The sequence below is a fragment of the Vanellus vanellus genome, assembly GCF_965231255.1.
Source record: "Vanellus vanellus genome assembly, chromosome: 8".
In the NCBI taxonomy this organism is placed as follows: Eukaryota; Metazoa; Chordata; class Aves; order Charadriiformes; family Charadriidae; genus Vanellus; species Vanellus vanellus.
Genome location: NC_138913.1, coordinates 2916057 through 3047032, shown reverse-complemented (window position 1 = coordinate 3047032; position 130976 = coordinate 2916057). Strand labels below are relative to the sequence as shown.

Here is a 130976-nt window from a genome sequence, read left to right as displayed (position 1 = left end):
ACCTCGAAACGGGGTGACAACCCCCCCCACCCCCCCCGCAGGCGATGGCCCATCTGGGGAGCGTGAGGAGTTTCCCGACTCACCCGAGGTGAGGACGGAGGCGGCAGAGGCTCCGGTGAGACGCTCTGAGCGTGAGGGCCAGATGTGGTGATTCGCCACATCTGGGGGAAGAGATGCTGTGGGCCGGGCAGTGCTGGTGGCACGGGGGCATCTCTCTGCCCGTTGACTGGAGGTGCACGTTTTGGAGGCAAAGCTCAAGCTTGACACATCAAAGCAACCAGGAAAGGGATCAAACCTCATAATTGCCCTCGTAATTCTCATAAACAAGCCTACAACCAGTTAATTCCATTTATATTAAAGCTCAAATTCAATGGTTTAACCTTCGCACTGAACCACGGCGCTGAAAGGTTCCAGCAGATCAACACAAAGAGGTACCGAAATGTGACCCGTGTCCCTGTGTGCCGGAGCACTCCCCACCTGCTCTGAGAGGTTTCTTTGGCTTAGATCAAAACGTAGTTGTCTTTTTTTTGTTTGTTTATTTGTTTTCCCCAGGCGACTGACTCTTTGAATGCCGGGCTTGCGCGTCATCCTGCGAGTGTTTTTGGCAGGGACGGGAGCGCAATAGCAAAGCCAAGCGTTGCTTCCAGTCGCGGCGGCAGCATCGCTCGTAGGCAGTTCACGCTACTTTCCCTATCGCCCGGGACCTTTCGCAGTGACGAAAGAGAAACGAAATGACGGGTGAGACGGCCCAGATGTTTGTCAGAATGAGTCTTGAAAATCGTCAGGATGTTGTATTATACATTCTTTTAACTGCACATCCACAAATGCCTCTATTGCTTAACCGTTTGTAACCGTGACCTCTTTAGACCTCAAAAACCGCCCCAAGTAAGGCCCCGGTTACGGCGCTTGGGAGTGAGACCGACAAACCAGGCCCAGACGCCGTGGCACAGCACCTCCGTGCTCCTCACCAGCCCCCGACCCACATCATGGTCCCATCACCGTCCCCCTGCCACGGCCGCGACACGGCCGTGAGCGCTCATCCGCAGCTGGAAGGGTCACGGCCAGCGGGAAAACCCCACGGGTTATGAGGGAAGAAGAGAAAGAGGTTTCTGGGAAACTACCCAAAGGTGGGGAGCCAAAAAGCCAGGGCACGTTGTCACAGGTATTAGTTGCCCAGCGAAAAGGATGGCGTAAGTTTGGTTGTGAGAGCTCTTGCATGAATTTTCTTTTCTTAACGTGTATATATATATAAAACCTTTATTTATTTGTATTTTTAAATGCTAAAGCAGAATATGAGCAAAGGAGAAGCCTTTCTCCCCACGCAGCCAGCCCAAACAGGGGTGGAGATGGGAAGATCTTGCCCATCCGAACGGCTCTCTTGTTTCCCGCTTCCTTCTCCTCCTCCTCTGGATGCTGGTCAGGACCTTCGTGGCAGCCTGGGGGGGGTCCAGGCCGGTGGCCAGCGCTGTCCCCAGGCCTGCGAGGAGCTTTCTTCTGCCTCCCCCCCCCCCCCCTCCCCAGTAGAGCACTGGGGCAGTGCTGGGAATCGCTGAGCGTGAACAAATCATCGTTAGCGTGAACAGATCATTGTCAGCAGCCGCATCACACCTCTCCCATCCCAAAATCCGCTTTTTTTACAAGGTGTGAAGAACCCACTTTGCGGCTGCCCGGAGTCTCGGGCAAACTCTGGGGCTGTCGAGCGGTTTCTGGGAAGGAGCGTTGGAAGTTGATTTTCTCCAGTTTTTTGCAGGGGCCGCACAATTATCGATCCCGCAGATGACCCCCGCAGAAATCCATCGATCCCTTTGGAGCAGCAGGTCGTTAAATGCTTGACTTCCAGATCTTTCAAATGCTGCCAAAGGGCTGACCTGGCAAAATAATTATTTTATAGGGTGTGTAATTGTCCCTGCGACCATCAGCATCCGTGTAACTCTGAACTCGCCTTCACGGGAGCCTGCCACCTAAAATGCTCTTTGTACAACGATGCTTCACGTCTACATTTCCTTTTCTCGCGTATGTTTTCCCCCAAAGATGGGAAAACTAATGGGGAAAAAAAAAAAAACATAATGAAGCTGAGGTCTCTCTTTTTGGCCAAGACCCCCAAAGCCTCGCACGTGGTGAGCAGTATTTGGTAGAAGGAACAATTCCGTGGATTGATGGAGAGAAGTGATCAACACAGCTTTGGATAACGATCTGGATCGTAGACAGAAACAAGCGCAGCCCTCACAGCTTCAATGACACCATAATATCTAGTAGGGCCAAATCCTTGCGATAGTTTTATAGGAATTACGGAGCGAATCGCTGCTGCTTTGGAGGATGTGCGGGTGCTTCACGTCGCATTTCGGCCACTCTTACAGCCCTCCTGCCAGTATTCCTCTCCCGGGGCCCTAAATCAGTTAACGCGGTGCCGTGAGGGTGGTGTTTTGGGGTGCTGGGTGGGTGAGGTTTTGGGGTGCTGGGTGGGTGAGGCTGTAGCTGGGGGGGGATGGGGGGGGGGTGGAGGGAGTCACTTTGGGTGCGAGTGGGGTGAACGCTCCCCTTGGCTCAGCCGCTGGCGGGGGCAGAGAGAGAGGGCGTCCCCGGAGAGCCGGGCGCCGGGCGGCCGTCTTCAATAACGACCCGCCAAAATAAAGAGTATAAAGTTGTTAGCATTTCGGTAAAAACTGCTAAAGAAGGTCTTCAGAAAGCCCACGGGCAGCGGGCTTGGAGCACGGCTGGGGGAAAGCTCGACGTTGCTTGAGTTAACCACCCAAAGCTGCGATCTGTTGCTTCACATTTTGGGAGCACATCTGTAACTGCAATAAGGCTTAAGAAACAAGAAGATGACTCTGCATATGTGAAAACAACGACAAACCAAAAAAAAAAAAAAAAGAAAAAGCCAAAAAGCCATTACCTCACAGCTCAGAAATCTCTACTGCCAGCAAATATTTGCTGTTAGGCTGTTAAAAAACAGAGAAAGTGAGAGAGAGAGGCCGAAACGCTCCTGCGTGACTCCGATTCCTTCCCGGCTAGGTCACTTCTTCTGTTAACAGCTTTGGAGGCTCTCCAGAAACGAAATGTATTTGCTCCGAATAAATAAAAGGTGGAAATATCGCAGGGCAACGCTATGGCTATCAAGTGTGTTGTCGGCTTTCCCAGACTCCCTGTCGCAGTTAACGGCTTCTGCTTTATTCCTTCCACTAAAAATAAGCTCTAGAAAGATTGGATCGTACTAGTCCTCCCCTTGCAATAACTCCTTGCAATTAGGACTTGAAACCTTTGGCTCTGGGGAGAGGCTCCCGTTCACGCGTGAGCTTTGGCCGAGGCTTTTTCTGTTATCTCTTACAAATCATTGACATCTCTTCGTATAACGCTCATATAATGAGGATGGTTCGCTCCAGTGGCTGTTTTTCTTCCGAATCAAATTGTGTTAATTTATAAAACTGGTTCCGGGATTATCACCTTGATCCGACACCGCCCTTACGCACACGTTTAATTCCAAGCCCCCGGATGGCAGCGAGCCCCCCCCGGGGTACCGGCCGGCGGCTGCCGGCGGGGAGGGGGCTGCATCCGTCCGTGCTGCGGGTGGATGGACGAACACAGAAATGCCAAAACATATTAAAACGCAGTAACAACCGAAAAGGCAATACTGGACAATTTGTCGCAGTGGGAAGGATCGCTGCAGTGGTCCGGAATAACCAAAAAACCTATTTTTAATGTTTTTATTTTATTTTATTTTTTAACAGGGGGCAACATTTTTCCAAGCCGCGGTCCTCGTTAGTCATTGCCGTTTCTCAAGAGGCTGCCACGATCCGGTCATGAATCGCTGGGATGATTTCATCTCACTGTTATTTACAATTTAGCCCAAAAAGCTCAGCCTCTTCCTATTATTTGTGGTTAAATATAGCAACGGATTCTTTCCCATTCCTTTTTCTCTCGGAGCGCTTTTTCTGCCACCCACACGAATCGCATGAGTCAGAAGGCACACGGAGGAGCGGTTCCCAGCTGGCCGGGCCATCGCCGGCTGCCTTCGCGCAGCCCGGGCTCACCCCGAGCATCAGGAGGTGAAATAATGTCTGTCTGTCCGTCCGCTCCCAGCCGGGGACGCGCGGGGATGTTCGTCCCCTCCGTCCGCTCCCGCATCCCGAGTGGGGTCACCCCTCCCGCATCCCGCCTGCTTTTCTGCCATCCCACGTGGGGATTTCCCGTGGGGATGTTCGTCCCCTCCGTCCGCTCCCGCATCCCGAGTGGGGTCACCCCTCCCGCATCCCGCCTGCTTTTCTGCCATCCCACGTGGGGATTTCAGGCGGCCGCGACTTTTCCTGCAGCCCAGCGCCCCGGAGGATGTGGGGGGGTCACTGAGAGCGGGGAGTGAGCCCCGTCCTGCTGAAAACCCTCTCCTGTTCCCCTCCTGCTCTCCCCTCCGCGCCTGAAGATGCTTTGCTTTTACTAAACGAAGCTTTTCCCACCCCAGTTTTGTCAGCACCAGCGCGAATTCCCCGGGGAGTTCCGGTGCACGAGCGACACGGCCGCAGCCAGAGGGGTTTTGCTGGGGGGTAAATCCCAGAGCCCACCCTAAACGAAGCCGGTCAGGGCACCGCCTGAGCAGCAGGTCGGTAACTTGTTAAAAAAAAAAAAAAAAGGAGAAAAAAACCTGCCAGCTGCTTTTTTTTTTTTTTAACTTTTCTGGGAGGGGGATGATAGCCGTGCCAGGGAAGCATCCCGCCTGGAAGTGATGCAGCCCCATGTGCATCTCTTAGGAAAAGTATAAGGGGGAGGGATGAGGATGCTGAGGTTGGGGGGGGGGGAGGGCAGCGCGGGGGCGGCAGCCGCAGGGGGAGGAGGAAGGGGCAGGGGAGGTTTGACCCTGCTATTTTAAACCGCGGCGTTTGCGTGCCGTAAATAACCGTGTCGGCCTCGGAGGCGGCGCAACAAACAGGAAAGGTCCCGGCATGGCCCCCCCCCAGCCCCTGCCACCCCCGGGTCCAGTCCTCGGGCCTGGGGGGGTCCTGCCGGCCACGGCGCAGCTGGGCTTCGGCGGGACCCTTTTCAGCAGCCCACGTACTGGTGGGTCTGGATGGAAAAGGGCAAATATTCCCTGTTGGGAAATGAGGTGCACGGGGCCCATCGAGCCAAAATAGCAGATTTGCCGCATCCTCCCCAGCGCCGGCTTTTGGCACAGGATGCATCTGGGGGGAGCTGACATTTAAATTCTGCGAGTCGGGATAAGAACATGGAAAGTGTATCACGGTTTTGCCGTTGAGAGAAGAAAAAAAACCCACCGCGCTGGGTACCGAGGCGGCCGCTGTGAAGCTCAGCCCCACCAAGGCTGGGGGATGCGGGGAAGGGGCCAGCGTGCGGGATGCTGAGCTCAGGCACGGATGCGCAGCAGGGCTGGGGGTGGGTGACGGTCTCGCCCTCCCCCCGGGTTCCACAGAGATCAACCAAAACCAAAAAAATGCAAAAAAACCCCCCGAATCTGAAGTTCCTCCTGGTACCGGTGCCTCTGGGAAGAGACACCGGAGAAAGTGATACTGGAGAGATTACGTCACTGGCGAATTCTCCAAGTTAAATTGTTTTTTCTTCTTTCATTGCTTCCAGAATAATAAATCAGCTCAAATGTATAAGTCCCACCAACGGTTGTGCTGCTACAGATGAAGGTCTTGGGTGATTTTGACCGTCCCCAGTGACAACCTACCCTCTACCTGCCTGGACCCGCGGGTCCGGGGACACTTTGTCAGCCCCTACGTGGTGGGATTTACTGGTTGCACCCTCTGCTGTTGGTGGTGCTGTCACTACCCTCCAGGTAGACAGGTCGGAGGGATGTCCCCGCGTATGCAGGGCCACCAAGAAGAGATGTCCCATCATCAGCCTGGCACCACTGCTCTGGTTCTTGCCGCATCTTCTCCTCCACCTGAAGGTGCTGCATCGTCTCCTTTCCCGATCCCCCGCCGCGCTATGCAGAACGATCTCTGTCAGTTTACAGTATTCCCATCCACAGGCAGTTATCCCCCGGTCCTGTCGAGCCCAGCGACTGAATTTGGTGGCTGTTCCCTTGGGCATAGGAAAAGGATCGCCACTGCAGTACGTGCTGCAACTCAAACCTTTGCAAACCCTGGCACTTACCACCAAAGCCGATATTTTAAATGGAAACCCGTATTTTAGTGTATTACAGGTATTGTCCCCCTCTATTTGCCATGTAATTAACTCCTGGCCTTTTTAGAGCCATTATTTAACATCTCTCCTATTGATTTGCTCTCTAACTGGTAACACTGCTAAATTCCTGATTCTTTTTGGCGCTGTCTTGCCTGGTGATGCTGATGGGTGCCTCACCAGTTTGGAGGTGCTGAACGGCACTGGTGACCCCAGCTCCCGTCTGCGCAAACATTCCCAAGGCAGCTCAAACCGGTGGTGTGCCCGGCAGGCGGCAAGCTGGAACCCAGTCAGTGCGGGACCTGCTCGGGGCATCTCCAAGGGCTTCCTGGGCTGTTTCTGGTTGGGGTTGTGGTTTAAGAAAATACAGGCGGGTAAAGCCTTTGTGTTACTGGTTTCCCTGCCGAGCGTTTGGGGTGGAAAACTGGCGCAGGGGAGAAGGCAGCGAGCGTGCCCCCACCCCACCTCACCCACCATGGCAGATTTAATTTTTCCTAAACGGACGCAAATAGATATAAGGAACAAGATTTTCCATGAGTTTTGCGTTAAGGTGTGTTGGACGGCCTCACCGCAGGCCGGAATGGCTGCGATCGTTTTGGTGTGGGGGAGGGGGTTTTCTGGCCCTGCTGCGTAGGTTTGGCCCTCGCTTGGCAAAGCCGCTCGGTTTGGAGTCCTCCTGCCCCAACAGCTTTGTGGCGTTGAGACCTGAGTTGTCATCTGCTCAGGTGGTGGCGCGTGGAAAGCTCTTAATTCTGACCACACTGGGTGGCTGTCGGGGATAGCAGTGGTTTAAAGGGGTTTTGACAATTCAACAGCTTTGATTTCATTTTAACAAAATAAGCCGCAGGGTGCTTTGACGGCAGAGGAGAAGAGAGTCCTCAGGAGTGCTGGGGTGTCGTTTGGGATACGGAGGTTATCGTGTACCACCCCCAACTAGTTTTTCCTGAGCAGATGGAAAGCTCAAAGCACACAGCTGATGTGCAGCATGCATCTGCCAGTGCGGGACTCCTTGTAAGTTAATATGATAAAAAAAACCCAAGAGGTTCAAAACGTGAGACTCCGAGCCCAGAGCATCCTCCTCCCTCCCCGCTCCGTGCGCTGCGTCTCAGCAAGTGCTTCAGCGCGGATGCTACGAGGCCTCCTGCAATTTCTGCCATCCCTTGGGGATCCGGGATGAGGACACAACGTGAAATGGCATAAATACAGTGCCTATCCAGTAAATACGGGTGGCATAATTACCAGACACAGGTGTTCACCGGTTCCTGTGTAGCAGGAACTCCAGCACCGGATTTCTGGCCTTTTCACCTCGAAGAAGAAGGTGGCTGTTTGTAATTACTTCTCCAAGTGACGACACAACATCACAAGTGGTGATATATGTGTGATGCTTTCATTTACAGCTTCCAGACAAAAGCCTGTCTGCGGAGAAGTTAGTGGAAATTAAAACCAGCTAATGCCTGTATATTATACAAAGGTCTGTACGCAATTATGAAATCCGAAATAAAGCAGGATGCAGATGGCGGCGTTGGGGTTCAGCCCTCGGTGATTACAGTTGTATTTTTGGAGCTAAAATCCAGGAAGCTTTGTCGTGGCTGTGACGTGTCAAGCTCTCCTGGGGGTCTCTGGATGTCATTTCGAGGGGAAACACTGATTTTTCTGGCCACCGCCTCCTCAAACCGCGTGGTGCCCCTTTATATTTATTTTACTGAACAGGCTAACGCATGTCTGAGGCTAAAACTCCATTTCTCCTCTTTTCATTTTCATTTTTCAGCTGACCTGCCTTTCCGCCGTGCTTCCTGTCTGCCGCCGGCCGCGCCAGAGGTTTTGTCTGTCCTTTCCGCCGCATCCAGCAATTCCCTCTGGTTTCCTTCCTCTCCCGGCTCAGAGTCTTCCTCTCTCCTCACTTGCTCTCTTACTGCCAGCAGCAGCCCGTGCCTGCCTTTTATTTAAGAAAAAAACCAAACCCCACACACTGAAAGTAGCAAAACAGCCTCTGGATTCATCCGGGTGTTTATTTCCAAGCGGGAATTACCAGTCAGCATCCGCTTCACTGGGAGATGGTGTGGAGACCCAAGCCCGCAGCGGCAGCGCTGGAGTGACACGGCACCGCGGCACTTTCAGAGCCAGGTCACCAGGAATTGTGCTTTTTAACTTAAATATTTTTAATTTAAATAAATAAATTAATCATAAACCTTCCCCAAGGCCCAGCTGTGAAACAACAACAACAAAAAGGTTTCATTTATCAAATGATAGGGCATATATGGGGCTGTGCCTGGATGTTTTATGGCCACGGTGTAAGTGCTGGGAATTGAATAAAACACCTGCAACCCCCCCACCTTTCTGCAACACAGTATAACACGTTGGGAACCACCTGAGCGCTGCAGTGGCAGTTCCGAGGGTTTCCCGAGGAGCCCATTCCTGTCTTTCGGAGAGTGGTGAGCCCCTGGGGCAGGGTGCCCCGAGAAGCTGTGGCTGCCCCATCCCTGGAGGTGTTCAAGGCCGGGTTGGACGGGGCTGGGAGCAGCCTGGGCTGGGGGGAGGTGGCCCTGCCCAGGGCAGGGGGGGGCACTGGATGGGCTTCAAGGTCCCTTCCAACCTAAACCATTCTATGATTATATGATTAAACAGCCACCCCCAAATTTAGAGGCATCCAGGCACTGACTTCTTCGTAACGCTGTCGCCCCTGCAATGAAACACGCATTTAATTTAATTTTTTTCTTTTTTTTTTTTTTTTTTTGAGGAAACGAGCCCTTCTTTCCCCCCACCTCCCGGCGAGCTGTTATTGCTGCTGGCGAGCGGGCCGGACCCTGCGCGGAGCTGCGCGGGCGCGGAGCGGGCGCGGAACCCCCGCGGGCGGCGGGTCCGGGCTGCGGCGGCCGAGGAGCTGTCGCCACCTGCAGGCGGCGCGGCGGCGGTGCGGCGGGGACCGTCCGAACGGCGACCGGGGAGGGATGCTGGTGCGGGCCCGGGGAGGGATGCGAGTCTCCCCGCGAACGGGGCGTGTGGGGACCGGGGGCACCCAGTCCTGGGGGGAGTACCCAGCCCGGTGGGGGGACCCATCTCAGAGCAGCTCCCCGCCAGCCCAAAGCGCTGCCGCTGATTAATCCTATTACCCTAATGACCAGGCAGGGAGGTAACCCCCTCCTCTTAGAATCATAGAATTCTCCAGGTTGGAAGGGACCTTCAAGATCATCAAGCTCAACCGATGACCCAGCACTGCCAAGGCCACCACCAAACCACGTCCCTCAGCACCACGTCTACACGTCTTTTAAATCCCTTCAGGGATGGCGACTCCACCACTGCCCTGGGCAGCCTGTGCCAATGCTTGACAACCCCTTCGGTGAAGAATTTTTTCCTAATATCCATCCTAAACCTCCCCTGGTGCAACTTGAGGCTGTTTCCTCTTGTCCCATCGCCTGTCCCTGGGGAGCAGAGACCAACCCCCCCTCGCTACCCCCTCCTTTCAGGGAGCTGTAGAGAGCGAGAAGGTCTCCCCTCAGCCTCCTCTTCTCCAAGCTGAACCCCCCCAGGTCCCTCAGCCGCTCCTCATCAGACGTGTGCTCCAGACCCCTCACCAGCAACGTTGCCCTTCTCTGGACACGCTCCAGCGCCTCAATGTCCTTCTTGTCGTGAGGGGCCCAAAACAGAACACTTGAGGTGGGGCCTCACCAGTGCCGAGTACAGGGGGATGGTCACTGCCCCAGTCCTGCTGGCCACACTGTTCCTGATACAGGCCAGGGTGTTGTTGGCCTTCTTGGCCACCTGGGCACACTGCTGGCTCATGTTCAGCCGGCCGTCCACCAACACCCCCAGGGCCTTCTCCACTGGGCAGCTTTCCAGCCACTCTTCCTCCCCTTCAACATCTCCGCCATTGCGGGTGCTGCTTCTCACATCGCTGTCCCTCTGCAGCAGATGCTGGGGCCGGCCAGCCGCTTCGGGGATGGGAAGAGGTTGGTGGGAGGGTCACTGGTGGGAGGGTCACTGGTGGGAGGGTCTGGGGGGTGAGAGTCTGGGGATGCTGCCAGCACCATTCATGTTATTTACTCTCTACCATGGGCCCGGGACGGGGGGCACAAGGGGTGCAGGCACAGCACCCTGTTTGGGGCACGGGCCACTGGGGCTGCAGGGAACGGCAACACCACAGCATCTCTTCAAAGGTGGGCCCTGGCCATCGCCTGGGACTGCTGGGCCTGACCCTGGCTTTGGTGGGCTCCGTTCCCCTTCCTCACCCCCTACCAGCCTCTCGCTGCTGGAGCCGAATAACCCATGACACTGTCACCCATGGAAAGGTGACTGTAGGTGTCAGGCAAGGCAAGGCAATAGCAGCCAGCTATAGGAACACATTTAGGGGATGGTTTCACCTTGAATCAAGACGTGTTGCCGCGATATACAATGGTACCCAGGATGAAGCCGCGGCAATTAGAAACTTACAGCACTAGAACTGCTCCCTTCCTTTTGGTGTGGAGGACTTCGTTCTGCTGCTATCAATAAGTAGCGGCCCCGCAGCTGCAGGAAGAGCTTGTTTAACTCGAGGACAGAGCAAGAGCCGGAGAGGAAAAAATCGGATTTCATACTAATGAATGACGCCCCGGCCTGCGCCCCGGCGGAGCTGGCGGTGGGCTTCCAAGGAGAGCTGCTCAGCAGGGGCACGAGGTGCGGGTCTGGATAAGGGAAAGCGCCAGGCTTTGGGAGACTGAGCACAGTGCTGCCCCCGCAATCAGGACGCGGCTAATTCCACCCTTAAGCACATGGGAAGTATGGACTCGTTTGTCATCTGAATGAAAAAAGTCTCGATTTTCTGACAAAGGGGATTTAGCTGTACAGTGCAACGTACTGTCCTCAGCTCACAATTCCAGCCCACATTTGAGTTTGGCACAGGGTACTCTCACAAATTCCTGTGTGAATACGTGAATAGCTGTTCTTTGAATACATTCAAGCAAATTCTCTCGCTTTGCATTCGTTTTAACGGTCCCGTACACGGCACGAACACACGCGCACACACTGTTGTACTGGGATGGCGCGGGGCCAATCGAAACCAGCAAGTGCAACTGGTCCCTGCTCGTGAACTTTTCTTAAAAAATATGAGCCCAGGGAGCACTGAAAATCCTGCAGCCTTAGTGTTTGCATGGCTGGCTTCGGCAGAAAGGTAACTGGGACCAGAAAGCGGACTATTCAGGGGCATTGACACCAGTTTTCTTTATGTCTCTCTCTTGCTTTCTGGAAGTATTTTGGGAAATGCGTTAGTTGTTGCTCAAATACCACCCAAAAAGCAAATGCATAGACTGTTCTAAGTAGTAGTAGCAATAGTAATAATAGCAATAGCAGTAACAGTAGCAATAGCAATAGCAATAGTAATAATAATAATAATAATAATAATAATAATAATAATAATAATAATAATAATAATAATAATAATAATAATAAAGTGTTATTATCACCTTCTGTGCTGAAAACCCTGCTTCTGAATACCCTGGCCAAATCTGTTAGAGGGAGAAAGAAGAGGCGGCTCTTCTCCTCGTCTCACTCCTCAGACAGAGTGCCGTCCCCCCTCCGCTGGCGCAGGTGCTGTGATCGCGTGATTTGTCCCCATTCGCAGAATTGGGCAGTTTCTCGCGGAAGCGGTGTCGGTCATTCCCCGCCTGACAGCTGGGGCAGACCCGGGAATTGGGGAATGTATCTGCAACCGGGGGGGGGGGGGAGTTGCAGGAGGGTCAAAATGCTCTGGGTGCTTTTGGGTGGTTGCGTTCACGGTGCCTCACCCGAATCGCTCAAGCAGAGCTTGATTTTTAGGTGCTGAGCGCCTGGCACCCCCGGAAAAATCTGAAGGTGTCTCAGACTCCACGTCCTGAAGCCTCCGCGGAGGTTTGGGCGGCCGCCCGGGGCCGTTTCCCCCGGCAGACCTCAGCCATGGGGAACCCACGTGTCTCCTCCCGGGGAGGAGAGGCAGGAAAACCCCGTGGTGCCGCCCGCGAGAACTCGTCCCGGAGAGCAATTAACAGTTCGACTTTCTCTTTCCGCCGGCAGGACGAGCTTATCAAGTGCCATTAAAACTACCGGTAAATCGCTATCAGTTCTGTCCCCGTCCTTGAAAGAAAGATAATTTATGCTTCAGGAAACTGAATTCAAGCCTTGCTTCACCCCTGCACGGCTCCAGTTTAAACTGGTAAAGGGTTGCTGATGCAAAACCGGACCAGTATGTGCTAGTGGTGGATCAGGCCCTTGAAGGAAAAGGCTTAATTTGAGTATTTTGGACCAAGCGACCCAGCTGCTGTGCGACTCTGCAAACAATGTGTGCCGGGCTGGGCCTGCCCCCGGGATAATTTATGAATCCTTTGTGTTGGCATCGTTATCAGGCCGTTTATTGCATCAGTATGTTTCTTCACCTCGGTGTGAGGATGTCTGGAAAAAGTCAGGAGAATAATGGCTCAGGACAGCCACCCTCAGCCAGCTCCGAGCGGCCGTCAGGGCACGGGGCCGGGAAAGACAAAACCCACCAGCCCCAGCCCTCGGCGGCACAGAGCCGGCTTCCGTTTCTCATTTCTCTTCTTTTTTTTTTTTTTTTTTTCTTCTCTCCTTATTTACTCTCCATTGTCTCCTATTATGGGCACTTATTTTCACTTTCAGGCTCTCGTTGTCGTCGTTCCACGAACTTTTTCCACCTCCTTTGGTTTGTTGCCGGCTGGACTTGCGCGGCGGCAGGGTGGCGCTTGCAAAGGGATTTCCTTCGGCGGCTTTGTTGGCGTTTTCATCTCTGCCTAAAATCACCCTTTAGGTCGTTTTTTCCAGCGTCTCCCATTCTTTTTTTTAACTTGGTCGGGTGTCAATCACAGTTTTACGAAACACCCTCTGCGGCCTGAGACTTAGAGCTTGTTCCCGCGAGCTCCGCACATATATTTTCCGGGGGATAGGGATTTTCTGGCGTTATTTGGCAGCACGGGGCTGGCGGGATGCGGCGGCAGCCGGGGGCTGTGCCCGGATGCGGGGGGAAGAGGGGCAGCGCTGGGGGACACCCGGTGCCACATCCAGCGCGTTCATACCCAGCACGGGAGGACGCAGGAGCTGAGCACTTCAAAGGCACCTGGAACGGCATTTTGAGACTGTGTTTACTTATATACTTAACGCTTGTTTATAGAGCTTATCTGGTTTTCCTGGTGTGTGCCCCGGGCGGATGCAGAAAGGGTGACCCCGTACCCCGGGAGCCGTTTTGGGGTTGGTGCGAGGGGAGGAGGGCGATGCTGAGATCTGGGCTGGGGTGGGATGAGCTTTCACCATAAGAGGAACAGCTTTAAAGCGAAGACGGCGGAAAAACCCTCTTCCCAAAGGGCTTAGTTCATCCCGGCACAAACCGAGATGAATTTGGACGTTTCCAGCCTGCTGTGCTTGGCTGGCAGGCAGCGGGGCAAGGGTGGGGAGGGAGGGGGTGCGAGGGTTTTGTTGTCCGCAGCCTGCTGGGAGGCCTGGAAATCCCCACGCAGCCCTGGCCCGGGTCGGGCAGGCTCTCACGGGGACGTTTCGCTGCCCCGCGGAGGTGAGTGCCGGCCGCTGGCACCGCCAGGGCAGAGGGGCTGCCGTCTCTGCCGGGGCTGCTGCGCTGCTCGGGGCACCGTAGGTGCTCCGGGAGCACTTTACTACCAAAATGCTTCTGGTGGAGAAGCTCATATTCTCTTTTTTAAAAAAAAAAAAAAAAAATTAAAAAATTACTTATGTGCTGCTGCAGGTTTGGGCTGGTATTTTTTTTTTTTTAATTTTTGTATTTTTTTTTTTAACAAGCAGCTCTGCCAGCATCCAGAGGCAGATCCTGACATGCCAGCTGCGAGGGCGGCAGCTGGCATTTTCCCTTCCCGAACTCACCGGCAGCGTGTGGAGCTGCCCGTGGAGTTTCTCTCCGGCAGAGGAAAGTGGTTGATGCCCACAGGGTTAGCAAAGGGGAAACAGGAGCGACACAGGCAGTGCCTTCCTGCCCTGTGTTCGGCGTCTGGGTCCCCATATGGCACCAGCTGGGAAACCGGCGGTGGTACCAGCCTGTGTGCCCGTGAGCGCAACTTGCTGTCCCCCGGCAGCGTGGACACCATCCCTGCTGCCTCCGGTGTGTGAGCCGGCAGCTCTCGTGCCCGGGTGGGCAGCTTGGGGTGTCCAGACACTGCGAGCGTGCGGAGGTGAGGTAACCGCCTCGAGGGGGGGATTGTGCCCCTCTGCTGCACTCTGCTCTGGGGAGACCCCCCCGCAGTGCTGCCTCCGGCTCGGGGGGTCCCCACAGCAGAAGGACCCGGAGCTGTTGGAGCGGGGCCAGAGGAGGCCCCGGAGATGCTGGGAGGGCTGGAGCCCCTCTGCTGGGAGGACAGGCTGGGAGAGGTGGGGGGGGTCAGCCTGGGGAAGAGAAGGCTCCGGGGAGACCTCCGAGCCCCTTCCAGTGCCTAAAGGGGCTCCAGGAGAGCTGGGGAGGGACTCTGGATCAGGGATTGGAGCCATAGGACCAGGGGGAACGGTTTGACACTGAAAGAGGGGAGATTTAGAGTAGATATTGGGAAGAAATTCTCTCTTGTGCGGGCGGTGAGCCCCTGGCGCAGGTTGCCCGGAGAAGCTGTGGCTGCCCCATCCCTGGAGGTGTTCAAGGCCGGGTTGGACGGGGCTGGGAGCAACCTGGGCTGGGGGGAGGTGTCCCTGCCCAGGGCAGGGGGTGGGAAACAGATGGACTTTAAGGTCCCTTCCAACTCAAACCATTCTAAGATTCTATTCTATTTTATTATGTAATACCTAATATGTCCAGTATATGAATAGTGTATATATCTCTCTGCAGGCACACCACGTATATCTGTATCTATGCTGAGAGAGCGCGTGTGTGTCAGTGTGATATACTTATACGTGCATATATAGGTATGGATCTATACAGCATATATCTAGTACACGCGTATACTGGTGTAGCTAGTACACATACAGAGCAGGGGCGTGGCCGCGGGGCGTGGGCGTGGCCGAGGCCGGCCCCGCCCCTTCCCACCGCCCGGGGGAGGCGGTGCTTCCCCGCCGGGCCCCGCCGCGCCGCTCCCGCCTCCCGCCTCCCGCCGCGATGTCCCGCCGCGGGCAGGAGCCCGACAGGTGAGCGGGAACGGAGGGGGGGACACACACCGGGGGTGCGGGATACGGGCTGTTCCCCCCCCCCCTCGCCGGGCGCCGCCCCGCCCCGGCTCCCAGCGCCCTCCTCAGCGTCCCCGGGACCCCCCGGGCCTGCCCGGCATCCCCCGGCCGCCCCCCGCCAACTTCCCTTCTCCCTCCCCGCATCCTCCCTTTGCACCCCCAGCCCCTCCCAATGGCCCCCTGCCCCCCCCAGACCCTCCCGATCCCCCCCCCCCAGCATCCTCCCCAGCATCCCTCCAGCGCCATCCCCACCCCTCCCCCGCACCATCTGCATCCCCCAGCATCCTCCCGCCCCCTCCATCCCCCAGCTCCCCTTCCACCCCCTCCCAGCATCACGCTCCCCTTCCTTCGGAGGGGAAGGAAGGCGGGGGGGCCTCCCCATCGCCTCCCGTCCCCCCATCACCTCCCCCACCTTGCTGGACCCCAGCGAAGGTGCAGAGCATAAAGGGTCCTGCCTTCCCCCCCAAAAAAAGGAAAGAAAAAAAGCCACAGCGGTTTTTGGGGCGCAGGGTCCGGCCTTGCACCTGCAGCGGCACCTCCCCGAGCATCCCCCGCCCCCCATCGGCCCCCCCCCCACGACCCCTTTCGTGCAGCCGCCCTCCCCCCCCCCCCTCCGGCCCCGCTCGGCATCTTCTCCTCCGGCAAACAAAAGCGCTGGGCGAGCCAGCGCCGTTCCCGCTCCACCGGCTCCGCTCCGCCCCGGGCCCCCGCTCCGCCTGTCCCCCCCCGTCTCCCCCCCCTTCCCCGGCATCGGTCCGAACCGCTCCCCGCCCCCCCCCCGGCCCGGCCCCGCTCCCCCCGGCTGCAGCCCGGGGATCGCCCCAATTAGCCTTCAGCTGAGAAAGCAACCGGGTTATCTTTTCTCCCTCGAAGCTGTTGTCCTCCTGCTTTGGTTTTGCTTCGGGGGGGGGTGGGGGGGGGGTACACCCACCCACTGGGAGGCACCATCCTCACCGTGCAGCTCTCGCAGGGCAGGGGGTGAAGCTGGCCATGCTTTTTCTCCCTCCTGTAATTAATTATAGGCAATAATTTCTTATGTGAATAGGGCTGGCGTTGGTTTTGTTTTGTTTTTTTTTTTTTTCCCCTGCTTCTCTCCTCCGGAGAGCGGTTGGGTTTTTTTTTTTTTGGGTTTTTTTTTTTTTTTTTTAACTCAGGGAGGGGGGAAATGCAGCTGTGAGGGTGGGAGCCTGCTGCAGGCAAACCTGAGCGAAGGCGCCAGCGCTTGGTGGAAGGGTTGCACAAACAGCGCTTGGCTCGGGGCCGTCTCCGGGGTAGATCCCGGCTGCGGCCAAATCTTGCTGATACTGCATCGTTATTTATTTATTTGTCAGCTACAGTTTGGAAGCACAAACCCCGTTGTGCAATTCCCCAGTCGCCCCTGCGCTGAAACCCTCGCCCGTTTTCTCCCGCGCGTCTTAACTGGCCGCGGCGGCGTTTTTCCTTGCCCTTGGCAGATAAACTCTTATAGCTCCAGGCTGCGTGGGAGCATCCCCGCTTCGCCGTGCTTCGCCTGGGCCCCCCCCCCCTCGCTTGCGTCGCTTCGCCTAGTGCCTCAGCCATACGTTGGGGGGGTGTGTGGGTGTTATTTTCCTGCCTCTGCCGTTACCACCCATTTATTTTTGATTTTTTTAATTTTGGGTTTGAGCCACCCCAGCGCGGCAGCGGCTGAGGCTCTGACCCCCGCGGTGATGCCCACTCACCCCGGTGGTACCCCATCTCTGCCGGGTGCGCCCGGGGAGCTGGGACCTGGAGCGGACAGGCTGTGGATGCACAGTGGCAGCCCGGGAAGGTCAAAATCGGCCTCCTGAGCTGAGCTGCCGAAGAACAACTGCTGCCGCTTGGCTTCACCGTCTCCAGCATCCCTTGGCATCGCCGGGGTGGCACCGAAATCCCCCACCTGCCTCCAAAGAGTGAGGGAATATTTGATCTTTCGCTTCCTGCATGGCATAGGGCTGCTACTGGCAGGACGGAGCTCGTGCCACCGAAGCGAAGGGGAGCTGGGTGTCACCTGCTGGTTTATGGTAACGGCGTCCAGGGCAAATTCCCTTCCACGGCAGCAGCTTTTATGGTGGTTATTTAGTGGGGCTGCAGGGAGGACGTTGTGGAGCTCCACAGAAAGTTTTCCAGACCCGATCTTTATCCCTAAATGATAAAGCCAGCACATTTCCTCGTTTCAAGAGCAAATGGAGGCTGAAGGTTGGTCTGGATTTGCCACAGATGGGCGATGGGGTCTGCTGGAGTCATCTGCCACTGCATTTGTCTGAGCCTCATGCCTCGTTGAAGAAGATGGGGTGGATTGCTACCAAAACCGATGGCGCCGGGCGCTTGGCGAACGGGGTCGGGGCTGAGCGCTTGTGCCGGTGGGACACCTGCGCAGCAGAGCCGGGCGTCCCCGCCATGGCAAGGGCAAGGGCCACGGGTGACGTTAGAGAAAATGAATTTTTAATCACCAGCCTCCCATCCTAAGTAACCTTATAGCCTCCGGTGGCCTGGCCAAAGGCAGGGAGCGATGCCAGCGGGCAGGGAGGCGGGTAAACGCCCGCTCGCGTGGAAGCGCGGCAAAGGTCTGACGGATCTGCTCATGTGTTTCCTGTTTTGTCTTCCAGCGGAGCCGAGTCCCTCTCTTCAGATGAAAAAGGTACGGTAGTTTTGGGAAATGCGGCACGCCAAATGGGTTTGTTATGAGAAATGCCCATCCTCTGGAATGGAAGTGTCAATTTGGTAGCGGCTGGCTTTAAAAAACGCGGTGTAATGTTTGATGGATAAGAGCTTTGATATTTTTTTTTATACCGCTTTTTAAAATTCTTCTTCCTTTGCTATTCGTTCCCTTTCTCTGACCTGCATAGTCCAAGAAGGCCAAGAGAAGAGTTCAATTTTTTCCAAGCTTATATCCCCCGCCTGCTTTTCTCTTGCAGAGGTGGCGGCCGGCGGTGCGGAGGGAGAGGGCTCGGCCGAGGAGCACCCAGTGGGTGAGCACACCCGTGGCTGATGGCTTTCCCTGCACGTGGGGTGGCGTGGCCAGCCTTGCACCCCCCCTTTCCCCGCACCGTGATAAAACCACGGAGTAAACACTGCTGCAACTCCTCAAGTCGCTTGCTTTGCAATACTGGTTTCTCTTCAATTCACATTTGACAGAATAATTTATTAAACCCGTGTTTGGCACATCCCCACGAGTCACGTTACTGGTGGGACGCACCGGCTCCCACCGATGCTGCTCCCACCTCACGTGCGTGTCACGGAAAAGCATAATTTAACTGGGTGAACTGGGATGTGCCGAGGGCGAAGCTCCAAAATAGCCCCAGGTCGTATGGAACATTAAAACTGAGCATCTTGAACACCACAGGTGCCCCTCAGAAGGGCCTGGGTGACCCCTAGGTCTCCCCTGACGCTGGGATTTGATGCTCTGATGCTCCGCTCTGCCTCAGTATTTTTTCTACTCGGTTACCTTATCTAACTTACCGACCAACCTGATGCATTTAAACTTCTAGTTGTATCCTTTTACTTACCTGTGGCGTTGCTTTATTTCATTCTGCCTGTGACTAACGGGGTGTCATTTTGTTAAGAGGAGGACGGTTCCGAAAACAGCTCCGGCAGTAGCTCGGAAGAGGAGTCAGGTGAGCATCGCTTATTTTCTCCCTTTGGAAAATGTACGTTCGGTTTCAACCATCTGCTTTCCATGGGGATAGTCTCAGGGTTATTGTATAAGGGTGATAATTCAGTGATTGCACGCTGAAAAGCAGAACGCTGGTTTTTCGGGGCGCACGATTTCCTACCCGCTCAGTTTTGAGCGGAGCAATAACAGAGGAGGAGCAGCAGCTAACGTCGCTTTAGCCTCGTAGACACAATACATGCAGATGTTTTTACGCCACAGTAGTTGTCCAAACACCGAGAGGCTATAAATCTGCTTAAAAGTTGGCAGCAAAAGTGGCAAAACAGGATGGACAGGAAAAGAATTGGAGGAAGGGTTTGCTGTTGATGAAAAGCCTGCGGGTTTGCGCTTCCACGGCTTACACCGCCAGCAGTTTATTCTGGTTTCATGCATGATAGTCGCTAGTTAAATAATTACAAAGCTTTTTCTCGTCAGATGCGGAGGAGTCGGATGGAAGAAGGTCGGGTGAGTGCGCTTTGATTTTGCTCCCTATGTCCGCCTGGCGAGGCACGAGGGAGCCGGCGCAGAGGGGCGATGCACCGGGGCAGCGACGGGCGGTGGCCGGCGGGTGATGTAGTGCCGGCCCGGCCGTCACCTCCGTGCTTTTGGGTTAAACCCCTCGCTAGAGAGCACACCCGGGGAAAGGGGGGTGCGTGCACCGTGCTCCCGTTTGCAAACGGAGCCCCGGCGCAGGGAGATGCCGCTCGGAGCCGACGGTGGCCCCGGGTCACCGCAGCTGCCCCGGGACCGAAATAGCATCACTGCGGGCAGGGAGCCAACGCGCTGGCGGGGGTTTGCTTGACGTTTTCCAGGCCGTTCGCTGCAGCCATACGTTTTTTCTGCCCGTTCCCGCATCTGCCTGCCCAGGGGAGGGTGTTGATGTCCCAGGGTGACTTCGGGACGGACGGGGAGCGGGAACCAGCGGCGCAGCGCCCCGTGTCCCCGCGCGCCGGCCGCCAGCCCCTCCTCGCGCCTTGTCACAACAGCTCTGCCGCGCGGCTTCTGCGAAATCCGCCCCTCGGGCTAAAAGCTTTTGCCCCGTGCATCAGCTCTTGCTTGCTTTCAGTTGGCTAAGGAGGATTCAGGCACTTTTAAATCATTTTCGGGACAAATACGCCACTTTAGCGCGGTGACCTGCTCGCTGGGAAGCGCCGTTGCCAGCTTCCGCGCCGGGTGGGCGAACTTTGTACTGGGCACGAGAAAACACATCCCGGGGGATGAATCTTTGGTTTTTGTTTTTTTTTTTTTTTTTCCTAACACCTGTGCAAATTTCCAGTAGTTTGGGCAAGTTATGAGATCGGACAGATGTGGCATCCTGACGTTCAGCTTCACCCCCACGCCGGGCAAAGCCTGCCCGCGCGGGCGTGCAAGTGCGCGTGCAAGGACTTAGTCTTAGCGGCATTCTCCTTAGGTGTTTTTTAACGTAAGCAAATTAAGCGAGTGGGTTGTCCTTGCGGAATACGGGAGCAGAAACCCGCTGGAGGCTGAGGTATTTGCTGCAAACTTCTTTTTTGTAGATGAAGAACAGGAGGAGAAGGAATTGCCACCGCACTGCAATGAATCAGGTAGGAACAGATCTCTTGAGGGCTGTTTTTTGTTTATTTGTTATTTTTTTTTTTTTCCGAGCATTTAATTACTTCGCTTTTAACGAGCTGATCTCCCCGTGTTCTCACTAGGAGCGAACTGTCTGCCCCTCTGCGAGCATTGCAGAAATGAAAACGTACGTTTGTATAAAAGACCCCAAACCCGCATATTTCGCATGAGGTCATCATGCAAATTGTAATTCTGCGCTCTCGTCGCCTTTTTAAATACGTAATTTTCTTTTATCTGTATAGAACCAGAAGGAGCAAGTGACCCCCAGGAGACTTTCTGGAGGACAACATGTGTATGTTTTATTTAATATAACGGGTATACATTTATATTGTTCTCATCAAGTTACTTCTCCGTTCGATTTAAGTGGGAAAAAGACTAATTTGCTGCACAAATACATTTGGAGTTGTAACGGATGCCCCCAAATCCTTAAAAATAAACAATTTGGAGCAGCTTCCCATGCTGCCTCTAGATCCCGGTCCAAGAAAGCTCTTAGGACGGCTTCCTGCCTGCCTCGTCTCGCTGCAGTAATTAACATCAGGCTCGTTTTGCCGTGCTTTTGGAGTCTGGACGCACACGAGGGGTCTTGCCCTGCTTGGCAGGAACGCTCCTCCCCCCCATTGGCACTGACCTTGCATTTTTCGTTGGACGCCGGCCTTGGGCTCCCTCTCTCTGCCTTGGAAGTTGTCGTGACTGTGCGATGTCGGTGCTGTCGGCGTACGGTGTTGGCCCCGACGTCGATGGGTACCGGGGCTGAGCCCTTCGTGTGAAAGCAGCTGCTTCGTTTGCAGGAAACCTTATGCAAAACGGTCGTTACAGCAATTTTGCATGCACCGGCTGGGCCCTCCCGGCCAGTTTTTAACACTCCGGCGACGGTTTAAACATAAAGACTGGAGAGAAAAAAATTGTGGCTTCTGTGTTATTCAGATAAAATGCTCTGCGCTTCATGGGAAGGGAGTTTCTCTGTTATCCTTTGCAAACCACATTTTTATGGTGTTTACTAGGCGGGGGAAACTAAACTAACCAGGTCACTCTTGCCCACGGCAGGGTGCAGCTGGACGCAGAGGGGACTTACCAGTGCAGCCTCACGGGCTTGATTTTCGAGGTCACGGAGGCCGTCAAAATCACGTATTCCCTCTTATCCTGGAGCAAATACGCCAACCTCGTGGAGAAGCCGTGGATCGTGGGCGGCCCCCTCTTCGACGTGCGCTGCGACTCGGCCCGCGCTCTCGCCTCCATCCAGTTTCCCCACTCCCTCTGCCTGGGCGGTGAGTGGGGGCCACCGGCCCGGCGGGCGCGGGAGGTTGCCGCCTCCCCGGGCGCGGGAAGCGCTGAGACGGCTCCGTGTCCCCCGCAGATCATGGCGCTGGCGTGGCCTTCAAGGTTTTGCACATCAAAGGCAACGGCGCGGCCATCGAGCCCTCCGCCGACTACTCGACCTCGCACGTGAAGTGGCTGGTGAGCTCCCTGTCACCGGTGGGACCCCTCATCCAGAGCCAGGAGCCCGTGCAGTACCACGGCGCCGTCATCCTCTACAAAGTCGTCGACCAGCATCCCTCCTTGTCCTTTCGGGTCTACGTGGCTACAAACAACGACTCCTTTATAAAGGTATGGCTCGCGCCGGGGGTGCAGGGTGGCGCGGCGTGTCAACACCGGCAGGGCTGGTTGTGGGATTGCTGCGTGGAGGATGGGGTGCGGTGAAGAGATGCTCTTCTCTCGCCCCAGTGTTTGCATGCAGTAGTAATATATATATGTATATGTAATGAGAGTTCCATACGGAAAAGGTCTGCCAAGTTAGGATATGATACTTAAGCAGCTATAGCGGCCCGCGTGCTCGCTCACAAGCTGCTGGAGAAAAAAACTACGTCAGAAACCTGTTTGCCACCAAAATCCATGGAACCCAGGATTTATACCTGAAAGGGCTTCTTGTCTTCTCACCCGTTCCCCGCTACAATACGTAGGCGAACACTAGGAGAGGACTGCGAGAAATAACCTTCCTTTTATTCAGGTTGCAGACAGAATCCCAGACCGGAGGGGGTTGGAAGGGCCCTCTGGAGCTCCCCCAGTGCCACCCCCCGCCAGAGCAGGGGCACCTCCAGCAGTGGTACAGGACACCTCCAGGCGGGTTTGGAATGGCTCCAGAGGGGGAGACTCCCCCCCTCTCTGGGCAGCTGTGCCAGTGCTCTGCCGCCCCCACAGGAGAGAAGTCCCTCCTCGGGTTGAGATGGAACTTCCCATGGTCAAGTTTGTGCCCATTCCCTCTTGTCCTGTCACTGGGCACCACTGAACAGAGACTGTTCCCATCCCCCCGGCACCCGCCCTTGAAGGAGTGATAAGCATTGATAAGATCCCCCCTCAGTCTTGTCTTCTCCAGACCAAAAAAGCCCCAAGTCCCTCAGCCTTTCCTCATCAGAGAGATGCTCCAGTCCCCTCATCACCTCCGTAGCCCTTTGCTGGACCCTCTCCAGCAGTTCCCTGTCCTTCTTGACCCGGGGAGCCCCGAACTGGACACAGTGCTCCAGATGTGGCCTCCCCAGGGCAGAGCAGAGGGGGAGGATGACCTCCCTCGACCTGCTGGCCACACTCTTCTTGATGCCTCCCAGGATGCCATTGGCCTTCTTGGCCACCAGGGCACATTGCTGGCTCGTGGGCATCCTGTTGTCCCCCAGGACTCCCAGGTCCCTCCCTGCAGAGCTGCTCTCCAGCAGGTCAGCCCCAACCTGTACCGGTGGAGGGGGTTATTCCTCCCCAGGTGCAGTACCCTACACTTGCCCCTGTTGAACTTCATAAGGTTCCTCTCCGCCCAACTCTCCAGCCTGGCCAGGTCAGACCTCTCCTATCTAATGTCACCCACGCAGCACAACAGCGGAAGAAGTTTATTTGAGCTATTTTGAGGATGGTGTTTAGTGCCCAGCTTTCTGTGAAGTTTGCCCTGGGGAACAGGTCACGGCCATTTCATAGAGGTGGGGACGCAGAAAAGCCCAAGGAGCCCCGTTAGCACAGGTCCTAAATGTTAATTCCTTTACTGAAGCGAGTAACCTTTAAGTCGTGTTTTTACATTTTAGGATATCACAAGAGCCGTAAAACATTCCAATAAGAAATTCATTAAAATTGACAAGCCCCCTGTATGCCAAAAATTACTACAGAAAGGCAAGAGGTATAGATTGGTTTGTGAGCCAGAAGCTGAAATAACTCCAGAGGTAAGTCCTGTACACCACCCTCGTTTTGTGCGTTGCAGCTTCATGAGAAACGTGGTACAAAATGGCTTTTCCTGCACTAGAATTAAGGGCATTTTTCACCTTCAGTTGCCATTGCCTCTTAGAGCCTGAAAATTTTGGGATGAAATCCTGACGCTAAAGTCAGCGGCAAAGCTCTGGGGAGACTGGAGTTGGGCTCAGATTTGCGCCAACAGCCAAATACCTCTTCTTATAGTTTACGTTTTGGGTAAATATTTATTTTTAACGTTTTTACGTTGTACAGGAAATTGAATTTGTTGATGGATCTCTCTTGAAACTAAAAAGTTACATTGAAGTCTATTTGGAGAAACCCGACGACTTCACCTTGTCTTTGGTTGAGCTGGAGTCCGATGCGACCGTATGGAAAGCGAAACTACGCGAGAGTGAGTCTTTGCTTCCCCCACCACTAGTTTGTTTTGGGCTGAAAAGCTGCAGGAGTTGGGGTATAATTCAACCCTTCGATACACTGAAATTCCTGCTGTGAAAATGGCGAGGTTTGGAGCTGGAAGCGAAGCGAAGAGCTCCAGGGGCTGTCGCGTAGGGGATGTTGCAGTAACCGGCTGTGCGGGAGGATGCGCCGCTTTAGTTTTTTCTTACTGGGAATAATATGCAATCTTTATTGCATATTATAGACGGCGTGCTGCGGCATGTTGGATAAAAGGGGGAAAATCATCTCATGGGATAAAAGCTTAGCTCGGCGGCCGGAATCCACCCAGCAGCTTGGTTTTGCGCCCGCGAATCGTGGGATGTAGGGCGTAGCAATGGCAATTCCGACCTCACCTCTTGTTTCCTCTGAAAAACCCTTTGCCAGGTGACTGGATACATTACGATCAGAACAAAAACGAGCAGAAAAGAAGCGCGGCCGGTAAGTCGACGTGAAGCGAGGTCGGGGACCGGTTGTTGTCTGTGTACCTCGCGGGCTGTGGTAGCTCAAGCCATGTGCCAGAAGTCCCATCACCTCTCCCTTGCTTCTTAGGCGTCAAAAAACGGAAACCAGCCCTCAGCATTTCGGAAGAAGACGAGCTCTGCAGCAAAAAGCAAAAGACCGGCAACACTACAGGTAGAGCGTTTCCGTGTCGTTTAAAATAACAGGTTTGGGTTTGTTTGTTTGGTTGTGTTTTTTTGTTTTTGTTTTTTTTTTGTTTTTATCCCGTGATTTGAACTTTCTTAAAGACCATGGGAGGGGATATAAGAGGGGAAAGCGCTGCTTTTGTAGATACAGGATTTGTTACCTACGTTTGTATGTTTTGGTCCATTTTCGTTCATTTGGTAAATAAATGGGGAGAAGCAGTGAGGAAATTTGATTTGTAAGGGTCAGCCAAAACGGTATTGTCTTCTAAGACTGGGCAATAGTGGCTGTTTTTGAAAGAATTTTCCGCTACATGTCCCAGATTTTGCATTTCGGGTATCTCCTGAGCCGTAACAGGCTGAGTTTTTCTGATTAAAAAAAAAAATAAATCAGTTCCCTTTTATTGTTGACATGTGATATCCTGATGGTCAGAAGTGCTTGGTGTCTGGGAGCTCCAACCCAGACACGACTCGTTTACTAATAGTTCCTTGGAAAAAATACAGAAGAAATAATTGCAGTTCAATAAATAATGAGAGGGGGGAAAAAAAAAAAATAAAAATCAGCAAAAGTAACCACGTAGCCACCAGAGGGAGAGCTTCCATCCCTCAAAACCTCAGTTCTGTGTGTAATTGGTGATGGGGAAGGAAAGCGGCTCAGTCTGCGTAAGAGCACGGGCTGAGGCTTCGGAGCCGTTGTAATTAAAGGAAAAATCAAAGGTCACCTTTGTGGAGCAGCTGTAGGTTTCGGGAACGGCAGACGTCTGAACTTGCGGGGACCTAACGAGTGCTTCGTGTGGCCTTAGCGTTGCACGCCTCAAAGTCTCTGGGTGTTTGGTCGCCCTAATGTACCACGGGAGGTTCTGCTGGGTGAGTAACTGCTTAGAAATGGGGAAGAGCCCACCCTTTGCAGCAGCCAGCGTGTAATCAGGTGTAGTCTTCTTCACGAGCCAGGCTTCCTAGTCCTTCAGGTGCTCTTCTCCAGCGCTTGGCTCTGCCCTCGCTGGGTAATCTGAATGATAAGATCGCCTTCATCGTATGTCCCCGGCCACGCACAGAACTCGCAGCGGCATTTAGTTACCGGTTTAATGACAAGAGCAACGTTCAGTCAGATTTTTTTGTTCCGTGTCTTTTCAGATGGAATCGAAGCAAAAACCTTAACTGACCAACAGCTGATGGTGGTCGCGAAGTTGTTTGGGAGGCAGTGGAGAGAAATTGCCATTGAGTGTCTTCAGATGGAAATGAAAGACATTGAGCAGATCCAGGCGACGGAAGATGAAGTTAATATGCAAAAATTTCTGGTGTTAAGCAAGTGGAGGGACAGAGAACAAAGCAACGGCACTGCAGAGGCTTTGTACAGAAGTCTCCACGAAAAAGCGCCCTACGAGATCCTGCAAGCCCTACAAGGTAGCGCCTTCCCTCCGGATTTATTTAATCTCCTCAGTGTGTTTCAGATGTATTTTAAGAATTCGCGTCGGAGTTTACCATATACCGACTACATGTTTTACTGCCTAGGTCAAAATTGTCTCCATTCTGATATTAATAATGACTTTCTTTCTTGTGGCATTTTCATACTTCCTTTCGGAAACTGGTATAAAATGAATGATTTTATTTTTTTTTTTTGTTGCGCTGACCGTGTGGAGTGCTGGGTGCGCCGCCTGGCTGCCGCGGCCAAACCAGTCAGCGCTATGTACCCAAACCAATTCTTGGTTCTCTCAGGGAGTCCAAAGAAGAGATGTTTGGGTCTTTACTCTTATGTATTTTAGGAACGGGTAATTAACAGCTTCCCCTGACGGATGACTTAGCGGTTCGGTCCCGCGGACCCGCATGTGTATGTATTTCCTTACAGCCCATGGGCGCTCCCACTGATTTCTGGGGGGCGCCTTATGTTCGGTTCACCTTGTGCGAACCAAAGCTGTTCGGTGGGCTGAGAACTCAGCCAGCCAAGGGGAACCTTTCTCAAAAACTAAAAATATATATATATATATATATTTTTTTTTTTTTCTGAAACAGGCAAAACTCTGTTCTTTCTTAATTCTCCCTAAACGTGGCTGCTCGCGCTCCCACGCTCACCCCACCCTCGCAGACCTGTCTGTGCCATAGCCACGTGCTGTGTGATAGGTTTTTAATACATTTATCCTTAAATTTGAATATTGCGGTAACTTGTAGACATCAGATAACGTGCGTGTGTTCGTGCCCGTTCCTTTCCTCAGGTTTCTCAGGGCGGTGCTGAGCTGGTGAAGCCGCGGCCAGAAGGAGCGCGGTGGGAGCGGAGCATCTCCGGCCGCTTCCCCGGGATCTCGCTGGGGTTGGGGAAGGCAGATGAGAGGCATCACCCTTCAGCGGACTGTTTCGGCAGCATCTTCCACAAGAAACGTGGATGAAATTTGAGGCGGCGGTAAGCACACGTAAGGCTTTCGGGAGCGATTCCTCCCGCGCTGGATGCCGGCGTCGCGGCCGGGAGCGCTGGGTGGGCTTCAACGGCCGGAGAAACCCACCGCCGCCACCCGGCTTTGTCTCCTCTGAGCCGGTCCTAAAAGACAGCAACACTGGAAGAAACCAGTTTACCTTGTTCAGGTATAGGATTGTTATCCGGAAACGTTTTTATTTACATCAGGGAAAGAAAGGGAGAAAAGTTCTGCGGAAACTTTCATCCCCTTAAAGAAAAAAAAAAAAAAAAAAAAAATGGAACTGCCAAAATCATGAGGTACGTTGTATTTCTCACGGGCGCCCAAGATCAGGGAGGAATAATCCTAAACTTGCAGATAAATTCCTTTGCATAATCACTGTAAATATGCATAATTACTGTATATATTTGTGTACACTTGTGTACATTGTTAAGCTGTGCCTCTGTTTTCTAAAAACCCGAAGACTGGTTTCACGGGAGCACCACTATTAACTCCAGGCAGCTTTGAATTTTCCCTGGGAATTTCTTCTTTGCTCTTTTCTGTATAGTCTGTCTCAATTTTTATGAGATATTTTTTTATGTTGTGTAAATTTTTTTTGTATTGTAAATTTTTTTGTACTTTTTTTTTTTTTTTACTTGATTAATTTTAACTTGAATAGAATTAGGTGCTTAAATGAAAATGGGAGAAGCCAAAAATCTCGGTCACTCTGTCGGCAATGCACGTACTACAGAATTGGAAAAGATTTGGAAATAATGTTCTTTGCGGAAGAGACCGGCGACGCGATACAGGAGATTGTCCTGTTTCTAAAGATGCGTGATTCTTTTGATCGTCTTCCTCTGCGTATGTTTATGAAAGAAAAAGCATACTTTTAAAAAATAAGGATTAAAAAGGAAACATTTACACTATTTACGTATGATTTTTGATTTGATTTTATTTATTTTTTTTTTTTTTAATTTTAGCTATTGGATGGAATGTTGCAAAGTTGCGGTATGTCGTGGGTCATCTTTCCAGCCCTCATTGCTCCTCTGCTACGTGTGTCCCAGGGGGTGGCCGAGGAAAAGGGCTGTGTTGGTGCCCGGGACCTCGTGGGCTCTTCTGCCGATGGGGCTTTTAAGGGGGGAAAAAAAGCTGTGGGAGGCAGGAAGGCTCCCGTGGGACTTTCCATCCATCCCCAGGCAGAGCCGCCCCTGGCTCTTCTCTGTGGGACAAGTGAGGAGGAATTGCCATCAGGGGGATCTTTAAGATACTCGTTAAAACCCAAAGTTCTAATAGGACCCTCTGATCAGAAGCAGAAATCAGTAAATCTAAGCTGGAAATAAGATGCTTATTTGTGCTAATGAGGGTAACCGGATAGCGCAGCACAGGATCAAAAGAGACGATAACGTCTTCAACCTTCAGGGTCTATAAATCAAAATAAGGAAGCTTTTTTTTTTTTTTTAAAAAAAAAAGTATATTCTGTTTCTGTGGTCTTCCGTTTGGCTTTGCTCGGTTCTTGTAGGCAGAAGGAATTAAAACATTATAGTTGCATCACGGCGCCGCAGCGTGAGGCTGCTGTTGCCTTACAACGTGGCCTACGGTGCGGTTGGTCTGCGGGAGGAGGGACCCACCGCTCTGCTTCAAGCGGTGGGAGTTTACGAGATTGTCACGCTTACAAGACCGTAATGTTTACAAGATTATAACGTTTATAAGGTTACATCATCATTTTTCTAAGATGACGCGTTAAGGGCTGGTGTGGTGCGGAGGTAACGCCGACGCCTGGGGAATCGGGGAGAGGGTGGGGATGGCAGCTGTCCCTCGGACAGAGCAGGGGGTCCCACCAGCCCCTTGGCCTCGAAGGGGGATGCTCGGGGGGTCCCCAAAGAGATGGGGGGGGGCAGAGCTTAGAGAAACCAAGCGAGGGGAAGAGAGCTGAAGAGCAAAGGGCCGGCGATGAGGGGCAGCGGAGGCAGCGTGGGACACGGCCAGAGCCACCGCTCGGGCGAGGGCAGAGCCGCGGGTTGCTCTGAGTGCTCAGCCTGAGAGAAAAGCCACGAGAAACACGCCTGAGGTAAGTAAGTAGCGGGAAAGAGGAGTTTAAAATACGACGCCAGTGCTGAGTGTTACTATGGTACACCTTTACAGGCCAGCCATATTCAAAGTATTTTAAAAGTATTCGTGTTATGTCTTAAGGAAGAAGAAAAGTCACCACAATTTTTATGCAAACTCTAATTTTATTAGGCAATAAATAGAATAAATAAGGAATATCATCATAAGTGAGTTGATTATTATAAATACGTTTCAATTTCTGAATAAATAAAACCGTTTAAGACAAATCACAGTTGAGTGTTCAGTGGTTTGAGAACATGTTGGTACTACGACGTAGCTTATTTTCTAGAAATCTAGTTGTTTAACGTGATAGCTTAAAAGGCACTGACAACAGCTCGCTAAAACGTCATGTAAAAGAAACTCTGTGAAATATTACGTGCTAGGTTCCTTAAAAGCCCCTAACCACCTCGCAGGCTATTGACCCCATTATTTTTTTCTCCGGAACATCCTTAGGTCAAATTTACAGCCGCAGCGCCGGAGGGCTGGGCGCTTACATCGAGCTCTCCGGAGAGGTCAGGTAGTTCATCACCCTGTTGATAGTGACCGTGCGGATTCGGAAGGCGTGAAGGATGCTGCAGAGCCTCATCCGCGCCTTGAAGGAGGTGAGCCCCGCGCCTGCCGGGGGCTGCGGCACGCTGCTGCCGCCGCCGGTTTTCAGCGCCTGGGAAGAGGTAGGGACGTTAAAAACCATCAGCAGGAAGTGGCTAAAACAAAAACCTCTCTAGATTTTTTTTTTTTTTTTTTTTCACCCCCTGAGCGATAAAGGAGAAGACTTGGAAACGAGACTGTATTCTCATAAATGACAAATTGGAAATATTTAGTTATATAGTTAATAGATTATTATTATAATTGATATGTAATAGTAAACCAGCTGTACTTTCCTCGAGATAAAAATGTCCATTCCCGCACAAAGGTTCTTTCTGCCTAGGAATAAAGATGCTTTTTTAATAATAAGCCTACAGCCAGCTGTGTCCGGCCACCCCTTCGACTGAGCTCACCCACCAGTGGCTGAAACCTCCAGGCTATCGCGAGATGAGATGCTGTGTCAATCCAAAGGCGATTAACTTTTTTTTTTTTTTTTTAATGAGCTTTTGTTAAACAAGTTTTTATTCCCTCTACTCACTAATAATATTTCTCAAAGTTCAGTACACCCTATGTCATATTCGGTATACCAGGTGGATTATATTATATTTATATATTGGAAGAGAAATGGAGCTACGTCCCTTTTACTCCATCTTTTATTCTATTTCTGAGTTCTCTGAGGAACAGGCAGCGAATCCTGTACCCCATCTCCTTGCGAGAGCGGAGCAGCGTGAAAGAAGGAGGGCTGTTACGGAGCCATACAGCCCAGTCCTGACGCGTTGGCCCTATCAGCAAGGCAAAAATATCAAGTGTGCCACACACAATTCATAAGAAACAAGTCCCTTCTAGGCAACACAGTAACAGGCAATTTTTGAATGACCAGATTAAAGAGAGGTCACTATTTGACTGACTGCGGGATGGAACACACTGGGTTAAAAACTCTGGTTTAAGACAGAAATAATAGAAAGGAAGGAGGCGGAAATACTTACTTTCATCATTTCATCAATAGTTGCCAGCACCTTTTGATCATTGAAGTTCCTCAGCTCTGCCCTGTAGGCGTTCAGATCCTCGTAGATGCCCTGCAGGCATTTGCTCTGCAAAAGGCAGAATTATTAGGACGTGCGGGGATCTGTCGTTACACGCTTTAAACGTACAACGGGCAAAAGAAGGGGTTCTTTGGGGAAACTTGCAATTTACCGTATCAAAAGTAGATCTTTCCAGTGCTGGACAGTTTCCAGTCTGCAAATTAAAGAAGAAATGAGACAGGGTGATTTTGTGGAAGTGTGAATTACACAGCTGCTGCGTGAGAATATGATGCTGAAACTGGAGATATATATATATATGTATGTATTTTTACCCCTGGATCCTCAGATGTACAAGCTTTTATCGTGTTGATTTGATTCTTCGTGATATCTTCAAGATCAACCTCTTCAAGGGTGCATTCAAATCCCAGGGTGCCGAGCTCCTGCGTTAAAAAGGGAATAAAAAAGGGTCATTGACTCAGCTTCACGGTACCGTGTATATATATGTAAATACGCACAATTATAAGCGGTGTGTCACAGCTGTCTGCGCTTAGCTGAATCCTAGGAATGAGGCTGTGTGAAGACTGTGGTTAAGTACAAAAGCTGGAAAATAGACTAAGTCTGAAATTCATGTGGCGGTTGTGTGTAATGGGAATAAGCTCAGGCTTTGCACAGATTTGGTTTATATGTTGTTGCTAATTGCACTGCCTCCGTTACTTTAAATTATTCTCTCAGACATCAAATCTATTGAGAGCTTTATGTCGCTATAGTTTTAAATGTAAAGTATCTCTTAGAAAGTGAAAAATAACTAATACCATCCGCACAGGCATTTAACAGTGCTCACTGACCCACTGCAAGTGTGGGAACAATGCACCTATTTAGTGGTGGGGGGTTCTGCGGTTCTCTGAGATGAAGCTTGCAACAATAACAGGGAATTTTACCCAAAAAAAAAAAAAAAAAAAAAAGTCCCCTTGGCATTACTGACAGGGAGCTTTAGTGTGGAAAGATGCTACAGCAGCAAACCAACGACACCAGGAACAACATGTGAACACAAGGGCAAAGTCAGGAGCAGGTATTTCCTGAGCCAGCTCTGCAGTGAACTTGGAGAAAACGTGTTCAAAAATGAGAGCGCTCAAATCAGCTGCTGCTGCTGTGCTGCCAGTGCCACTAGCGGTGAGTGTGCTCCTGTGGGGGTGGGTGAACAAGGGTTGAGAAAGGCACCTGAGCAAATCCCCATCCAAAAGGGCTGGTGAGGGGAGGCACGAGAGCAGAGATCAGGTATAGAGTCTTAAAGAGAGTCGGTAGAGAGCATCCACCCTCCTGTGTACCCTGAGCGACTCATCGCTGCCTGGCTCTGCACCCTCACCAACCCATCACCTCCTGCCTGGGTACCACCGCTGCCCTCCCGGCTTCCATCACCGTCCCATCACTGCCCACCTGGCTACCCTCACTACCCATCTAGGTACCGTCACTGCCCATCACTGCCCTCCTGGGTACCCTCACCATCCCATCACCTCCTGCCTGGGTACCACCACTGCCCCATCACTGCCTGGCTAGGTACCCTCACCGTCCCATCAACTGCTCTCCTGGGTACCCTCACCAACCCACCACCTCTTGCCTAGTACCATCACCGCCCATCTGGGTACCGCCACTGCCTCCCGGCTTCCATCACTGTCCCATCACCGCCCATCTGGGTACCGCCACTGCCCTCCCGGCTTCCATCACTGTCCCATCACCGCCTGCCCATGTCCCCTCCCCAACCCGCCTCCCCCCCAGCCCCGTGCCCCCCCGTGCCCCCCCGCAGACCTTCAGCCGGTGGAGGGAGGCGTTGGCGGCCGCCAGCAGCTCCCGGGAGCGGCTCAGCCCCTCGTCGAGGCGGTGGCGGGGAGGGGGCGGCGGCGGCAGCCCCCGGGCGGGGGTCGGCAGGACCAGAGCCAGGCAGAGGGGCAGCAGCAGCGCCCGGGGGCCGCCCCGCTGCCTGCGGCCCCCCACCGCCGCGCTGCCGCCGCTGCCCGCGCTGCCGCCGCGGCCGCGCTGCCGCTGCATCCTGCTGCCCGGGGTGGGGTGGAGGGGGATAGAGCGGTGCTGGGACCGGCGGGACGGGGCCGGCTTTTATGGGGGACAGTAAGAGCGGGAGTTCCCCTTCTTCTCCTTTCTTTTCCAGCAGCCCCGGCAGCCGGGGGGCTGCCAGCACTCATCCCGAGAGCGGCCCCCGGGAATCCCGGCACCGCCGGGTGGGCGGAGGGGAAGGGGAGGGGGGGACGGGGACCGGGGACCGATCCGGAGCTTCTGCTCCGGGGGGTCTCTGCCGGCGGCTGAGCCTGGCCGAGGGTGCTGCGGGGCAGATCTGGGAGCTGGCGGGGGCTGGAAGTCCTTTTCTCGGGAATATTCGCTTCGCGCGCAGCGGGCAGCGAGCTGGGAGAAAAACATGAATTTCTAAAAGTATGCGTGCGACACGTAGATAAGCTTTTCCATTTCCTTTCTTTCTTGTTAAAAACTAAAATGGTGAGATGTTGTCCCCGTTTCAGCTGGGATAGAGTTCATTTTCTTCCTAGTGGCTGCGGTGTCTTGGATTTAGTATGGGAAGAATGTTGACAACACGTATTGTTTTACCTGTAGCTAAGTAATGCTTATATTAAGCGAAGGACTTTTGAAGCTTACCGTAGAAGCTGAGAGGGAACTCAGACAGGGCAGGCTGGCCAAAGGAATACTCCGTAGCACAGATGTCACGCTCACTACATAAATGGAGGTTGGCTGGGGGGCAGGAATCCGTGAGCGCTGCTTGGAATGGGCTGGGCAGCCGCTCCTCGGGTGGTGGGAGCAATGTGTGTTACATCACTTTATTTCGTATATTCTCTTACCATTATTACTATTTTTTTCCCTTCTGGTTACTTTTCTATTAAACTGTCTTTATCTCAGCCCATGAGGTTTTTTTTCCCTCCTTTTCTTCCTCTTCTCCCTATTCTACTACGGGGGGTTGAGGCGGGGGGGAGCGAGCGAGCGAGCGAGCGAGCGGCTGCGTGGTGCTAGTTGCTGGCGGGGGTTAAACCATGACAGATGTTATTAACGAAAATTCATAAAAACCTGCCTGGAAACTTGCTTTTTGCTGATCTGCTTGGTATAATCACCGGATATTTCAATATTAATTCATATGGCACGTGGCCGTTCTTATCCCGGCCAAAAGGCTGTAGAATACTTTTCTGTCCGTCAGGTCTGCTGTGAAGTCAATGGGAGTTTTGCTGTCGACTCGGAAGGGAGCAGGATGAATCAAGAGTTTTATATTGCATTTTCAGATTCTTTTTATTTTAATTGACATCTTGTTTCCCATAAGAAGGTTGTGGTGTGTCTAGAGACTTACTTTGCTAGAACACCAGCACTGCATAATTTTCCAATTTCACGGTGTGTTTTCCGTTTCTGCGCTAGTCATTAGGCTGTGGGCTGTGGTTTTACTCTTGTGTAGGAGACTTTTTTTTTTTCTGACACAGAAGTGAAAGAGACCTTCGGCATAAGCCTACATGTGTGTTCTTGAAAAGGCATTGGTTCGGCTTTCCAGGTTTCTTTGCCCAATGCTCCGTCATAGCGGTGCCCCCAGCAGCAGGGCGTGAGGTTTCTCTTCAAGAGGGGCACTGGTGCACAACTTGGACAACAGCTTCTGGTTTATGGCACTCCTGTGCTGCCCTTAGGCATGTACTGGGATATTAGTTAGGGTTCTTTGTCTGAAAGGAGGGATATTTAGCTCAAATACCTTCAGAGGTCTTTGAACGCAGCTGCTATTCAATGGGCATTGTGCAGAGAACAATTATCTCAAGGGAAGCTGTGCTTGGAGGTGCCACTTCTCAATGGTCTCATGGGACAGGAGAGAGGACTTTCCTTCCTGCTGCTGAGTCCCAGCTCCTGGAGGGATTTCTTTGTGACCCGAGGCAGTGAGATGGGGGAAAAATTGAGGCTAGAGGATGTCCAACACGGGCTGTGGAAAGCTGGTTGGGGTGGCAAGAGCATCTTCCTGGAGAACTTCACCTCCAAAGGTCCCCCCAGCAGCCCCCAGCCATGGGGGACTGACATATACAGGCTACGCAAGTAGGACAGCCATACATGTAGGACACTCCTGATTCCCTTTTATGCAAAACCTTGAGCTATATTTTGCTTTCTTCATATGGTTTCTTTCATGATATATGTCTCACAGGTAATTTGCGAGGAACATCCTGGTGTGGCACAGGTGCTCCCCAAAGCAGAAATTCTTGGTCAATGCTCCCTCGGCCCAACGGTTAGAGAATATATTACTGAAACATGGGGTGGGTTTAATTTGCCGATAAAATGGAATATATCCTAATAGCGGCGCGTATATTTTTTCCTGGTAGAAGAAGAAATAATTGAAAGTTGTTACATTTGCTGTTTTAGAAATGGGAAGGTTTTTCTCAATTATCTGTAAAGAACCATGCCCGAATGATACCGTTGTCACCACTCATTTATTTTCCTGATTTCGTGTGAAACTGAAGTCCTCGCCATGCCGCGCTGCTGAAGATCCTCGTACACCTGCTGCAGGGTCAGAGGTGATAAATCCAGAGACCTGTTGAAGCTCCATCACTTGTAATCCCACTCTGCAGACTCAAATCTCCCCCCTGGAGCAGCAATCCCGTGTGTGTTGTGGTGAGGGTCACTGGGGCAGATGCTGAACACAGGGGTTGTACTGATTTGGATGGGTGGTGAGTTGAGCTTGGCCATTTTCTGCTCCTTTTGCCCGATTTGTACCACATCTGTATTCTCTGCCTGGCTGCACTTATGTTTCGGCCAGGGACAGTGCAAGCGTACCCTTGCGTAAAGCACTTTTTATTTTGATTCGGGAATAATTACAGACCTCTGGGCTGGGCTTTGATGTTCCTTTGTGATTATATACAGCCTAACATCTAACATTAATATTATTTTGGCGAGTCAGATTTAATAATATTTTCTATGTCAGCAGCATCCGAAAGCGACCGGCAAGTTCTTTTGAAACTGAAGAATCCGTGTCCTTTTTATTGCATAGCGTGTCCTGAGCTCAGGTACCCATCTCATCAGGCAAAAGAAGGATTAGACCGGTGGAGTGATGCTTTTGTTATTAAAGCAACAAAGATCGGGGTATATCATGTACGCATTTAGAGATAGAGTGTGGTAATTGCATACTATAGTCTATTAAAACTGTTAGAAGATGTATGAGTTTACACGAGAAAATGTAATTCCACTGGCTTTATTTCAACCATAAATTGCTCTTGCTGAAATTAACCTCCAGAGAAAAATAAGAACCATTCTGGGTCTGGCTATAAACCGGTAACATTATTGTAGTCAAAACTGGATGAAACTCCGCTCTTGGCTATGCTGCGCTCAACCAAAGCAATACTTAAAAATCCTATTTGAAAAAGAAAGGAAAAACAATAATAATAAAGAAACCCAATTAAAAAAAAAACCAAAACCCCCAACCCCCTCAGCTCAGTTTGGTTTTGAGGACTGTATATGCGAGCGATGACAAATAGGATCTTCTCCAGCCACGCTGTTCTAAAAAACCGGGAGGTTCCTGGAACTGCGCGCTGACACGGGGCGCTGGGGCGCTAACCTTTTGTTTCGGTCTTGGCTTGCCTCCTCTCCCCTCTTACGAAAAGCAGTCTCATTTTTGTCCTCATGGTTGCTCGCAAAGTCCGAGCTAAACGAAGACCACCTTGATCTCGGAGTCAGCGACCTATGAAGAGCCACGAAGCTACGTACGAAGAGCCATCACGCCCTGTCCTCTCCCTCATCAGCTGTGCGCTGCGGTGAAATGGGGGGTGAGGGTTATTTCCTAAGTGGGTCTTCCGTTGCGTGGTGTTACTTCTCCTCTAACCCGTCCAATTATGTGAATTTTCTTCGTTAGCAGGTCACCTCCCGAACCCTTTGTGAAGGTCATGTAGCAGCTTGTAGCACATCTTCAATGGGAAGAGATGTGTTATTTGTAGGAGAGTCCTATTGCCCGTAATTATAATTATATATAATTACGCAAGAATTATATATATATAAAATCATGCAAGAATTATATATATATATAAATTAAAGCTGCAGTATGATTATATCACAGCTAGGCTGACAGTTAATTGTGGATAGTTGCTACATAAAAAGAACTGCAAAATGTTGCGTGGAATAAGATTTCTGGATGCTTCAGTAAATAAACCTATTTTTTATACTATATACCGCTCTCAGAATATATGGAGGGTTGATCATGGATCATTTTTTTTGCTCCTGGATAATTTTTTCGGGAGATCCAGGGTCAGATATCTCACCAAAATAGCCTCACTGCCAGAAGCGTTGCTTCTGATTTGTGTCGGGAGCCGATGGCTCCGTCAAACGGGAAAGCAAAGACGTGAAACTTGCCTGGTGTTTTTTTGGCTGTCGGTGCTTATTCATTGAGGAATCCCCTGAAATACGTAACCCTGAGCGTCTGCTGGAGTTTCATTGATTTGAAAGCTAAAGTCACAGAATTAAATGTTATTTCTGAGTCAGAGTGGCTTTCCTGAACCCGCAGTCAGAGTGCCCAAACCCATAAGCTCCTGGGCGTTAATCACCTGCGTCTCCTGGCTCTTCTCTCTTCCAGAGTTTGTGCGGTTTTCCCCGGGACCCTGCCGCGTACCGCAGCATCTCTGCTCTTCACTGACGGTCTCTGGCCGACGGCTTTCAGGTGGCAGCCTAGCAGCTCTGTGTCCTTAGGTGGCCAGCCGGACTGGGGACCCCCAAATCCAGCGGGTGTTATTTGCAGGCTCCGCTCCAAAGCTCGAATCCGCATGCCAATGAACAAGCCCAGGAAGGAAAGGCATGGAGCGGGTGGTGACCCCACCGTAGCTCCCTAAAAAGCTCACAGGTATTTGGAATGGTTATGTTTTGAGCAGGTAACTTCTCACACTGAAAGGGGAGGATTGTTGGAAGAGCATCGCGGAACATGGGGGAAAGGAAGGGTTTTTTCTGAGTCAATGTATGCCTGAGATAAGACAAGAGTTATGCTTTCTTATTCCCAATTTTTCTCAGCATCTCTTTCAATTGAATCTAGGACCTGATTTTTTTTTCCCCCATCGTCAGCCAGCTGTTTTGGCTGCAAGGTTAACTGCAAAGCTTTCTGTTAAAGGAACATTAACCCCAATCTCAGCATTGTCACTCTTAAGGGATCGCTGTACTTCGGTCGTGATGCTTTACAGAAAATAAGAGATGTGGGGATGCTCCAGGAGCCCTTACCCGCAGAAACAGGGTCGGTGATGCGGGTAGACCTCTCCGTCAACCCTGTGGGGTTTGTTTTAAAGATTTATGACATTAATAGAAATAAAAAGCTCCTGTGAGGATGTTCACGGGGCTGGATGGTGCTGCAGTGCGGAGGGGCAGGGAGGGGTGGCCACCATGGGCTGGGGCACGGCGTTCACCCCCTGATCCCTCCATCAGAGCAGTGGTCACCGTGGGACACCAGGAACCCCACGAGATCTTCCTTCGTCTCCTTTTCTTCGGTGCCGCCCCAGCCCTGAAAACACCCGGGTGAGTAATGGGACTGGTGCTAGTGGTGCCAGTGGTTTCGTGTGCGGGGCGGGAGCGCTGGGCTCTGCTGAGCACAGCGCTGCCAGCACTTTCAGCGGTCCCTCTTTCACTCTCGCTTTCTGTTTTTGTCACTGCAGGATTTCTCATCTCCGGGTGCTTTTTTTTTTTTTTTTTTTTTTCCCCCTGTTCTTTCATCCATCCCTTTTATCTCCTGTCTGCGGGTGCAAAAGCTCTCGCGGGCTCAAATGCTGCGGCTCTGAGCTGAGGGGCAGGCGGGGGGGACGGCTGCGGTGGGGAAAGGGGTGACTGTAGTTTTGCTCTCTTCTTGCTGGTTTTGTGTTTGCCGTCTCGCCTGGCAGTGGTCTTGCACCTGGGGAAAAAAAAAAGAGCGTTGATATTAGTTGATCGGGAGATGCATCCGCGCAATGGTTTTTTTTGCATTTCTTTGGCGCAACGTGATGGTCTGAATCACATTAATGATGGATTCAACCCTTCGCCCCGTCCTGAAGGAGCGGGATGGGGAAAGTGTCCATGCTTTTGGTGCTGAGCCAGCTGATGATTCAATACCCGAGAACACTTACTGAGATGCACAGGTCAGAGTCTCGAGTGCGTGGGGATACCCGCAGAGCTGCTGCCGTGATTCATGTGCAGAGCATTCCCCGATGAGAGAGGGAACCGAGCTCCAGTCCCAAGAACACTTATTTGGTGGGAGATATTCAAGCGACTGACCCCCCCCGGGGAATGCTCTGCCCAGGATTTTGCACCGGGGCGAAGCACGCTGCGATGTGCCGTACGGGAGGGAGGGAGCGCATCGCTGGATCCCCACTCCGCTCCTCTGGGTCGAGCGCTCCCCTGGCAGAGAGTTTCTATATAGGGACATATTTAATTTATTTTTTTTATATACCTTGGTGAGCATAAAAAAGGAAAAATGCAGCCCCAGTGAAACGAAGGCCTGACTGAAAGGAGATTATAGCCCTTAGGGCTCTGTGGGAAAGGTGGGAAAGGGACCAGTTGTTTCCACTAAAACGATTAGTAGAAGAAAATGCAGTCTCTCCGTGGGCAAAACCCAGCACTTGGGGCATCGCAGGGTGGTATTTTGTCTGCCAGGCGCAGGCAGCATGTGCTGCAGGGACAGGCAGGGACATCCTGGACCCTGCAAAGGTCACTAGGAGGGACCGGAGCCGCCGGTGTTCTTGCGGGAGCAAAGACTCCACATGTGAATAGAGCGTAAGGTACGGATGGCACGTGTGAGCAAGTGCCGTTTGACTTCCAGTTTTCCCTACCACAAATAGGTTGAATACTTATACTCCTCATTAGGCCAATGATTATTCATATTTTAGCTGATCCCAGAGATTAAGTCCCAGGAGGTCGGATAAGGGCAGGCTCTGCTGGTAACACATACTGGAAACTAGAGGCTTTTTGTCCAAGTTACTTGAGGAAAAAAGAGCACCCAGCTCATGCGTGCTTGTAGGTTCTCAGGACAAATGATGCTCTGTGTGAGCAGTGATTCCTGAAGAAACACTATGGAAGTACACAGACTAATTTTCTTGCTCCATTTGATAAATCTGTGGGGAAGGCGACCACCTCGCAAGCAAAGCAGCCTTCGGCTCTTAAAATCATCATGAATGAGTACCTTAAAGATATTTGCAGCAGTTGCTCTGATATCAAATTATAGCTTGCCTCCTCCTCGGAAAGGAAAGGGGAAGGACTGCAAAAGCACATGGATCAGGGGTTCAAGGGCACGGGGCGGCAGCTCTCCCGCCGCACAGGGAAGCGGGGCTTTGCCGTGCCCGTACAGAGAGGCTGGGATGCATTAAACAGGTTTGAATCCTTACAAACGCCATGGAAAAGCCATCACAGAAAAAGCTTTTTCATTTCATAAAGAACTGGCTGGCTGGTCACACTCAAAATGTTGCGGTCAACGGCTCGATGTCCAAGTGGAGAGCAGTGACGAGTGGTGTTCTTCAGGGGTCAGTACTGGGGCCTGTACTGCTCAACATCCTTGTTGGTGACATGGACAGTGGGGTCGAGTGCACCCTCAGCAAGTTTGCCAACGACACCAAGCTGTTTGGCGAGGTAGACACGCTGAAGGGGAGGGATGCCATCCAGAGGGACCTGGACAGGCTGCAGAGGTGGGCCCAAGCCAACCTCATGCAGTTCAACAAGGCCAAGTGCAAGGTCCTACATCTGGGTTGGGGCAATGCCAAGCACAAATCCAGGCTGGGCAGGGAATGGCTGGAGAGCAGCCCTGAGGAGAAGGACCTGGGGCTGCTGATTGACGAGAAGCTCACCATGAGCCAGCAGTGTGCGATCGCAGCCCAAAAGGTCAACCATATCCTGGGCTCCATCAGCAGAAGTGTGGCCAGCGGGTCAAAGGAGGGGATTCTGCCCCTCTGCTCCACTCTCGTGAGACCCCACCTGCAGTACTGCATCCAGCTCTGGAGGCCCCAACAGAAGAAGGACATGGACCTGCTGGAGCGTGTCCAGAGGAGAGCCACGAGGGTGATCCAAGGGCTGGAGCACCTCTCCTACGAGGACAGGCTGAAAGAGTTGGGGCTGTTGAGCCTGGAGAAGAGAAGGCTCCGGGGAGATCTTCTTGCGGCCTTCCAGTCCCTAAAGGGGGCCTACAGGAGAGCTGGGGAAGGGCTTTTTACTGGGGCATGTAGTGATAGGACGAGGGGGAATGGCTTTAAACTGGAAGAGGGCAGGGTCAGATTGAACATTAGGAAGAAGTTTTTCACTGTGAGGGTGGTGAGGCACTGGCCCAGGTTGCCCAGAGAGGTTGTTGAGGCCCCATCCCTGGAGGTGTTCAAGGCCAGGATGGCCGTGGCCGTGGGCAACCTGGTGTAGTGGGAGGTGTCCCTGCTTATAGCAGGGGGGTTGGTACTCGATGATCTTCAAGGTCCCTTCCAACCTAAACCATTCTATGATTCTATGATTCTATGATTTAACTGCCACCAGTTGGGATGTGCGCCTCTCCGAGCACAGCTTTAATCCACTGCGGGTTTGGGGAGCCGGCTGGACACAGCCTGGGTGACTGAAGCCCCGCAGGGCTTGAGGGCTGTTTTTCTTCAGCTGGTTTCCACTAAATACGAATGAGGGACTCTTCGGTGGGCTAACACATCTGGCTGCATGCTTCAACATCGGCAAAGGAAAGCTGAGGGTAGCGAGTTCGGCGTTAGCCTTTGCACGCTCGGTGCCTCCCGCGGCGGATGTGCTGTGTGTGAGGATGGGCCGTGGCTGTAGCTCTGCCAACCGCCAGTGAGCAACAGCCAAATATCTGGGTCCCACAATTGACACTTAAGAGATTTAATTTGGGATTTTTTTTTTTTTTTTTTTTTAATGTCAGCATCGCAAATTCGGATTTCACCTTAAAATAATCAAAATAGAAATTTCTGGATTGGGTTTGATTTGAGCATGAAAGAAATGCCATGTTCCAACGGTTTGAAGCTGTATAATTATATATAAGCTATTTCCAGCTCTTTTCCCGAAGCTCGTGTGATTGCTGAGAGGAGCAGACTCCCCGTCGGGTCCCGGGAACCTGTGCACGTTGGCCCACGGCTGCCAGTGAGCGTGGAGAGCTGTGTTTTGGCCATGTGAAGAGAAAGCCAAAAATAAAGCCCCAGGGACAGCCGTGGGGTAGGTTGGGCTGTACTGTCCTGTTAGGCCGAATAATCCCTCATTTCCATGGGCTGGGGTGAGCACAGTGGTTCTGGCTCCACCGTGGAGCTCCGTGATGAGCACCTGGGGGTCATACGGGGACATGGGTGCTGCAGTGGTTGTGCTGTGGTTGGTGCCTGTTGTCACGGGCGGGTGTGCAGGAACCAGCTGTGGATGGGATGTTGATGGGGATGGGGATGGGGACGGGGATGTCTGGCACCCTGACACGTGTCACTGAGAGCCCTTCGTGAGGATCTGCTGCTTCACCGCAAGTTGAGGAGCAAGTGCTGCCCCGGGGAGGTTTCCCTGGTTGTGTTTGGCTTCATCTCAGCAGCGATGAGGCTTCATTTATCGCAGCCCCGTTAACGAGGGCGCTGAGGCAGAGTGGCACACAGAGCCCTCTCCCCTGAGAACCAGGAGGAGCAGCAGCTGTGGCACCCCACACCAGGGAGGAACTTAGAAAGAGGGATTTGGAGAGCCGTGAGCTATGCTCACACATACTGGATAATACTTCCCTTGAGGTCGTCTCATATTTGAACATCAGTTATCTCTCACCGGTGCTCGTGTGTCCCCTCATATGCACAGCTGGCTGGGCAATGTGTGCTACGAAGCCCTTACTGGCAGGGAGCAACGATTTGCAGCTAACCTGAAGAAGCTGCTGTTTACGCCTTTGTGGAGCCGTTGGGATCTCCAGGGCAAGGTCAGCCACCCAACCGCAGCTGGGCTCATCGCTTGAGATGTGCCGGCTGACATCTGGGTCCTCCTGTGCTGGAAGAGGAAGCTGCTGCTCGTAAAGAAACTTGCTGAGTACGTAGGTGTGGGACAGCCCTGTGTCCCATGGCGGGGAGGCTCTGGGGCTGGGCTCGGACGTCACCCTAAAGATATGCTGCGGAGGGAAATTGGTGTGCTGGGGACAGGGTCACAGCTGAGGTATAAGGTACAGCAGCTGCCGGGAAGAAGGGGGCTTGGACAGGGAGGAGCGGTGGCAACCGGGTGCTGCAAGGCTGGGCAAGGACCGGCAGAAGAGCTGGTACTTTCAAGTTGGGTATTTTCACAGAATCCCAGACTGGTGAGGGTTGGAAGGGCCCTCTGGAGCTCCCCCAGTGCCACCCCCCGCCACAGCAGGGGCACCTCCAGCAGTGGCACAGGACACCTCCAGGCGGGTTTGGAATGGCTCCAGAGGGGGAGACTCCCCCCCCTCTCTGGGCAGCTGTGCCAGTGCTCTGCCGCCCGCACAGGAGAGAAGTCCCTCCGTAGGTTCAGATGGAACTTCCTGTGCTCAAGTTTGTGCCCGTTCCCTCTTGTCCTGTCGTTGGGCACCACTGAAAAAATATCGTTCCCATCCCCCTGGCACCCTCCCTTTAAGGATTGATAAGCATTGATAAGATCCCCCCTCAGTCTTCTTTTTTTCTAGACTAAAAAGCCCCAGGTCCCTCAGCCTTTCCTCATCAGAAAGATGCCCCAATCCCCTCATCATTTCCTCCCAGACCAAGGCAGCACTGACTGCTCTGCGCGTCCCAGCACCAGCGCAGCCCCAGCTCACCAACCAGCCCGTTACTGCTAGCGTGTGGGACACGTAGTATGGAGAGAAGAAAATACATAGTAGTGTTATAAAGGAGTATTCAGCTGTCCCCAGGGATTTTTGATTAGAAAAAAAATTGACAATTTCATATTTTGCATCGAGTACGGAGAATTAAACGGGATGTCTTGAGAGCATGTGTGTTGGGCACTGTGAACTGTGATGGTCAGTCTTGTTTCCCCAAGATGGAGCTGAGTGTTGACAAATTCAAGCCTGAGGAAGAAGAAACCCCGTGTTTGCTGGGTGGATGGGGCCCGTGGCGCCTCCAGGTGCTGTCCTTCCCTTGGCGAAGGCACCCAGAGCCCCGAGGCTTCGTTTTAGCTCATGGCTACCTCCAGCTGCCGGCCATGCAAGGGCTTTACAGGAGACCCAAACCGTTTCCAAGTGGGCTGTGCTAAGCTGCGGGCTGCCGGTGCAACGTTGAACTCAAAGGCACCCCAAATATGATTGCACAACCTCTAGGCACGTCTTCCAACCCAAAACATCTGCTGCAGGCTCTTGACCTGTGCGCGGACATGGGGGCTGGTGTCCCTTTTCAGCTCAGACCTCATGTTCCAAGGCAGCAGGAAGGTGTAGGTCTGGCACAGTGGTGCGGATCCCTTCCCCACTCCTACAAATAAATCTCCAGGTGGTTCTGGAGCTTTGCAAAGTCCCTCACCAACTCTCATCCTTGCCCTGCGGGGGTCAGTCTCCTGCAGCCTTGACTGCAGCCATGGGTGCTGGTTACTCTGGCAAAACTCCCTGAATGTCCGATGGGAATTTTCCACACCAGTGCTTGTCCGGGGATGTCAGCCCTACCTCCACGGTGGGCTGAGGCCAACACCTGGGAAAATTCCTCCTCCCACAGCTCTGCCGGCAGTTTCACTGCAGGGCAGCGGAGGAGTGCTGAGCCAGCTGCCTGGAAACGGCTGCTGCCCGCAGGCTGTCAGCTCAGGAGATCCACGCGAAACCCTGCAATTCCCTTTTTTCATACAGCCGTAGCTATTTCACTTCTCTTTTGAAGGCATGTTTCTTCCCCAAGCGTGCTGTCGTTAGGAAGCCGTGGGGTAGGTGGCTACGCTGGTGACCGGCGCGGTGGCCAGGCTCTGCTGCCAGTCTTTCATGGCAGTCGCTCCATCGGCAGTCGAGCCAGTATCCTGATATGGCATCAAATACTCGAAGTCTAGGATTTGTGGGGTCTAGTTGGGGGGGCAGAGTCCAGTTGGAGGGCTGTAACGAGTGGTGTTCCCCAGGGGTCAGTACTGGGTGCAGTCTTGTTCAACACATACATCAACGACCTGGATGAGGGGACAGAGCTGGTGACACAAAGCTGGGAGGAGTGGCTGACACACCAGAAGGCTGTGCCGCCATCCAGCGAGACCTGGCCAGGCTGGAGAGTTGGGCAGAGAGGAACCCAATGAAGTTCAACGAGGGCAAGTGTAGGGTCCTGCACCGAGGGAGGAATAACCTCCCCCACCGGTGCAGGTTAAGGGTTGACCTGCTGGAGGCAGGATGCCCACGAGCCAGCAATGTGCCCTGCTGGCCAACAAGGCCAATAGCTTCCTGGGGGGCATCGAGAGAAGTGTGGCCAGTAGGTCGAGGTTATCCTCTTCCTTTACCCTGCCCTGGTGGGGCCGCATCTGGAGCACTGTGTCCAGTTCGGGGCTCCCCGGGTCAAGAAAGACAGGGAACTGCTGGAGAGGGTCCAGCAAAGGGCTACGGAGGTGATGAGGGGACTGGAGCATCTTTCTGATGAGGAAAGGCTGAGGGACTTGGGGCCTTTTAGTCTGGAGAAAAGAAGACTGAGGGGGGATCTTATCGATGCTTATCAATCCTTAAAGGGAGGGTGCCGGGGGGATGGGAACAATATTTTTTCAGTGGTGCCCAGTGACAGGACAAGAGGGAACAGGCACAAACTGGAGCACAGGAAGATCCATCTGAACCTGAGGAGGGACTTCTCTCCTGTGGGGGTGGCAGAGCACTGGCACAGCTGCCCAGAGGGGGGGTGTCTCCCACTCTGGAGCCATTCCAAACCCGCCTGGATGTGTCCTGTGCCACTGCTGGAGGTGCCCCTGCTGTGGCGGGGGGTGGCACTGGGGGAGCTCCAGAGGGCCCTTCCAACCCTGATCATCCTGTGATTCTGTGATTCTGTGCAGCGATGGACTAGAAGAAGCTGTGATGGGTCAGGGCCTTTTGCACCACTGAGAACGAGGATCACTTATTTTGCAACCATCCTTTTGTTCCCCTCCACAGTCAGGAGACTTTTAGAAATAATATTTCACCGCTAAGAAGGAGCTGATGGTTGATATAAGTGAAGAGGAAAGGGCTAATCCTACCGAGTGACCGAGGAAAGCCGCTTTAGCCCAAGACTTGGTACTTGCTGCCAAAGCACTCGGTGGCTTCGCTGCCGGTGGCCCTGCACGGCGTGCAGGATGTCCCCGGTCACCTCTGGGGCAGCAGCTGGAAGACGAAGGGTCCTGCACACATGGGTTTCGCTTTGCTTTACAATAAGAAGGAAGAGAAACTCCCCGGGAGCAGGCGTAAGCTTCTGCAGGGAAGCGATTGCGGACCGTAAGCCCCCCCCGATGGCTTTTCCTTGGGGATGCCCTCTGCGAGGCTGAGCCTCCCTCGGGGCTGCGCAAGGAAGCTTTTTGCTTTGAAGAGGTAAAAACTAGCTCCTTCGTGCTAATCGCCTTCCCTGGCAGCATTGCAAACAACCGGGAACGTGCTGGGAGCAGGGAGCTTGCAGGCAGCAAGCACGGGGTTGTGTCCCACCACCCCGACCCTTCTTGTCTGAAGCCACACATGACAATTCTCCTAAGTTGGTTAGTGCCTGGCCTTTAAAGGATCAAATAAGAAAACGCCGTGTGTATGCTCCGCCGTGGTTTTACATGCCCACAGTCTCCGCGTGCCTGGCGAGACGATGCGCAGCACACCCTGAGCTCTGCAAGATGATGCGCAGCATGTACCCCGAGCACGGAGAGATGATGCGCAGCACACCCCGAGCACGGAGAGACGATGCGCAGCACATCCCGAGCACAGCGAGATGATGCACAGCATGCACCCTGAGCACTGTGAGCACTGCTTCTCTGCGGCGAGCAGGGCATGGGGGGAGGGGGGGGTGTCACAAAAAAAAAAAAACGGGAGAAGAAAATAAAAGGGGAACCCAAGCCGCAAGGTTTGTTTGAGAGGAAGTGTGTGGCTCATAAAGCACATCTCTATTCCCAAGCGCTGATTTAACGTCAGCGGGACATTATCTCAGACATGAGAATGATTTTTTTTCTTTTTTTTTTTAGTGTAACATTTCACGCTTTTCAAGCACAGGTGAGTTTAGGACCAAGAGATGACTTAAAAAAATTAAGAAACATTATGGTGTGAGACCAGCTGGAGGCAGGCAAGGGAAAGCAAGCCGAATCTTCCCTGGGTGGGCAGGTATGGCTGGGGAAAGGGGTGTCGGAGGGGAGCGCGATGGGGACAGGACATGGCCCAAGGTCCTTTCCTGCCCAGCTACCCAGGCAGCATGCAAAAAACAAAAAACAAACAAAATGTTTCAACAGCTGAAAAAAACAACCTCCAAAATTGTTTCCAAGCTGCACGTCCCTTGCCCCGCTGGCCGGTAAGGCACGGCAGTGCCTGGGTCCCCCCGGGGTGAGGACCGGCCATGGGTGATGTGTGTGGGCAGTGAGTGCGGCTGCCCTCCCGTGATACCGGCACCGGAGCCCGGTGCTGTGCCGTGCCCGCCAGCCAGAGGAGACAACCACATCTGCAGGTGTTTATCAGCTCTGCAGCCGCCTTTTACATTTTTGCCCCCGTTCTGTGTTATATACATGTGTGCTGCTGGGGGCTCACCGATCTCTGGAAGCAGCATCTCCCCAGGCAGCAGGTAACGCTGGTGGATGTTTGCCCGTCCCACCGCCCGGCCAACGTACCCCTGCGCTTTCCTTCGGCTTTTCAGTCATTTTAATGTTTTTCATGTTTTTTTTTTTTTTTTTTTTTTTCATTTTTGATGTAGTGATAGGATGAGGGGGAATGGCTTCAAACTGGAAGAGGGGACATTTAGATGAGATATAAGGAAGAAATTCTTGACTGCGAGGGTGGTGAGGCATGGAGCTGTTGGAGCGGGGCCAGAGGAGGAGCTGCTGGGAGGGCTGGAGCCCCTCTGCTGGGAGGACAAGCTGGGAGAGGTGGGGGGGGTCAGCCTGGAGAAGAGAAGGCTCCGGGGAGACCTCAGCCCCTTCCAGTGCCTAAAGGGGCTCCAGGGGAGCTGGGGAGGGCCTCTGGATCAGGGAGGGGAGCCGTGGGACCAGGGGGAACGGTTTGACACTGAAAGAGGGGAGATTGAGATGAGATATCAGGAAGAAATTCTCTCCTGTGGGGGCGGTGAGCCCCTGGGGCAGGGTGCCCCGAGAAGCTGTGGCTGCCCCATCCCTGGGGGTGTTCAAGGCCGGGTTGGACGGGGCTGGGAGCAACCTGGGCTGGGGGGAGGTGTCCCTGCCCAGGGCAGGGGTGGCACTGGATGGCCTTTAAGGTCCCTTCCAACCCTGCGATTAAATGATTCTCCAAACAAACACAGTTTTTTTCCACCCACTATTATGGGCGAGGGGGTACCGGGCATGGGCACTGCTTCAGGCACCCGATGGTTGGGTGCTGAATCCCGGTCCTCAGGGTGGAACAGCGGCTGCTGTCATAACAGAAGCTGCTTATTACTGTCCCTGCTGAGCTCACCGCCCCCCCACTGCCTCAAAAGCAGCCTTCTGACTGAGAGCCCTCTTAGCATCCTTTGGGGAATTCGGCTCCGGGGTTACAGTACTGATACCGGGAGTCTCAAGTGGAACCGTGTAAATCATAGCATCACAGAATGGTTTAGGTTGGAAAGGACCTTGAAGATCATCATGTTCCAACCCCCTTGCCCTGGGCAGGGACACCTCCCACCAGCCCAGGTTGCCCAAGGCCACGTCCAGCCTGGCCTTGAACACCTCCAGGGATGGGGCCTCAACAACCTCTCTGGGCAACCTGTGCCAGTGCCTCACCACCCTCACAGTGAGAAACTTCTTCCTAATGTTCAATCTGACCCTGCCCTCTTCCAGTTTAAAGCCATTCCCCCTCGTCCTATCGCTACATGCCCCAGTAAAAAGCCCTTCCCCAGCTCTCCTGTAGGTCCCTTTAGGGACTGGAAGGCCGCAATAAGATCTCCCCGGAGCCTTCTCTTCTCCAGGCTCAACAGCCCCAACTCTCTCAGCCTCTCCTCATAGGAGAGGTGCTCCAGCCCTCGGATCATCCTCGTGGCTCTCCTCTAGACACTCTCCAGCAGGTCCGTGTCCTTCTTCTGTTGGGGCCTCCAGAGCTGGATGCAGTACTCCAGGTGGGGTCTCACGAGAGTGGAGCAGAGGGGCAGAACCCCCTGCTTTGACCCGCTGGCCACACTTCGGATGCAGCCCAGGATGCGGTTGGCCCATTCGTGGAAGAAAAATGTCCAAAAAAAAGAAAAAAAAAAAAAAAAAGAAAAAAAGGCAAGGCGGAACAAACCCCCCAAATTCTCCTCAAGGGGCTCCCCCAAATCCCCCACGCAGCGAGGAGCAGCTATTCCCCGTGCGTATACAGAATTAGCTGCAGCCAAGTGTGGCTGGTGCAGGGAGGGTGGCAGGCTGGGTGACGCGGGGAGCTCGTGGGACCCCCGTTCCCATCGCCCCCGGTGCGGCTGCAGGGCGGGTAGGGGTTTTCGCTGACTGCATCAGGTATTTTTGGTGGCTTCTAGTCTCGGGAGGTACTTTTCCCCTCGCACACAGTGAGCTGCGGGCAGCCTGCAGAAGGAAAGCACTGCCAAGTTCGGCATCCCACGTGAGATGGTTTATTTTCGGTGGGCAAAAGGGGAGGAAGAACTAAAAAGCCACCCTGAAGGATCCAGGAGTACTCAAAAAGTACCGCTACCCAGAAAGAAATAGGTGACAAAATACATATTGCCGGCGACAGGGCGGTAGCAGCAGCTCAGAAACCACGCAACACCTTTCTCTTTTAAAAATGTCATTTAATCCATTAATTCCACAGCATTGCCATCATACACACCAGCACGACACCTCGGTACATGGGACACGGAGCCAAGGAGATGCAGTTACCCAGAAACACGCTTTTTCTTAAAAAAAAAAAACCACAACACCCCAAAACAACAACAAAACCCAAACAAATAAAACCAACAACCCCCTAAGGATGAAAGGGGGGAAAAAAACCATCGGTAGGTGTCCGGAATAACTAGTTCTCTTCAGCAAGTTAAAGGCACTTAGCAAGGGAACGAAACACCAGCCTGCCCGGGCTGCCTCACCCCCGTGCCCCACAAGCTGGACCCTGGCGGGGCTGATGCCAGGGGCGATGCTGTGGGCGATACTGGGGGCGGTTGGGGAGGCCACGGGGTTCCCTGGGAGCTCCCGGGGGCTTTCTTGTTTGTTTTTGTTTTTTTTTTTTTAAATTATTTTTTTTATTATTTTTTATTTTTTTTTTTTAAAGCCGTGAGCAAACTTTTTGTATTTGGAGCTTTTTGCTGCCCATCCTTTAAATCCAGCAGCAAGCACCTCCTCCCCCATACCCCAACAGCCGCTCCTGATGGAGGCACCAGCACCTCAGAGCACTGCAAAAACCGGCATTTTAGAGCAGAAATATAAAACCCCGCAGGTCTCCCCACACACGGGCAACAGCATCACGCTAACCGAGAGCTACAGGGAAACCAACACCCCCAAGATATATATTTTCTTTCTGCATAGATTCCAAAAAAAAGCAAAATAAGAGGAGTTTTTACATGGTCCCTGGTCTGCAGGCGAGGGCTCTCCAGCCTAACCCATCCCAGCATCTTCCTGCAAAAGGGGGGGGGACAGGCACAGCTCCCTGCTTGGGGACGCTGCCCGGCAGGGACATGGGATGTGGCCCCCCACGGGGGCTGCGGGACAAGGGACCGTCCATTGGAAAGCCCCCAGGAAAGAAAAAACCAACCTTAAATTAAATCATCACCACCAACCCCCCCCTCCTCTCAGCCCCCCCAAAGCCCGCCGAGGGCTGGCGCTTCCAGAACCTCCACTTTCTGCAAAAAAGAGGTGTGTGTTGGGGGGGGGGGGGGGGGGAATAAAAAAAAAGAAGTCATTTTATAAAATACATTCTTGGCGGGGGGGATGAAATTTGAATGCAGCTCACGCTTTTCTGCAAACACCCTGAATAAGACATTAGCCAGACCCTTCGCTAAAGATGGATTTGCCCCCCGAGGAAAAAAAAAGAATTAAAATGTAAAAAGCCGGTGGGGGGTGAAATGCCCGTCTGCTCCCGGCTCCGGCCGGGCAGCCTTAGGAAGGGGATGGCCGAGCTGTTTCGGCATTCAATCAAATAAATGAGGGATGGAGACAAACCTATTAGTCTGCCCATGTCCCTCCTCCGCTACGCGCAGAGGAGGACACATCCAGCACTCAGCCCAAAGGCAGAGAGGTGAGGAATTACCATATATAATACATTTAATATGCTGCTTAGATTTTTAACATAGATTTTTTGTTTTTTTTATTTCTGACATTGGTGAGTCATTTAAATATTTTAGCCCAGACAATAAAATATTAAAAAAACCCAAACATGTACGGTATGTGCCTGCTGATTCTAACAATAGTCACAATATTAGGGCCCAGTGAATGTTATTATAGGAGAATCTCTGAAGTCCATGTCATACATACATTACGAACTTACAAATAAATAACTCTACAAAAATCCTGTCTTCTCTCCATAATTTCATGTGATCGGCAAAAAAAAAAAAAAAAAAGGCTCTTTCTGGTGATGACGAATCGGGAATTGCACATTTAAGTTGGAGGAATACATTACTGGTGCATCACCAAAGTCAACCACTAGGCAACAAAAAGACGTATCATATGAAACAATTTTTTAAATTTTTATTTTACATATTTATACATAAAACTTTCAAGGTAACTCTCTGAATCCAACCGAATGTTAATAGCACATCTAAAAATGAATGTCAGGTAGTCAACATTCACAAAATGTTGAAAACTGATTAAAATATACATATTACTGAAAGCTACAACTTCACTACGAGGCAGGCATGTATTTTTTTTGTTTTTGACTTGTATAGCACCGTCAAGTACAGTCTCTTTATTTTAAAACTACAGTGAAGAATAAAAAAGTAGTCAATGGTAAAATATCGTTCAACTGAAAATCTCTAAACAAACAAAAATAAAGTTAAACTACCCTCTCTTCTCACCCATGATTTATAATGTTATAAGTACTGTACATTTTTTGTAATAATATTATTATTAAAATGCCTGATATTTAGTGGCACGAGTAAAAAAATTAAAATAAATTAAGAAGCAGAGGCCAATCACCGGACATAAAGCTTCAGACATGGTCAATGACTAACACTGCTTTTTCTCGCGCGCCACCGCGGACATCAGCGCTTGGACACACACAGAAGCAAAATGAAGTCTCGCTCGAGCTCTGCTCCCGGGGCTCCGGGGTTCATTTTGCCGGCATCTTCTCTGCCATGTGCTTCTGCTGACTTTCGGCGTGTCTGGGGAGGGAGAGAGGGGGGGGAAGAGGAAAGAAGCCGCGTCAGTCGCTGCGCCGAGGGGAGGAGGACGCGCAGCCCGCAGCAGGGCTGTGCCGAGGCGGCACCCGCCCCCGCTGGCCCCCGACCAAAAATAACATTTTCCCCCCCGGAAAAAAACCCAACCGAGCACCGGGCAAGGGATGTGCGCTCTCTGCCCGGGCTCCTTCCCGGCGGGAGGGCATCAGGAGGTGGGCGAAGGGGAGAGGAACCCCTCCTCCCGAGCGGGTTAGGGCCAGCAGGGAGCGTGTCCTCCCTTCCTGCAGGGATGACCCCAAACAACGCCGGGATGGGGACAGCCGGTGTCCCCCGTCACGCACCAAAGCCCCCCTCATCCCGACCATTTCGTTTACTAAAATGCCATTAACTGCACCGAGGAAGCAAAGCGCTTCCCGAAGCACAGAAGGATAAACAGCTGCGTGGTGGCGTTGGCATTCAGCTACTGACCCAGCTCCACCCCCATCCCAAATCCCCACCTTTCATCACTTGCTCTTCGTTAAGGGAAGCAACGCCGGTGTCCCACAAGACCCAGAAGTGACAACCCGCCTGCTTGTCCCTGGGGCCACCATCTCCTGGGCAGCACAAGGACTTCTTCCCAAATCCCTCAAGGCCACCCCAGCCGGCGGAAACTTTTTCCCAGGCAGAGCGCCATCAAATCTCAACCGGCCGCTCCGCGGCACCACGACGTTTTAAAATAGGAGCAAATTTCGGCTGTATATTTTGCAAGCTTCAGGCTTCAGTTCTGAAACGGCAGCCTTCGCGCGCTGACAACGACCAGCGTCATCTTTTTTGGCTTTCAACGCTTCTTGGTGTCTCTGCAGCGCGTCGCTGGGTATCTCGAAGGAAAATGCCTCTTCAGCCTCGCTGCCCAGGAGATGGAGCCCTTCGGGAAACTGCCTACGTTCTGCGAGGCTTCCTGTTTTATCGGCTACCGAACGTTAATATTTAAGAGACTCAGAAATTCCCCCGTGGGTCAAGTCCTCCTGACGGCGGAGGCAGACCGGCTGCAGCTCAGCCCAGTGGGTGAGCTGGGATTTTCCTTGGATGCACTGGGAGTTTGCGGCATCGCTCCCTCCCAGGCTCTTTTCAGGCTGCGGAAAGGGAAACGCCAGTTCCAGAGCATGCACCAACACCTGTGTTTGGGGAGCTCCTGAACACCGCTGACGGTCTCCAGAACCCAAGTGCTTCGATTTCTTGTTTTGGAGGAGAGAGCAGCGTCCCGCTCAGCCCTTACCTTTGATGGCAAAAGCTTTAGTACTGAAATTCTGCTAAAAGAAAACTCCTACGCGCTGCCGACGGGGAGCTGGGACCTGCGAGGAGAGAGAAACACCCCAAGGAACCTCCTTCACCTGGTCAGGTCCTCGATGTCCACCAGCATGGCGTCCTGCTCCGTGTGCAGCTCGTCCCGAATGAGCAGCAGCTGCACCAGCTCCTCGTTCAAGCCTGGTGCCGGGGAGAAAGGCGGTGAGTTGTGATGTCCCGGGGAACCCCGGGCTGGGACCCCGTACATCGTCCTTCCCCACTGCGTTACGTGTGTGGAGAACCAGGAGGGACCTCCCCGAAGGTGTTTTCTAGGATAAACTCTAAGCCCCCCCTCAGACTGCTCAAACACAGCTACACTGGTTTATCGCCTCTCCAGTTTGGGAAGCAAGCTGGGCGTTAACCACGTTAGCACTCACGCTCCCATACTTCGGTGCTTTCTAAAGTGAGGTTAATTAATGAGCATTGGGTTGTTGTGGTTTTTTGGTTTTTTTTGTTTTTTTTTTTTTTGCCTTTGCAGCACAAAGCAACAAATGACGACTCACCGGCGCAGCTCTGCATCCTCAGCAGGGCTGCTTCCAGTAGGGATGCCAACTAACCACCACGGGTAGGGAAGGAGCAGCACAGCAGCCCCCAACCAACCTTCTTTTTGACCTACAGGCACCAGAGAAGCCTACCCCAAACCGGTTAATTAATTAATTAATTAATTACTCGGAAGACGGAGATCCCTCGGGGGAAGAAAACCCTGGATCTTTCGGAGAGAGTAAAGGTGAGGTGGTGGGGGACCGTTTTTGACGCTGTGGCATAGCTACACGTGAAGGTGCGGCCGTAGAGCCTCAAACGGCAGGAGCTTCCAGGCCAGGCAGACTTCCTGAGCCTATTTTTAGCCGACCGGATTTTGAGTTACAAGTGGGGCGTTAGGTGCTGGCACAGCGCTACAACCCTCCCCTCTTACGGAGCCGAGCACAAGGGCTCTAGGAGAAACTGAGAAAAAGGAAAGAAAAAGGCTGAAAGAGCCAAATCTGGAAAGGACTCCATCTCCAACTTCTGCGGTGTGCTTCTTCCTTAAATTCATATTATTATACATTTATCAACACTCCTACGTGTATCCTGGAGAACTGTTCTTAATTAAACGAGACATACAGAAGAATAATTAAACAAGTATCACTTACTTTCTATCTGTGAGTGGAGATCATTGACTATCACTTGTAGCTGCCCGATAGTCATGTCTCTTAGATCGGTGGGTTTTAAACTTCTCTTCATCAGGCATTCGCTTATATGAGGCATATGTGGCAGCTGAAAAGAAATGTTCAATTTTGTACTGTTTTCTGTGGCAGTTTGCGTTGCAGACATCCCCCTCTCACAAGACTGCATCAAGGATGGCACGGAGTACCAAAACCAGCTGAAACATCTCCACAACATTTGACCCAGGTCTTCAGATCTACCAGCATCAGGCACAGAATGACTCAAGGGGAGGCGAGGACTATGGCGAGCAGCATTGTACCAAGGCAGGAGTGCTCCAGTTTGGGATGGGATGGGATGGGATGGGATGGGATGGGATGGGATGGGACGGGATGGGATGGGACGGGATGGGATGGGACGGGATGGGATGGGACGGGATGGGACGGGATGAGCAGACTACACCTTAGAGGATGAACAGCATCATGCCAACCTCAAGGCAGTAACAACCTTCACACTTCATCATCTCATTCCCTGCCCCGATAACACAACCCAAGTCAACCCTTCAACTCCTGACCAACTGTCCCTAGCTCCACTGCTCCTCTGCATGCCTAGAAGCACGGTGAGCAAGGACTGCTGGCTGCTGTACATATCTTGACAAGCAAAAGCAAACAGCAAACCAGCTGGTGTTACCTCCCCGTGCCGTCCCACGGCCCCCACTTACAAGATCCGCTACCGGCGATTTCTTCCTGTTCTGCTTTTCCACCTCGACCTGCATTTTGGCCATGGGCTTTGCCATAGCCAAGGCCATTTTGGCTTCGGCTTGGAGTTTCTTTTGCCTGGTGAGGAAGTCCATGTCATCGAGGGACTCTGACTCTTCCTCCGTCGTGTCTCTGTCGGAGTAGGACGAGCTCTGCTTGCTCTAGGGAAGCAGACACGCAGCCGTTACAGCCCCGTCGCCCCAACTGTGCCACAGCAAAGAAGTCTGCTGTCAGCTTAACGTATTTTTGTACACTTACATGAAGTATCATTTCTACAGAAAAAGTGAAGAGCACAGATTTTTTTTTTTCCACTTCAATCCGCAAGATTAACATTAAAAAATCAGAGTAATTCCCAGGTAGCCCCCCCTTGACTATTAATAGCAACTCGAGCACTTCAACTGGAAAGAGGAGCCAACCAGATCAATAGGTGTTGAAGGGATGGACTGGTTAAGCTGGAGGAAAACCTCTGGGGCCGCGGTGCTATATTCACAAAGGAAAAGAGAGGAGAGGAAAGCTGGCGGGAGCTGATACCGCGTCACAGCCATTACTGCCCTGATAATTATCAGAGCCAAAAAGAAAGGGAGGAAGGAAGGAAGGAGGAACACCTTCACATGAAGGCATCTGCTCTACAGCAGCTCTGTGTAAGCTAGAGGCAATCTGCTGTGTGCCCCTCAGCATCTCGCAGTTCTTTTATTGACGGCTGAAGATGCTGCTCTGGGGTTTAGCGTTGCTGTTTTAATAGGATCAGCTCTTTATCAGCTTCCATTATGGATGGCTTCATGGTTTCCATGCTCCAGAGCCTCTGGGGGATGGGTTCTTGGACCTACCATGGGTGACAACGGCGTGTCCAGGCTGGTTTCTGTCTTGCTGTCGTCGGCATCGCTGTCCTTGTCGCTGCCGCTGTCGTTCACGAAGCAAATCTGCAGGTTCATCCCACTTTGTAATCTGCGGGGGCAAAGGGAGAGGTGACCCCGTGGCCCCTTTGCGCCGGCTCTCCCTGCCGGGCCGACGGGCTGCGTGGAGCACCATCAGCAGCGAGTCATTCTCTTTTTGAAAGGATGCTGTCGTCCTCATGTTGTATTGGCCTCAGGAAAATATAACCATTTGCACTTTTCTCCAAGAAGATGGTCATCCCCCACCCAAAAGCCGGGCGAGGACCACCAGCCCGCGGCGGCAGGGCACGGGCAAGCTCCCGCTGCTGCCCAGCGCTGCCATTTCTGAGCGGCGGTTCAACGCGGGACTGGAAACTCAGTGGCTCTGTGATGATAACGCTTCTACCACCATCTATTGATGAACTTTAGAACTGCCGAGATGCTGCCATCCCGGGTGGCTATATTAGTACATTAAATAAAATATTCTATAAAAAGTATATTAAAATATATATTAAATATATAAATTATAAAAGCTATATATTGGTAAGTTTTACATATAAACATATAGATAATATGTGCGATTGCAGCCCAGGAGGCCAACCGTATCCCGGGCTGCATCAGGAGTGTGGCCAGCAGGTCCAAGGAGGGGATGCTGCCCCTCTGCCCTGGGGAGACCCCCCCGCAGTGCTGCCTCCGGCTCGGGCGGTCCCCACAGCAGAAGGACACGGAGCTGTTGGAGCGGGGCCGGAGGAGGCCCCGGAGATGCTGGGAGGGCTGGAGCCCCTCTGCTGGGAGGACAGGCTGGGAGAGGTGGGGGGGGGTCAGCCTGGAGAAGAGAAGGCTCCGGGGAGACCTCAGAGCCCCTTCCAGTGCCCCCAGAGCTGGGGAGGGACTCTGGGTCAGGGAGGGGAGCCGTGGGACCAGGGGGAAAGGTTTGCCACTGAAAGAGGGGAGATTTAGAGTAGATAGTAGGAAGAAATTTTTCACTCTGAGGGCGGTGAACCCCTGGGGCAGGGTGCCCCGAGAAGCTGTGGCTGCCCCATCCCTGGAGGTGCTCAAGGCCGGGTTGGACGGGGCTGGGAGCAACCTGGGCTGGGAGGAGGTGGCCCTGCCCAGGACAGGGGGTTTTGGACTACATGGCCTTTAAAGGTCCCTTCCACCCCAACCCATTCTGTGATTCTACTCTATAACTGCACGCGAGCCGTGAAGCCGTGGCGGACAGAGGCGGGTGCCCAGGCCGGGAGCAGGCTGCAGCTTTGGCTCCGCTTCCAATTGCATCGCGCGGAAAGGGCAGAGCCAGTGCAAAATGTGGGTCTGCGCCTCACGTTCCTTCTGAGAGCACGACCCCAACGCCCCAAACCCAGCAATTCATGCTCTCTAATTTCCTGTGCAAGCGGTTTTCAACGAGAGCGACGGTCCCGCAAAGGTTCCTGTCGGTCCCGTAACGGGCAGTGTGTGACACTAATGCTTTGCCCGGACTACAAATATTAACGAAACGCCAAAGCCTTCAGGTAGAGCTGGTAATTTCTCGTGGCACAGCTGCCAGACCCTGCCGTGCAGCGTTAATTAGACCCGTGCTGTAATTACAAGATAGCGGCTCCTGGTTTAGCTGTAACTACACAGCGCAAAACTGTTTTCCCTTTCAAATGACTTGCAGTTCAATTTAATTTCACAATTGTACCTCTCTGGTGTAATAACAGTATTCCTCCTGGTTTTATGCCTCTCTAAGACTTTTTTTCTTCTCCCACACCATGGCAACAGGTAGATCTTCGCTCCCAACGTGGGAGGCGCTCGATGCTTTGCAAGTGCCCCGGGTTACTCCCCGGCAGCCGAACATAAACAAGCCTCGCTGGAGTATATTTGATGTAGAAATTTTAAAAAATCAGAACAAGTGAAGCATCGGTGCTACGCAATGCGCCAGCCCCGGGGACGGAGCGGTGTTCAGCCAGCAGAGCCCGCGCAGAGCCTGTGGATGCAGGGGGAAGGCGGTGAGCCACGTTAAAGCTCATTTTTTTCCATTCTCCGGTGCTTTCTGCGGATGAGATTAATTGGTCTCCACTGCCCTGCTGTCACCAGGGCTAGCTATCAGCATCCGACCTGGTTCCAACGGGCTGCCACCTCCCCAGCCACCCAAGGAAGATGCGCGATCACAAACCTGTGGTTTTTTACCAACCATCACCACACTGCCTGACCCGGGACCGGTGGGACCATCCTGGAGCCCTGCCTTGCTTTGGACACGCACATCTGGCATTAAACCAGGTGTTTGGACATTAAAATTCTCAGTATTTTGCAACTCAACATAAAGAACCCCTTGGGAAAAAAAAAAAACAACAAGAACCAACCGTTCTCCTGACCATAACTCTAGTGGTGCATTCATCATACTTCCACCACTGTTCTCGGTCTGCCCAAGTCACAGAATCACAGGGTCTCCTAGATTGGAAAAGCCCCGTAAGATCGTCTAGTCCAATCCTTAACCTCACACTGACAACCCACCACTGACCCACGGCGCTCAGCACTACATCGACACGACCCTCAAATACCTCCAGGGAGGGGGACTCCACCACTGCCCTGGGCAGAGATCCTAAATGAAAACCAAAAGGAAACCCATCTCAGGAAAATTCAGCTCATTTGCTTTATCCTCTGGGCATCCAAATAGCTCTTCCGTACAGTTTTAACCTCACGGTTTAGCATATTATTTACAATTATTTATGTAAGACAACTATTGCGTTTGGAGCATAAGACGCTGTTCCAAACCGAGAAGATTCAAGAATATGGCTGCAAGCAAAAACCGAGGGCTCCTCTGAAGGGCCTCCGGAGGTCTCAGGCCGTGCCACTGGAGGCATCTCACGCTTTTCAGCCTCCGAAGAGGCTGTGGGCCGCGAGGCCGCCGGGCTTACCGGGAGGAGAGGCTCGGCTTGCCGCTCTTGCTGCAGCTGGTGTAAAGTCCCGGGCCATCGTCGAAGAAACTGCCCAGAGCCAACTTCTGCCTGATGGACTCCCGCTCATTCTTCTGGGCCTGAAAAGGAAGGGTGACAAGAAAAGATGAAGCCGCCCGTCACGCCAGCGTGCGGCGAGGAGAGCTGTCCCGCCAGCCCCACCGCCACGCTCACGATGCCCAGCGTCCCCCACGCCGTCTCCCACGCTTGGGGGAGCCACGCAGCCCATCCCAACAGAGAAGCCCATCTACATCTCTCCCTCTCCACGTACTGACAGGTATACATCTATATACACACACATCTAATGTACACATCTGATATACACCTAATATGTATTGATATCTCTACCCATACCCATATATAGCCACCGAGGCCACACTTGCACCACGAGCGTCTTCCACTTCCCTGAGCAGCCTCCAAAACCACACAATCCTTCTTCCGCCAACGTGCTTAGAGATGTATTTTTAACCATTGCCATCAAATTATCCACAGTTTTAAGAATGTATTTTTACATATGGGGTTTTTTTTTGAATAAGGGCAAGCTACAAAGTGATGGGAAATCAATCACTGACTGATGATTATGGAGATGACTGTGTAATCAACGTGCAACAAATGAAACCCACAGATCATTCAAAATTAGTACCGGTACTATCCCGGTGTCTGTCACTAACGGATTACGCGCCAACGCTGACAAAAAATTCATACAAGGCGGCAAGTTATTGATAGAAGGAACATCCCGAAGCCCTCAAACATTTCATTTTAAAATATCACATAATACTCGATCAAGAACACACAACAGAAGGAAACGCAGCAGGCGCGTGCGGGCTGCTTCCACGGTCTTCTTTAATATAGCTGTGCTTCCCATACTTCGTCCAAGTGAAAATAAAGCACCTTTTTTGACACAAGGAAGCGGAATATAACAAAATGCAAGTTATTAATTTAAAATAGCTAATAATTTAATTCCAACTCCAGTGCTGACTACATACGTTACATTATCACACTGCCCATTACATTGTCAATCCCACCTCAAAACAGATACTTCATTTGTAACCTACCGCCTTTTATTTAACATATTGAAAATATTAAAAATGACCCCCGCAGCAAATATTAAAAGTGACCCCCGCAGCATCAAGTGGTACCGAGTTTTCCGGTTCAGCTCCCAGTTTCCGCAGTTTCCCTGTGTTTTCCTACTTTGCTTCTTCACGTTCCAACAATCGACGCCTCAATCGCACAGAGGCAGCCAGATTTAGAAGAAAAAATAGCCAGCCCTGCCACCGAAGGCAGCACAGTGGAAAAAAATAAAAGTGAAAATGAAGGAGAAGTATATTTTTAGTGGACTGAAAGCAGAGACAGGGCTGCCCGTGCCGGTTCCTCGTGGTGCCCATCTCGCCACGCGCACGGGCGTCTCCCCCGTGAGAACCAGCCGCATCCCTCAGTGCGTCGATATTTCATGGAGTCAGTTTTTCCAACTCAGATGATCTTCTCCCACACCTTCCCATCTTTTTTTTTTTTCTGATTTTCCTTGTGTTCCGGCAGAAATCAGGAGCCCGAAGCACATCTCCACCTCCTCCCGCCCAGCCGGGGTGGCACATCCCACCAACCGGGACGGCTCCCACCCCCAGCAGCGCACCCACCTCCCCCCTGCGTGCTGAAAACTACTCTTCTTTGCATTATAACACACATAAATACACACACTCCAACGTATTTACGCCTTTCGGATGGGGCTGTCTCTCCAGATCTTTTTTTTTTTTTTAATTTTGCTCCATTTCCCACCCAGTCCCACCTGCTCCCAGTTCGACATCTGTACATTTAATGGACGTGCAATTTGTTTTCTCCGCCGGGTCATTACTGAGGATACTAAATAACACGGCTCCCAGGGCTGAGCTCAGAATATCCCATTTGATAAGCCAGACACAAGCTAATGACCATAAAGAAATCGGGAGTCCTATTTGTTATTATAAAATAGGGAACAGTTACTACGAAATAGAATATACCCTAAGGGAACTGGACTTTGGGCTTTAGACAAATTACCCAACAGCTGCAGTGCACGTCCTGAGCCGGGCAGCGAAACCTATAAATCGAGAAGGAAAATTGCGAGTGGTTTTTTGATTATCAAATGTTACTTACTCGGGATAGAAAAAATAATGCGCCAAATACTCACAATGCAAAGGCGCTAGCAAGGAAAAAACCATAAGCCCACGTTATTTAAACGCGTTTTTTGACACCGAATCACAAAACGTATGTACTTCAGGGGTCTGCAGAGCTGAAGCCTGGTTCAGACAATTAGTTTTAAACAAAAGGCTGCTTTTTATTTCCAAGGCCAAACAGTTTGGGGCGGATGTTTTCCTTCTTACTGTTGACCTTCCAATTGGGAAGGTCAGGAACTACCTTTGTTTAAGCCCACGAATAAAACCACAATGTCAGAGGAGGGCTGTGACCGCCTCCACGTCAAAGGCTTTACAATCCCGCTCCAGTAAAGGCGAACGGCCGCGGGGGGGTGGGGGGGCTCAGCCTTTTCCCCCCTCCCTGGCGGACTCAGCGCACCGTTTCCCGGCCCCGCCGCCCGCTCTCGTTACTGCCGTTTATAAATCTATCGCCATCCCCTGACCAGTGTTTGCAGATTATACGCAACCGCTCGGGCTCTTCACCACCCGCCTCCGACACGTGCCGTCCCCGACACCAAAAAAAACCCACCCCGAACCCTACATTTTCAGTTGAGAGCCTGAATTTATCCAATATATGCCTTCTTCCCGCCCAACCCCATCCCTGGGGGCGCAGGGAGGTACCGCTGATGCCGGGGGCCGTCCCCCACCGACCCGATGCGGGATGCGGATGGAGAGCGGATGCCCACGGCGGCGGGCACAAGATTTCGGCAGTTTTCTGGGAAAACGAGCAAAGTCCGCGTTGTCCTCAACTCCAACCAGGACACCCACCGTGTTGTTTATGCCGCTGCCGAAGCAGTAGCTGGAGCGCTCTTTTCACAGTGGATTTTGGCCTAAACCACGACGACCCGGTACTCCCCCCGCTGTTTCCCACGCGGGCACCTGCACTAGCAGCCCCCGCTCCTTGTACCCCCCCTCCCCCAAACCAGCCCGTAAAATCGCACGCGGAGGATTTATTCGGCGTTGAGGTGGAGCACCCAGGCTCCTCGCCGTGCTCTGAGAACCCCCCCCCCAACTGCCAACCCCCCCCCCCAACCCTTGGGTAGAGCAGCCAATTCCTAATTACGGCCCTGATAACTTCTGGAGTTGTACCGATGGGTACCAAACCTGGACCAACTCCCGCGCTTTAGGAAGGCGCTGCCTGTTCGGAGCGGGGAGGAGAGGAGAGGCTGATTACACGGCGCGTGAGAGATTTAACGGGTGCCAGCGACGCTTCGGCAGGACCCCGGCCCGGCCGGGCAGTGCCGCAGCGGGGCGAGGGGTTAAAACGCGGTGAGGCCAGCGGAGGCTGGATGCCGGAGCCATTCCCCCCCCCCCCCCCCCCGCCTCTCCCACCCGGCACCAAAGAGGGTGCACAGCCCGGGACACGGCCAGGCCACCGAGGCTATTTTTGCCAGGGTCTGTCATTACCAGCCACGGACAAGGACTATATTTAAAGTTCCAGACCCGTAGGCAGCGCCTTGTTCTACCTCTGGGAAGCACAAAGGGCTCTTCTTGGGTTTACAAATAGAAATTGTAACCACGGAGCGTTTACTTTTTATCTCCTTTTTCCTCGTGGCCGATTTGCTGGTAAACGCAAAACCGAAGTCAAAACTCGGCTATCACCAGCCACGTGGCAAATGGCCTTAAACACCCCCTCCCCCCCCCCCCCCCCCGCCCCGGGGTCTCCAGGTAGGACGACGCATTTGGAAACATCTCTTTGCGTTTTCTTTACCGCAAAGTGCCGCGGAAACGCAGAGGGAGGAAGGTTTGCCGCCCCACGCCGGCGCCTTCGACACTACCGAACCCTCCCCTGCTCCGGCACCCCAAACCCAGCGCCCCGGGAGGGTGTTGGGGCAGCGTTTCGGCCGATCCCCCTCCTGCCAAGAGGGCGACTGTTGGCAGACAAAAGGCTCCATTTTGTCCCTTACCTTTTTATAACTCCCCTCCCCGGCCGGCGCGGCTGCTTTCCTGATGACGTCACCCATGCCATCACCCTCCCGACTCATCTCCTTCGCTCCCGGGTCCTCACGTGGCCGGTGAAACGCTCCCGCCGGGGCATCTCAAGGCTCTTCCTCCGCTCTTCAATCGTACACCATGGGATCAAGCGCTCGTCCCCGGAGCCAAGACCCCGCGGCAGCCCCACCGTCGTCGTCGTCCCCCCCCCCCTCCCCGGGCCGGGATGCTTTCCCGGCCCCTCTCGCCTCCCGCCCGCTCCGTAGCACCTTGCTTTTCCCTAATAAAGTCAACGGCAGCGCCGGAGCCTGGGCCAGCTGATGAGATAGAGGGGAGGCGAGGGCTGCGCCGGCCAGGGAAACCGCGTCCTCCTCCAGCCACTGCCAGCGCCGGATAAAAATAGCCCCGAACCCTCACCGGCTACACAAGGGCAGGAAAAAACCCGGTGTCTGATGTCAAAATCCAAGCGCGGCGGTGGCGGCGTAGTCACGGCTAGAGGGGGCAGGTGGAAGGGGCTTTCCCCCGGGGTTTTCACCGTGGAAGTTATCCTGATGAAATCCCGGCGGTCGGAGGAGCCGCCCGCAGCAGCGAAGCCGGGCAGAGCCGGAGTGGTCCTCAGCCCTCACCCGGTGCTCCAGGATGGGCAGTCACAGCACCATCGACCACAATAGGAAGTTTGTTTCCCCCCCCCCCCCCCCACTCTTTACACGAAAAACACCGGGATGGACCCCAGGGAGGTACGTCTTGGCTAAAACACCTTTTTAAGGTGCAAAAAACCAAGTTTCTAGGAATTAACCGAGCGCTCAAAAAGGCATCCAGCCTTCACCTGCCACCCGTCCCGCGGGGGTGCAGAGCCCGGGGGACCCCCGCACCGCCTCGTCCCCGCTCAGGGGTGGCCGAGCGCCCCAGCCCCGGCTGCCGGGGGGGCTCCGCAACCCCCAAACCTACACCGCTTACAGCTGCGGCAGTCCTGCCCGGAGATCCCGACCTCCCGCTGCTCCCCAACCCCGCACGAATCCTGCCGAGTCCTCGCTGAGGTCCCGCCTCCGGCGCAGCCAGCCCCGCTGCGCGACGTCTGCCCCCGCATCGGCCGCGGCTGGGGCAGCGGGAGGGAGGCAGAGATGGCGCGCCGGCGGCGGGCATTTCTGTAGGGAATCCTTAAAAAGATGGAATTTCTGCCCCAGTTTCTCGGTGAGCCTTAAGACGTGGCGCACCGGCAAGAAAAGGAGTGATTTCTGGCACTGCGCCGCACGCTAGGTGAGTAATTTTAACAGCCCTACAAAGTTTATGTGTTGAAATGATATATCCAGGGCGTGCTGACGTCATTTCACCTAAAATGCATATTCTGGTTACATCACTGGCTCTAACGACATACAAACTACGCATCGTGGCAGTGGTCTACTCTGAAGTTTCAGGAAAAAACAGCAATAACAAGCAGGATTGTTTAATTCCATTCTTGTCCCAGGATGCTGCTTTGTTAACTATAATTCCCGAATGAAACAAAGTTGTTCTCTGGATATTTAATTATTTTTAGTTCCCCTCCACAGCTGACTCATTGTGTCCTTTCCTGCTGTTGCTAAATTAACTTCCTCTCCCGGCCGTGGGGATGGATCCCGACACAATAAATCCGAGAAAAAATAAAAATAAATAAATTGTTGAGGCCCCATCCCTGGAGGTGTTCAAGGCCAGGCTGGACGTGGCCAGGGGCAACCTGGGCTGGTGGGAGGTGTCCCTGCCTATGGCAGGGGGGTTGGGAATCGATGGTCTTCAAGGTCCCTTCCAACCCAAACCATTCTGTGATTCTATGAAAAAAAATCCCATAGCCCGAGAGGAAGGATGTGGTGGCCGGGAGCACCGAGCGGGGGGCTGAGCCTGCAATTAGCCACGTTTCCCCCGCAATTTGGCACAAGTCCCTGCATCACCCTGCCCTCCACGCTCAGATGGGGATGTCCCCAGACCTTCTCGGCTGAGCCGGGGACCCCCAGCCCGGTCCCGCTGTGCCCGTGGTACCCACCGCGCAGGGCAGGGATGCTGCGTGAGCCCGCGCCACGTGCGAGCTGACGCAAACCGACATCCAAGTCATCACCCCTGAGGGAAGGAAGCGACACAGTTTCCCGAAAAATACATTTAGCGCTTTTCACTCGCATTTTTTACAATGTTTTTATCCCCCAGTCCAGCTTTCAGGCCAGCTCAGCTCCGCTCTGCCCTCCGAGCCACGATGCTCCGGGATCGGTCTCACGGAGGGGCATCCCCTGAGCTGGTCTCCGTGAAATCCCCGTACCCTCCAGTGAAATCCCTGCTGCCAGCAGCCGCCTCGTCCAAGACACCAGGAGAAACCCAAAGCTGGTTAAGAAGCATGGCCGGGAGCCCCTGCAACCATTGCTGGAGGCGTATTCGGGTGCCCTCCTCGGTGGTGAGGACCAGACCCAACCCTGCTCTCCTGGGAGGGGCATCTCCCCACCGGCAGAGAAAAGGCCAATTTAAACCCTGGACATCAAAACCCCAAAATCAATTAATTTTGTGGTTGTTTCAGCCCAGGGACCAAACCCTTCGGTGTGCAGCCCCTTCTCCACCCGATGCAGAAGGCCACCGCGGGCAGACGGCCCGCGACTGTCCCTCCAGCAACCGGCCCCCGCTTGAAACACACCCACACACCCACTATTGGGTTTAAACAACGAAAAAAACCGATGTCGGGGATGAGGCTGTGGAGTACGCTCCACGTTGGCATCGCTGGCCAACGTCACGTTGCGTCAGAAGGAAACCGGCCTCCATGGCCACAGCCGCGGCTCCTCCGGCAGCCCATGGCAACGCTGGTGAGGGGGAGAGGTGGCCACGGCCACCTCAGCCCCGTTTGCTTTTCAGAGCACGAAGGGAAAGCTCTGAACGGGCGTACCTGGAGCAGGTCGGCTGGGGCGTCCCTGCGGTGGGAGGACCACGGCCACGGACCCCGTGCCGTTGGGAACGCACAGACCGGGCATGACAGCGCTCGAGTCGTCCTTCAGCGAGGTGAGGAAATAGGACAACATCAAGTTTTGTGCGCTTTAAACACGCACAGATTGCTTACGGACAAAACCAGCAGCGAAATTTAACTCTACTGTGCATACGTTACCGCTTGTTTGAGTCAATGAAAACCCCCTCAACGCTCTCGGGGCATTCTCCATCGGGGGAGGAAACCACCATCCCCTTTCTGTTGGGGATCAGCTCCCGCACACCGCCGGTTACCGAGTTGGTAGATAAAGCCCCTAAATTCCCAGCGAAGTTCAATGAAAGCACTCTCCCTGCCGAACCAGTGTTCCCAGCCACGGGGCGCTCAGGGCAGGGAATGGAGGCGGCTTCCAGATCCGGAGAAATCTCAGGTTGCCAAAACTACTTCACAAAACATGTATTTTATCATAAAGGTCGGAATAATTCAGAGTCCCTCCAAAGCGCGGCATCCTTCCAGCGCGCAGCGGCCAGTACAAGGCACTCACAACAAATCCCTGCAAATTTAGGGACGGGATGGACCATGTCCTCCCTCTGATGGTGCTTCCCTGAGCTTTAGCACTCCAAGTGCTTTCCACCTACTTCGCAGAGGATTTTTTTTTTTTTTTTTTTTTTTAACCTCTGCCTGAACAAGGCAGCCTTCAGCCTCAGTTCTCTACAACACAGGTTTTATTTGATTTTATTTCAGTGGTTTGGGATGCGGGGTCAGTGTGCTCGGCCCCACGAACGGCGGCTCCTCGGCCGTACCGCGCTGCAGCATCCCTCCAGCCACAGGCCCGCCGCTCTCCGGCTCTGCCAGCGCCCCAGCCGGGGTCCCGTGGCATCTGAGGTTTCCTCCAAGGCCCATCTCTTGGGGTTAGATTCGGAATCTGTATTTGTATTCACTTTATTGAATACAAAGAATCTGTATTCACTTTAATGAAAACGATGATGACGGCCTGGTAATACCTATGTGCCATGAAAGCCTTCAAAAACCTAAAGGTATCAAACAAAAGAAACCTAATACTTTTTTTTTTTTTTTTAAATGAGCACTTCATATTTTAAACTTGTGACTTTTATGGCCCAACCTTTATGTTTTGGTGCTTGGTGAGACCCTGGGAGCGGTGGGTGCCTGGTCCGTGCCCTGGGCAGCCAGCCTGACCCGCAGTGACACCAGCACCTCCCCAACCCACCGCGACACCAGCACCTCCCCAGCCCACCATACACCAGCACCTCCCCAGCCCACCATACACCAGCACCTCCCCAGCCCACCATACACCAGCACCTCCCCAGCCCACCATGACACCAGCACCTCCCCAGCCCACCATACACCAGCACCTCCCCAGCCCACCGTGACACCAGCACCTCCCCAGCCCACCGTGACACCAGCACCTCCCCAGCCCACCGTGACACCAGCACCTCCCCAGCCCACCGTGACACCAGCACCTCCCCAGCCCACCATACACCAGCACCTCCCCAGCCCACCGTGACCCCCCCCACCAGCCCCCCAACAGTGACAGCTGCTCCAACCAGGACACCGATGTGCGCACCCAGACCGGGTCCCAGGAGAACGCACGGGGCCGAGCAGGACGCGCCGCACACCCCGACTCGCCTAAGAAATTATTTCTAAGCAAATACAAATCTCATTTTTCACATCAGATTTTTTTTTTTTTTTTTGTCTTTCCTTTTTAATTTTCTTTGCGCGTATAAAGCCCCGGTAACATCTCCAGAGCGACTCTCCCGCCAGCAGATAGCTCAGACCGTGACCGATGCCAACGCACGGAGCCAAAACCGGTTCCCACGGGCAACTGCCTGTTTGGAGACTCCTGCCTCAGGCAGGGGCACCGGGTGCCGAGGGGCTTCTCCGCTTTTAAAGGCGCATTAGGAATCAACCCAAGGAGACGATGTAAATCCAGACATATTACCCACTCGTACAGGCAAAGAAACACAGACGAAGCCGGCAACAGCCTGACGAGTCCCCTTTTGCTCCACGCAAAGCCGGACCTGTCAGGCAACGCCGAAAATACGCATTTACAAAGCAGACCTGGCTAAGGCTGCGGGCCAGTAAAGCACTGCTGACGCACACGTGAGAATAAAACCTTTATTTCCCTGTCGAGGCCTGGGTTTGCACGCTGGCCTGTTAGCCTGCACGCGCTCGGGCCCTCACAGGACATCACCCACCACGCAAGAGCTGGCGTTGCTCTTGTCAAACTGGAGGAGCGATATGGAGCCCTACAGAAAACATTTGGCGCAGGAAAACAAATCAGTATAAAACAGGGAAAGAGAAATAACTAGGAGAAAAATAGCCAGCAGGAAGAGTGGCAGCAGCCCGCGTGGCTCCGGGATGCGGCCGCGGGGCAGATGTCAGATGCTGGGACCTCCTGACCATGGAGGACCTGACCTTAATTCACAGAATCACAGGACCTCCTAGATGGGAAAAGCCCTGTAAGACCATCTAGTCCAACCCTTAACCTCACACTGCCAAGCCCACCACTAAACCATGTCCCTGAGCACTATATCTACACGACCCTCATACCTCCCGGGATGGGGACTCCACCGCCACCCTGGGTAACGCGTTCCAATGCCTGATGGCCCTTTCAGTAAAGAAATTCTTCCCAATATCCAATCTAAACTTCCCTTGGCGCAACTTGAAGCCATTTCCTCTTGTTCTATCACCTGGTACTTGGCAGAAGAGGTCGACTCCCCCCTCGCTACCCCCTCCTCTCAGGGAGCTGTGGGGAGCGAGAAGGTCTCCCCTCAGCCTCCTCTTCTCCAGGCTGAACACCCCCAGGTCCCTCAGTCATTCCTCATAAGATTTGTCCTCCAGACCCCTCACCAGCTCCGTTGCCCTTCTCTGGACACGCTCCAGCGCCTCAATGTCCTTCTTGTCGTGAGGGGCCCACAACTGAACACAGCACTCAAGACGCGGCCTCCCCAGTGCCAAGTACGGATGAACAAGTCAAACGACGAACCTGACTTAGCCGCCTCCAAAACCCCAGGAGGACCCACAGCCCCCTGAATTTCAGGGAGCAGCAAGGGCCAACTCATTTATGGCGTGAAACCGGACTGTTGGCGGCAAGGCACGGCATACGGCAGAAACACCCTCCTCTTCCTCGGCACCCACCTGCGGTGCGCCCTCCCTGCCGCAGAGCTTACGTCCCAGCCGTGCTGCGGTCACGGCAGAGCTTTTCTGCTGAATTCCTCCAAAACAAACATGTTTTCAAGTTTTCCCCGTGCGTTGGCTCGTTCCTCTATTTGGTTTATTTTTAGTTTATTCAGTAGCTTCAAAAAAAAAGGAGCGAGAGGAGAGCAGAGCTCCACGCTGTCACCCTCCTCCCCCGGGGCACTCCGGGCAGCCACCAAAATCCTATCATTGCTGGCTTCCAGTCTGATCCGAAACCCGGGATTGCCGGCCACAAAAGGATTAAAACTTGGCCTTTAGGTTAACGGGTTTGGGAGGGGGCTGGGGTTGCTCCTAATCTTTGCAGTGTTGTAGGACGGTTTTGAAACAGATTTCATCTGAAAGACCATTTCTCCGGACTTTTTTTTTTTTTTTTTTTTTTTTTTTCCTTCTTTTCCCCTACGATTTGCGCGTTTTCTGGCTCTCTTCACTCTGGTATTTATTGGGTTTGGAGGAGAGGAAACAATTCATAAACAAGCGAGTAGATTAAAGCAGATAAAAGGCAGCAGCGCTGCCATCGCAGCGGGCCCGGCGCATTAACATGCGGGGATGCTGGCCAGGCCTGCGCCGCAGCTCGGCATCGCTCGGCATCGCTCGGCATCGCTCGCCCACCACCGCCACGGCAGGACCCGCTTCCACCCAGGAAACAATGCGCAACCTTTAACCCTTGCGTTCCTACGAGTACGCTGGGAAAACATCCGCTGCGCAGAAACAATGGCACCATTTATTAAGGCACTAGGCAGCAACAGGCTCCGAGCTGCAGGAAAATCAGATCCCTTGAAACGGAGGGTGAAAAAAAAACCCTTTTATTTTTTATTTTTTTGCACAGGAGCTAAAAATGGAAATTCCTTGCCAGAAGCTGGATTGAAAACCTTCAGTGAAAAATCTTTTCCACTCTTCTCTCTCTGCACACACGCACGCTTTCGTGCCTTTTCCCTTCACGATCTATTTTGCAATATGAGATATTTTGTCTTAAAAAACGGATTCAAGTTTGAATTAAACGCGGTGGTGGGGGAAACAAGGAGGAGCCACTGCCCTGGGCAAAGCCCCGTCTCCCGAGGGTCCAGCTCTGCCGCTGGGAATTGCCTGTTGGCTCTTTTGCAAAACACACTCCTCCGCACGTAGGCAAACGCGCTTCTCAGCATCGCTGTAGCAGACGGACGGGCGTTTGTGCATTTAATAATCTGCCTGTACCATTCAGCCCCCAAAATACCGTTTTCCGCGCAGGTGCACCCAACGGCGCCCACAATAACAGCCCACCCCAAGCTCTCACTCGCCCCACCAAAATAATGCCGACGCAAACACTGTTACCGGCGCTGGGGGAGGCAGCGCTGCCGCCAGGCCCCAGGGCCCCCCCGCCAGCGATGGGGGCGGCCGTGATGGATGCTTGGAGAGGGAAACGCTGACCCCCCAAACCCATCACCAGTTAGAATCCTAGAATGGTTTGGGTTGGAAGGAACCTTAAAGACCATCTCGTTCCAACCCCCCTGCCCTGGGCAGGGACACCTCCCGCCAGCCCAGGTCCATCCAAGCCTCGTTCAACCCGGCCTTGGATGGTTCTTGCATGGATTCCACGCAATCCATGCAGTTTTTGCGTGGATTATCTAGTGGAACAGCATGAACCAAGACGAGGCTGCACCCAAAAATAACCACCTCGCAGGTCAGCTCTCACCCTTACGTAAATACAGAAAGCGCAGAGGAATATTCCGATTATTCCAAAATTTACATCCCTCTCCGACGGCAAATCCAGAAGCGCAAACCCGCAGCGCGCTCACTCACACGGAGCAGTTTCATCAGGGCAGGCAGGGCGCAGGCAGGGCGCAGGCAGGGCGCAGGCAGCTGCCTGTCCGACCCTCCCTCCGCCGGGCGAGCGCATCCCCGCCGCCCGCTGCGCATCACATGGCGACCACAAAAGCCCCGCGGGCAACCAAACGGGCTTCTCCCTCGCCACGGCTGCTCCCAACCCGCTGCCTTAAAAGCCCCGGGATGCCCCGTGGAGGGGGAGGGGAAGGACCCCACGGTGGAAAACCGAGCGGGCGGACCCCGGGCTGCCCGCACCCCCGGGACCGGCGGCGGCGGAGGGAAGGGGGGTCCGGGGGGAGACTGGGATGGGGGGGGTGGCTCGGCTCGGCTCGGGGGGGCCGGGCCACGCTCGCCCCTTACCTGGTAGGAGCAGTTTTCCTGGTGTACCATCTCCGTGCATCATCCGCCGCTGCCGCCCAGCCGCCCCCCGGGGTCTCCGGCCCCGCAGGGGGAGGAGGAAGAGGAAGATGGGGAGAAGGAGGAGGATGGGAAGAAGGAGGAGGATGCGAAGAAGGAGGAGGAGGAGGATGGGAGCCCGGGCCAGCAGCCCGCCGGTAAGATGGATGCTGCGGCGCTGCTCCGCCTGCGCAGCGGCGGCCCCGGCGGAGCCCGGGGGGGGAGCGGGGAGGGGGGAGCCCGGTCCCGCCTCCGCCGGCACAAAGAGGAGGGGGGGGGGCTCCGCGCCGGGCTGGTGCCAGCCGCGCTCCTCCGCGGGGAAGGGGGGGGGGAGGAAACAAATACACCCCCCACCCCCGCTCCAGCCACTGCGCTGTGGCCGGGAAGTCCGTGTCCCCGTTCCCCCCCCCCCCGGCTCCGGGGCGATGCTGCGGCAACCGCAGCTCCAGTCCCCCCAGTTTAGTTCCCCGCTCCCCCCTCCGCCTCCCCAGGTCTGCTGGAACGAGGCCGCTCCGCGGCTGAACCGGCTCCGGTGCGGCGATGGATCGGGCGATGGAGGGTGGTGATGGATGGTGATGATGGATCGCGGCTCCGAGGAACGCAGCAGCCTTCATCGCCTCCTCGCAACGCCGCGAGACATCGAGCCGTTCAATAAGGGCTGAAAGATACCTTTCTTCTACCCTCTGCCGCAGAAATCTAGCGCAATCTTTACTGGAAAAGGCTCTGCCCTACATTTCCAGCTAATTATACCTGTGGCGAGCGGGAACGCGGAGCCCTCTGCCACAGCACCCGCTTGGCCTGGGCTCCGGCCTCGGATGCGACCCGGTGTTGGGCACAAGGACTGGATGGAGGCAATGCCTTGCACTCACCCCAGCGCCCTCCTCCCACCACAACAGGCCCTTTAACCAAATTTCTCCCAAGAAAAGGCAAACATCCAGCGCTGGCTCTGCAGAGGCTTTCTGCAGGGCGATGCTCGCAGCCCGGGGACGGTGAAGCCCCGGTGGTCCCAGGCCTGGGACACCTCCCTGCTGCATCCCCGTCATCCCGCAGCCAGCAGGAATTCACTGCCATTGGCACAATACTCCTTTGCCACCCCAAAACAGCATTGTGAGATTATCAAACTTTCTTCCCTGTTTGCACGCTCAGGCCGGAGGCCGACACACGGAGGGAACCCAATCCTAATTGTGCTTTCTATATTAAAAGTCCTTAATAGGAGAGACCGGAAAGAATGGCGGGACAAGGAGATGGTTTATAATTCTCTGCATTTGCAACCTGCTGAGCGCTGGGGTCTCAGTTAGCTCAGTTCGACTCCACCACTCATTTTTCCAGGGGTTAACACGTACCCCAATAACCTCATTTCCAAGAGTTTGGGCCCTGGCTGCAGCTGGGTGCGAGGACACCCTTTTGTCCACATTTTGTCCCTATTTTTGGCCGGACACAGCCCATCCGAGGGGCACCAAAACACCCAGCGAGCGACGGCGGTGCCACGGGCTGCGCTCGCACCGGGCACTCTTACCCAGGCGGGTGATAGCGCTTTGGCTCACAACCGAAAAGAAACTCCTTCCTTCGTTCATCAAATAGGGCTTTATTCTGCTCCCAGTCGCAGCCAGCTGCGGCTACGGTCAGAAACGCACGTGACTCCGAAACCCACAAACACTTGCTCACAGGGCCTCTCAGATTTGATTCCCCGCACCAGATGTGCCTCTAGAAGAAAAAAAAAAAAAAAAAAGGAAAAAAAAAAAAAAAGGCCTTTGTAGGATCATCCCTCCGCCCCAGCTTTCCCAGCTTCTCACCCACACAAACAGCCCGTGGGGGGATGGTGAGTCCCCCCATGCAGCTGGAGAGAAACCCCCAGACCCGCCTCAGCTCCAACCCGCCGCCCTCTCCCCCTGCAGCAGCAGAGCTTTTAAAAAACCCAGAGCTTTCGTTTAAAGAGGGGAAAAAAAAAGTAGCTATTCTGCGTAAGTTTTTAAGAGAGGGTGAAGTCGTGCCTGGTTTTTACTGGGTCTGCAAAGACAGGCAGCTATTTCCAAGCATCAAAATAAAGAAATCCCCACTTCTCAATACACTGCACAAATCTTTGGAAAATGATCTGCGGCAAGCTAAATGCAGCCCCGCATATTACGTAATCTCTAATGCCATTTATTACGTGCCTCGCAAGGAAAACTCCTGAAATTACCCCCCTGCTTCCCACGTGCGGCTCTATCTATAACGGTAGTGACTCAGAGCTGCTCCGCGCGCGGCACATTCCCGGTGGGGACCGCACCGACCTCCCGGCATCCAGGTCTGGTGCGGCACAGGGCAACCCCCTCCCCCCCCCAAGCTATTAAGCAGCTTATTCCTTTTGCAAAATGACCCGACAGAGCGCTACGTTCGGCTTCGCGCGTCGCCTGCTGCGGAAAAGCCACCCGTCGGCAGCGAGGCTGTCCCCTCCCGGGCAGGGCGCCCCGCGCGATGCAGCCGCAACGGGCCGAGCATCATCCTCAACCTCTGGATGTGCTCCTCCGTTCCTGCATCCCTTTGCCATCACCCGCTGAGAAACGAGGCGGGCGGGCAGGTAATCATTAAAGCCCGGAGTGATGAAGTTGAGCGAAAGGCTTCTGGCAGCCCTCCAGGTGGGTCAACGGGAAACGATGCTCCTGGATGAAGGCAGTGAACAAGCACTGCTGCTCTCCACCATGGCACAACCCAGCAGGAAGCCCCAAGAAACCCCCAGGGACCCCCCGAGAGCCCCTCTTAGTTGGGAAGAGAAACCTGGGGGGCTCCTGCACTGCCTCCTTAGGGCGTCTTATACCACTTAGGAGATGATCTAGGCAACTTTTCCTGAAGCTTTCCCCCAAACCAGCTCCAAACTAGAAATGAGTAGTTCAGAAAGCCCTGGAGAACATCTCCAGGGGGTCACACAACAAGCTGGGGACACCCACACAAAACACTGCCCTTTGTGCCCCCCCTTCCAGGTCTCTTCCAGAGGGTCTTGGAAGATGTTGCTTAGGGGTAGGGCCAATGTTGGCTGAGCAGCCCCCCCAGCCTGGACCTGTGCTGCGGTGAAGGTGGGCCACCAGGAATGGACCAGGCCTGATGCCCTGGATGCCTCCAGGGCTTTCGGGGTGAGGACATGAGAAATTCAATCCCGTGGCGGAGGCAGCAGCATCCCTCCACTTACTCCCCACAGACACGCCACTGGGGCAGAGAAAACAGATGCAGCTTTACCAGACAAACTCAAATTCTTGTAGCGAGACAATAGGACTTCATTAATTATCCATCTACAGAAGGAGAAAACACCTGGTATCCCCAAATCTGGGGGGAAAATATGTAATTTCTGATTCTGTGCACATCTTTGAGTTGTTTGGTTTGGTTTTTTCTCTTTTTTTTTTTCTTTTTTTTTTTTTTCTCTTTTCTTTTCGTTTTTAAACTTACAGAAAGCCCCCTGGCCGCGTCCCAGCGCACATCCCAAGCCCCGGTCCTCTCCAGCAGCCGTATCCGCAGCAGAAGGTGGGGACCGCAGGCAGCCCCCGGGGCTTTCCCCGGCTGCTGTGCTCCTGCCCCAGCCCCGAGGAAATCATTAACTGCGGAGAGAGGATACCAACTCAGGTTATCAACTCTCCCATTGTCACTCCCACCCGGTGAAAACACTCCTTAAAACCCGATAAAGCTGTGCAGTAAAGCCAAACCCTCCCGTTCACACCGCGTGGGAGCGCAGGGCGGCGGAGCGGGGCACGTTCTCGCCGCCGCAGTGGGAGGGGAGGGATGGAGCCCGGACGTATTACTCACATCAAAGCCGCAGAGAGCCCTTTTCCTGATGGGTTCGTCATTTCTCACTGCCCCACACATTTATTTTCCCGCGCTGTGTGCCCGAACCCCACCAGCTGCAAGGACGCCCACAGCCCTTCGGCCCGAAAACTACACGAAGGTAAAGGCAAAGTTCCTCCGACCAGGCAGGCTCGCGTTGGGTTTCCTTATCGCCCATGAAAAAACACCAGACACGTTTTCCTGCCCGCAGTCATTCCTCGAGGGGCCGTATCAGCTCAAGCTGGGAAAGTTTATTTTGCAGGTTGGTAGCGGCCAACCCGTTGGGTTGATATAAAAAGCTCGTCTAAATTAACATGCTTTTTTTTTTTTCTTCAAATCTCGAAAGAAATATATATAGCTGGATCAATTAATTCGCTCTTGTCTTCAAATCTCAAAATAAACCTGTACCGGGCAGAAATAAGGTAGAAGACGAACACCCCATCACTTGGGCACAGCGGAGGGAGAGGCGGGGGCTGAGCCCCACCGGCCCCTCCGGGGTGCTCGCGCCGCCCCCGAGCCCATGGGCTTGCCCAAGCACAGCAAGCTTGCAGGGAACCGGGAATTATGTACGGCGTCATGGGATTTCAGCTTTGTTTGCCGATGATTTACTGGGAGCAATGGATTTAGCTCCTCTTTAAGCCAAGCTAAAGCTTTTCCAGGGTTTAAATCTAGCAAGGAAAAAAAGAAAAAGATTACTTTTTAATCAGTTAATACCAGACATCTGCTTGGAAAGGGGAATATTTGTTTGGATTACATATATATATATATAATGCTTTAGACTATTACTTTTTTATTTAGGGAGGACGACGCTGAGGTGTTTTCCATCATTTTGGATGCGTAACTCTTCTCCACAAGGGGATAAATGCCCGATGGTTTAAGAATGCAAACAGTGCCCTTCCCTCTCCCGTGCCCCTTTTACTTCCACAGAGGCTTCTGGAGCCCTTTACAAGCAGCAGCGTTACAAACCCCTCTTGAAGCACGCGGGTACCAAGTGATCGATTTTTAGGATAAAAACTTGTGCGCCGAAATGTTGGGAGTAACACTCTTCTTGTTCTTTTGAGGACCAAATACGACATTATCAGGGAATCGGAGGGGAAAAGCCCCACTCTGTAGGGAGCTACTGTTAGTTTGGAACTCGTATGTGACGGGGGAATTAAGGAGCCCCGGGAAGGGCACCCGTTGCATTTTTATTTTGGTGCAGAAGTGCTCATCTTGCACTTTTAACAGCCTCATGCTCCATCTTTCGTGGTAAGAGATTCATCCCAAACCGTCAGTTTCCTCCACGTCCCACAGACGGTACGTTATCAAACCGTGATTTTCTCTGCCCTCCAAACCCGGAACGGAAGGTTACAGCAATTTCACATTCTGGTACCTCTGATGCACAGGAAGCCAAATGTTTTACAGGGAATCGGAGCGAATAATTTAAGTCACCCAAGTATTTGTTACTTCCTCTGACAAAAGCGAAAAAACATACAGCAAGCAACCAGACTTTTCCATGAAGCCTATCTCGAAAGACTCGCTGATACCGTCGCTCAGGCTCAATTGTACAATTTATAAGCAGGATCACGCGTGCTTAATAGGGAATTTCCGAAGGGTTTGGCGATGCGCAGGTCTGATAGCCCACCACGCAGGTACTGCTGATGGATGGAGAACCGTTCCATCTACCAGCTCCTAAGGGGCGTGGGGAGACAGCAGCAGAAAAGCTACAGCTGCCTCCTTGCAATTTTGTCTACAGTCTCAAGAATAAGCCAATCTTTTGGAAAGGCGATATTCACGGTATGCAAAATGCTATGGAGAACATGAGCTTTTCAGCAGGACAGGGTAAACCTCTAAGTTTTCCTATTAACGTCAATAAATTGAAACGTCACAATCCACCTCGCTCTGCGGCGCTCTCTCTGCCCCGTTTGGGAGAGGATTTGTAGCAAATCCCATCGGCTACAAACAATTTTCAGCATTTTTGCCCCGTCCACGCGGAGGGCGCCGTGCAGGAGACGCCGACGCGCAGCGAAAGCAGAGGGGTTGGGTTGGCCCCCCCAAACCACACGCCGCTCAGTCCCAGCCCGTCATCTTTACAGCCGAACCATACCCCAAATGTCACCCACCAGCTCTCCCCACAGCCCCCGCGGCAAGCGGCCCCCCAGCAGCATCCCTAGCCGGCCCATGGACCACCAGGCACCGGCTGCGCCCGACCTCATCCTCCTGCCTTCGCTGGGAGCAGTTGGGCACCGGCGGCCGGAGCATCCGTGCCGTCGGCTGAAATACAGGGGGGACCTGCCAACAGCCTGTGTGTCGTCCCCCCCCACCGCCGACTTCGGCTCGGAAGCCCATTTTCTGCCTGGGTAAGGGGACGCTGGCACCCAGCACCTCCCCAAAACACTTGAGCTCTTACATAAAAGACTCCCAAATCTGCAGCCCTATAAATATTGATAGAGGAGACCGCAAAATCATTTCCGCTGATGCGGGAGCTCTGAGTAACATCTTCATCGGGACTCTGTGCTAACAAAGGTAGCAGCAGGTTTTATCGGCGCTAATAACCCAGTTATGCGTTTTCAAATCCTCCCCCCCCCTCCCCTGCTGTGCCGCGCGTTTGGGCTTGCCGCGTGCGGCTTGCAGGCAGGCTTTCCTAGCCCCCTTTTCCCCCATTGATTTAAGTTGGGTTTTTTTTTTTTTCCCATTTGTCAAATATCAATTCTTTTATATTTGAAAAAAAAAAAAAAATTAAGTCGCATCGGGCCCCCGTTCCACAGCCTTGCCCTTCAACAGCAGGCAGGGAGAGGAATTAACACATTTTCCAACAATGAAGAGAGAAAAGGGGGAAAAAATGGCATGAGAAGAGGGGGAAGAGAGAGATTTTCCCCCCGAGAGGATGAAGGACAGGGTGGCCTTCAGCTTCCTCAGGCTGTGGACAGCAGGAGATACGCCGGAATGGTGATGAGACGGAAGGACGTACAGAAATCCCACGTCCCACGCTCAACGCTCAGCAACCATTAAGTGACTGGTCTGGGGCCAAAAGCAATTTCTGGATGAAATATTAAGCCCTTTTAATTGTGGCAGAGTCCCAGAAACTCCAGCCCGGCCGGGCAGGCAGACAGCAGTGTAACGGCCCAACCTGCATTTCCACGCGGGCGATTAATTTGCCTTCAGCGTGACGTGTACCGACGGGCTGCACCGACATCCACCTGCTAACAAAAATTAGGCGCCCAGTTACCCGTTATAAATTAACCCACTGACAGCCCCCCTGGCAGTCAGAGGGCAACATCTGTGGATGGGGACGGGGTTATCCCGCCGCCGGTCGCCTCGAGCCCCTCTGTCCCTCCCCGTTCCCCTCCTGCTCTCCGGGGGGAGAGCTTCTTTCCGGGGCCGGCTTTATTCTGCAACTCATTTTAATTGCAAAACGGATGGCAAAAGCACAGAACGGGGACTTGCAGGCTGAAGAAGTAAACAAACCATACTACAAACTCACTCCGAGATTAAATTTCTTTTCCAAACAGAGCCAAATGCCATAAATACGAATATACGAATACAACCAGGTAACAGCAGCGTCCTTTAAACGCTTCCTCAATAAAAGCACGAGTTTACAGAGACAAACCTCCCTCTGAGTCACGGTCGGGATAAAAATAGACAGAAGGGGATTCTTCACACAGCTCTGAAGTCTGATGTCCACAGCTCCAAGCTCACTGCCGCAGCCTGGCAGAAATACATTCCCTTTTTTTTTTGGGGGGGGGTGGTCAACTTATACCATGCCCAGAACTCTCCAAAAATCAATAAGCCTTCAAAAAGGTTCAAACTCCCATACTGTCGAGATCAGGGGCTTCTGGAAGGATGCGATTACCGCGTGGGAACAGACCCACGCGAGCAGAACCCGCCTCTCGCTTCAGCTCTGCTTTGACATTTTCAGCCTTTAAGGAAACGGACGAAAAGATGATTTTCCGAGTTCGACTCCCAACCTCACTGTCACTTGAGAAAGAAAAAAAAAAATAGTAATCCTCTTGTGCTGCTGCAGCCTGTAGGTCGGAAAGCTGATTACAATTAACGGACGCGGCACGTTTTGCAATGGGTATCGCTTAGAAGCTCCCAAACCGATACCATTGGCGACAAGAACGCCCCCATCCCTGCCCGTTCCTGACACGGCAGCCCTCCACGGGAGACCGCCGGGGCTGCAAAACCAGCATTTAAAATAAGAGGTGGAGCTCTACCCCTCGGTAAGGCAGGCACAGGGAGCACGAGGCTGGAAAAAGCTAAAAATAACAGGATAAGCAAGGGTGGATCCCAGCTGAGCCTTATTAGTCATGGAGCGAGGGAGCCTCGCCGGGCTGCTGCCTGGTGGCAGAGCCGCGCCATATAAGAGCAAGAGAATGACTCTCGTCTCTTAAATCACATTTTCCCCCCCCCTCTCCTGTTCCGCCTCAGGCGCTCTTTGCCTCCGAGCACACTCGCTCTGGCAGCCTTCAGCTTCTCCTAAATAATACGGCGTATTGTTTTCTGCCAGTCCTTAAACAGAATAAAGATCACGGGTGATGCGCTTTCGGGCGTCTGCTGGAATCGGACCAATATTGACAGATGGGCACGTGAGGGGTTTATTATAGGTTGGGTTTATTTTTAAAATTTATTTATTTATTTATTTATTTTTTTACTTACACCATCTTTGTGTCAAAACTGCGCCTTTGAGCCGAGCGACGATCGAGTCACTCATGGCGGGAACGCCCAGCAAAGGCGGCGCTTGCCCTTGGAGGATTAATTTGGATGAGCAGAAAGAGTAAGGTGCAACGCGCGGCGTTTTATCTTGGGATGAAGCCACGGGACAATGGAGGGATCGACAATCAAACGCAGCTTCCCCTGGTGGGGACCTCCTCCCAGGCTGCTCCAGCCTCACCGTTCCCCTCATCTCCTCCCTTGGCGCTAATTGCAATTACAGCACCGCAGCGCTCCGCCAGGCTCCAGCCAGCCGGCACCAAAAACTGAGCACGGCCATCGCCTTGCCGAGGGGACACAAGTGACACCCTCCAGTCCCTCAGCGCATCCTGCCCGGGCTCTGCTGGAGGCTGCTGAGGGTAACGTCCCAGGGCCACCTCACCCAAAGTCCCACCTCGGTCACATGGACATCCCAGCCCAGCGACTGCCGGCAGCTTTCCAGCGCCCTCCAACGTGGAAGAGTCCCTGGGAGCGCTCAAAATACCATTTGCACACAGTGGCTCCTCTTTCCCGAGGCCAAATCGCAGAGAATCACCAGTTGTTCTCGTGACAGGGGCTGTCTCCTGCGCTTCTCCAAGCGTCACGTTCATCCCAAACAGCATTCCTCTCTCCGAGCCCCTTTTCCAGCGGGACTAACGCTCGCACAATGCGCTACTCCAATGCAATTTTCAAGTTTTAAACGGAACAACGGTAATGAAGCGGTGAAACAAGGCTTTAGTACTTCCAACGCTCATGAAGACAAACGAGAAATCAAATACAAGGAAGAGAAGAGAGCAGCACTGCAGATAGAACCCCCGCCGCGGCCCGACTGCAGCCCCGGCAGCCGGCCAGGGGAATCGCCGCGCTCGCCCCATGCCGGGCCCTGCCACCGCCGCTGCATTTTCATAGAATCATAGAATTGTCGAGGTTGGAAGAGACCCTTGGGACCATCGAGTCCAACCATCTACCCTACTCTACAAGGTTCTCCCCTACACCATATCCCCCAACACCACATCTAAACGTCTCTCAAACACATCCAGGGATGGGGCTCAACCACCTCCCTGGGCAGTCTATTCCAACGCCCGACCACTCTTTCTGTGAAAAATTCTTTCCTAATGTTCAGTCTAAATCTACCCTGGTGGAGCTTGAAGCCATTCCCTCTTGTTCTGTCATTAATTACCTGTGAGAAGAGACCAGCACCAACCTCTCTACAGTGTCCTTTCAAATAGTTGTAGAGAGTGATGAGGTCTCCCCTCAGCCTCCTCCTCCTCAAACTAAACAGTCCCAGCTCCTTCAACCGCTCTTCATGCGATTTGTTTGCTAGGCCCTTCACCAGCTTCGTTGTATTTTATGTTGTATTTGACTTCTGCGTGTAACGTTGTTGTCCCAAATTTGGATTCTTTACCTGGCCTGCAAGCCAGCAGCACACAGAGCAGAGGCATCTCCAAGTTTGTTCCGTTAATGCGCAGAACTGGGGTGCTTGTCCCAAAACAGGAGCGCACCTCAGTTTCAAAAATCTCCGCTTTTATGCCTTGATTGTTACGTATTCAAACAACGAATACATATTCACCGTCATTCTCTTTAACGATTGGTCGAGATCTCTTCGCTTCCCATGTAAAGCAGAGCGCAGACTCTGCCTTCTTCTCCCATTGCTCTCTTTTGAGTAGGTGGTATCATCTGGGGAGGTGGTCAACGAGTCGGTGGTTGCGATCTCCCCCTGCCCAAATTCCCTTTTCCCTACTTCCCCTCTCATCTTGGCACTTCCAAGCCGTTTGCTCGGTTTGCTGACCAGGCCTACCGTTTGTCACTCTCCTGACGGGCATCCCCTGCTTATCAACAACGCCGCATTGCCTGGTGGTTAGTTCCCTTGTCGAATCGTAGATAAATCATGTCTAGATACTGTTTCTCTATTTTAATATTAGGTAAATAATTACATAGGGTTGGGGCAGCACAGAGGACTTGAGCAGCAGCAGGTTTCCCCGCTTGCTTCAATTACGTTTTACATTTCATTTTCCTAGCTAATGCCAATTTTACCCCAGCAACGTCAGGGACGCTAAACCCACCACCACCCCTTTGCATCGCCGGGGCAGGATGCGGACGCTGAGCCCCACCATTGGCAAACCAGCCCAGCGCTGTTCTTTGCAAAGCTTCGGCAGCTTCGGCAGCTCCCCAGCAATCGGGGATCGGCACGACCACTCCAACGCGCCGCGAAGCAGAAGCCCTTCCTGGGCCTCAGACTCCCTCCGCAGACAATTACAGCTCACATTTTCATTTTTTTGCCAAACTATCAGTGCAAAAAGGAGCCGGGGAGAAGCTGCTCACAGGACGACAACGCTCAGCGGAGGTGTTTGCTTTGCTCCTCTCTCCCATCACCTCCGCCGGCAGCTGCGGTTCCATGGCTGAAGGATAACAAACGGCGTTTTAATGTGAAAGTAGAGCACCGGCCAGGCAGGAGCCCCAGTTTGTATACCGAGGGAGCGCGGTCACCCCTTCACCGGCACCTCCGCACTGAGGAGCATCCCGGCAGCCCACACGGCCGCCCTGTGGCTCTCCTCCCACCCAGCCCTCTACTGAGCATCGGTAAAACATCTTTTGGCTCCAAGAGCTACTGCTGGAGGGCAGGGAAAGCCGCACGGTCTGTCCTCGGCTGCTCCAGAGAAGTCGGCTTTGGCACCTTGTGGGTCGCCGTTAGCTCCGAGCCACTGACGCACCAACTCGGGGAGAGCAAAGCAAAGCTCTTGACGATAAATGCAATTATTTGGCATTTAGTTACGCCTTGCTCGGGGCCATGCTTCTGCACGTCACGCGCGGGCTGTAGGAAGTCATCTGGGCTGTGCTGGAGCTTCCATCGACAGCCCATCTGGGCAGCAGAGCCCAGGTCCGGCCTGAAGCCCACCATGGCACAGTGAGGTGTCCAGGGGACACGGGAGAACGGCAACGGGGGATACCGAATACCGGACCCACGGGAGGAAAAAGAGACGGCGAGGAGAGCGCTAACGAATACAGCAAAGAGATTACAGCCTTAGAAGTGACACCGTAACCCACCCCGGCTCGCAGGGCGCTGCTTTGGGGAGCAGAGGAGCGCTTTGCTTTGCCGCAGCGGGTGTTACTCCGGGGAATACCCATCGCCAACCTGGAAGCAGTGGCGGCATGTCCAGGGCACGGAGATATTTCTGGTGGCCTTTGCTACAGAAAGTTTATTTTACCAGAAGCTGCCATCTCCCCGCCAGACGCGTGCTACGTTACGTGTTTACTGGTCTTCCTCCAAATACATTACTTTAACAAGCAAAGAATTTTTTAATAAAGCTACGATTGCTCCATCGAGCAAGCTGGCTCTGTCTCTGGGGTGAAATGCTGTCCCTTGGGGGGGGACGGGACATCTGCAGGGTCGGATCCAGACATCAAACCACTCCAGCCTGGATTCCAGTTATGTTTTGCGCTGGAGCAAACAAAAAACTAAGAGTAATTAACAGGGACGCCTTAAGCAGTGTGGTATATTCTACAGACAACACACCGGCTGCAAGCTCCAGCCTCGTTAGCGCGCGGCTTCCTAAAGGCTGATGCCCTCGGAAGAGGTTTTGGATGCTGCAGCAGCTCTCCAGCATCTATTATTAATAGCAGCAATTTCAATGATATTAACCTTCAGCTAATCCTGCGCCCAAATCATTTCACGAGTCCGAAGGCGCACGGCTAACAGGGCAGGAGGGACGGCAGACGAAGTGCCGGAGCAGACGGAACTTCAGAGCCCTCCCGAAACGGCAGCGCAGCTCCCTCGGGATAACACAGCTTTCCGCTTCGTGTCGGACCGAGCGGTGCAGAGGGATGGCATGGGGAAGGGCAAGCAAAATACATCCATGTATGTGGCGGTACGGCGTATAGGGACAGACGGAACTACCTGTAAAATGTGGGAAACCCTCATCCAGACATCTCATGGACAGCCTGGACCGATATTTCTTGGGAAACGGGTTCAGCTCATCCAACCTTTGTGCAGGGAGAAGGACAGGATAAGCTCCCGAGCAACTTTTGGGTGCCATTTTAATAGCCTTAAGGTACGTAAATATTAGCCAATTTTGTCATTTGAGGACACGTTTTAAAAAAACTCCCAAGAGAAGAGGGGGGACGGGGCTGTGCAGAGGTCTGGTCTGTGGGCGCGTGCCCTGATTTTCACCTAACTTTTGCTTTTCCCAGAATCAGACAGCCGGAAAAGTTCCCGGAGATGGTTTTTTTCAAGGCTCCGGGATGTTTCCCTGCTGCCCCCGACGGCTCCCAGGTCAGCCTACAGAAGTAACAAGTCTTCCTCCTAAGAAAAAGCCTCTTTCATCTTTGCAAGGCACAGCTAGGAGCTGGCTTTACCTTCTTCAACCTGAGAAATAATAGATGAGAAAGCAGACGAAGAAAGAAAAGGCCAGGCAAATTGTGCCGGGATATATGCTAAGCTATTGGATATTACGTATTAATGCAAATGCACAGCGTAGCGAATTCAGTAAGGAAAAAATGATTCCCAGATTCATTGTTTTCTTTTAACTACTAAGAAGAGTTTATCGTCGACCTCCTATCAGGCAAAGGAGACAGAAAAGGATGGCCACACATGACTCTGGTAGAGAATTCTGGTATTTCCCCAAGTCCCTCTTTAATAAATTCAATATAGGAATTACATTAAATAAAAAGTTTAGATTAAATTTTTAATAACTCACTAAAAGCATTTCAATTCCCTACGGACCGTACATACTAGCAGCTTTTGTATGCATAAAGAATTAAGCACGTTAATATAGTTCTCTTTTTTTAGCGTCGCCATCTACCAGCTGAGAGAGGATTAAATCTCAGCCCGGCACTTCCCTTTCCTCCCCAACCCCTCTGGATTGCAGCTATTTCCTCCAGCCCAGCCGAGCGCTCGGATTTCATTTTAACAAAGCACAGACGAGCTGAAATGAATGGCCTTAGCGCGATTTTCTCACTTAGAGGAGATCTATAGATCACCGAGCAGGAGACCCGCATCGGTGATATAAATAAGATCTACCACTTCTCTGACACAAACGACTCCATAGGCGCGACAGGGAAAGACAAAGCGCCCCAAAACGATACAAGTACTCGAAAAAGCTGGAAACCCTCGAAGAGAAGAGCGATTATGTGGCACCTCACATCTAAGGCAACAACTGCTGATAATTGCAAGAGGGAAATTCGTTTTCCGCCGAAGCCACGGGTGCTTTGCTTGCAGAAGCAGGATCGACTGCAGACCCGGGTTAGCGGGCGAGCTGGAAGAAATATTTCCAAATCTTTGTTAGTTATAGCTAAGGAAGCTTCTCACGCAAGAGCGGAATGACCTGAAGCTTTAACAGCCAAAAGAGAGCAAACAGAGCAAAGCCTGCTGCTGGAGAAGTCGCAGCCGCCCCTCAGCATTGTCATTCGGCCCCGTGCCCGTGATGTTTGGTGGGGGGACGCCTCTCGGGGGGAGCAGCCCCTGGCCCCAGCAACTCGCGGGCCAAGGCTGCCGGCCTTGGACAAAACTCAACTCATCAGCCGACGTGATTATTTTAAGCAGCGACTTGTTTTAGAAAACAAATACCTGTACTGAGTCATTGGGAGAAACCGGGAAATGGGATTTTCTTCCAGCGGCGATTATACCTAATTTTCGTAACTCAACTCGGCAGTTTTGTACACCTTCACAATGGGATTTCCCTTCGAAAAGCATCACAAAGGTCCGTTTTCCCCACCAAATACGAAACGGTGCTCCCTGTAGACCTCCTTCGGGCTGCGCCGCTGCAGGCTGCCCGCGCCGGAACTCGCAGGGCTGAGCGCACCGACTTACGCGTTAACATAGTTACCAAACAGAAGTCTCCCGTCACAAGAAAGGAAACGTTTTATTTCACTGGGGGAAGTCACACAGTGTCCGACTCCAAACTGGCTCGGAGTTCAGAAAGCTTCACAAAATACTGGTTTATTTCCCACAGAAGCGTTTACAGACCGTTACCACGCAGCGCGCGGGGAAGCTCGCTTCGGCTTTTTTGGGCTATCCTTTGCTTTCTTGAGACGCAAGAGTAAATCTCGACCGTCCCCCCGGCAAACCCACTTTGGCTTTTGCCTGTTCGGACGCAATAAATGGGCTCCTCCTGCCCGCACGGCGATGCTGCCCCCCCGGCCCCCGCACGCTCACCCCTATTGCTCCCCGTCCCGCGGGCGCCGAGAGTGGAGGGGCTCTTCCCCCCATCCCCGATAATAAAAGTTAGGCGGGAGAAGAAGGATGCCCGTTTTCCCCTACGGGAGGAGACGCGGCGGGGTCAGAAGCAGCGGGCTGCGGCGCGGCCAGCGCGCACGCGAGAAAGCTGCGCTCTTCGGCGACTCACACCGATGCTACAGAAACAATACCGAGGAGTTATTTAAAGCACAGCACGAAGCAGCACGGGTTGGTTTTGCCTGGAAAAACCTCTCTCTAGACGCTGTTTACGCCACCAGGTAATCGCAGGAGCATTGCTCGGCTCGGGCGCTCCAAGCCCGCGTGCCTCCCCAGGAGACGGGGACCTGCTTTGCCACCACCGACGTTAATTTTGCTGGTTTGTTTTTTCTTTTTTTTTTTCCTTTTTGCTGTTAGGAGCAGGAGAAATGACACCCTGAACGCAGCCAGAACCCAGTTCTTTCTTTCCAGTTTCTACACAAACTTGAAAAAAATACCCAAGTGGTGCACTTCGTTTTCCAACCAGCGGCCGGTTCGTGCAGAACCGCCTTTAAAGCCGGGCAGCGAGAACTCAGGAAATAAATCCCAACACCTCCTGCTGTCCGTATCACCGCTCCGCCAATCCTGCTGTTAACACAAACACCCTCGGTAAGGTTTTGGGGGTATTTGGAGCATTATTTACAGTATTTCACTAGGGAGCTTCAGCAGACATGCCCGAGGTCCCTGTGCAACAAACCGTGACCGTTAGCTGCGGAGTCGAGGACGGCGCTGCCCTACAGCCGCAGGACCACGAAAAGTGCAGAGACGTCTCCGTGACAGACCCAGGACCGCTTGCCCACCCGTCTGCCGCGCGGGAGGCGATGCCGGCGGGGCAGGAGGGGCTGCTCCATCCGCAGCAAATCACTGCGTGCCATTCCGCCTCCTCCAGCAATCTCCGCCTGCTTAGACTTCAACCCTATCGCTTTCTGCTCGCTACAGTTATTTTATTACCTTTTCTAAGCGCCCGCGAGAGTCGGAGGGCCTGGTGAGTTTAATACTTGTTCCTGAAAGGCTTTGTCAGCAGCAGCTCTGGCAATCGCCGCTGGGATGGAGCTAGCCGGGCTTCCGAGCGCTCCTCGGCAGAGCTGCAATGTGGTTTGAGTCGCTCTGAATAAACACTTTTCATACGGTTTTTAAACACCCGCTCTCTAGAATTTCTCTCTCCACCCAGAACGTTATTTTCCGCAGAGCCGGGCGTTACAGACATCCCCATCCTCCCCCACCGCCGGGCAGAGCGCAACAGCAGTCTGTCCGTAGCACAAATAACAGGTTTTACACAGCGCAGGTCAATTCTGAGAATTAAAACCCACTACCTTGCATTTATCACACCCAGTATGCAAGAAATGGATGCATGAGTACACAATTATTATCCTGTCAAATAGGCATTCCGGCTGCCCACTGCGATTTCAACCCGAGTCGGTCACTTACGTTGAAGTGGGAATTGGAAAGAATTAGTGAAGGCGGAGCAGGGGAGGGGTACGGGGCTCCAGGCTGCAGGATCCCCAGATTTCAAGATTACGCCAACAAAATTACGTTCTGAGACGAGAAAAAATTCAACTCGCATAAAGGCTCACTTCTCTTTTTGGAAATCCTTAGCATTTGCTACTTACTATACCCAACACCAAAAACACTCTTTTAAACTATCCTCATCAGCCTTACGTAGTCAGCACCACCCATAGCGCTCTTCGGTACCGCATACAAGCGCATTAAAGGGAGATTTACTCTTGCCCGCGACGCAATTAGCATTAGAACAGCCCAACTTTCGCGGCTCGTTTTGGCCATTTCCACTGTTTTGGCCATTTCCGCATCCCACACCAACCGGTGACTTACCAATCGACCGGGAAGCTCTGCCAGCTCGCTGGGGTCCATCACACCGAGGAATTCACGTAATAGTAATACTCAAATAAAGGAGAATCGTCCATCAAAAAAGAATCCATGTGCTGTCGCCCCACGTATTTAGCACTTTCTTTAATGAACGGCTCTGCAGCAGCAATGGAGATGAAGTTTCTGCTCAAGATTATTAATCGTGGGCATTTTGCCTGGCCCAGTTTCAGAAGCGGCGAACGTACATCTTTCCAATCTATGTAATTACCGACGCTCTTCAAGCAACAAGCACTTTAGAGTACCTATAGATGTTTTCTTAGCTTAATGACACCGCACACTTTGGCAGAATCATTAATATCTCGCCAGCCTCATCTAACCTTTGAGCTGGGTGGAAAGTGGCCAAAGTACAACGCCGCTTTGATTCCTCCGCAGCAGAACGTGGCGGCGACGCATCGCCCACCGCCATACATCCCCCAGGTCCCGCACCCGCCGACGCTGGGGGGGACACTGGCACAAAGCAAATACAAACCCCTTCCTCTCCCCTCCCCCCCCAGGTTTGATGGAAATTACAGTATTTTCCACAGCTAAAAGGTTTGTTTTTCACATCAGCTAAACCTTAAAACAAATGAACTGCCCCAAAGCACTTCTCTCACCATGACTTTGACTTTCTTCAGTTGCCTGATGAAGAGTTAAATGGTCAAATCGAATAGGTAGAAGAGCCGTCAGCTGGAGAGAGAGACGGTCTTGCTGGGCCTCTACGCTGCAGGAATGACAGAAATGCAATTTCCTGCGAGCCGGAGGTTGGATTTTGAAAATTAGCGTGTCAGAAGTTAATGCACCGACAGTTCTTGTCTGGGGAAAATCGCTTTCAGGCATTAAACCCCCGGCTGTTACTTCCCGCTCCCAACGCTCGCGGCCAAGACAACATCGAACATCACCTAGGGATGAGGAACCTAACACTTTGAGCGAGCTCAATTAAGCAGTTATTATTTATTTCAAGTGAGAACAAACTCACTGCCACCCTTCAGGCAAACATTTGCTCCCTCCACGCTAGGGACAACCCACCCAGGTAGACCAAAGCTTTGCAACGCGCAACACCAAGGCTCTGCGCTCGATCCCGGCGCGCCTTCCCGGCAGCCCTACACCGATACTCTCGTGGGGCTTTCACAAGCGCCCGTTGGGCGCAGAAGCATCGCCGCTTGCTCCATTCCTCTACTCCCTCTTGCCAACCTGGTCTACACATTCCTCCTTCCGCCACGGCTGCTCTGACCCGGCTCTCCCTCCGGAGCCGCCCCACCGCTCCATCACAACCAGACCCCCGCCCAGGGCCAACTATCAAATTACTTAAAGATTTAATCCCGCACTGTAATATATAGCGTGAATTTGTCTCAAACGTTCAGCAGCCATGAGAGGAGACACCAATAAAGCCACAGGCAGAAGAAACAGGTATTTACATGGTCCATGATAACCTCCATCCTACGAGCCTTTGGCACCTCCTGTGTCAGCCCTTAAAGCCTCGTGCAGAGGTTTCCAACCGTTTTCAAACGCAGACCTGAAACATTTCCAAGCTACAGACAGCGAATTTAAGACTGCCACCACCGGCCCCGGCGCTTCTTCGCTGCCTTTCAGGGTCCTCCCCAAAGAGGTCCACTGCCCTCCGCGGGCAGCTGGCCGCCCATCAAACACAGCTCTGAAGGCAGCAGGAGCGCCGTGCCCACCTCCGCTAACTCAAGACGGCCCCCAGGACCAAACGAGGAAACAAACTTGACTTCCTAACAGGCTGCGAATGCACGAGCCCACGCGCCTGAGGGTACGTTATGCGTCCGGGCGGACGGCGCTGCTGTGCGACCTCTTATACGTACTGCCAAAGGTACCACATAACGGGCATCTATCGGTCTCCACAGTTTATGTAGGAATATTTAAGCGACAAAAAGGCAACACACAGACTCCAGCACACCCTAACCCGTGCAGGAGGCTTCTGCAGAAGTCCTGGAGGCTGCAGGGATGAGCTTTTATCGCCACTCCTTGCAATAAGCCTGCTCTGCGGATGGCAAAATTCATTTGGTAGTGCCATCCATCTACACACTGTCACAAGCACCCAAGTCTCCTTACAGGGGGTAAGTCGGTTGGCTGAGCCATTTCCTCCCCTGCAAGTGTTTTTTTAATTGACTATGGAATTTGCAGATATTATTTTGAGAAAATATGTCCTATTGATTGTAATTACCATCCTCGGAGATGCAATGGAAAGAATATTAAAACCATTAACGCTGATTTGGATTTTATTAGAGCCATTAGCGAAACAGCAAGCAGAGCGCCGTTGCTTCCCGAGCACCTCAACAGCTCCGAAGCGCCATAAATCATCTCACGGCACATTTGTTACCACTTCGGATACAACCAGGAGTTGAGCAAAGGGAAAAAACCAGGGGCAGCAGGCTTCCCGCAGCTGGGTGATGAGATTGGTCCGAGCACCTGTTGGATGAACCTTCTAAGCATCAATGGCCTTCAGAAAAGATGTCATTTCTTCTCTTAGGTAGATGCCCAGCAGACTCAAGAGCCGTCTAACGCAACCCCGTTGGGTTTGTGCGTGTCAGAGTGGGCTTGCAGGCAGCCTGTCTGCCCAACTGCAGCTCCAGAAACAGTCATTTCGCCCTCATACAGGGAGAAAGAAGGAAACATCCTCCATTTCTAGACGTCATCTTCCCATAGGTACCTGATCCATGTGAATCCTCCCGGAGCCACCAAACCGATGCGGTGATGGGGACCTGGGTGGCATTACAGCAAGCCCACATCTTGAGATCAACCTGCCCATGGAGATGGCATGGCCAGGACGGACAGACCCCCAGCCCAGCACCATCCGGCCCAGCTCTCACCAGCGTTATTTAATGGGGCTGCCAAAGCTGAGCAGAAAGTGGAATGCTCCTGGTAGGCGCTTCTCAGCCACCATTACCCTGTCTGTGACCCAAGGAACCAGCCTTGGCCCTCGCATCTCATTTGCGTTGCGTAATTCCACCTGGAAGCTAACCAACAGCTATTCCCACGTAATTAATATTCACTTTCTCCGACCTTCCCAGCGACTCGGGGCAGACCTCTGCACGTACAGATGTGACTGAAGGTCCCTTTTCAGCTTAAACGTTTTATTTAGTCCAGCTGCAGCTGTCCCCACCCCTCCTTGCAGTTCAGCCCAGATCTTCCTTGCTCAGAAAACCTCCTAAAATCGCATTTCTTCAGAAGTCCGAATTTCCTTCTCTCGTGACTCCAGCCCCACCAACATCCCCCAGCAAGGACTCAGCACAGGTCACTGCAGCCTTGTGGATCATCAAAACCTCCCGAAACAGGCTTCGGACGCTGCCAGCCAGGGACAGGAGGCAGGGACGAAGAGGGCAGGGTTCCTCTCCCAACACCATGGCTGACCCCATGGTGAGGAGCACAGCACCGGCCGGGCAGCACAGCTGAGGCCGGATGGAGCCGTGGTGGGTGACGCCCGCCCCAGCGTGGTGGCCCCTGCCCTGCCTTCTCTTGGACCACAGTAAGAGGCAACTAAATGCAGGTACCGGCAGCAGAAAGACCTCTCTATTTCTCTTGTTTCATAGGAGCTGCTCAGGATCTTATTTTCCTTAAGAGAACACCTATACAGGATTCCTGATAACACAAACCAGCCCAAGGAACACTTCCACTCAGAGCAACAGCTGCTTTCACATCCCATCCCTGGTGACGAGATCGTTTTAGACTACAACCAGCCAAAGCCTATAATACTGAAATTTCCCTGTTTCTAATATCCTTTGCTACTCAGCCGGAGCAAGCCAGGCCATCTTCTCCCTAGCTGCTTCCCGGCTTGTTTCACTTCGTGCTTTTCATGTTTACAAACACTTGGGCTTCCAGCAGGGCAAGGCAAGGCTTTGTTATAAATAGCAAGATACTGAACCGCAGGAAAATGTCAGGGGAAAAAAAAAAAAAAAAAAAAAAAAAAAAAAAAAAAAAGGGGAGGATTTTCCTCTTCAATCAGGTTTTAGTGAGCCTTGAAGGTATCGAGTCTCTGCAGCTCATGGGGCATAGGTCTGGGTGCCACAGACACAGCCCAAACCATGCGGAAGGGGACAGCGGTGTCATGGGGGGCATCAAACACCTCCTCTGAGCTGGCCAGGAGGTGCAATGCCCCTTCCCGGCGGGGTGGGAAACAGAAAGAGCAGAGCTGGAATGACTCTTCCTCCTCCTCTTCCCTGCGCGCCAGGGGAAGGGGAAGCCCAGCATCGTAGGTGTTAAGACAAGGCTGGGAAAGCAACCCAAAAACCACCATGGTTCAGGTACCTCCAGGACCGCTGGTTGGGTGGAGGGTTGAGGAAAACCTCTCCAGGACTGCATTACCCTGAAAAACTCATGTCTGCAGAGCAGAAACTCCAGTTGCTTGTGAGCGTAAGAGGACCAGCAGCACAGTCCTACCCACGGGAGACACTCTCAAGGCACCGGGCTGCTCGATGGCCACAACCAGGCACCCACCGTGGCTCAGCCCGGCTCCACGCGCTTTTGAGGAGCACCCGGGCGGTTGGGTTGCACGGCACAACCTGCAAACCCCAGTTCTCGGCAGGACAAGTCAGGGCATGAGGCAGCCGCGAATGCCTTCCAGTGCTAGTAGGAGGGAGCGGAAGGATGGAGGAGGAGAATCCTTACAGAGGAGAGCAGGCAAAATTCCTTTGGTGACACCTCACCTGGTTAAGCACATACCCGGAGGCAAAGAGTTTCCAGCACTGCTGACGCTTCCAGCAGCTCGGGGCAGCACGAGTTTATCAGATAAAGCCATAGAAATAAGCTCCCAAACCACAAAAATGAGCTGCTTTTTTTTTTTTTTTTTTTTTTTCCCCTAAGCTGAGTTTCTGCACAAATGACTGTAATTAAGGATGTTACCTGTCAGGTCCTCAGGGCACTGAGGCTATAATGTTCAGGCTTTGGAAAAAGGGTCCTGCACGCCAGCTGTCCCACTCCTTTATCAGCTTATTTGTCACATCCAGCACTCACCCCCATTTCTCACCCATCAGTGGGAATTCAAGGATTTGGGGGGAAATCCCCACCTCCCTGAGCCAGATGACTTCACAGGAAGTAAGGGGATGGAATGCCTTAAAAAAAAAAAAAAATCATTAAAAAAAAAAAACCCGGAGCGCGCCAGCGGCGAGGCCGCAGGGCGTGGGTGGTGAGGCACACATCTCTCATCACGTGTGTCATCGCATCCGAGGGCTCCCGCAGCGGTTTCTGGAGATTTTGTAGGTTCCTTTTGAATCCATACGTTATGGAAAGAGTCTCAAAGCGGCGTGGTGCCACGGGCGCGTGTGCAGCGCTTGTTCATCTCACCATCGCTGCGGCTTGCGCCTCAGAAGTTCCATACAATTTCTAAAACACTCTTAAATAACGCCATCGCCTAACAATTTACACGGCTGGGGGGGGGGGGTATGGGGGGTGGTGGTTCATCTTGGCTGACACCGGCTTCTCATCATCCCTTACCACAAGGAGAACGTACACCACTCGCCTGCCGCTGCCCCCAGCCAGCAGAAAGGCTGTTTTTCCTCAGCCCCCCCCCCTCCGAGGGAAAACCACCTCTGAAGACGGTCCAACGCTACCGGAGGCACTTCGCTCCCGCCGGGCACCGGCACCGGCCGCTGCCCCATCCCGGCAGCCGAAGATGCTCCGGCAAAGTTACCTCCTCCGACCTCCCGCTTCCCACAGGCGCCGGGGTGGGGGGCACTTACCGGGGGGGGGGGGACACGACATCCCTCACACCCCCTCCCCGCCAAACCCGGCTCCCCCGCCGGAGCTCCCCCCCCCCCCCCCGCCCCGGGGCCGAGCCGCGCCCGTTCGTTGCCCGCTTGGCCCTCCCCGTTCCTCCCGACTCACCGAGGCGGGGTTCGCCCGCTGGCCGCGCTCCTGCTCCCGGCACTGCAGCCCGGCCAGGTGCCTCTCCAGGGCCGCCCAGTCCATAGCCGGCGGCTGCGGTTCCCTCGGGGGCTGCGCTCCGCCGCCCCGCCGCGCCCGTCGCCCCCCGCTTCCCGCCGCCCCCCCGCCGCTCCGCCGCCGTTCCTGCGGGGGCAGCGGCGGCGGGCGCTGGTGCGGCCGCGGGCGGGCGGCGGCGGCGGCGGCGGCGGAGGAGCGGCGGGGGACGGCGACGGGAGAGCCGCTCCGGCGGGCGGGGGCGGCGGGGCGGCGGGCATCGCCGGCGGGGCAGCGCGGGGGCTGCCGGCGAGCGGGCGGGGAGGGCAGGTAGCCCCCGTCCTCCTCCTCCTCCTCCTCCTCCGAGTCCTCCAGCGCCGCCAGGTCCAGGCTACTGGGGGACGGCGAGGACTTGCCCTCCGAGCACGGCGTGGCTTTGCTGGAGTTGGACTCCGAGCTGGAGCGGCTGCTGCCGGCGTCGCTCCCTAAATCCATCCCATCCTCCCGGGAGTCCTGCCGGAGAGAACCGAAAAGCGCCGAGTCAGACAAACCGGCAGCGGAGCGGAGCGGGGCGGGTCGCCCGCCTTTGCCGGGGCCGCCCCGCCGCACCGGAGCCGCTGCCGCCGCGGGGCCGCCCCGGGCGGGCGGGAGGCGGCGGCGGCGGCGGCGGCCCCGCGATCGCAGCGCCCTCCGCGGGCGGGAGCGGGGAGGAGCGGGACGCGGAGGGGAAGGGGGGGTGGTGCTCCCCGCTGCCGCCGCGGGGGGAGCCGGGGCCGGGGCGGGGCGGTCGCCGCCGGGGGTGGTGGTGGGGAACCGGGGGAGCCGCTCACCGGTGGGGCGGGGGGGAACCGAGGGAGCCGCTGCCTGCAGGCAGGGCCGGCGGCAGGGCGGGCAGAGGCTGCCCCCGGGCTGGGCAGGGCCTCCGATGTCCGGGGGGATAGGGGTGGGAAACGCTGTTTTGCCGTGGAAATCGAGCTTTTCCGTGAGGGAAACAAAAATGTGCGTTTTGGAAAAGGGGATGTGGTGCCTTTCGCCATCGCTTCGGTGATGCCCGGGTTTTTTTTGGAGGTGGTTCGGTGTTAATTACAACGCGAGTGGCATCCTCCGCCGCTCGCCATCCCTGCCCCAGGGACGTACACAGCCGCACGTTACAAATTACCACTTCTCACACTCTCAATTTCTTTTTTTTTTTTTTTTTTGGTAGTAATTTAAAGTAACTAGTTAAGAGTAGCCTATAAATAACTCCGCTAAAAAACCTAATCTAGTTTATATATTCTAGGTCACAGAAGCCAAGTTTAACATGCAAACGTCCCCATTCCCAAATTCATCTAAAGAAGGCCTTTCAGTGTTGCGTGGCCGAAATGAAGAGCGTTAATCACACAGAAGAGCCCCTTCGACGTGGTGCTTGGGAGACGCGGCAGCACCCCGCTGGTCTCTGAGCCTCGGGGGGCAGATACCCACCGACCCGACCCAGCAGATACAGTGGGGAAGAATATTGGGGATGGTAAACTTCTTCCAGCCCTGGGCTCTGGCAGAGCAACTAGTCTTAATTATAATAAAATTCAAACATTTAATTGGGTTGAGAGTGTCTTTTCTGGCAGAAATAGGGAAAGCTATGTAAGAAACACATCCTTACAGTTGCATAAGGTTTAAAACCGTCCCGTGGGATGGCGAGGGTGATACCAAGCACCAATGCACTGTCTACTCTGCCGACTTACAAGTCCTTTTCAACGTCTATTTCTTTGGCAGCGGTGACCGAGTGCCACGGAAGGTCGTGGTTGCAGTCCCAAACCAAAACACCAACACCATGAAGGAGACAGAAAAAAAATCGGCATAACCTGTCGGGAGTCAGGGCACAGACTCGGGCTGAAATGTTTGAGGTGTCATGGAGACACTCGCTTTCCTCCCATGGGCTGGGAGACTCTGCCTCCTTAGCCACCGCTCAGGGGGGCTAAAATGGGACTATGGTACGTGGCAAATAGTAGTATGGCTTATTTGGCCAAGAGGATATTAACCTCTCTGGTTAAGTGTCTCTGCCAGCTGCTCTCCAGGTTACCAGCAAGGGGTAACCGGAGATACTCTCACATTAAGCGAGAGCAGCCGTGGTCAAGGCCGCTTCCCTCCTCCCCGCACCATCCCTGTGTGCCTCCCGGGCTGCTGGCGCTTGTGGTTGGGACTCGGAGAATTAGTAACTGTGGAAAATGCAGTTTTAAAAATAAGTCCGGTGAACGACAGGAGGGTGCAAGAGTTAAACCTCGATCCTGGAAACGGGTTGTATTGGCAAAAGCTTTCACCAGTTGCACACCCGTAAGGTTAGGAGGGGGATGGCATTTGACATACTTCACAGGGCAGAATTCTGTATTTGAGTCTATTTTTAATACCGCCAACCACCCTAAGGAGCGAATATCTGCGGAGCAAAGTGGAGGAGCCGCCTCATTGGTTCCAGTCTGGCAGTTGCAGGCCGCGGAAAGCTTTATTTATAGGTCTGGTGGTGTGCCTGATTGATTAGGAAGATTTCTTTCCTTTGATGTGCATTGGTAACACCTTGCGGAAGAGGAGAGAACTCCCCGCCTGCGTAGCCCATCGAATTTCCCAGTGCAGACCCCAGTCTATGATGCCCAGAGGGGCGCGATGTGGGTGGCAGCCACCTCCCATCGCAAATTGACCCGTTCCAGGTGGAATAAGGCTGTTTCGGCCACTCTGACCATCGTTCAGCCAAACACAGTTGACTCGGTTGACTCCCCGGCACCGCCTTCCGTACTGCCAGACCTTGCCACCACCTGCCCGCCGCTGTCTTCAAACGACGGTGTTCTCTCATGAGGTTAATAAGAATACACACCTTTGATGATTTTCTGAGTTTCTCTTTTTTTTTAATACCCCTTTTTTTTTTTTTCATTGCAGACAGTTGCAATCATTTTTAATCTTGTAGTAAGCCCTCGACATTTCTAATTATATGTGGAGAGTGTATTTTCACTCGACCCTTCACGAGAAGAAACCAGATATTGCTATTCAAAACACATATGTAATTCCTCTCTTTTACAAGCCCACATCAAATACGTTGCTTCTCCAACGCAACGAAAAACTTGAAATTCATATGAATTTTAAAGGGTGAGGAGTGTGAACGCAAGCCCTTGTAGATGAAAGGACGTGCTTTACAGTTATTTTATTTAGTGCAAAGGAGGTTTTAATACAAACAAGGAATGTTGAGCTTTTTTCTGAAACAGAAATAGATCATAAAAATAAGATACGTATTACTCTCGTTGAATGAATGCGGGGCCGTTTTAAAAGCCCGTTTGCTTATTATCATAAGCGATTAAATTTATTTCATTTTACCATTTTGGCACTACTCTAACCCCATTCTCAAATGCGTTTTATGCAGGCGCTCTCTCTCTCCGGCTAATTTGCAGAACCTTTTGGGTCAGGGAAGGCAGAAGGCAGGGAAGTCACAACCACCCTTAAGCTGTCACCTTCTCCTGATCTTCACAGACATCATCCGAATCCAGAAGTACAAGAACATCTCCTCCAGCTGCGTCTTCATCTCATCTACCGTTCAGCACCCTCACCCCCACCCTGAGCTCCCAAACCCTGAGCAGCCCCGCGCAGGATGCGCTGTCCGATGCAGTTGTTGAGATACGAGTAGAAGACCACGTAGACCATCCGGCCCAGAACGCCGGTGGGTTCCTGGCATCAGTCAGTCCTCAAGAGAATTCCTCAGGGCAGCAGCTAGTGATGGATTGAAGCACGGGCAGTAGCTGACACTGACATCTGATCTGCTGGTTTTTAGCCAAATGCTTTTGGATTGTGACTTTTTCAAAAGTTTGGGGTTTTCCCAGCTTTGAAAGGCCGTCTCTCCTGCCGGGCTCGTTGATTTAGTCTCTCCAAAGAGCTTTCTCCCAGAGGGAGCCCCAACCAGGGGATCTCCAGGTGGGCTCATTCGTTTTGGGCTGCGTAGCGAGGGAAGCAGACAAAACTGCGCCCTGGGTACTTCCAGTTCCGACTGGATCGTGTTCCTCACAGCAAACGGGCTTGCTGCTACCTGTGCAACCTGGAGCCCGCCGAGAGCCCCAAATTAGACCCATAATTCATCTAAAGAAACTGTGCATTTACCTAAAAGTCTGTCTGGGGTTTCTGGGGGGATTACTCTTTGAATTCCACGCAGAGCCGACCACTGCCATTACGCAGGTGGGCGTTTGCCGGGGAAATGATGCCCCGAGATAGTACAGGAACGCACAGTTTTCTCCAAACGCGAAGAGTTTATGCTTCCCACCACCCCGAAACAGGAAAAGGACTGCTCTGAGTTCCACGCGCATCTCCTTGTCCCGGGTACAAGCCCTCTGTCATCCCACAGGGAGGAGAAAGGTTGTCAGCGTTTGCCTGGAGTCTGCGTTGGACTCCAACACGCACGCAAGTGAGCGTAGGCCTCCAAAAATCGCGTGGCCAATATATTCACTGGTCCCTAAACTAGCTATTTTTATTCGGGAGGGTTTTTTTACTCGTTTTTCTTCTTCTGTAAAAGTTTTCTGCCGCGCGTTCCGTGAGTCCATCCTTCCTGAATGGCCGTGGAGGTCTTCTAATCTTTCACGGCAAACAAGGCGCATCGCCAGCTTTTGCACGACGCGCAAGCCCAGTGCAATAGCTGTGATTTCCCCTTCCTGCAGGAGCCTGCAGGAGCCGGGAGGGTCCCCGCCTTCATTCACCTCGCTGCCTTAATTCCGAGGCATCTTTAAAATATCCGCCCTGGTTAATATTCCCCGTCCAAGGAACCCCAGCTGTCCCCGACCCCGGCTGTCCCCAACCAACGCGCCGGGGCCCCGCTCCAGCGCCGGCTGGGGGGGAGGAGGAGGAGGAGAAGGAGGGAGGAGAGCCCACGAGCTGCCTCCATCCGGGGCGTCCCTCGGCAGCACCGTCCCACGCACCCCCCCCAGTCTCTCCCCCAGCTCAGGGTGGGCGTTACACCATTTCCAGGGATAAAAAAAACCTCTTTTTTTTTTTTTTGGTGTGGAGAAGAGTCTGGTTCTGTCCCGCCTGCAGCACGCAGATACCATGGTGACAGACACCTTCCAACGTTACGAAAGCAAACAGGAACTCATGAATTTGTGTTTTAAGGCCAAATTATATATAGGAGCACCACACGCTCGACATCTGTCGCTGTTTCCTATTAGTACCCTTTGCTTGATTAATCCCCCGGCGGGCAGCCTAGCCCCCAGCTAGCGCCGGGAGGAGCCGCTCACGCTTTCTAGGCTCTATCGGAGAGGCTTAATGAAGCCCTGCGCAAGGCAGCCCTGGCCCGCTGCCTGCCCGAGCCGCGCCGCGCCGCGCCAGCCTCCCCTGCGCCTCTTGCAGCACGTGGGAGGAGAGCGGGACAAAGCACGCCGAGGTCCCACCACCGACTACCGGAGAGGATGGGGACGACCGCGGGAGGATGGAGCCCCGATTTGGGGACGTTGGGTTATTATCCTCATCGTGTTCAGCTGCAGTTGGTGTTATTTAGCTGTTTTCCCAGGTGATGCTCGAGAGTCCCAGATACAACCAAGCTGGCAGATTGGTGCCTCTAAAATAATTTCCGCAGGCATCAGAGTAGGCAGGGGAATGAAAAAAAGGTCAAATTTAAGCTCGAATGCTGCTGGGGAAAGGAATGTATCACTCACGCAGAAGCGATGACTATAATGCATTTATAAATATACCCGTGTGAGAGGTGCTGTTCCCTCCATCAGCCGTCCTCGGCGCTGCGTGCCGCAGGCGCTACCCGCATCTCTGCCACCTCCTCACCCGTGCAGCCGGGCACCGATGCTTTGGTTTATTTTTCACCTGCCCTAACTTTTCTTACACTGACCGCAAGGTCTCAGCTGTAAGATTTTCCCACCTCACGGGATTTCTGCCGCTCCGGGAGCAGCCGCGATCACGCCTCGCCAGGGCTTCTTGCACCGTCTTGTCCCAAGTGAAGGAGAAGAGGCGGCGGCGCTCTCCCCCCGGCGCTGGGATGGGATTTGGATCAGCACTTTGGTTTCAGGGAGTCCCGTTTAAGTGCTGCGTGACTCCCAGAGCCAACAGCGTACATCCCCACCCCGTAAATAAAACCAGAAACGGAAGAAAACGAGATTACTCTGGCTTCATAGTAGCAGGGCAAGAGCTTCGTGATAAAAGTGCTTGAAAACGGTCCACAGATCAGAAGAGAAATTCTGCGATCCCTTCAGAGGGATAAATATTTCAGAAGAGCGGGTGCACCTCCAGACCACTGCCGCAGCTCCATCTCCAGCCCTGGGCAGTGTGGTCCTCAGCACCTTCACAAACTTCTAAAAGCTCCAGCAGCCACCTGCCCGTGCACGCTGCCGCCTCGCTGCATTCGATAGGGTGTTGCGCCTGGTATTTCAATTTCTTTTTTTTCTGATTTACTACTGCTTATTCATAGATAATGAATAAGCTGTGGCCAGAAGGGCGAGGGAGGGGATTCTGCCCCTCTACTCTGGTCTGGGGAGACCCCACCTGGAGTACTGCCTCCAGCTCTGGAGCCCTCAACATAGGAAAGACATGGACTTGTTGGAGCGGGGCCAGAGGAGGCCCCGGAGATGCTGGGAGGGCTGGAGCCCCTCTGCTGGGAGGACAGGCTGGGAGAGGTGGGGGGGTCAGCCTGGAGAAGAGAAGGCTCCGGGGAGACCTCCGAGCCCCTTCCAGTGCCTAAAGGGGCTCCAGGAGAGCTGGGGAGGGACTCTGGATCAGGGAGGGGAGCCATGGGACCAGGGGGAACGGTTTGACACTGAAATATCTATTTAGACTAGATATGAGGAAGATATTTTTCACTCTGAGGGCAGTGAACCCCTGGGGCAGGGTGCCCCGAGAAGCTGTGGCTGCCCCATCCCTGGAGGTGTTCAAGGCCGGGTTGGGAGCAACCTGGGCTGGGGGGAGGTGGCCCTGCCCAGGGCAGGGGGTGGGAAACAGATGGTCTTCAAGGTCCCTTCCAACTCTAACCATTCTATGGTTCTATGATAAAAGGTCATCTCCTCTCTAAACATCACAAATACCATCCTGCAGTCCCTGCAGCCCTGTCACATGCCACAGCCCTCGTGGTTTGGCTTCGGGAGTTAGAAGCACGAGGACGCTGCATTGCTCCACGATTCCCGGCCAACCCTGTGCATCCCCACAACGGAGCCTTCAGCAACAAACCAAACACACTCCGCCCCTGAAACACCCCAAATAACGCCATTTCATTGAAAAATTCCCAGGGTCGGGCGCTCACCTGCAGCCCGGCGGGGCGCAGACGCAGGTCCGGCCGGCTCCGTCCCTCCCCGGGCAGCTGCAGCCCTCGGCATTGCTGGAGGACACGGCGCGGTGCGGCTTACGGGGCTGCAAGCAAAACCTTTGTGGGAATTGTTTCTGTACGTTGCCCTTTGGATTTGCAGGTTTAACTACTTAAATTTAGCAAATTAATCCTTTGCTTAATTTAGAGGGAGGGAGAAGGGGGGAGGGAAATCACATGAGGCAGCGAGAGTGTGAGCGATTACGCTCTCGTTAAAGCTCTTCTGCTGGCAGAGGAGGTAACGGAGGTGGAGGAGAGGGATAACGGCAGCGTCTCAAAACTAATCCCCTCTTAGGTCGTGTTCATCTTTTTTGGCTCTGTCAGGCCCCGGTTTCCCCATACTGGGATTTGATTTTTACAGCAAGAAGAGCTGCTGGGCTGGCTCGTTCCCTGGCAGGGCTTCCTGAGCTCCCTCGCCGAGGTTGGGAGGAGCACGGACCTCCGTCCCGCAGGTCTTCCCCACCCCAGCGGGGTGACAGCACCGGGACTGACGCTGCTGTCTACGATGGCCCCCTCAATACCACTGCGGCTCTATAACGGCTGCAAAAATGGCCATTACGGGCCATTTGCAGACTCGCAAAGACCACTTTGTCTCCTGTCCTTTGTACATTTTAAAGAATAATAATAATAATAAAAGTCCCAGTCCAAACTGGTTTTCCTCTAAATAATTTGCTATGGGCTGGAGGATGAATGGAAGGGCAACATCACACCAACCAAGCGGATGGAAAGGGGCGAGCTTTTGAAACAACCCCTCTTACAAATCTTATTTAACTCTTTTTCTACGCATCTCTGACCTAACTCAAGACAAATGCACATCCTGACACCTGGGGAACACTCAAAAAGATAACGGCGGGGAAGGAAAAAGAGAGGGCGCACCTCTGTTTTCAGCAGCACTCACCACCCCTTTCTGCGTCTCAGTGGATTATGAAGGAGAAAACAAGGAAGGAAAAAAATCCCCTTAAATTAAAATTATTTCTTGACCATTTTGATAAGGTAGAAGACTGTTGAAATCTCTTGAGATCTGCTGTTCAGGAGACCAAAGCGGCCAGCCGGGATAACTAATTTTATTCCCAAACACTGTGAAATGTGCCGATACGCACACCAGAGGTTTTATCGCTGCTTCGGCAAGAGGGGGATTACCACCTGAATATGTTTAAACTGAAATTATGCTGAAATCAGGAGGAAGCGAATACTGCCTCATTGCTTTAACAAAGGTGCATTAAAGGCAATTACCAAAAAATACCCTGCAAGGAGTAAATGGGTTGCAATTAAGTTATTAGCAGCCCGGTGCTGGTGTTCCCCAGGGACCGCTCTTCTCCAGATGAAGAGCGTAGCTCTGCTTATCCCTTCTCCTTCGACTCCTCCTGGTGTGGGTGTCCATCTCCTCCACCCCGTCCTGGCCGTGCCCGCCACCTCCAGCACGACACCACCCAACGCACCCCGCTGTCCTCGAGGGCGACACGTGGCATCTTGGGGACCGGGTCTGGGAAGCTGAGATGGGGCGACGCAGGGGTGCTTGGCACCTTCAGAAACCTAATCATCATCCCTCCTCCTCCTCCTCCTCCTCTCAACCAAGCCAGAAATATGTCTGCTAACCCGTCTTTTCCCAACAAGGACACGTTGCTGGGGTCGATCGGTACTCGGTGAGGTTGTGAATTCCTTTTTTCTTCTGCTCTCCGCCCTGCCGGGGCTGCGCTCCCGGTGCCAGTTCCCGTCTGGCAGACACAGGAGGGCCAGTAAAACCCACAGGGTAAACAAAAAGCGAGGTCAAGAGGGATCCTCCGTATCTGTCTAAGGGCCTCTGGAATTCAGTGTAATCATCAAGGCTGGGGGGGGGGGGCGGGGAAAAAAAGCCCTTTTATAAACTGGAGTCGCAGGCACGTGGGTAAGGAATGCAAGTAGGGAAATAGCTGAAATATTTCAAAGGCACGAGGCCACAACAGCGCTGCCGCATCTTAATATTTATGTCGGTTACTCTGAACGCGTTCCCTCCCAAATTTCAACATGCGCAGAGAAGGTTACGTGGTGTTTCTGCTCTGAAAGCCCTCCTCCGTCGACCCGCACCTCTGTGCCTATGCCCAAGGTCCCGGCGTGGGGTGAGGGCAGCGGGAACGGGAGGAGGAATCGGCCCCTGAATTAGGTTTGAAGGAAGAGAGCGGTATTTGCCTGGGGGGCCTCTGGTTATCGCAGCTGGGGCTCGAAGGTAACTATTAACAAGCCCAGGGAGGACTGCGCTCAGCTCCAGCGGTACCGCAGCGGATTTCCTCCCGCCTGGCTGGGCTGAAGCTGGTAACGTTTAGAGCAAGAGCCGATATTCAGGAATTCCTCCCATCTTTTTGTCGCACAACCCCCCCGGGGGCGATCCGGCCCACTGGCTGATTTAGGGCTAAGATTTTTTTTTTTTTTTTTTTTTTTTCCTAGGGCCATAAATATCTTCCGGTGACTCATTTCTTGCCCAAACCTATTAAACGAGAGTCACAGAAAACGGCTTGGAAAATAAAGTCAGGGTATTCCTTACGCAGTCACGCAATCTCTTCCCATGCATAACGTTTACCAAGAAGTTTTACTGTCCTTTCACCGCTTTTTCTAGTTCATTTCAGCTCAGGAGTGGATTCAGGTTACGTATAGAGGGGCCCATGCCTAAAGCAGCCAGAGCCTGGGATGCGGAGGGGACCTATGCCCCGGGAGAGGGGAAGGTGCAATTGCTGCTGAAAGAGATATCGCTGCAGGTGCCCTTCGAAGGGCGGGATCAGGTTCCATCAATCCGCTCGATTACCATTTAATTCTGAGTCTACAACTGTTGCTGATTCCCAGTTCCCAGTCAAGGGCAATTATCTTTTGTTATTTCTTTGTCTCTGCATCTTTACGAGCCCGTATACATTTAGATGCACTTCAGGTTTGCAGGAGTACATACCGCCGCTTTGCTTTTCTCTAATGATTTATGATACGCTTAATACAGCCGTTCTCAGCAATGCAATATTAACATAACAGCTCAATAAACAGACTAAGAATGAGCTGTTCTTAGTTGGTTGGGGTATTTTTCTTTTTCCCCTTCCTAAATTTCAGGGATGAGAGTGGACTCCCTTCTACTCCACAGCTTTGGCTGGAGGCGGCGCAGCGCTGGGTGCTGTGGGGATGCCCTCTCCCCCCCTCTTTGCTCTCTTTTCCGCTTCGGCTGACGAGACCCGGATTTACACGGGTATCGCTGAGACCACCGACCCATTTCTTGTGGCCTGGGGCAGAGCCAGCAGCATCCCCGAGCATCTCTATCCCCGAAACCCGTCTGGGGGTGCTGCGCCTGGGGGGCAGCCCCATAGCAGCAGGGGCAAGGGGGGACCCCGAGGAGGCAGCGAAGGGTGTCAAGAACCCGCAGCCGCACGGTCACAGCTTCCTTTCAAGCGCCAAAGGAGAATCGCTTTCCAAAAGATTCGTGCGGGCGTGAGAGCTGCCAGTTAGAGGGCAAATTTCAGTTAGAGAGCGTTCCCTCCGCCATCCCTTGGGTCAAATACCGCAACTCCGGAAAGGCCATATGCAAACCTTATTGTCTCTTATGGCACCCAACAGCTCTGCACTCATCCAAAGGCCGATTGAGGGCTTTGTCCCCACTTGCTGCTGCAAAAACATACCGAAGAAGAACCGACGGCCGTAGATTTCTAAGGTACCGCATTAGGAATCTGGTCACCCAGCACTGGGAAGTATTTTGGTACTCGTCTGTGTTCAAAGTAAGAAATGTAACTTCAAAAAACTCCTCCCCGCCCCCCACCCCGGCAAATCCACATGACACGCAAAACCAGGGAAAATAAAATATGTAACTACTGCAAATGTAGCTGTGAGGAAACAAGCCCTCTTCCCTGATGATGAATTATACTTTGCTTGCAACAGATGCAGCTCTTTATATTTGTTTTCTGCATAAATCTACATATTAGCCTGAAAGCAACTGTACGTGCTTTGTCTTGCCTTGGTTCCATCACTCACTGCTCTTTTCAGCTGATTGCCTTTGAGCGCGGGGCTGGGGCCGCCCGGCACAGCTTCGCTCCGGCAAACGGCCCCGTTTGGTGGCTTTTCCAGCCCCAAAATCGCAAGGAGGGAGCGGGTGGGCATTGAGCACATTCGCTGCGCGCGTGGTGGAGCTCGTGACCTTTCTTGCGCCTTTGGCCACCGGTTCCCGCGATGGTCCTGAGCGATGGGCAGAGCCCTCGGGCTTATAGCACCCAAGGAAACGGGGAGGGAGAAGCCGGGGTGGGCGCCGTGCCCTACGCGACCCGGAGACGGGAGGTGCTGCGACAGCCACGGGTCTTGTTCTGCAGTTCGATTTATATCATCTATAATTTATTGCGTGCTGCCAACCGGACAGGCTGCCCTGGAGCTGGGACGGCTGTCAGTGTACTGCAGCGCGGCAAGCGGCAAATCCCCGGCGCCGGCGGGCAACGGGTTTGCCCCAGGAGCCTTATTCCCCAAGAAAAGCTAAAAATGGGAGTGCACGGGGTGCAGGTGGTGGGAGGGATATCCTGCAGTCGCAGCCAGGAAAGGTGAAAAGGTACCGAATATAATTATCTTATTAAACGGTGAGCCCATTTTTTTCCCAGCTTTTCTTAATCTCGTTTAAGGCTATTGGCGTCAAGTTAAATTATTTTTAATTGTTTTTACAAAATGCGTCTGATGAATTTACGGTTTTCTCTACAGGACCTCCCAGAACGTAATTCACCGAGAGAATTTATTTTCCTCTCCTCTAAGGAGTCTCATTTAATATCTGTGCGCTGGAAATGGAAGCGACGGAGCAAGTAAACAATTACTGCGGTGTACCAATAACGGGAGCAGCCTTGTCCCACAGCCAGGGCGAGCATCCCGACCTCGCAGGCAAGAGCCTCGCTTGCTTTGCTCCTTCCAAAGGTCCCATCCGTGCTTGCCAGCCCAAGCAGCTCCTGCTATCCCGGAGCCCGTCCCCTCCCCCGGGGAAGGCTCAGGGATAATCTCCTTTACTGGCGCTGGTGGGAGGGAAGGCGGCTCCGTCCCTGCTCAGGGCTCGCTGGGTGGGCGCTGGGGTAAAAGCTGGGTGAAATGAATGGCCTCAAGGCTGAATTTAACAACCTTTGCCCATTTTACAGGGTGAAAGCATCGTCTACAAGCGGCTACGGGGCACGGGATAGCGTGCAGGGAAGTCACCGGCACTGGCGACAGCAGTGGGTACGAACAGTCCTCACTCCCTCCGGTCCTGTAAAGCCAATTCTCATTGCAGAGGAGGCGTACAGAAACTCTCGCCAAAGGGGGTTTAAACAGGGCTAAGGAGCGGTAAGCTCTCGCCGGCGGGGCTGAAGGCTGGGGGGGTTTGGAGGGTGCCAGGCGCCCACGGCTCGGGGCATCTTCCCAACCCTTCCCCGTGCCTGCGGCATCGGGCCAAAACCATTTCCATGGCAGAAAGGCACCCACCGTTTGCAGAGACAGAGAAACGTGCATTTCCCCCTCCCCCCCCCCCCCATGAAAAACTGAAAGTCGAAAAGCTCTGCTTCCGAAATCTCTCATTACCGGAGCAGCAGGTCAGGGGGACGCCGCTGTGCTGAACTCAGCGCCCAAATGCCGGGGTAGGACAGCAAAAAAATAGAAAGCAAATTGCCCTGACCTATTACTGTAGAGAAAAGATCTATTTCCGATCCGTGCACTATTTAAGCAGCGGTACCGCTAGCTAGTCGCAGGCTGTAACCCACTTAGGCAAAGCTCCGGGCGTAAAGCAAGGTCACCCCCGGCTCCTGGCTGCTCACTCCCCGGTGACACACCGGCACGACGCAGCAGGACGGAACGAGACTGATGGACGTTATCGCAGAGGCAGCGACACGCTACGTATCAAAAGGCCGCGTTACCGGCGCACAGGGATAATTTCCAGGTCTTTAGGCTACAGCTCTGGCAGATTGCGGGCTGTTGGTGTGAGCTCCAAGCTCGCCTACGCTGGGGTGGGAAAACAGATCCTCTCCGGTCCCGGGGAACAGGGAGCTGAGAGAAGGAGACGTGCAGGGGACACTGCCGCGGTTGACACGTGCTATGTGCGCCCGACAGCATCCTGCCTTCTGCGTAAGGTGCGGTGCCGGGCAGCGCGGCCCTTACCGCTTCCTCCGCGGCCGAGAGGCAGGAGAAAGCCTCCTGGCTGCGGCCACCAAGAGCATTACCGCCGAGGTAAGCTCTCGGTATTCCCCGACCCGAGCCTTGCGGTGCAGCGAGGAAGAAAAGCTCTCGGTAGGATGGAGAGGAGTGTTATTGCTGAAGGCATCTCCCCCTCGTCCAAGGCTTCAAGGCGTAGGCTGAAACCTGGGGCTCGGGCTCGGCGACTGGCACGAGGGTCACGCTGTGTCTGACAGGAGAGGCTGGCTCCCAAACAGGCGGCAGATCCAGTTCCCTACCGTCACTCCGGGATAATCACGGAGTTTCAGAGTTGGAAGGGACCTCTGGAGTCTATAATATCTTGAATAAACCGGCTGTATCTATTTAAATGCCTTAATAACCAACACGCCGAGTGCAGGAGTTCAGAAGAAGTGGTGGATTTAATCCGGCTCTCGAGAGCTTTACCTGTTGATTTTGCAGGACCTTCGCAAGGCAGAAGCTTCAGCTGTTCCTCAACTGCAAAGTGGGCGGGTTGGGTATTTCTGGCTGTGCCGCAAGAAAGCGTGGGACCAACATTTGCATTCCTCTGCAAGAAAGCGGGCAAGCGGAGCTGAGGAACAGGAGTACCTTGCAGCAGTATAAAGCCCGATCCTACGGGGTACGGAAGAAGAAACCCGGACCGACCCAGACTAGGCAAAGGGTAGGACAGTGTAGCACATCGCTGCGGTGAATACGGATGTCCCCGTAGACCGTACCGCAGCCCGGGCCTCGGGTACGGCCTCGTGCCCCCGGTTTTCCCGCTGGAACTGGAAGTCGGTGAAACAGAAAGCGAATAATCCTCTTAGCGGGGCTGGCGCCGGCTGCCATCGCCCGTGCTGCGCTCCAATTAACACCAGCGGCTAAGCCTCGCCGGAGGTTTTGTTATTAATTATGGGAGGGAGGGAGGACCGAGCATGCTTAGTGCACGGCTGCTTGGGCTGGGAGAAAGGAGACATCCTAAAATAACTCGCAGGGGGAGACCAAAAAATAAATGCCTTGAAAGCGGGACTGAATCGGCACCGTCCCCGCGACGGAGGATCCCCCACGGTGGGGACCGGTCCCCAGTGCCTCTGCTGGTGCCGGGGCTCACCACAGACACCCCCGTAAGCCAGGGCCCGCGACACGCTCCTGAAAGCCCAAAGCTGCTTTTCCCTGGGGCCGGCGGGTCTGGAAACAGCCCTGAGGTGTTGTCTCTGCCCCGAGAGCCGGCGGTGTGACGGGAGCTCAGCTTTCGCTGTGCCCCCCCAAACCGGATCCCTTTCCCATCCAGAGCATCGAACCCTCCGCAAAATACAGCCCAAGCGTTGCTTCCACTTCAAGAGGGTTTTGAAACTGGAAGCCAGCCCTTGTCACTTTTCCAGGTTGACATCTAATCCGTGCTTATTCTTTCAAACAGAGGGTTGCAGAGTACTTTGGGTTTGTGTGAATGCGATTTCGGGGGTCGCAAGGTCCCGCTGATCTCAAAGGAAAACCTTGGTTGTTGGTTTTAAACACAGAATTCAGAAGTTTCCAATGATTTTCCTTCTGGGAAAAAGCAAGAAGCCCTCTCCAAGCGTGCATAGGGTGAGACGGGACTGGAGCCGTCGCATCCTCCGCTCCCTGCCTGCAGCCTGGCCGGGGAGATGGACCCATGGGTCCCACCCTGCCCTGCACCCCGGCCACTCTTAGCGCCGCCCTTCTTGAATAACTCATTCATAAGTTTTAGCGCCCTTGATAGCTTTTCCATTTAACGGTGAAAACCCGTAAGTAATGAGAACGTACTTCAGACAAAAGAGCCCGGCTACGTTAAACAGGGAACTACTTCAGTACACGCAACCCAGCGCCTTCCACCGGACTGCCGGATAAAATTCTGCGTGTCCCTTTCGGGACACGATGCCTAAAAATAGCCTGCTTTGCCCCAGATGCTTTTTAAGGGAACTCAAGATTGTTAAACACCACAGGAGGAGATTTTCCTCCCTTTCCGCTCTGGGTGTTTTGCAGCTCTTTGGGCAGAGGTAAACGGGAATATTGGTGGCACCCCGGAAAGCGCCGGGAATACTGGTGGCACCAGCCCAGGGCTGCTGCGGCGAAGAGGATGGCTCCGGCCTGCCCAGCTCCCACACACGCACACCCTGTGGGGATGGCTGAAGAAAGCACTTCTTTCCAGAAGCTGCTTTTCCCATATTTCCCATATTTCCCATATTTCCCGTGCCTGGAGGCTTTACGAGGAAACCTGGACGACCGGAGAAGCGCGGGCAGGTCTGCCTGCAGCTCCCCGGGCCGGCGGCATCCTGCCCTTATCACATTCGTCCTAACAAAAAGTGTGTAATTCTTAGGTTGCACCGCAATTGGAACGAGATTAGCCTCAGAATGAGATTAGGGGAGCTATTAACTGAACGGGAATTAATAAGCGTGCAGCTCGTGGATGCTGGGGGCTAAGGGAAATTAAAACAACTCTTGCGGGGTTGGGAGGAAAAAACCCTTTGAGGCTGTGGCAGGATGGACAGACAGACAGACAGCACACGACGCCGGGCTCTTCTCGTTTCAAGAGCGTAAGCTTATTAGCGGGGTTGTAGGCACAGTGCTCCTCGGGATCCCGTGTAAAGAGGTCAGAGGCAGAGGCGGACAGTGGTAGCTGCCTACAGATCCGATTAGGAACCACTTTCACAGCCGCCTCCTTTTGCTTTTAGCCGCGGTTATCGGTGCCCCCGGACAGACCCGGTCTGCAGGGCTGGGGTGGACGGGGGAGCATTGCCCACCGCCCGCCCTGGCTGGGACACGGCTCCCTCGGGGCCGGGGCCACCCTGAGCCGGGGGGACCCGCTCCCTGGGGGCTGGCACTGGGCTCGGGCGGAGGGAGCGCCGCATCTTCTCCCGCTCCGCCCTACGCAGGATATCCTCAGCAGCAGCATCGATGTTCTGCGCCGGGGGACCACCAGCACAGCCCGAGGGATGCTAACCACGGCTGAGGAGCGACAGCCGGCCCCGTCTGCAGTTCTCCTGCTCTAAAAACGCTTGACAAATGTTGGTTCCTCTGTGCCCTCATCTCCGGAGAAGGGGACCAAGCAGAGGCAGGGACAAGTCATGCTGTCAGAAGCCCGAGAAATGCCATTTCCCCAGAGTATGCGGCAGGTTTGCAGAGGCTCTGGACCAGAGCTTGGCTTTGCAGCCTCCACCCCTCGGGCTTTTGCCCAAATGCAGCCCAGGAGCCTCTCATCTTTCCGCAGGTTGCGTGTGCGCAGCTTTCCAGGGATCACGCGCGGCGAGGAGTGACGTGCAGGCGGCTTCCTGAGGGCACGCGAGATTATTCCAGGCAGGAGGTAAGTAGAGCATCGCTTCTCCTCCATGCACAGCTCCAGCATCGCTTCTCCTCCACGCGCAGTCCTGCCAGGGCTGAGTCTCCGAGGGCTGTTTCCTCCCCTTCCCTGCAAGAGTTATTCTCATTTTGCCCACCCGTGGAGGGCTGCCCCCGCCGGGGGCTCCCACTGGCTTCCCCAGGCTGGCCAGGAGCCAGCGGCGCACGGCACGGGCAGGATCACTTCCCCCGCGAGCGAGACTGGAGCCGCGCTTTCTCATCGCCAATTTTGCTCAGAACGGCCCAGCCGTTACCCGGAGCGTGGTTCTGTGAACGCATCCTGTCCCAGTCATTAAAACGAACCAAACATCGCTCCTATGGCTCTTGGCAGCGTGGCCGTACGCCGCATTTTCTCATGGCACCTCAGCCGCTCTGAGGCTGTGGCCCCTCTGGGACACTGAAGACCCAACTTATTTTTATTTTTAAGAGCCCTGAGCGTTAAGACCCTGCTGAAAGGAGCCAAAGGCACGCCTTGCCAAAACCTGGTTAAAGCTTAAAAAGCCTGGGGTGGACACCCCCTCGCTCGGGGAGGGCTCATTACTCTGCCCGTCCCCAGGTGCTGTCCCTGCTGCCACCCCCTTGCCACCGCCGCGGGACGGACGGAGACGATCTGTGTGCACCGAACGGCTCCTTCCCTCCTGCGGGGGGGAAATGGGGTTTTCCCCCAGTACAAAGCAGCATCTGAAGCCATTGCCCTCCCCCTCCCCCTCCCCCCCCCCCCGGCAAGAGGCACAGAGAGGGACCCCCGGAGCCGGGGCTGCACACCCCGCCACCCCCCCTGGGACCCCGACGGTGGGCTCCTTCCCGCCTCCCGCTCCTCTCTGCACACCCAGCGCTGGGTTCAAGCTCGCTTCAAGCTGCTGAGTCACAAACGCAGCCGAACACCAAAAAAGAACCGCAATATCCGCAGCCCCTCGCCCTTGGGAACTGCAGGTCGATTTTTTTTTTTTTTTTTTTTTTTTTTTTTTTTGGCCCACCCACAAACGACCGCAGCTGCAAAACGGTGCTGGAAGAAGTATCTTTCAAATTTCCAGGCACGGCAGCTAGCTTAAGGTCACACCAAGAAACCTGACCACTGCCCTTTACGCGCTCTTTAAGAAAAAAAAAAAAAAAAAAAAACAGCCCATGTAAAATTCATCAAATAAATCAAGTTCAGCTTAAAAATATCGACTGAGCGTGAATTAGGCTCTCTCTCACGGATCCAGTAGGTTTGCCTGGAATACATCTACGTTGCAGCTGTGTTGCTGGTTAATAGACGACGCACCCAGGAATGCTTCAGACCGGGAGTTGCAATACATCGGGTTATGCAGAGCACTCGCTAATACATTTTGGTGCGCATCCCCTAATATCTCTGCGAGCTGCTGAAAAGCAGCGGGAGACGGGCTGAGGCTGAGCTGGGGCTCTGAGATCAGAAGCGCCGAGTTCTCCGCTATCCTTTAGGTTTCCCCCCAGTGCCTATCGAAAACCTGCTGCGCCTGAGCTCGTGCAGAGAAGGTACAGGATTTGTTTTCACTTATATCAAAAGGGCTCAGGTCCCGATTTTCCTACTGGTTTGCACAAGGCAGACGGGTGGCTGCTCTCTCAGGGCGTTATTTAAAGGATTTGTCTCCCAAACTGCGTTTCTACAGAGGTGGCTAAAGAAAAAGAGACCGGCTGGCGCGAAAGCAGGGCGCAGCCCGAAAGCATCCGATTTGCAGCGTACTCACATTCATCTTCCACCCCGGGCTCCTCTTTCAAGCCATTTTGGGAGAGATCCCAGTGCTTATCGGGCCAGGCGGAGCCCCATGCCGGCTGCCTACGGCTCCGCTCCCTCCTTCCCCTGCCCGCCGGTGGCCATTCCTCCGGGACACGCCAGTTGAGTTGAAAAATAGACTTTTAATTCATTTGGCATCCAAGATTCCAGCTTAACTCTTCCCAGCAGCTGTCACGTCCCACCGAAGGAGCCGCGGTGCCAATCGCTTCCAATATAATCTCCTCTCCGAACGCCCCGATGATGCTTGAACTGGTCTTAACCCTCTGGATGGATGGAGATCTCTCCGCAACGCCGGGGGAATATGATGCTGCTCTTTCCAAAAGCCTTCCCTTTTACATGCCTCGACCTTGCAAGGGAAATCCTGTCTCACTTGAATTATTCATAATACTTTCTGTTCCGCCAGCTCCGGCATACATTTTCAATCATTAATATGTCATGACATTTTATCCTTTTGGACTTTTATCTTTTCTCCTGCGCGACGCGCTGCTTTCAAAATATCGTGGCAATATTAATTAGCATTCATCCAATTTAGTAAATGAAAAACAAAACAAACAAAAAAATGTCTCCGTCTTAATGCACGCCCTTCCTGGTGGGAAATACCACTCGAACAGCTCCGGGAACGGGGATAGCGCCGGCTGGTTCCAGCTAAAGCAGTGCAAACCATGTTTGGAGCTCACGCTTTTGGCAGTGTTTCCCAGCTAGCAAGCCTGCCGGGGGATGGAAGGCAGGGTGGGCTCCAGCATCGTAAGAAAAAAAAAAAAACAACTGAGGAAGGCAACTGTGCTGGGAACTCTCTAAAAGAGTGTGTTTTCATCCTTTTTAAGTAAAGCTGATGGCAAATTGTGGCATTCTCGATGGCGGTGGCCAGATCAGGCTCTGCTGCCGGTGGGCGCATCCCTCCGGCCCACACCGGGACCCGTCCCTGAAGCTCTGCCCAGTGATGCGGTTTGTGGCGATGCCAGACCTGCCCCGGACGCTGGGAATGAATTAAACTGCCTGGAGGATCCTCACCCCTTCCGCTCAGAGCCCAGCTGGGACACTGGGTGCCTGAAGCTTCACCGCAGTGGCCGAGCCCCCCGCCACCCTCGGGTCCGACGGGTCCCCTCTCTCCCACAGACAGCACTTATTAACTGAAAGTCGGCCGGAGCAATTAGCAGGTCGCCGGGAGGCTCACTCTCCTCTCGGCTCCCGCTGCTCGGCTCGAGGCTGGAAGAGCTGAAATTTCTATCCCGTTGCCTGAAGAGCAAAATGGCATTTCAGCAGCGGGGAACTCCTGTGATAAAATCACAGCCTGAACTCATTGCTTTCATTAGCCCTTAATTTTTTTTTTTTTTTTTTTTTTTTTTTTTTGTACTTGAGGTGGGCTTATCACTCAGTCTGGGCTTTGTATAGAAAGGAGAAGGATGAAGAGCACCCGGCCCCGGGCACCCCCAGTGTGAGACGCATGGGCTGCTGCGCCTCCAATCTAGCCGAAACAGGAAGAGATATGACCCACCGATATCAACAAGATTGCCTTGTTTATGGATTTTACATAGGAACCAGAACTGGTTTTATAACAGAAATGCCTCAGGAATGTGAACTGTTCAGCATCGCGGTGCCCAGGACAGACGGACGCTTGCGCCCCTGCAGCCTCCCGCCCCACAGACAAGTTTGTGGACCTTTTCTCCACTCCCAGTTTATTGCAACCCCCTCTTATCTTCTCGCTAATAACCAACCAAGAGCTGATTTTGTGCAGCCCGAGGCAGCGGCGCGGTGGGAGCCGGGCGAGCAGCCGTCCTCCCCGCGGCACCATGCCCGACCTGTAGCCGTGACTGCTCTTCGCCATGCCAATACCGGCGTTTCACAATTCACTTAGGCTACGCAAGCGCTGGCTGCCTGCTCCAGCCCATAATTACACGGCAAATTACTGCCCCTTTCCCGACAGCTAAATTGTTGCGGGTATTTTTTGCAAAGGAGTGAATATTGCAGACTTTTACACTGTCCCCAACTATGTGAAGCTGCACCTTAGGACGTGCTGTCCTTGGCTCGAGCAGGATTCAAAACTCCGGGAAACTATTTCCTGGAGTTTAGCGGGAGTTTTTGAAATCACCTGCACCCTGATGTTACTGACGTGATGAAAGGCAGGATAGAGACAGCAAAGCTCGCTCCCCCTGCTGAAGTGGTTTAAACTTGAATCCTCCATCTAAATTCGAGCGGCAGTCGTGCTGCCTCATTTCTCTCTCTGGCACCAGATCTACTAAGATATTACATATTTCAGTATTTGCAGTTAAGGCTTTTCACCGAATGCTCCCAACAAATTACTCAACCTACACGTAAAGTACTAGTAAGGTCCAGGGGGAAAGGCAGGCACTGGGGAAGGGGGGGGGGGGGGAGGAAGGCAGGATGGGGGTACAAAGCGGAGCCCCCTCCGAGGTGCAGAGCTGCCGGGGCTGCCCCGTCCCACGCAGGGGCTGGCAGCATCCACGGCCCCACGGGCACGGCTGGCAGGAACAGCAGCGATTCTTTGGGTCGCTTAATCCCCCCTTTCCAATATGGGATTAGGACTTTCTCTAATGGGTTTCCGCTAATTCCTTAAGAGAGTGGGGCACAAACAAAGATGTCTCTGCAGCTAAGAAGTTTTTCTCGCTGCTGGTGCTGTCACTTTCTCCCCGTGCCCATCCTTTGAATGTATCTCAGCAAGTGCTCACATTCTCCAAAAGAATCCCTCCAGCAGCTACGAGCATGTCACCGTCCCAGTCACCCGCGCTGACCACGAAGCCCATGCTGCCTGCGAGCCCATCGCAGTGCCGAAAACAAGGGGGGAGCCATGGGCTGGGCATGGGTCGTGAGTCGCAGGCAGCAGAGCTGTAGTTGGGCAAAGAGGCTCTACAAATGTCCAAGCCCAGCTCTGGTACGCTTTTCCCCCCCAGGGTTAGGTGCCCCACACCAGAGAGGATGAGCATCCTGCATCCCTCCCAGCCTGGTGCTGGATGCAGAACTTGTTGGGTCCAAACCACCGCGTCCTCCTCCCCTGGGATGCTGTGGGCTCCTGAGCTCGTCTCGTGATGCAAATAACATACAACCGGCTTGTGGGAGACCACAAATTAGTTTCAGCGCCCGAGTCCCAGAGAAGCTATCAGGCACGGTCGGGAGCTGGCACGCCGGAGAGTGGCGGCAGCAATTCCCTCCTGCAGCCGTACGGAGCAGCCGGGGGTTAGGAGGGTGACCTGTAGATTGGGGGCTAAGGAGATACTCAAGGTAATGAACAAAAATAATAATAATAAATCAAATAATATTCATATGGATTGAGCACTGTGAAGCCCCCCTGGACCCTTCGTTTCCCCCTCGGGTGCCGTGGCAGCTTCTATATCTGCTGGGCTCTGCATAGCTCAGGAACCCATCAGTTATAAGCCTATTTTGGGCAATAACTACAGGAAAAAAAAAAAGTTTTAAAAAAAACAGGTAAACATTTCTACTCTTGTTAAGTTTTCTAACAAAGCAAGGAAGTTGCAGTTTCAGTGCATCTCTGACATACATCTTCCCCACGGAGAGACTTTTTCCCGCTTGCCAGCAGCTGCAGGGCTGCGCTCGCGCTGTGCCGGGGCTCGTCCCGCCTCTGCAGCCCCCCGTGCCACGCTTTCACCCTTGTGTTGTCGGATTTGCATTTGAAGCTGCTATTAAGCGCCAGGGTAATGAGAAGCCTGCGCAAAATTTGGAAGAGCCAAAGAGGATGAAATTCACCCAAAGAAAGGCTGTGAATGCGGTGATTAGGCCTGGCTGGGAAGCGCTACGTTCCGGGCTGATGCTGCTTCCCAGGAGCGAGGCAGTGCTGTACCAACACAATTCCCCATCAGCAAAATGTTCAGGGGTGGAGATATTTTAAGGCTGGGAGAGCTGCAACTCCAGGAAGGCGCGTCAGGGAAAAGCCAAAAGCACCCTTTGCCTGAGCACCGGCACGTGCCCGGGGCTGGAGAGGTGCGGGGACATGGGGAACGAGGCATGGGAGAGGTGGAAGTCTCTTCAGAGAGCTAGAGGCCACCCTGAGATAACGTATGTTCGCTTCTGCAGGCGCTAATGCAATCGTTTCGCCCCAAGGCTCCGGTGTCAAAGCCGACAGGGTGGGTTAGAAACTGGGATGCTGTGCCCCGCGCACAGGGAGGTGCTGCTTCACCTCCTCGGGGTCCCCTCTCCCTGCTGTGGTCCTCAACATCTCACCCAGGGTGTTCTCCTCCCTGGGCCCCAGACCAGCACTTCTTCCTGCTTCTCTTCCTTCTTCGTGCCAGCTCATACACAACCCAAAACTCCCCCGTCTCCCCTCGCCCTGTGGTCCCAGCACCCGATCCTCACTCTCACCCATCCCCAGGCCTTCAGAGAAGGGCAAAGAAAAAAAAGGTCAGGCTGTCATCTGGAAGACACCCGGGCAATACGTTTGGCCTGGCCTCTGCAAGAAGCTGCTCATCTCCGCAACGTGGCGTTTGGGTGGTTACTGCCTCTCGCCGTCTCTGTGCTTGCTGCTCTTCAACAAAGAGATGCGCTTCCCGGGGTGAGCTTGAAGGACTCGGGGCGCACACAGACCACCAGCTCCGCCGAACCTCTCCATCTCCTGCGCCATCCATCCTTCACCTTACATATCCAGAAAGGGGGGAAAGAAGCATGGCAGGCGTGCAGGAGGCCGTAGAAAGCTGTGGGCTGCTGAGCCGCCCCCAGGACTGGGCACCGTTGGTCCGGGGCCGTGCACACCCACACCTCCCACCGCACGAGCGCCGCCATCTCTGGCAACATACACCCAAAGCCCACGTCAGCCTTCAGGGCGTGATCGCCAAAGGAAACCTGCATCGTATTTCACTTTTCTTTAACCAAAAGGCTGCGCTAAGCCGACCTGGAATAAACTTGCCCTGAAGTCACCTGCATACATATTTCATCAATTCACCTTTCAAATTGCCGAGGCGGCGGTGCTGGCCTGGCATTTGCCCCGGGGGACATTTTATGGCGTTATCCCCGCAGCTACAGAAACCTTCCGTTAGAGAATTAGAATTTGGCACAATTGGCAAACCTGAGTCAGCCAGAAATAAGGGGTGATTTTTGCTAGAAACCGCTTGACTCACTGATGTCCCCACCTGAACGAGGGGACACTGGCTGTTTCCCCCTTCCCACAGTGCAACCCAGTTAACGGCGGGTGGGTGAAGCCACCGCATCTCCAGCAGCGGCATCTGCTCCTGTCCCGCTGCCGAGGACCTGGGTACCGGCGGCTCTGCCGGAGCTCCCTCCGGCAGCTGCCCCACGCCGAGCCTCTCCCGGCCCCGTGCGGAGGAGCAGACCCAGCTCTCCTGCCAGCCTGGCGCCAGCCGAAATCAATTCCCAGCCTTTGCTGCTCATGTTTAAGGGAAAGGGGGACAAAAGACAGACAGAACCTCATCTCTTGCTGTTTCTGCCTTCCCGTCACGCGCGGTATTGGCAAGAACAAGCGGCTACATAAAGTTCACAGGTTTCACGCAGTTCCTTCTGTTTTAATTAAATACCACTGTCATTTTTATTTACTTAAAATTTTGCCTTCTCAGTCTGCTCGCTCAGCTCACGTTGGAACTACATAATTAGCACCAGTCATTACGCAGCTCCCCAGAGTTTACAAAGTTGGCAGATTTTTTTTTTTTTCCCCATCCATTTAAGGCTTTTAGAATTCAGTAATAACAACTTTGCAATTACAAATATATCATTTGCTCAGAAGGTTGAGTTCAGCACGGCTGTCTCCTTGCCCAGCCGTGGCTTCAACCCTGTGAAACCTTTTCCAGCTCAGTGGTGGAGGGCACGTTCTTCCCACACCTCCGTCTGTCAGCCATGCACGGGTTAACTCTGCTGTATACATTTATTGCCGTGTTTTATTTCATTATTACAAGTGCGTTGTGAAATTTAATTGGCAGGTAGGTAGTAGAGCAGATTAAAACGCATTAACATTTATTGCAAGCTCTGTTTATATGCTTCTATTTATTTCTGGTTGACTGTGGTTCACGGCAGCGTGTTGTTTTTAGCGCGGCAGCCGTTTAAATATGCCACTGTAACAGTGCTTTGTTTATTCCCTTGATGTATATTTGAAAAAGGTTTACTTAACAGGCCTGTTCTAAGCCAAAACCCGCTGAATTCAAAGAGACGTGGGTAGCTTTAGGGCCAGATCCTTTATGGACAGGTTTGCAGTTTTAAGATGAGGTTTTGCAACCAGGGATCGGACACAGCCGCGAGGCGCTTGGGACTGCCCGGGTTCCCGTCACTCGGGGTGGGAGCAGCTCCCGTTCCCGGGAAATTCAATGTGAACGTGGGCTGTGACAACCTGAGGCATTCACAGAGAAGCCCGTCCATCACGCTCAGCAGGAGGAACAAGAAGGGAAAGGAAACATCCGACCAAAAACCTGCGGGGAAGGGCCGGCTGGGAAGGAGCGAGCACCCCGGCTCCCGATTTCGGGAGAGGTGCTCTCGGGGGCCCGTGTCCACGCAGGACAAACAGCCTGTGACAGGGGTACCACGCAGAAGTTTTTCCTCATGTTGAGACAGAATTTCCCACGTTCCAGTTTGTGCCTGTTGCCCCTTGTCCTGTCAACGGGCACCACTGGGAAGAGTCTGGCCCCATCCTCTTGCCAACCGCCCTTTTGATATTGATCAGCATTGATGAGATCCCCTCTCAGCCTTCTCTTCCCCTGGCCGAACAGCCCCGGGGCTCTCAGCCTTTCCTCACCAGAGAGATGCTCCAGTCCCAGAGCATCTTCATAGCCTCCGCTGGACCCTCTCCAGCAGTTCCCTATCCCTCTTGACCCAGGGAGCCCAGAACTGGACACAGTGCTCCAGATGCGACCCCACCAGGGCGGAGTAGAGCCCCTCACCATGTTTCCTTTGCCTGTTTTCATAAGATGGTTTTCCTGTGGCGATGGACCCTGTTGGAGGTTTCTAGCTTCAGTGTAACACGGCATGCCAAGATGCCTGGAGAAAAGCTCCTCAAAAGGCAGATCAATTATTTGCTCGAGTTATTAGCTAGAGATAATGGCCTGTTATTAAAACTAATATTAAGGCATTTTAAAAAAGTGCTTTGACCTGATAGAGTAGTGGCTCCTTTGTAAAGGCTCTCGGTGGTTCATTAACCTGATAGACGGTGCCAGTTGTGCCGCATGCAGAATTGCGCGTTGTTTGAAGTGGGCTGCTCTGCCTGCAGAGCCTCTCGGATGGCCTCCTCCTTCTCTTCCTCCTCCTCCTGGGCTGGGGCTGCCTTGGCTGACCAGTACTGGGCATGGCCCCCTGGTACCAGCGAGTGCCTTTCAGTGCTTGTCCCATTCACGGGCCCCCAATCCAGGAAACAACGGAGACTGGGATAAAGCAATCCCAGAAGAGTACAGCGTCAGCATGACTATTCAGGCAATAACAGCTCAATCATTCATTTTAATTAAACCCCAGTAAGTTGATAGACAGCAGTCACCTCTGAAAGATGGGTATCGCTTCATAACCCCTCTTCCAAATTGCCTTCCTCGAGGTTACACTCAAAGAGATCAGTCTAATTCCTCAAGCATAAAATATTTTAGGAATCTATTCAGACCTTGACATGCCAGGCTGCGATTAATCAAAAATTTGATTCTAAATGTCTTATCAGAAAGAAATACAATTGTGCGAAACTGCGTTTCTTCTTCCAAGAAGGTGAAAAAGCCAAAGCGACGGTGTAGCGGACCCCAGACTGGAGCTGGAGGTGCCCCAAGCCCACCCCCGGGCTGGGCCGGGAGGACACACTCCAGGCTGGAGCACTGAAACTCATTATTTTTATCAGTCTATTTGGGAGGCGGTGAGGGTTTTTTTGTGTTTTCTTCACTGTGCTATATCAATTAATCACACCAGAGCAGCTCCAGGTGCTGTGCCAGCCCTGCAGGGGCTTGGGTGGAGAGTGTGGCTGGAGTGGACGAGACCCTTAAGACCCTGTATGTGGTGTTGATTAATTACCTCCCCCTGAATCAGCTTAATTGCTAGCTTTAAAATTGGTGTAACAGCTTACCATTGGTAAAGCCGAGAAGTGAAAATACGTCGGTGAATACAGATGGGGAAACACGTCGCGTGGAGTGAGCGTAACCTACAGCAAGGGTCCAACCCCTCCGTTCCTCACACCTCCGCACCCTGCCTGGCCACCTGCAGCAAGCGGGCAGGCTCCGAGAGCCTCGCTGCGCAATAATCACCATTTTAGGTCAAAAATCTCCGCGCTTCAGTGTTGCTCGGTGCCACGCTGCTGCCTGTAGGGCACCCTTTAGAGCCGCCGTGAGGGGCGGCGTGGAGTGGACCAAGCCTCAGGAGAAGACAATCTGTGGGAGGAGGGGAAAGCACGGCTCAGACAGCAGCGGCGGGGAGCCCGGGCCCTGAATTATACTCATCCCATTTATTTTCGTATTGTCTCTGGTTTCAACCTCCGCCAGCGGGCAAGAGGCTGCGGCGCGGTAAGCGTGCCTGACGCGCAGGGCAGCAGCATCGCCTCCCGCGGGACGAGGCATACCCCCAGCACTCACGTTCAACCACCTCTTCTGTTTTCTTATAAAGAAGAATTCAGCCTTTCTGCTAAAACAGTAATAAAGAACAATCCCAAACTAATGTAATCCTCCACCAGCAAACCCCCACCTGCCTATCTGATCGCAAGGGAAGTGCCGACGGCATCCAGCGATGCTGCATACAAATGGGCTGGGGTTAAGCGTTCCCAGGCCTTGGGAGATTTAACTTATAAAGCCATGTTTTATTTCTCCTGGCTATTCTCAAGCTGCTCTCAAAATGTACGTGTCACTTCATTTTCACGTCTTTGTATTGCTTTGGGCTTTGAAATATCTTCTTTGCCGGCTGAAGCTGAGCTTACAGTAAGCCATCAATATCAGCCATTCAGAATTAATGCCGAGAACTCCCAGCTAATATTTTCTTCATCAAAAGAGATCATTGGAGAAAGATCCTAATAATTCTTTGTCCTTTGTAACAGCATTAGGATGTAAAAGTATTAAGCGGCAATTACGTCTTATCTGGTATGTAAATGGCTATAATTTGGATTTATGAATAAAGTATACTTCTAATACGGCTAAAGTGCGCAGCCCGCTCAATTGTGCGGGTATTACAGAGCGCTGGGGCTCGCGCGGGATTTATCCCAGTCGGTTTAAATGTTTGCATTAGGGCAGGGATTGCCTTCAGGGGGGAGGTTTTTCCCCCCGGGGGGATGGCCGGGGCTGGTGCCCCCCTGCCAGCGGGTCCCTACCCGCTCCGCTGCCACCAGCTGCGCCCCGGCAGTGTGGTGGCGCACAGGAGATATACATACATATATCCTATACATACATAAGCCTATATATATATATATATATGTACGGGAAAAACTGGTTCTCAAAGGCGAAGTTACCCTCTTAATCCATTTCAGCCAAGATTTCTAAGGAGCTTCCCAGGCTTTCTCCTTTTCCACAACCCGTATGGGGTTTGAATGATTTGTCTTCACACGGTGTTGACGCCAAGATGCTTCTCTATTAAACTACAGTCCGGCTGAGCAAAACAAAAGAAAACCTAAACAACAAAGAATCCCAAACCCACCTCGGTCACTGCTGGTCAGTGGCAGCCCAGGCCCTGCTCACCCCCCTCCTGTGCAACCCAAACCAGCCCCGGCATGGCCACGGGGGGACCGGCCGGCCACGCCGCATCCTCACCCCCACGGCGCAGGACATCCTCCGTGCCACCCCGCCTCTGGCACTAGAAATCATCCCAGAAAAAAAAAAAATAATCAGAAAATATTGCTAGCGATGAGCAGACTGCAGAAAGTTCAGAAATGGGGATTAATTGAAAAACACCGGTCCTGGGCAGAATTTGTACATCACTCTCTCCCCTCACCTCGATGGGCTCCGCAGACGGTGGAGGTGGGGGGCAGGAAAGGGTCTCCCCTTTTCCAAGCCGACCCACCGCTAAAGCGTTCACAGATTAATTCGGTTCCGACCCCTATCAGCGTGCTGCCTGCCGACTTTCTACATTTTGAGTTGTTACGAGCCGCTTCTTCCTTAACGAAGCTTGGAAAGCTTCCCCCCATCAGGGGGAGATATGCTCTTCGATAATGGTAAGCCTATTTTGAATGCAAAAATCCTCTTTCTTAATGGACTAAAAGGAAGCTGTTAAAGTTTCAACCACAGACGCTGGGATGTTCTGCTTCCTTACAGGAAATTCAGGCTGACACTTGGAGAGAGAGGATCCCTGGAGAGGTGTCCTCGGTGCCCTGCTTTGAGTCTTTCGTGTAGGTATACGTAAAATCCAACGTCAGCTGAGCATCTGAGAACCATGTACAAACTGAACCGCTAGGTGCAAGCCGCTTTCGTGAAAAAAAAAAAGTTCTATTAAAACATATTTGCTCTACTTTTTTTTTTTTTTTTTTTTTGGCCATTGCAGTTGCTGAGGGATGCACTGAAGCCTCAGTGGATTCCTTCTGGGAAGAGGTACAGGGCAAGAAATTCCTTAAAAGTTTCAAGAAAAGACGTCACTCAAAAGAGAATTTTTCATTTTCAAGGATCAAAATATACCCTGATCAAACAAAAATAAGCTACACCGAAGAAAAGAAAACAAACCCCGGAATTTGGCATTCTAGGTCCATCTGCTGTTGAAAATATGGAAATATCATGAAAATATACTGGCTGCAAAGTATATCTCCAGCGCGGCCAGCTAATGGGAAACACCACCGAGTAAAGCAAGAGTGAAAACCATAGGGAAAGAGTAGAGTCAACGGTAAAAAATGGGATGGGAGGAACTTAAAACCATAAAAAAGAAAGAAAAAAAACCCAGAGAAAAATCAGTGTGGGGTGGCGGTGATACAGAAGACAAACAGCAGGAGAGAGAAGCCCCCCAAAATAAAATAAAATAAGATAAAGTAAAGGAAAGAAATTGGACCAACAGAAAAAAAGGACTGGGAAAGGTCCTTGCAGTAGCAGAGTGACCAGAAAACAGGGTAAAAAAAAAATAAAAAAAAAATGTTATTTTAGAGCTGGGCAGCTGAGGGCAGAGGGGTTGCCCGCACCAGGGGCAGGATGAGACCGAGAGCTGCGGGATGATGGGCTACTGCCTCAGATGCTCCGCCTGTCTCCGAGGCTTCTCTCTAAGCCCCGCAGCGCCGCTTGGAAAAAGATATTAAAGAGAAAGTTTGCCCATTAATTATTAAACACTGGGGGGGGAGAATTAAAAATTGAAAGAAATGTTAGATAATTTAAAAAATAAAATAGAGCTGTGCTGCAGAGGGGGACGCTGGCTTCTGAAAAAAGCAGGGAGAGACGCTTCAGATTGGTAAATAATTCATGTTGCATTTAATTTATTCATATTTCTTTACTTTACTAATGTTCCAGAGAGAGAAGAAGGGCTTAAAGGATGGGGCTGTGTAACTGCAGTCAGGAGGAGAGGGGAGGGAAGGCGGGGAGACCGGCAGAGCCCAGCGGAACCCCACGGCTGCTTTTCCTCTCCAGCGCTTCCAGCGTTACAAGAGCCATATGTTTCGCTACGGTTTTTACATTAAAAGTGTACTTTGATCTCCGTTTGTATCAACGAGGTGTCTAAAAATCAGCCCTGTTGAAAGCCATCGTTAATTAGGCTCTTCCTTGCGCGAAAGGGGACAGCTGAGATGTGCCTCCCAGGGCGCCTCCGGTGGGAACAGGAGGTGTTCCCCCATCCCTGCGTGGGCTCTTGGCACTATACCATCGCGGAGGGAGAGGGGGTATGAAGATCTCCGGGCTCTCCCTGTTTCGGAGGGGACACGGGAGCGCAGCAGGGCGCAAGCGGGTCCCCAGGGCGCAGCCGGGCTCAGGATGGTGATGGGACATCCCCAGTGCTGCTGGTGGTGGGTACCGTTACCCCGAGGACACTCCCGGGTACTTTTCCTTTTTCTTCAGGGATGAAAAGGGTGTGGATTAGCCATGGGTATTATTTGCCTGTGGTTTGGAGGAGGGTGGCGCATCCCAACCTCCCGCTCCCCCTCCCGGGGGGGATGCGCTGGCAGCTGCCCTTCCCCTCCCAGGATTTATCTTCAGGCGAAACCAAGGAAAGAGCCACCACCAACCATCAATTTCCCATCTTCTTCTCCCTCAACTTTGTCCAACTGTCTAAAGTGAGTTTGGGGAGTAAAGGATTTTCCTCAGACGCACATAATCGGCATAATCAGCAAAGCCCTGTCTTTCAGCCCCCTAATTTGCAATGTGATATGATGGCACTTTTTGGCAATAACTAAAGTGATCTATAGTCATGAGGATATAGTCCCCGGGCAGAGGGGAGATTTATGGCTCCGGCTATAACAGATATTTTACTCCTCAGCAGCAATAAAGGCATGGCTGAAAGCTCTACAAAATCAAAATAAATGCAGAGAATGAGGAAGCTTGTCAGGTAATAAGGGAAGTTCTTTAAATCAATGGGGAATTTAAGGGAAAGGTGACTGAAGTTTTGGAGCAAGTGTTGCACAAGCCCAATAGCGCTGCGCAATTACTTCCAGCAATGCCAACTTTTACCCCGTCTGTGGTTAATACAGCTGTCTATTTTATTTAAGCTTAATTAAAATGTTCTTATAGATTGCATTATACAGTTTTGCAGATCTTTTATTTACTCCATGACAAACAAATACCAACTATTAAATTATACATGTTGGCTGAGCACATGAGCATCAAAAGTGTCTGGACCAAAGGCTGCCTCGGTAAAAGAGTCCCACGATTGGGTTACAATAAAACAAGGCAGAGAATTACAAGTGCAAAAGCCTGGCTTGATGCCTTGGGAATAACGTTTCCTATGCTGGTGGTCCATCCCCGTGGAGCTCCTCCGAGCCAATGCCCCAAGGGCTGGGAGCTCCTCGTGGCCAACAGACACATCGGGGAAAACCACCAGCGGTGCCGGTGCATCGGCTGCGGCATTGGCGGCGCCAGGAGCCCTGATACCCGCGGGCTGCTGCCCATGGGCGCTATTTTCGACATTACGCTACCTGACATTCCTGGGAGAAGTGTAACTGGTGCAGCACTGAAAACGGCGCTGGCAGCTGATGGACTGTCCCCTCTTTTGCTCCAAAAGCAAAAGCAAGGCTGTCCCTGCTACTCACGTGCCCTCATCGTCCCACCATTGGGGCACCTTGGCAGCACCAGCAGGATGGGCATGTGCCTCTGGTTGAACAAATACACACTATTATTGCCGTACCGTGGTCACCCCTATCTGCCATCCCTTTTTAATTTGCATTTTCCATCTTTACCACAGCTACAACACAAAATGCAAACTCAGGAAGGCAACAAGTCTGGCTTCTCTACAGACTTTGGAGCCCCGACTTAATTGTTTGAAAGCCTGAGGTGACTTGGCAAGAAAAAGTTAAGAAACATATAATGTGTTCACCAAAACAAGGGAAAAACCCCAAAGGAATAAAATACAACACTGAACTCCTAAACTAACCTTGCCTATGAGCGAGTAATGATGATGGTCTTACTATTATCCTTAATACAAACATTAATGACTGGTCTAAGCCAATCACTTGGGTTCCGTAGATGGTCAGCCACAGGCCAGACAGTGCGTTCTCACACAGCTAGACCTAAGGGAGAGAAACGCCACCCTCGGGGTCAAACCAGCCATTTCCCATCCCTTAGAGAGAACGGACTTCTGTAACAGATTTCACAGCAAAGTTTTTAACTTCACACAACCACCTTGAATTGCAGAACAATATATACATGCGTTAATATGTCAGAAAGTGAGGAAACTCACTTTCTGTCAATACCTATTATTGTCCCTCTGAGTATAAATTTAAACCCTTTGCTCATTTGTTGAGCCTAAATCACAGACAAAATGCAAACTTTTGGACTGCCCTTCAGTGACTTCTTAGCGTAAGTCCCTACAAAAAACTGGTGTTGGTATATGAGCTATACCTAAAATATACAATTATTGTATATTAGAGTAAATATTATATAGTCTTTTGTTTTGGGCAAGTGCAAATTGGCTGTCATTCATGATGTACCAAATAATTTAGATTTATATTTACGCTGAGGGCAGTGAGCCCCTGGGGCAGGTTGCCCAGAGAAGCTGTGGCTGCCCCATCCCTGGAGGTGTTCAAGGCCGGGTTGGACGGGGCTGGGAGCAACCTGGGCTGGGGGGAGGTGGCCCTGCCCAGGGCAGGGGGGTTGGACTAGATGATCTTTAAGGTCCCTTCCAGCCCAAACTATTCTATGATCATTGACATTGAATTGTTTTTCATAATATAGAAAAGGCTGTTTGACCCTCTTATAATGACATTTTCTACTGACAGCATGTAAGAAAAGGGTATAAATGTGTGGGAGCTGGTTTCACAAAGTCTCTGGGTTCAGCAGCCAGCAGCGCTGCCGGCAGGGCCGGGACTCGTCAGCCCCCCGCTCCGCTCCCCATCACGCTGGGGTACCTTGGCCAGTTAAATCATTGCAGTGCAAAAATTGCAACAGAAATCAGTGCATATGACTCACGGCAGCTCAGGCAGCTCGTGATTCTCTATCTTGTCAGTGATACACAAGCTAATTAATCCCTTAAGGGACCATGACATGAAGGCAATTTTCCCTACCTGTTAATTTAGCATCATCTCGTTGCTTGATGCCACCCTAAATAAATGGGTTTGAACCTTCCTGTCAGCAGAGATTGGTATCCAACAGACCTAAGGCTCCCTAATATACCCTCCATCAAAATCTCCTTTGTCAGCTTCTTGCAAGAGTTCAAGCCCTGCTTAGCTCTTGAAACCTACGGGACAGCCCAAGTGGAAGACACAAATATTCTACACCTGAAAACATTCAGCATGACCTGGGCAGGCTGGAGAGTTGGGCAGAGAGCAACCTGATGAAATTCAACCAGGGCAAGTGTAGGGTACTGCATCTGGGGAGGAATAACCCCCTGCACCAGTACAGGTCGGGGGCTGATCTCCTTGAGTGCAGCTCTGTGGAAAGGGACCTGGGAGTCCTGGTGGACAACAGGATGACCATGAGCCAGCAATGTGCCCTGGTGGCCAAGAAGGCCAATGGCATCCTGGGGGGCATCAAGAAGAGTGTGGCCAGCGGGGCGAGGGAGGTCATCCTCCCCCTCTCCCCTGCCCTGGGGAGGCCACATCTGGAGCACTGTGTCCAGTTCGGGGCTCCCCGGGTCAAGAAGGACAGGGAACTGCTGGAGAGGGTCCAGCAAATGGCTACAGAGATGATGAGGGGACTGGAGCATCTCTCTGATGAGGAAAGGCTGAGGGACTTGGGGGTTTTTGGTCTGGAGAAGAGAAGACTGAGGGGGGATCTTATCAATACTTACAAATCCTTAAGGGGAGGGTGCCGGGGGGATGGGAACAGTCTTTGTTCAGTGGTGCCCAGTGACAGGACAAGAGGGAATGGGCACAAACTTGAACATTGGAAATTCCATGAGGAGGGTCTTCGCTCCTGTGCAGGTGGCAGAGCACTGGTACAGCTGCCCAGAGAGGGGGGGGGGGGGGGGGGGGAGTGTCCCACTCTGGAGCTATTCCAAACCCGCCTGGACATGTCCTGTGCCACTGCTGGAGGTGCCCCTGCTCTGGCGGGGGGTGGCACGGGGGGAGCTCCAGAGGGCCCTTCCAACCCCCACCAGTCTGGGATTCTGTGATGTAAGGGACCCACAATCTCGCTGGCACAGGGCTTCCACCCAGAGATGAGCTTCTAGACTTGGGCTGTGCCTCCCTGGTGCTTCTTCCCAGCGGTGGGTGCTCCCTCACCCAGTGGTCACCCTAGGGTGGGCAGCCCGTCCTTCCCCCAGCCCGCAGGTGGGTGCAAGCGGTGCGCCAGGGCAGAGCCTTCCCCGCCTGCGCTTCAGGAGCACCGTGGAAGGGCTGGTTTCCACTCCTATGCCTGCCCGCTTCGTTACAGCATTTGTATGTGCAAAGTATCAAACAGATGTTGAAATAAACCCACAGGTTTGTGCTCCAACAAGAACAAAGGTATACCATAAAAATAGGCAATCTTTTTTGAGCTTAAAAAAAAACACAAACAAAAACCACAAGCAGGAATGAACTTTCATGAGCAGAGCCCAGAGTCACCGAGCAGATCTCTTACAGAAATGGCCACCTTGGAGCCAACTACTGTAGCCAAGACGTGGGCTCCCACCCCGGGCGATGCTGGAGCACCCGACGTGCCGCATCTCCTCCCTCCGGCTGCCCCACGGTCTCTCCCAGCTCCCGGGCAGTATCCTGTGGGAGCACACCGGTACCCAGCACCAATTTGCTAAACATTTTTTTTTTCAGAAAGCATTCACCATAATTTAAAATACTTGCTTTGGAGCTGGGATCCTTAAGACATCGATAAACTTGTCATCGGAAATGACACCAATTCAATCCCTGGGATTAATCTTTGTTTCCAAATTGCTGCATGTCCCGCTCAGGATCCGGTGTTCCTCAACTAACGAGTTCCCAGGCAGTATTTCACCAAAGAAATGTCGGGGCCTTTCTGTTACTGCTTCTTGTTTTGGACCATTAGTGTTACTTATTAAAGCAGAGCCTGTATTTTTTTTTCCCCCCTTGACAGGACCCGTCGAGGGCTGTCGGTTACAGCAACCAGGGTAGGAACAGCTGGCGCACGTTTAATGGTGCATTGTTGCGTTGTTAACACAAAGCTGTTACATGCCTTGATAATCACGTAACGGGCCTCATGAAATTAAAAGAACATTAAAATGCAAATGTTTACACAAGATATATTCCCTCCTCTCCCCCCCCCTTTTTTTTTTTTTCCTTTAAACACTCATTCACCTGCGTCGCAGGTGTAAGACGGCAGCTCGTGGGATAAGCCGCAGCTTGTAGGGTCACGATGGTTGTGCCACCAGCTCGTGGTTGAGACATAAAGGGACACCTGTATGGTCCGGTTGGACCATTGCTCTATTTGCAATTAACCGCCCAGCTGTAACGAGGCAGTGCTCCTTACGGCAAGGGTGCTGCTCGTCCCAGCGCCGTTACGGCAGGAGCTCGTGGGTGGGTGCTTGGGTGGTGCAGACGGGTTCCCCCCAGCTAACAGGCAAGACAAGAAAGGTGAAATACATCATATAGATTCTGCCAAGAAAAAGAAAAGACACTCCAGTTGTCTTTGTGCAGATGGCTCCTTCATTGAATCTACGCTAATTGCATGAATTTGAGCCCTGCTTGGTATGCACGCGAGGCAGGAAGAAGTCTTGGAATTAGACAGTGAAGTCCGAGGCTGTTGGGGAAAGATGGGGTAACAATATTTGGGTCCCGGTGGGCACCCAGCCCAGGGTGCCTTCAGTCCCACAGCACGTGGCTCATGGGGACCGCCTGGCCTGCCGGAATATTTAAGCCATAAACCAGCACCCGGTCCGAGTTAAATAACAGACGGGAATCTGGCTCCTGGAAACCTGCTCTGTTGCTGTAATTGTTATCACTGCCTTTGGGAACATTAACCCAAAGGGGGAGAGGAGGGTTTTTTCAGAGCAGTTTCCATCATCTGATAGCCACTTTCCAGACCACCAGAGCCCAGGGAATCACGAGAAACAGTTTCCACAAGCATTTGTTGAAATGCATAAGCTTCAACTAAAGAATTATCTCTCTTTGCATTTAATTACTAGGTTTGTTTTGCTTTGGGTTTTTTGATTTTTTTTTTTTTTTGATAGCACAGGTATAAAATAGAGCAAACGGGTCCATCTGGGCACGCAAGCAAGTCAGGAAAGCATCTCAAATGGATAGCGCAAGCACCTTAATTCTCTAACCAGGATAAAATCTGATGTTTTAAACTAATATTGGGGGTCTTAATTTGTTTAGCTCAGAACTACAGGCAGGTCCTGCTTGACAAACCGGATCTCCTTCTATGACAAGGTGACCCGCTTAGTGGATGAGGGAAAAGCTGTGGATATTATTTACATGGACTTCAGTAAAGCCTTTGACACCATTTCCCACAGCATTCCCCTGGAGAAACTGGCTGCTCATGGCTGTACTATTCACTGGGTAAAAATCTGGCTGGATGGCCGTGCCCAGAGAGTGGTGGTGAATGGAGTTAAATTCAGCTGGTGGCTGGTCACAAGGGGTGTCCCCCAGGGCTGGTACTGGGGCTGGTTCTCTTGGATATCTTTATCAACAACCTGGACGAGGGGATCAAGTGCACTCTCAATAAGTTCACAGATGACACTAAGTTAAGTGGGAGTGTCGATCTGCTGGAGGGTCAGAAGGCTCTACAGAGGGATCTGAACAGGCTGGACCAATGGGCTGAGGCCAATGGTGTGAGGTTCAACAAGGCCAAGCGCCAGGTCCTGCCCTTGGGTCACACCAGCCCCATGGGTGCTACAGGATTGGGACGGAGTGGCTGCAAAACTTCCTGGTGGAGAAAGACCTGGGGGTGTTGGTCAACAGCCGGCTGAATATGAGCCAGCAGTGTGCCCGGGTGGCCAAGAAAGCCAACAGCATCCTGGCCAGCTGGCCAGGATTGGGGCAGTGA

At 53.1% G+C, this 130976-nt stretch overlaps 3 protein-coding genes across 5 annotated transcripts; 1 reads left to right on the top strand and 2 right to left on the bottom strand.

Annotated features, from left to right (window-relative positions):
* Window positions 1-17547: 17547 nt before the first annotated feature.
* Window positions 17548-20673, top strand: LOC309675001 (uncharacterized protein; the record flags this gene model as incomplete). Its single annotated transcript, XM_082487202.1, has 7 exons — window positions 17548-17680; window positions 17868-17899; window positions 18177-18230; window positions 18825-18875; window positions 19346-19375; window positions 20428-20475; window positions 20587-20673. The coding sequence occupies 7 exons, from the start codon at window positions 17548-17550 to the stop codon at window positions 20671-20673; spliced, it is 435 nt and encodes a 144-aa protein (XP_082343328.1).
* Window positions 20674-29784: 9111 nt separating this feature from the next.
* IL12A (interleukin 12A) lies at window positions 29785-37682 on the bottom strand (the record flags this gene model as incomplete). The annotated part of the gene is made up of 6 exons (XM_082487201.1): window positions 29785-29955; window positions 30866-30970; window positions 31074-31115; window positions 31234-31341; window positions 32705-32983; window positions 37530-37682. The coding sequence occupies 6 exons, from the start codon at window positions 37680-37682 to the stop codon at window positions 29785-29787; spliced, it is 858 nt and encodes a 285-aa protein (XP_082343327.1).
* A 13372-nt stretch (window positions 37683-51054) lies between these two features.
* Window positions 51055-94625, bottom strand: SCHIP1 (schwannomin interacting protein 1). 3 transcript variants are annotated; one of them, XM_082486947.1, is made up of 7 exons: window positions 94031-94625; window positions 59182-59300; window positions 56240-56357; window positions 55376-55573; window positions 54645-54768; window positions 53562-53655; window positions 51055-52176 (listed from the first exon to the last, which is right to left on the bottom strand). In XM_082486947.1, exons 1-7 carry the CDS (start codon window positions 94556-94558, stop codon window positions 52125-52127), a joined length of 1233 nt encoding a protein of 410 aa, XP_082343073.1. In that variant the 5' UTR covers window positions 94559-94625; the 3' UTR covers window positions 51055-52124. The 3 variants fall into 3 exon arrangements, with proteins under 3 accessions (XP_082343073.1, XP_082343075.1, XP_082343074.1); XM_082486949.1 differs by lacking the exon at window positions 94031-94625 and adding an exon at window positions 71623-71728; XM_082486948.1 differs by lacking the exon at window positions 94031-94625 and adding an exon at window positions 63293-63530.
* Window positions 94626-130976: the final 36351 nt, after the last annotated feature.

Coding starts and splice junctions, on each gene's coding strand:
- SCHIP1 (XM_082486947.1), bottom strand. CDS start 94,558: ATGGATTTAGGGAGCGACGCCGGCAGCAGCCGCTCCAGCTCGGAGTCC. Junction 53,656..54,644: donor TCTCCACTCACAGATAGAAA/GTAAGTGATACT, acceptor CCCCGGCACCAG/GCTTGAACGAGGAGCTGGTG. Junction 52,177..53,561: donor GACATCGAGGACCTGACCAG/GTGAAGGAGGTT, acceptor CTCCCTCCCCAG/ACACGCCGAAAGTCAGCAGA.